Here is a 116,512-nt window from a genome sequence, read left to right on the forward strand (position 1 = left end):
TTTTATTCTTAATATAATTTTTATTATAGCAGCTAATAAAATACCTTAAGAAATAAAAAGTATTATATTTATAATAAAATTAATTATTAATCTTTAAACTACTTACTAATAAAATGTTGGCAATGTTATAATTAATACCTTGCATAAATAAAGTACGTTAATTATAAGGCTATTAATATTAATTATATTGCATTCTTTATTAAATATAAGGGACTTAATATAGAAACTACCTTTAATAAGAAAGAGAATAATTATAAGAATAATATAATATATTATTAAATTATTAACGTTAAGCATTAATAAGCGGGACACCCCATTAAGCGGGATACTTTTTAGCATTAATAGCATAACAACCTAAATTGCAGCACCATAATAAAAAAAAATAATTAAATTTAATTAAAATTGGAATTTATAAATAATTCTATATCTTTCTTATAGGTTTGCGTATTATGCCTAGTTTTGCCGCAGTTGCTACATTATCTTTTAAGCGGTTTGCCGTAAATTAACTCCTTAGCGCCACTACTTATTTCACTAATTAATTGCTTTTCCTTTTCCTTTTTATTAATTATCTTTCTTGCCTCTTATATATTAAGTGCTTCTTTATTTTATATATATATTTTTTTAGCCCTTTAACGCTTAAAAAGTGCTGCATTTACCTTTTAAAAAGTCTTATTTTCCTATGTTAATAAGAATATTGCATAAGCTAATGATTATATATTTTTTAATAATTAGTTAATAGTAAATAAAATTGGTATTAAAGAGCTTTCTTAATAATAAGAGATTTAATCCTTAATAAAAGTTAATTAGGAAATTGCTTATATTAAGTTATATAATATTTAAGAGACTTAAGGTATAGGTAGGGTTAAGGAGCTTAATATAATAGTTGGTATTTAAATCTTAATATTTAGCTTGGAAAGAATAACTTCTTGGTTAAATGGGATTAAACCTGCTTTTTTAAAACCTTTCTTAATAGTTTTTAGCTTAAAAACCTTATTATATACGGTATAAAAGGTAAGAAAGAATTTAGTTTTATTAATGTATATAATTTAGGCTTTACTAAACTAAGTAATTTCTATATTATATGCCTTTTTTAATGCATTAAAACACTTAATATTTAGTAGCTAAAATAAATAAGATAAATAAGGAGGCATGCAAAGAGTAATAATGTTCTTTGCCTTGCAATATTACTTAAAATCTATAAAATAATGGCTTTTATGCCTATTAAGAATTAATAGCTAGTAAACGCCTTTTATATATAATGCAATATATTTTTTAAAGTGCTAAATCCATTTTATAATAATTTCATTACTTATCCATTTATTTAAGCTTATTTTAATTATTTAATTATTTAAAAGGCCGCCCTTAATATACTAGCTTATAAGGTATATCTTAGCCTTAATAATTAAAAATAGCGGTTTATATTACTTATTTCTATTAATTAATTTAATAGCTATTACTTATTGCTAATTCTTAAGCTATATTTATTTTACTTATTCTTGCTAATTAAAATATATAATTATTATTTTAAGTAATTTAATACTTATTATAAAGCCCAACTTATTAAAGTTATAAGTATTATAATTAAGGATGCCATATTTATTGCATATATTAAATATAAAGTTAAATTATGCATTTATTACATTAAGATCTTTATATAAAGCCCTTTAGTAATTATATATATAATTAATGCATGTTTTAAGACATGGTTTTAATAAAATAAGTTTTTTTACTTAATTAATTTTAACGGCGCCATTGCTATAATTATAAAGTAGGGAATTTGCTATATCTTTTATATTCTTAAGGATAAATAAATATCCTTAGGAATCCCAATTAAGTATATATTAAATAAGCACCTTTTCTTTTATTTTTATTAATTTCTTATTATTAAAATGGGTGTTGCATTATGCGGTTCAGCCGGCTATTTTATAAGTAAGTATTAAGTAAGGGATATAATATTTCTTAGCTACGCGTTAAATGCTTAATTTTGGGTTGGATTTAATAGCTTAAATAGCAAACTAAATATTACTTTCTTTTATTTTATTTATTATAAGATATAACGTAAGAAAATGCATTGAGAAGTTAAATTAAAGTAATTTATAGAAAAGTGTCCCGCTTAGTGAGATGTCCCGCTTATTAGTGCTTAACGTTATAAATAATGCCTTTCTTTATAATCTTTTTCTAAAAAACATAACCATTAAGAAAGATAACATTAATAAAAATAAAAAGGATATAATAATTACTTTTATTTTTGCTTTTTAATTTACTTTAATTAAAAGATATGCTTATACTTAGTTTTAAGGCATTATCCTTAATATAAGTGTTGCAATCTTCTTTATAATAAAATATAAATAATACCTTGCTTTTTAATGCAAAGACTTTTTTATTTAACTTAATACCTTATAAATAAGAAAAGTGCTTATTAAATTTAGCAAGAAATTATAGGCTTTATTTTTAGAAATAATGATAATAAAGGTTATAATTAATCCAATTACCTTTTATATTATTAGAAAATATATCCCTTTCTTGCTTTATATAAGCAATATAAATAAGTTATATATTTATTTATAAAACACAATAAATAAACTAATTTAATAATAATTAAATAGCTTTAAAAAAATGTTTTTAATTACTTAAAAGTAGGAATACTTATAATACTTTCCATATACCCTTATTATATTCTTTATAAAAAAGAAATTATATTAATTATATTAATGTTTTAAATATTTATTAATTAAATATCTTAACTATTTATTAAAAAACATTAAATATAATATAAAAGCAGGAACTTTAAAAATTATTATAAAGTTTTATTATTATTATTAGCTTTATGGTTTTGCTTTATAAAGATTTAAGTTTACTTTAAAAAATAATTATAACTTTAATTATAAAATTATTATTAATATTATATATCTTCTTAAAAATAAGCCCGTTCTTTATATTATTAATTTAGTAATAACGTTTTAAGCAGCTTAATTTCTTAAGTTACTTTTAATTAAAGATATATAAAAGGCATTATATAAGTGCTAAATTAATACTTATCTTAGCTCCCTTAACTAAATTCTTTATAATATTAATATAAACTTTATATTTATTAAGTTTTAAGGGATAATATAAATAATAGGAATTGCTTATAAATAAGTTTTAATAAAAGCTTATTAATTTATTAATAAGGTTAAACGCTATTATGCTCCTTTTTAATAAGCATTTAATATTTTATATATTAAGTTAACTATTACTTATATTAAAAAGGCTATTCTTTAAATAATAATAAAGGCCGTTAATGATACTTATGGCCCCTAAGGCATTATACTTATACTACTTGTTTTTAAGGCTTATTCATGCCTTACGGAAAACTTAGCCCCTATCCCTTTAACGTAAAAGCAAGCTAAAGCCATTAAAATAGCTATAAAGTTTTTAAGGAGAATAAACGCTAAACAATAAGTATATACAGCTCTTAATATTTATAATAAACTTATAATTATAAAAACTCTTAGTTTATTATTGCAAAATAATATAAAAGTATAATAAAAAAAGGATAAATGGCAAGGCTTATATAAGCTTTTTATTATTAATAATTATAACCTTACTTTAAATCTTTTAAATGGCTTAATAATCTTTTAATTTATAGTAATATAGCTATATTATTATAATAAGATAAAGGATATTATAGTTTAAACTTTATAGCTAAATAATAGTTTGCAATATACTATATATTTTAAGCTAAATCCTTTAAATATACACTTAAATCCTTTAAAATTAAGATAATAAAGATAACCTTTAAGAGTAAAGAATAAGCTAAAGACTTATATTAAGGTATTTTTAATATAAATATTTATTATTTAAGCATTTCTTAATTAAATATTTATTACTTAATGCAAGAAAGATAATTATAAATTTATATTAAAGCTTTAATAAGATAATATAATTATTATATTTAAAAACCTATTTAAGGAATTTAATTATAAGGAAGTATTAAACTTAATTAAACGCAATATCTTTAAGTTTATACTTTATAATAAAAAGATATATAGCAGCATATAACTTTTTAAGTTTTAAATAATATGTAAAATTAAGGGCAAGATTAAAAAGTTTTATAAAAAGTTACGCTTTATAATAGCTAATTATAATAATTATAATAAGAAAAAAATTCTTATTTAATCCCTTATTATTTAGCGGTTAAGCTAACAACTTTTAATTGCTTTAATATTATCCCTTTTTTAGCAAGGGATATATGTTAAGCTTTAAGATATTACTTAAGCTTATTTATAGTTAAAGTTAAAGCTTAAATATATAATACTTGCAAGGTTACTGCTAAAAATTTATAATAAGTATTCTCTTAGCATTATTAAGTTTAATATATATTAATAAATAATATATTATAAATATTATTATAAGGAATTAAGTATAATTATCTTTATTTATAATTTATACTTCCTTATCTTAAATAATAATATAAATAACTTTAATATTATAATTATATAAATAAATAATACTTTCTTTATTATTACTTTAGCATTTTTAATAATAAAAAAAGAAAAGATTAAAAAGGCAGATATTTAATACAAGCTAAAGATAATACTTACTCTTAAAATAGCACTTAACTTTAACAATATAAAGATTATTATTATAAAGAATGGTATTATTAATATATATTAAAAGGGCTAAAGCATAAAGATTGCCCTTATTTAAATCACTTTTCTTAATTAAGGATAATAATATGCTAAGCAATAAGCCCATAATGCTTACTTAGCTTTTATTTATTAATTAAAAGCTGCATTTAACTTATTTATAGCTGCTTAAATTGTTAATTTAAGCAAAGAAAACTATAATAAACTTAATAAAAAGCTTTAATAATAAGCTAATTATCTTAAATGCAGTATATAATATATATTACTTAACTTAATTATAATTAAACTGCTTATCTTTATTAATAATTATTTCGCTAATAACTAAGATCTTAGCTCTTAAATAAGCTTTATCATTACTCTTATTAATAAAACTTAAGGCAATAGCTTTATAAAATTAAATATTTATAATAATATTATTTATTAATTCTTTATTAAATGCAAGAAAGTTATTAAAAGCATTTTAGCTTTTAAGATTTATAATATAATCCATGAATTTAATATAAGTATCATTTTAACAGCCACTTTATATTAAATTACTACTTATCTTAGCATTAATATCATTCCTCTTATAATTTATATAAATTCATACTCTTTATATAAGTGCTTAGTTAAGCTTAATATAATTAAAGAAAAACATCTTATAATTAACTTAATAATACTTTAATAATTATATAAGAAACGCAAGATTTTTAAAATTTAATAAATTGCTAGTAATTATAGCTTAGTAAATGCCTTTATAAAAAGTACGCTAAATAAAACTCTTAAGCAGCTTATAAATATTAATAAGATTATAATTAAGGTATAGAGATATATTAATTAAAAATAATTATTTACTTAAGTAAAAGGAAAAGATATATTAAAACTTAATGCATTGCTTATTATTAAGGGAAAATATTTAAATAGGAGTTAATAAAAGTTAATAAGTTAAGCTAATTGCAATAAAGTTATAAAGAAAAAACTATTAAAGTAACTTAATCTTTGCTTTTATTTAGCAAAAGTATATAAAATTAGCAAAAGTTTAAATCTTTCTTTTATTAATTAATTGTGAATTATTTTAAGGAATAATATAATATAGCCTATATTTAAAATTACTTCCCTTTTAAGGGCAAACTTTATAGTTAAGATTTTTATAATAATACCTATATATTAAAGGTTTAAGTAATAAAGGTTATTATTATTTCATAAGCATTTAAGTTGCTAGCTTATATTTAATAAGCATCCCTAGTTAAATTTTATAATTTAATATTTATATATTAATTTTATATATATTTTTATTTACTAACTTAATTAACATTAAATAATCTCTTAATACTTAACTTCTTTCCTTTATTTAAATACCTTATTTATTAACCCTTATAACTTATTTTGCTTATCCTTTCTTTATAATTAATTAATCTTTATTTAATTATAAAAATTAAATATAATTAAGCTTAAGCTAAATTAAATTAAGGTATATTATAAGCTAAAGATTAAATAATAATGTTATTAATTTAAAGATTTAATTTAATCCTTATTTAATTTAAGCGCTATAAATAATAAAAGTATAAATTTATAAAATGTATTATAAATAAAACGTTTATATAGTAAAAGTAATAATTTATGCTTTATTAATTAATGTAATTAAGGCAATTTATTATGCATAACTATTAAAACAACCTTTATTTATTAATTGCATACTTTAATAAAATAACTAACCTTTAACTTTTTAATAATAACTTAAGCCTTTTTATATGCCTGCCTTTTATAAGTACTTAATATAATTAAATAAATATATACCTTTAATTAATTTAATTAATTAATAAATTTAAACTTAGTAGCTTTAAGTTTAATTTAACTTTTTTTTCTTATATATTTTTTAAAGGCATGCATTAATTACTTAATTAAAGATTGCTAATATAATTATAAACATGCTATAAAAGGATAGCAATATTATAAGCAATAAGCATTATAAGCAATTAGCATTAAAGCATTAGCAAGTAAGGGTTATATGCAGCAGCACGTAACCACCCTAAGATAATTTATAGCTAAAGGGAAGTTTTGCAGCCTATAGCCGCAACCCTCCTTCCTTTTATATAGCCAATTTAAATACAACCAGTTTGCTATTAACCAACATACGTTAACCCAACCAACATATATATTATAAATAATTAATATTAAAGTATTAATAAATAAAAATTATATATTATAATATATAATTGTGGGAATAATGAGTGTTGTTTATATAAAGGATTGTTTAAGATTAAGCAGCTTTAGCTTATTAAGATGCTTAGCAGGCAGCAGCTTTAATGCTATATATAAAATAACTAGCATAATTAAGTTTTTTACCTTCCTTTCTTTTATAATTAATAATAATTAATTATTATATTAATTAAATATTATATTATAATATATAGCTTAGCTAATATTAATTAATAATTATAATTATAATTATAAATTAATAAGGCTTAAAGAAATAACCTTTTAATTATATTTATTAGCATTATTAATATTATAAATTTATATAACGCAGTTTATAATAATAATAGTACTTAATGTATAAAGAAGTAATTATTATAGTAAGAAATTATAGCGAATTCCCTTATCCTTAATATATATATATTTATTATGCTTTAAATAATATTAATAATAACTTTTAAATTTAATGGCTATAATTAAAAGAATTAAATTAATGTTTATTTTTATTAATAATATATTTATTTATATCTTATTATATAAATAAATATAAAGAAAGGAATTAATTTACCTTTTAATAGCTAAGTTATAAAAGTAACCTTTAACTTCTTTATTTTCTCTTAATATTACTTATTTTTCCCCTTCTTATTACTTTCTTTCTTAAATTAAATATACCCTTATTATTACTTTATTAAAATAATAAGAAATAATAATAATATAGTAAATATAATAAGTAATATTGCTGGTTAAAATAGTTTATTAATATTAATTATAATAAATTATACTCTTATACTTAAAAGCATTATTAAGATACTTAATCCCTTGATATAAATAAATTTCTTAAAATCCCTTAGCAGTAAATAATACTTAAATACTTATATTTAAAGCTAAATTTAAGTTATAATATATATATTAAATAATAAGGCATATAAAGCATTTATTAAGGATTTTTATAGTTAAATTAAGCTAATATTTAAGTAAGTTAATAAAAACTTATTATGTATTATTAAGAAAACTTTTTAAGTTAAAAGCATTTATACTTAAAAAGTAAATACTTTAAGAAAATTTATATATATCTTTAAAGCATGAAATTATCTTAAATAATTAATAAATTAAAAGCAAGAATATTATATTATATTTAAGATTAATTAAATTTAAAATTATAATTTAAGTATTTATATTATTTTTAACTTTAATTATACCTTAATAAAAAATAAGAAATTACTTAATAATAATAATTCTCTTAATTTTAAATTATTTAAACTGTTTAGCCTATTTAATAATAACGGTAATGTTATGGGCTGGCCCCAGAGGGGCTGCAGGCTGGCTAGCGCCTTCTCCCATAAGCTGCAAAGCAGCAACCTTTTAACTAGGCCAAAAGGTACGTAATAATCCAAGCTCCCTTGGATTACCTAGCCAGCCACTATAAGGCTTGGGCTTCCAGCCCAAGCCCATTACATAGCCCCCTAACTACTAGTGGCGCATAATTACCCCCAAGGCTTACCCGCGACATCGCCTTTTTAAGCCAGAGATCTTCTTTATGGTTGGGTGAGACCATGACTTAAACTCTCAACCCTAGAGCTTGGATTATTTATTATGGGCTGGCCCCAAAGGGGCTGCAGGCTGGCTAGCGCCTTCTCCTATAAGCTGCAAAGCAGCAACCTTTTAACTAGGCCAAAAGGTACATAATAATCCAAGCTCCCTTGGATTACCTAGCCAGCCACTATAAGGCTTGGGCTTCCAGCCCAAGCCCATTATATAGCCCCCTAACTACTAATGGCGCATAATTACCCCTAAGGCTTACCCGCGACATTGCCTTTTTAAGCTAGAGATCTTCTTCATGGTTGGGTAAGACCATGACTTGAACTCTCAACCCTAAAGCTTGGATTATTTATTATGGGCTGGCCCCAGAGGGGCTGCAGGCTGGCTAGCGCCTTCTCCCATAAGCTGCAAAGTAACAACCTTTTAACTAGGCCAAAAGGTACGTAATAATCCAAGCTCCCTTAGATTACCTAGCCAGCCACTATAAGGCTTGGGCTTCCAGCCCAAGCCCATTACAGGTAAAGATAATAATAACCCTTTAAAACCTCTTAATTTATTAAGAAAAAGTAATAATTTTTTTTAATTAATAACTTTTATATAATATATAATTATTATGCTCTTTTACCTTTAATAAAGATAAAAAACTTTTTACTTAACTTAAATATAATAATTAACTTAAGTAAACATTATTATAAAGATAAAATATTTATTAAACAATTATATAATATTTTTAATAATAAAATCCTTTTTTTTTATAAGGCTTATAATAACTTATAAATATAGCTTTAATAATTTAAGGCAGCTTTTTTATATATACTTAAGAAATTAATAAAGATATATTATACTTAAATTATTAATTATAAAAACTTATTTACTTAAGCATATAAAAAACTTAAAAATCGCTTTAATATAAATAATAATTACTGTAATTATTTTATAAATTAAAATACTTTAACTTTCTTTACTCTTTAATAAAAAAACTTAAATAAGAATTATATAAATATTTTTCAAATATTTATTAATAAAATATAGCTTTATTATAAAGCACTTAAATATATTACTTATAAGGATAATTCTTTATAAGATATAATTTTATAAGCAATATAAAATATTTTTAAGTTTTATTATGCTATTTTAATAACGTTAATAAATATTAAGCAGCTTTATTTTATCTTATAATAATATATTAAGGTATTAAAGGCTTAAAACTTTATATTATAATATATAATTATAAAAAATAATTAATAAGCTTATAAATAAAGCTATATTAATAATTATAATAATTAAAATAATAATAATTTAGTTATTATAAATATTAAAAAGCAATATTATCTTAATAAGCAATATAATAATAATAATTAATACTTAAAATACCCTTAACCTTTTTTTAAAGATAATGGCTTTTAATTAAACTTTTGCTTGAATTAGCCCTGTTAATTTAAAGGCGGTAGCTATAATAAAGGACTTTATAAAAGTGGTTATAATAATAAATATTAGCTTAGTAAAGGTAATAATAATAATATATAATGTAAAAAAAAAAGTATTTTATATATTATAAAAAGGAATATTAATTAATAAATTACTTACTTAAAAATTAATAATATGTTAAAGCTATATATATTTATATATATAAAGATATTAAATAATAAATTAATAATAATAAGTTTAATATATTTTTTATTAACTTTAAAGGTTTTAATTTTAAAGCTATTAACATTATAATAACTTTAATTATTAATAATAATAAAAAGGGATATATTTATTATACCTTTTTTATAAATTAAGCCTTTCTTTATAACTTTTCTAATAATATAAGCAGTTATAATATTTACTTTAACTTTAAAGATTATTTAATAATAAAAATATTTATTATTTAAAATTAATATTTTTATTAATAATATTAAGGCATTATGCTAAATATAAATATAATAATATTTTTAATAATTAAATATAAGTAATTTTAAGCTTTATAACATTAAATATTTTTTATATATTTAAACATTATATAAGCTAGTAAAACATAAGTATAATTTAGCTTAAGCTTATTTATTAAGTTATTTAATATAATATAAGTTAATACTTTAATAAAATCATTAATATTTTATATTATAAATAAGCTTATTCCCTTCCTTTTTTATATTTAAAATATAAATAAAAACTCTTTCTTCCTTTAAAATATTATTAATAAGGTGGTTTAATAAAAAGATAAATACTTAAAGAAAATCTTTTTAATTACCTAAAAATAAGAATACTTATAAATTTTCCTTAATATAAAAAGCAATAATATGCTAATAATATTCCTAATAAAAACAAAGCTTTAATAACTTTACTATAGGTTTAAATACCCTTTAATTAATTATCTTTTACGCCTTTTTATTAATATTAATTATAATAATATTAATTCTTTTATTTTAAAAGTAATTTTTAAGTTTTATTATTATTATTAACTTTATTTTATAACATTATAATGTTTTAAGTTTAACCTTTAAAATAATATTAACTTTAATTATAAAATTATTATAAATATTATATATTTACTTACTTTGCCTATTTTGCAAGTTATTAATTTAGCAATCTCTTTTTAAGCCGGATGTTTTCTTATTTCTCTTTTTATAAAAGATATATAAGAGGCTATTTAACAGTATTAAATAAATACTTATTTAGGACTTTTAAATTATATTACTTATAATATTAAAATTAACTTTACCTTAGCAAAATTTTAAAGCATTATATAAATTATAAGCATTACTTATAAACAAGTATTAATAAAGGTATATTAATTTATTAGCAAGGTTAAAAGGTATTATGCTTTGCTTTAATAAGCTTTTAATATTCTTTATATTAAACTTTTAAAAACTTATATTAAAGAAGCTATTTTATAAATAATTATTAAGGTAGTAAATAATATAATTAGCTTTAATAACATTATTTTAATACTCTTTATTTTTAGCGCATATTTAAAACTTATAAAAAACTTTATATTAATTCCTTTAACTTTTAAAAAAGTAATAATTATTTAAAAAGTTATAAAGAAGCTATGCAAGGTTTATGCTAAATAATAAGTTAATATAGCTTTAAATACTTATAATAACTTAAATATTATAAAAGTATTAAGGTTTTCATTATAAAGTAATATATAAATATAATAAAAAAAGCATAATTAATAAAAACTATATAAATTACTTAATATTAATAAATATAACCTTATATTAAACCTTTTAAATGGCTTAATAGTTTTTTAATTAATATTAATTTAGCTATATTATTAAGATAAGAATAATAAAGATAATATTTGGCTAATTTTTAACTTAAATAATGTTTTTAATAAGCTTATTTAATTTAAATTAAATTTAATTCTAGCGATATTAAAATTACCATAACCTTAATAATATAAATAGCTTAAAGGATTAAAGAATAAGTTAAAAGAAATATATCTTACTTAATAAAAGGTTAAGAATTATAATTTTTCTTTAAAGCTTTAATATAATGACGTAATCAATACTTTAAATAACCCGTTTAAGGAGTTTAATTATAAGGAAATTATAAAGTTAATTAATAATAACATTTTTTACTTTAAATGCTTTAATTTCAAGATATATAAAGATATTTAACTTTTTAAGTTATGCATTATTTATAAGATTAAAAATAAGATTAAAAAGCTATATAAGAAATTATAGCTTATTATTGCTAAATATAATAATAAAAATAAGTATAATATTCTTATATAATTTTTAATTATTTAAAGAGCTAATTAAAGGCTTTTAATTATTTTAACCTTATCCCTTTTAATATAAGGCTTTTAATTAAAGCTTTAAAATATTACTTAAGCATATCCTTAATTAAAGTTTAAGCTTAAACAACCTATTTTATATTACTTATTCCTTAAAATTTAAAATAAATACCCTTTTAAAACCATTATATAAGTTATTAAATTATTATATAATATTATTAAATTTAATATATATTAATAAATAACTTATTATAAGTTTTATTATAATAATTTAAGTATAATTATCTTAATATATAACTTATATTTTTTAATTATAAATTATAAAAAAAATGTTTTTATTATTATTATTATGCAAATTAATAATACTTTATCCCTTAATACTTTAATATTTTTAAAGCTAAAAAAATAAAAGATTAAGGAGGCAAATATTTAATATAAGTTAAAAGAAATACTTACTCTTAATAAATTACTTATTTTTAATAGCATAATTATAAGCATTTTTAATAAAGGCATTTTATATTTTTATTAAAAGGATTAAGGTATAAAGATTATATTTATTAATAATAAGGCTAATAATTATATTTAATAATATATAAAGCAATGTATATAAAGAGCATATCTTGCTTTTATTTATTAATTTAAGGTAATATTTAACTTATTAATAATAACTTAAATTTAAAAGCTTTCTTATAAGGATTATAATAAGTTAAATTGCTAATTATAATAATAAGCTAATAACTTAAAATATAAACTTTAATATATGCCCTTAAATTTATTTTAAGTTAAATTAATAGTTTTTATTAATAATTTATTTATTAATAATAAAAACCTTAGCTTATAAATTAGCTTTATTATTATATTTATAAATAAAATATAAACTTTATAAGTTTTTAAATAAAATATTAAAGGTAATATTATTTATTAATCCTTAATAAAGTATTAAAAAATAACTTACAGCATTTTAACTTTAAAGATTTATAATATAATTAATAGCTTTAATATAGCTATAATGCTAATAGCTATTTTACGTTAAATTATTATATATTTAAATATTATAATAATTCCTCTTATAATATACATTAACTTATACTCCTTATATAAGTATTTAATTAAGCTTAATATAATAAAAAAAGTACTTTATAATTAATATTATAGCTTTTTAATAATTATATAAGAAATATAAGATTTTTAAGATTTATTAAATTGCTAAAGATTATAACTTAATTAATGCCTTTATAAAAAATGCCTTTAATAATACTTTTTAACGCTTTATAAATATAAATAATATTATAATTAAGGTATAAAGCTATATAAATTATAGCTAAAAAGATAAGGTAATTATTTAAATATAGCAAAAAGTTAAGAAAACTATAATATATTAAGGCTTAAATTTAAATTATTAAAGCATAATTTAATAACTTATTAATAAATTACGCTAATATAACCTTAAATATTATTATTATATTATATATTATAAAGTTATTATATTAATATTAATATAATTAACTTAAATATATATATTATATAATTATAAGAATAAAAAATTATTAAAAGTTTTTAATAAGAGATAATAAAATAACTTTTTTAATAAAAAGTAATGCATAATAAAAATATAAAAGTTTAATTTATATTTATTAATTATTTATAAATTACCTTATAATATAATATAATTAGCTAACTTTAAATTATATTCCTTTTAAAGGTAAACCTTATATTTAAGATTTTTATAATAATGCTTATTAAAGTTATAAAAATATAAAAAATATAAAATATAAAATATAAATATAAATATAAATACATAAAATTTTAAAAATATAAATATAAATATAAATATATAAAATTTTAAAAATATAAAATATAAATATAAATATAAAAATATAAATATAAATATAAATATAAATATATATATTTAAATATATAAATATAAAATATAAATATAAAATACATTATATATAAATATTAATTAATTAAATTTAATATAAATTCTTTTAAAATAAGCTTAAAACTAGCTAGTTAAATATATTTTTTTTAATTTTATATCTTTTTTTTTTTAAAAAGCTATTACATATAATATAAAAGTACTTTTTTTTAAAAAAAAGCTTATCTTCTTATTTAAGTCTTATCTTATTTAAGTTTTTTTTCTCCTTAAATATAAAGTATTTATAGCTTTTTAATAAATTTAAATATAACTAAAATAAAAATATATTTAAAATGCTTAAATTAAATAAAATTTAATTAAAATTTCTTTTTTTTTAAAATAATAAAATTTAAATTAAATATTATATAACTTATATTTATATTTATATTTTATATTTTAAATATAAAATATAAATTTAAAATATAAGGCCTATATAAATATAAATATAAATATAAATATAATATTTAAATATAAATATAAATATATATATTTATATATTTTATATTTTTAAATATAAAATATATAAATATTATTATAACTTTAATGCTTATATATTAAAGGTTTAAGTAATAAATGTTATTATTATTTTATAAATACTTAAGTTGCTAGCTTATGTTTAATAAGCGTTTTTAATTAAATTTCGCGGTTTAATATTTATATATTAAAATTAAAAGTATTATTATTTATTAACTTAATTAATAATCTTTATCTTACACTTTACTTTTTCCTTTATTTAAATACTTTATTCATTAATCCTTATAATTTATTAACCTTTATTTTAATAACTTATCCTTTAATTATACTTTTTAATTTCTTTATTTAATAAATAACATTAAGCATAGTAAAGCTTAAGCTAAGCTAAATTAGGAAATTTTAATTATTTAAAGATTAAATAATTATATTAATAATTTAAAGATTTAATTTAATTCTTATTTAATTTAAGCGTTATAAGTAATGAAAGCATAAGTTTATAAAATGCATTGTAAATGAAATATTTATATAATAATTGCAACTCTTTAAGCTTTTTAATTTTATGTAATTAAAATATTTTAATATATATATATATTTAATTAACTTTTACTTATTAATTATATGTTTTAATAAATTAATTAATCTTTAACTTTTTAATAATAATTTAAGCCTTTTTATATGCTTGCCTTTTATAATAATATAGCATAATAAAATGATAATATATTTATAATTTAACTTATATATGCAATTAATTAATTGCCTTTTAACCTTAAGTTTAATTTAACTTAATACCTTTTTTTTATACTTTTTAAAAGTAATTATTATAGGCTGGCCCTAAAGGGGCTGCAAGCTGGCTAGCGCCTTCTTTTATAAGCTGCAAAGCAGCAACCAATTAAGCTAAAAGGTACGTAATAATCCAAGCCCCCTTGGATTATTTAGCTATATTATATAAAGCTTAGGCAATAGCCTAAGCCCATTATATAGCCCCCTCCTCCGGCTTATATAGTGGTATAATTACTCCCAAGGCTTACCCACGATATTACCTTTTCAAGCCAAGGTTCTTCTTTATAAAAAGGGTGCCTATACATTGCAATAAACATAACTTAAACCTTTAACCCTAAAGCTTGGATTATTTATTATGGGCTGGCCCTAAAGGGGCTGCAAGCTAGCTAGCGCCTTCTTCCATAAGCTGTAAAGCAACAACCAATTAAGCCAAAAGGTACGTAATAATCCAAGCTCCCTTGGATTATCTAGCCATACTATATAAGGCTTGGGCAATAGCCCAAGCCCATTATAGTAATATATATTTATAAAATAAAGATTATTAATATAAAAATAGTAAGTGTTGTTTATATAAAGAATTGTTTAAGATTAAGTAGCTTTAGCTTGTTAAGATGCTTAATAAGCAATAGCCTTAACGTTATATATAAAATAATTAATATAATTAAGCTTTTTACCTTTCTTCCTTTTATAATTAATAATAATTAACCATTATATTAATTAAACATTATATTGCAATATATAACCCAGTTAATATAATTATATTTAAATAATTTATAATTAAAAAAAGGTTTTATAATTTATAATTATAATTTTTTTTAAATAATTAATTTAAATATAATTAATTTATTAATAATAAATAACGTAATTTATTATTTTATATTTAATATTACTTTATATTTAATTTTTATTAAATTTATTAATTTTAATTAACTTTAATATTTATTTAATATAAAAAAATTAATTAAATTTAATATTAATTATTTTTAATTATTTATTTTTAATTTATTTAATTAATTTAAAAAGATTAATATAAATATAATATTAATTTAAAATAAATAACTTTTAATAAAAAATATATATTTAATATTAATTAATATTAATTATATTATTAAAAACGTAATTTATAATAAATTAATTAAATATATATATTAATATTAATTAATATTAATTAATTTAAAGAAAATATAATTTATTTAAAATTTAATTAATTAAAGTTTTTTATATTTTTTATAAGTTTTTATATTATATTTAAGCTTATTATAATTATTATATTATTAAATAATTAATTTATTATAAATTGCTTTTTTAATATTATTATTTATTTTATTAATTAATTACTTTTTCTTTTATTTCTGTTAAATAAAAACTTAAGATTTCTTAATAATAAATATTTTTTTAAATTATATTTAAGTTTTTTAGCCCTTTAATATTTAATAAATATTATATTAATATTTTTAAAAATATAAACTTAATTTTTTAAAAGTATAATTTTATTTATTATTATTTATATACTTTTTATTATTTAATTAATAATTTCTATAATTAATATAAAAAAAGTTTTTTAATAAATAAGATTTTACTTTTAATAAAACTTAATTATTAAATAATTTATTAAGCATTTAATAATATTTAAAACTTTTATTTTTAAGGAAAAATAAAAAGAAAGTATATTAAAGTTTATAAGTAAATATTAAGCTTAAAAATTATAAAGTTAAAGTTTTAAGGAAATATTTTAGCTTTTTTAAATATAAATTTAATATTATTTTTTATAAAAATCTTATTATAAGCTGCTTTAAATGTAAGAAAAAACTTAAATTTAATAATATAATTAATTAAGGTTTAAATAAAGAAATTAATTTTATTATTATATATATATTTTAAAAATAAATATAATATAATATTTAATAATTAAAGTAAATAAAATAAATATAATAATATATTAATAATAATAATTTTATTATTTTTATTATATTAATTAAACTTAATTAATATATAACTTTTATAATTATTTATAATTAATATTTAATAATTAATATATTTCTTTAATTTAATATATTTATTAAAATATTAAATTTATTTTAAATTAATTTTATTATTTATTTATTTATTAAAAGTAAGCTTAATAATTTAATTATTTAAAAAACTTAACTTTATTATTTAATTAATAAGGTAATAAGCGCTTTAAATAATTATAAATAATAAAATTTATAATTTATTTATATTAATATATTTAATAATTATTATTTATTTTTAATTATTAAGTTAAATTAATTTAACTTTTTTATATTTATTAATATATATAATAATTATAATTAAAATAATTATATTTATTATAAAGTTAATTTTATTAAAGTTATAAAAATTATTATTAATAATTTAATATTTAATTATTATATTATAAAATAACTTAAATTAATTTTTAATAACTTTTAAATTTTTATTAAAGCTTTTTAATAATTATAAAAATAATTAAACTTAATTTTTAAGTTAAATTATATATTTATAAAGCATTAAACTTAATGTTTATTTATAAGTTTAATATTATATAATATTAATAAAAAGTTATAAAAGAAATTTTTAAATATTTTACTTAATAATATATTAAATAAATATTTACTTTTTAATTAAATTAAATTTATATTATTTAATATATAATTCTTTATTATTTTATTATTTATTTATTCTTTTATATAAAGTTTATTTAAAAATATAATAAATTTATATAATATAAACAGCATTTAAAAATTTCTTATAATTTTTTTAAAAATCTTAAATAACTTTAATAATTAAAAAGATTTAAAATTTATTTAATAAAAAAATATATATAATTATTAATTCTTAATGCATTAAATTATAATGGGCTTGAGCTATTGCCCAAGCTATAATGCATGCCTATGTTAAGCCTATATTGCACTTAATTTTTTTATATAATAAAGCATATACTTAAAAAATAAATTTAAAGTTAAGCCTTTTTAAGGCTTAACTTACTTCTTAAATATTATAATTTATAACTCCTTTTAAATATCTTTTAATAAATGCTTAAGGCTAACTTATAATATTAAATTATAATCTTTAAATTATATTAAAAAGGATATTTATATTATAAAGGTAAATAATCTTATACTTAAGATATTAACCTTTTTATAAAATATATAGCTAAGGATTTCTTAACTTATTTTAATATTAAGCTATAAAAATGCTTAAAAAGCACCTTAGCCTTTTTAGCTATTTATAGCAATATTTATTAATATTAATAATAATATTACTATATTTCTTTTTATAGCAATATTTTATTAACTTATAAAGCTTAAAGTATATATAAATTCTTTTAACTTACCCTTAATTTAATATAAGTTGCTTTTAATTAAGCTTTTATTTAATAATAGTTAAGAGATAGCTTTTTAACTTAAAAAATTATAATATAACATAAATTATAAATTAATATAAACTTTATTAAGAGTTCTTAAGAATATTAAATCTTTTTATAAAGCTAGCTATTTATTAAGATATAATTATATATTATAATATTTTATAAGCAAGGTAAGCCTTAAAATAGCTTTAATATAAATAAGTTCTTTAAATACTTAAAGCATTATTATAAAAACTTATATTAATAAGTAATTACTTTAGCTAAGCTTAAAATATTTTAAATATAGGATTATAATAGCTTTACTTAATTTTATATTTAATTTAAATAGCTAATAGCATAAATTAAGGGCCTTAAATAATTAAGTAAAATAAAGTTAAATTACTTTTATAATTAACTTTCTTTATAGCTTTATAATAAGGTTATTAAGGCATTAATTTTATATATAAATTATAATAAAGTAATAAATATATATTATTAAATTGCTTATAAGCTAAAGGTATGAAACCTTAAGCATTAATAATATATAAGCTTAATTTTACGCCCCTTAAAGCTTTTAGCTTAAGGGTAATAAGTAATAAGTTGGAATATAATAATAATAAATATAGTTATGGCGGGTATAATAAGGGGCTAAAGCGCTAAGAATAAGGCGCTGCAAGGGCATTAAAGCACCTTTTTCTCTTAGCTAGTTAATAGCTAGGCTAAGATGCCTTAAATTTTTAAATTTAAGAAAAAAGCTTAATAAAGGTACAAAGCATGCTTATATTATAGTTAATAGGGATACTTTATAGCAAACTATAAACTCCTTTTTATAGCTATGTTAATTTAAGTTTAAGTTATAAAGCTAGTTATATTTTATAAAAAAAACCTTATTAGCTTTAAAGGAAAAAATTAGCTTTTAAGTAAAGTTTTGCTTAAAAATATAAGTTCTTTTTATAAGCTTAATTTATATAAAAATAATATTAATAAGTATAAAATAAATTAAATAAGCCTTTTTTCTTAATTTTTATTATTATAAATTATAAATATATTATTATTACTTAAGTAAATAATAAGTATAGCTATTATGCCGTTATAAATAAATAATAAGTATAAAAGGTAAAACTAAAGCTAATAGCTTTACTTATTTTAAGAAACTTAAGGATAATTATTAACTTATTATAAAGTTAATATATTATATATATAATATAGCTTTTTTTAAATATTAATGCATAATAAGCCCTTATCTTAGCTTATATAGTTTTAAGCATAGCTTATCCTTTTTTATTAAATTTACTTTAATTATATTATTATAACGTTTTATTAAACTTAGCTTATAGTTATATAATAATTAGCATAGCTTAAGGGATAGTTATAAAGAAAGAGGGCTAGTAAAATATAAGCAATTTAGCTTAATTAATTTTTAAGGTAGTTATAAGAATATAAATAAATTGCTTATCTTGCAATAAGATAGTAAATATTACCTTAATGAAAATAAGCTTAAGTAAGGTTATATAAATCCTTTAAGCTATAGCTCCTTAAGAAAGAAATAATAATAATATAAAGCGGTATAAAGCTAAGCCCTTATTAAAGGAAGTATAAAACTTTATTAGCCTTTTTAATAAGAATTAAGCTTTTACCCTTTTATTATATTAAGGTTAATTTAATTATTATATTTATTTATTATTAATAAAGGATAAGTTTATATTAATATTGCTATAAGGCTTATTATATAATATGCCTTAAAATTAGCTATTTAAATTATAAAAGCAAGTTATAAAACTTTATAATAAAGGTTAAGTAAAGATTAACTCTTTGCTTATAACGGCCTTAATCTTCTTAATATATAAGATAAATAAAGGGTGGCGGTTTTATATAAATTATTATACCTTTAATAAGATAACTTAATAAGATTATTACCCCCTCCCCCTTATTAAGGAGATATTACGCTTTCTTTTTAATACTTAATAATTTATAAAGTTAAATATTTATATAGCCTTTTATTAAATATAAATAGCAAAGGAATAAAAGCATTTAATGGCATTTTAAATCTAGTTTAAGTTATTTAAATAGCTAATTTACCCCTTTAATTTATTTAATGCGCTTATTATATTTTAATAATATATTAACTTAATCTTAGCTAATATCTTAAAAAACTATATAATAACATACTTAAATAATATATTAATATTTTTCTTAAGCTTAAAAAAAAATTATATAAAGAAAGTATAAAAAGTTTTATATTACTTATAAAATGCTAAATTAAACTTAAATTAAAATAAGTATAAATTTATAATAAAAAAGGTAAAGTACTTAAGCTTTATTATTATGGCTAAAGTAAGCATTTAAGCAAACTTAAAAAAGGTTAAGGCAATTTAAAAGTAAAAGGCGTTATAAATAATTTATAATATTTAAAGCTTTATAAGGTTTATAAATTTTTATTACAACTTTATTAAAAACTTTTTTAAGATTATTAACCCTTTTCTTTATCTTATTATTAAGGGGATTTCTTTTTAATAAAAAAGTAAAAAAAATAAGGCTTTTTACTATCTTAAAGCAGCATTTATAAAGGTATTAATTTTAATTAAATAAGATTTAAACTTAAACGCAGTTATAAAGGTAAATTGCTTAAAGATAGCTTTTAATGCATGCTTATTAATTTAAAAAGGAAAGGCTTTTTATTTAATTGCTTATTACTTTACAAAGTTTTTTTTAATATAATAAAATTATATTATTTATAATAAAAAGCTATTAATAATAATTAAAGCCTTAAAAGTATAATTATTTATGCTTTAAAGCATATTTTATTTATTTATAATACTTATAAATTATAAAAGCCTTAAGTACTTTATTAACTTTTAACTTTTTTTAAAAAGGTAGGCTTAATAAGCTAAAACTTTATTCCTTTTTTGCTATGATTTTTAATATTACTTAAGGATATAAGTATAGCATTTTAATGCATTATTATAATAAGAATAAAATAAAATAATCTTAAAGAAAGATTATGTAATTAAGATATTTTAATTAATTTTAATGGTAATTTTTAATGCTTATATTATTATGCTTATAAGGCTGTAGTTATTTAATAAATTAATATTAATTATGCTTTAAGATAAGGGAGTTTAATAAAACTTATAATATAAGATTTGCTATAAGGTAATTATATTTAACTAGCAATGGTTTTTTAAAAAGGCTAAAATAGTAATTTAAATTGCTAATTATATCCTTAACATATATAATGCACTTTAATTTTAAGGCTAGCTATAGCTCTTAAGTTAAGAATTGCTTATTATATTAATGTTATAACGGGTTTATAACTTTTTTATAACAAAGTATTTAAAATAAAAAGGAACCTTTTAAGTTTTTTTATATAACTTTTATTAAAATAATATATTATAAGTAGTTTAATATTTTATTTAAAACTATAATATATGCCGCTAAACTTAGCTTAATTAATAATTACAGTAAGGCTTGCTTTGCCCTATCCCTTCTTTAAATTATTATTAATTTTAAATATTTATTAACTTTATAATAAACTTGCTAGCTTATAAAGGTAGCTTGCATTATTTAATAATTATTATAAACTATTTCTTAAAATAAATTTTTTTAAAAGCAATGCATTTTATAACTGCAAAGGATTATATATAACGTTTTATTACTTTATAATAACGTTATTATAAGTTCCCTATATTTATTATTAACAACCAAGGCTTTAATTAAATAAGAGTATTTTAAGCTTTTTTATACGCTTAAATAAGCATAAAATGCTTTTTATTTATAGTATATTATTTTAAAATAAATAGCAGCATAAAGTAAATAAATTAAGAAGTATAAAAGTATTTATATAATATTATTATCTTTTTATAAAATAATTAAGCTAATTACTTTTTAACTTATTAAATAATGCTAAATAATAAGAATTTAATAATAACCAGCTAAAGCTTAAATTAATTAATAAATAGGTTTAATATATAAATAGTTTTAAGCCCCTTAAATATAATAGCGTTTATAGCTAGTTTTAAGGGCTAAGCAGCTATATTTTTAAATTATTTTTAAACTAAAATGAATATTGCTTAAGCTGCCATTATTTTTACTTAATAATAATAAAAATAAGTAATTAATAAATATTACTAAATAATGAAAAGGTTTTGCATTAATAATTAAGTATAGCTATTCTTAAAGCACTTTTAAATTACTTAATTAATAAAAAAGCTTAATTAACTATATTAAAAATATATTATAATAAATATTCTTATACCTTAAATAATTATTTTAAATATATTAAGCTAAGTTTACCTTACCTTTAATATAAATTAAGTTAAGCACGCTATAAAAAATTTACTATTTACTTAAATATTTATAAATACTTAGCTAAGTGCTATATTAATTTTAAATAAAATAAATAAAGGTTAAGATAAAAAGTACCTTATAAAGGAAATCCTAGCAATTAAAAATGCACTAAGGTATTTATAAAATGGTTTCCTTAAAAGGTAAGTTTATATTAAATAAAAAGATTGGGATGTATTAATATAGGAACCCTTTGAAAACTTATAAGAATTAACGGCCCTTAACTTATTTAAGGCGCGGTAAGGAAATGCTATTACTTATAAGGGATTACCTATTTAAGGTAATTATAAGGCGGGCTTATATTAAGCTTAATAAGCTTATTTAAAAGCATATTGCAAGGCAATAAGAGTTATAAGTAGGGATGAAATAAAAATAAGTAAGATTTTATTATATTATTATAAGCTATTTAAATAAAGCTATAAGGCAAGCTTTAAGTATTTATTACGCCTAGGCGGGGCGTAATAATGGTGGAATTTAAACTTATAATCTTATTTATATATAAATACTTTCAATTAATTAAGACTTATTATGCATTTACTTAATAAATAAATTAAATTCCCCTTTTATAAAAATTAAATAATATATTAAGCTAAAAGAAAATTAAGCTATATAGCTAGTTTTTTATAAGGTAGGATTATATTAAGCATATTACCCTTTTAAAATTCCTTTATTATTATTTATTTAAATAAGTATATTAAAAATGTTTAATTATAAAATTAAAAACTATAAGGGTTAGCAATAAGGCTATAATAACTTAATAATAATAAGAGTTAAACTTATAAACTTTTTATTTAAAGATAAAGCTTTTAATTACTTAAACTTATTATGGTTATAATAATAAGTTAGGCTGGTTAATGCTTATAATAAAGGGCATTATAATTAAAAAAGGGCAAGTCCTTAAAGTCCTTTTCCTTATTTTCTTATTCTTCCTCTTTAAACTTATTATAAGTATAATGGCAACTTAAATTGCAGCCATGCTATTTAGCGCTAAAGATTTAGCTAATAAGAATATTTAAGGTATTAATTATTATATTAAACTCCTTATAATAGCAATCCTTAAATATATTAAAGCATACTTAAGGTTAAGTTAATATAAATATAAGAAAAGAATAAGGGGGGTATTTATATTAAGGGCGTATATATTATTAATATAATAATTAGCCTTAGCTTTTTAATTATTATTAAGGGTTATAAAGGTGTTTATTATTTCTTAAGTAAAGTAAATTAATTAATAATTATTAGCGTTAATATTATTAATATAATACATAATTATATTAATATTAATAAGGAATAAGAATATATTAATAAGCTATAATAGGGTTAAGGGTATACTTTTAATAAGATTAGCAAAGGCATTAATTAAGGCTATGCTGTAAAAATAAGCATAGCTGCTTAAATAAATAGCAAGGATAGTAAAGAGTAGCTTTATTAATATAATATTTATAGCTTTATGAAAATTAATAATAATGCAATTAAAAGCTAGGGTAAATATAGCTATGTTATTATAAGTAAGGGTGGTAAACTTAACTTACTTAAGGATAAGGATATAGCTATTATTAGCGATAGTTACTTCCTTTAAGTAATGTTATATATTTTATAGCAGCGATAAATTAATAAATATATATATATACTAAATGCATTTATACTTATAATAATAATAGCTAATGCAAGATGTATTATAATTATTAAGGATATAGGTAAGCAACTTGCTAATTTTGCAAAAAGTTATAATGCATGGTTTATAAGGGAAGGGCAGCTGTTTAGCAAGCTGCTAATCTTTATTATTAAAATCGTTAAGCATTTAATATGATTTTATAGCGTGATATCCTTATATTTAGTTAGTAATTATAATAAATTTATGCTAAGGAAAAGATAGGGTAACTTTAAGGGTTATGTTGCCGGGGCGATAAAGCGGCTTATTATTGCTATTATTATTAATAGCGGCTGCATTAAAGCCGTTATATTAATTATTAAAATTTGCAATAAAAGCCATTTTTTATTTTTCTTTTTATATAATAAAAGGGGAATAAATATTAAGAAGAATATTAAGGGATTAAAAGGGTATTAATAAGCTAAAGAAAGGGTGCTTAATAGGTATAATATAAATAAAGAAGGGTGCGTTAAAAAGCTATTAAGGGATTAAAAGGGTGTTAATGCATTAAGGTAGTAACTTTTTAATAAAAAAGGGCGGCTATAAGGAGAACGTAATGGGCGCAAGGGAGAATGGCTAAAGGATTAAATTGCAAGGAAATTAAGGAATTATATAAGTATTAATTACATTAAGAAAGGCTTTTTAGCTAAGGGTAAAATGGAATTAAGAGGTAATTAATATAAATAAAGAAATAATTATAAGAGCAGTAAGGAAGTTATATAAAGGCAATAAAATAATATATATAATAAGTATATTATGGTAATAATATAATATTAAAAAGAAAGAAATTATAAAGGGGAATGTAACCATAAGAAAGTTATCTTAAGTAGTAATAATAAATATAATGCAAGGATAATAGCTGTAATAAGCAATGTTAATGCATTAATAAGAGCGCGCTATAACTTAAGGCTAATAATATATATAGCTTATATGTAATTACGATATATTAATAAAGAATTATATATATAATAACAATATTATTATATTATAATAATATATAGCATATATAATATGCACTTTATATTGCATTATATTAAGCATAGCATATAAATATAGCTAATATAAAAATGAAATAAATAATTATTGCTTTTAAGGCAAATAAATATAATCTTAAGATGGGTATGCAATGGGGCAAATATATAACCGGCATAATATCGCAAAAGCCCTAAGTTTAATTCCTACCGCGCATAATATAAGAATGGAAAGGGGGCTATATAATGGGCTTAGGTTATTACTTAAGCCATAATGCATGCCTATGCTAGGCTTATATTATACCTAACCCTTTTATATAATAAGGCATATACTTAAAAGATAAATTTAAAGTTAGGCCCTTTTAAGGCTTAACTTACTTCTTAAATATTGCAATTTATAACTCCTTTTAAGTACCTTTTAATAAATGCTTAAGGCCAACCCATAACATAAATATTTAAATAAATAAAGCAATATAAAATTAATATAAAAAATAAAACCATAATTTATATTAAAAATAAACTTATTTATTAAAAGTTAATTATTTTAAACTTTATATTATATGCTAGCCTTAAGTTATTTATTATAAAGTATTTAAATAAGATTTATATTTAAAATATAAAGAAAAAGGTTTGCTTTTTATTTATATTTATATTAAAGCTTATTTTTATAAGGCTAAAGCTTATTAATTAATTATAATAAATAAAACTTAAATTATAATATATTTTCTTTTTTTAAGTTTTTATAACGGGCTTTAAAAGATAATTATATAATAAAAAATAAAAAATATTATAATTTAATTATAAATTAAATATTATTTTTTACTTAGCTATTTAATTATATTTTAATGCCTTTTAATTATATTAAAAGCTTAATTTATTATTTATAATTAATATATTTTAATCTTTATAATTTAATATATTAATTAAAGTAAGTTAATAAAAAATAATTATTTAAGCATAAATTAATAATTAAATTAATAATATTTTTATAATCCTTTAATATAAGCTTTTTATATAAGCTTTTTTACTTAAAATCTTAAAATTATAAATTTATTATATAATTTATAATTAATTAATATTTAATTATAAGTAATTTACTTTATTAATAAGAATTTCTTAAATTTTAAGTATTTTTATAATATTAAATTAATTAATATATAGCTAATTTATTTTAAGCTTAAGTTAACATTAAATTAATATTACTTTTAAGCTTTATTTTATAAAAAAAATTTATATTCCTTTAAATAAACTTTTTTTCTTTATTAACTTTAATTAATAAAAATTATATCTTTATTTTTTTATAATAATTAAGATAATTATACTTATAATAATTAAATTAATTATATATAAAATACTTAACTTTGCTTATTAAAATTATTATAATATTAATATTTATTACTTTATTATTTTAAAGTTAAATATTATTTTTTTTATTATAATATTAAAAATACCCTTATATTATTATAAGATAAAGTAAAAAGCCTTAAATATATTTAATTATTTCTTATAATTAAGCTAAGCTTTTATTATAAAGATTAAATTATTAATTATTAATAATATTTTATATTTATTTAATTAACTTTAAGTTTTTATTATATAAATTAATTAATTAAATTAAGTAAGAAATTTTATTATCTTTTTTTATAACGTTATTATAATATAATTAAGCTAAGCTTAATATACTTTTATTTAAAAAAGTCTTTAAATATAAAGCAAACTTTTATTAAAAAACTTTTTAATTATCTTTTAAATATCTTTATAAAATTAATATAAGGTAAAGATTAATTATAAAAAGTTTTTAATTAATTAAATATATAAAAAAATTAAGTTTTTTTAATATTAATTATTTCTTTATTTATTATAAATTTAATATTTATTTTTATTAATTAAATTATTAAATATTTTTAAGATAAAAATTTCTTAAAATAAAAAAAGACTTAATAAATTATTATTATTTTTTTTAAGTTTTATTATATTAAGTTTTATATAATTATATTATAAATTTATAATATAAAAAAACTTTAAATATATATTATAAGCTAGCTTTAAGTTATTTATTATAAAGTATTTAAATAAAGTTTATATTTAAAATATAAAGAAAAAGATTTACTTTTTATTTATATTTATATTAAAGCTTATTTTTATAAAGCTAAAGCTTATTAATTAATTATAATAAGCAAAGCTTAAATTATAATACTTTAATATAATTATATTAACCCCTTTAAATTAATAAAATTAATTAAAAATAAATAATTAAAAAAAATTAATATTAATTAATATTAAATTTAATTAATTTTTTTATATTAAAGAAATATTAAAGTTAATTAAAATTAATAAATTTAATGAAAATTAAATAAAAAATAATATTAAATATAAAATAATAAATTATATTATATATTAATTTAATTAATATTAATTAATAATTATTTATAAATAATTATAAATAATAAAATAATAATTATATAAAAAATATAAATTTTTTAAAATTTAAATTATTAATAATTATAATTTAATAAATATTTTTATAAAATAAATATTAAATAAAACCTTTAAATAATTTATTAATATAAATAAAATTATAATTAAAATATAAAATTATTATTAATTTAACTTTTATATAATTAATTTAATTATAATATAAAAAATAAGTTAATATAAAATTATAACTTTTTTTATTTAATTATAAATTAATTATAATAATTTATATATAAAATATATAATTATTAATTAATAATTAATTAATATTAATTAATAATTATTATTAATAAAATTAATTTAAACTTTATATTTTTAAATTTATATATTATTTATAATATATTTATTATATAAATATATTATATATTATGCTTATATATATTATTTTTATAAAAAGCTTTATATTATTAAATATATAATATTTAAATAAGCTTAATTAAGTTATAAAATTTTAAATAAATTATTATAAGTTTTTTTTTTAAAATAAAAAAGGTTTTAATAATTATAAAAAACTATATTATAATAATTATTAAATATTATAAAAGAAAAGGATAAATAATAAAATTAAATAATAAAATAATATAAAAAAAATAGCTTTAAATTTTTAAATAAATATAAAATAATTAAAATAATTTATAATATTTATAATAAATAAATTATTTAAAATTAAAGTAATATTATAAAGATAATTATTATAATTATTTAATTATAAAAAAAATTATTACTTAATTAAAACTTATTTTATTTATATAAATAATTATAAAATAAAAAAATATTATAATATATTATTTTAAATAAATATAATATATAATTATATTATTTTAAAAAAAGTTTTAAATAAATATTTTTTTTATTATAATATAATTAAAAATTATTTTTAATAATAATTAAAATTATATTTATTAATTAATAATTATATTATAAAAAAAATTAATATTATAATAAAGTTTTATTTAAATTAACTTATTTTTAAAAATTTAATAATATTAATTAATTTTTATTTTTATTTTTATAATTTAATTATATATATATATTATATTTTTTATATTAAAAAATATTAAATAATTAAAAAATATTTTTTTTATAATATAAAATTATAATTAACGTTAAGCACCAACAAACAATGCACATTAACGAGCAACGTACTTTTCCCGGAATTATTATAATGCATCTTATAACTATGTTTTCTTACGTTATATTTTAAAATAAATAAAATAAAAGAAAATAAGATTAAACTTACTATTTAAGCTCTTTAAAATAACCCAAAATTAAGTAAATAATATGCAACCAATATTTATTAAATCCTTAAGTCTACTCTTTGCTATAAAATGGCTAGCTAAACTATATAATATAATACTTACCTTAATAATAAGAGATTAATAAAAATAAAAGAAAAGGTGTTTATTTAATATATACTTAATTAAGATTTATAAGGATACTTGCTTATTTTTAAGGATATTAAAAATATAACGAATTCTCTGCTTTATAATTATAGCAGCGGCGCTATTAAAATTAATTAAATAAAAAGACTTATCTTATTAAAACTATATCTTAAAATATATATTAATTATATATATAATTATTAAAGGGCCCTATATAAAGATCCTAATATAATAAATATATAATTTAACCTTATATTTAATATATATAATAAATATAATATCCTTAATTATAATACTTATAACTTTAATAAATTAAGCTTTATAATAAGCATTAAATTACTTAAAATAATAGTTATATATTTTAATTAATAAAAATAAGTAAAATAAATATAGCTTAAGAATTAATAATAAGCAATAACTATTAAATTAATTAATGAGGATAAATAATATAAATCGTTATTCCTAATTATTAAGGTTAAGATATACCTTATAAGCTAGTATATTAAGGGCAGCTTCTTAAATAACTAAGTAATTAAAATAAGCTTAAATAAATAAATAAGTAATGAAATTATTATAAAATAAATTTAATACTTTAAAAAACATATTGCACTATATATAAAGGGCATTTATTAGCTATTAATTCTTAATAAGCATAAAAGCTACCATTTTACAGATTTTAAGCAATATTATAAGTTTAAAAACATTATTACTCTTTGCATACCTCCTTATTTATTTTATTTACTTTAGCTATTAAATATTAAGTATTTTAATTTATTAAAAAAGGCATATAATGCAGAAATTAACTAGTTTAATAAGGCCCGAATTACTTATATTAATAAAACGAAATTCTTCCTTGCCTTTTACGCTATATATAAAGGGGTTTTTAAGTTAAAAACTATTAAGAAAGGTTTTAAAGGAGTAGGCCTTATCCCATTTAACCAAGAAGCTATACTTTCTAAGCTAAATATTAAAATTTAAATATTAATAGCTATATTAAGCTCCCTAATACTACCTATACCTTAAGTTTCTTAAATATTATATAACTTAATATAAGCAGTTTCTTAATTAACTTTAATTAAAAACCAAATTTCTTATTATTAAGGAAGCTCCTTAATATTAATTTTAACTGCTATTAATAGGTTAGCAAAAAGTATATAATTATTAACTTATATAATTACACTTTTAACCTAAGAAATTAATAATCTTTAAGTTATAAATACAGCATTTTTTAAGCATTAAAAAGCTAAAAAAACATATATATAAGATAAAAAAGCACTTATTATATAAAAGGCTAAAGAATTAATTAATAAAAAGGAAAAGGGAAAGCGGCTAGCTGGTAAAATAAGTGGTAACGCTAAGGAGTTAATCCACAGCGAATTAATAAAAAGATAATATATGTTATGGGCTGGCCCCAAAGGGGCTGCAGGCTGGCTAGCGCCTTCTTCCATAAGCTAGTTTTACTAGCAACCTTATAGCTATCTAAGCCAAAAGGTACATAATAATCCAAGCTCCCTTAAATTATCTAGCCACACTATATAAGGCTTGGGCAATAACCCAAGCCCATCACATAACCCCTTCCTCCAGAGCTCCCCCTCCTTATATAGTGGTATAATTACCCCCAAGGCTCACCCACAACATCGCCTTTTCAAGCCAAAGATCTTCTTCATAATTAAGTAAGACCATAACTTAAACTCTTAACCCTAAAGCTTAGATTATTTATTATAGGCTAGCCCCAAAGGGGCTGCAAGCTAGCTAGCGCCTTCTTCCATAAGCTAGTTTTACTAGCAACCTTATAGCTATCTAAGCTAAAAGGTATATAATAATCCAAGCTCCCTTAAATTATCTAGCCACATTATATAAGGCTTAGGCAATAACCCAAGCCCATTATAATATAATAATTATAGCAAAATTAAGCATAATGCGCAAACTTATAAGAAAAATATAAAATAATTTATAAATTTTAATTTTAATTAAATTTAATTAATTTTTTTTAATTATAATGCTGCAATTTAAGTTATTATGCTTTTAATATTAAAAAGTATGTTGCTTATTAATATGCATTGTTTATTAATGCTTAACGTTATTATTTATAATAATTACTTTAAAATATAATTAAATAATAAATATAAATATTAATTAATTTTAATTTAAAGGTTTTTAATAAAAATTATTTAAAAATATTATATGCTTTATTTAATTAATATATAATTATAAAGCTTATATATTTTATTATAATATTTATAATATATTATTTTTTATAATTATTATTATATATATATATAAAATTATTAATATAAAAATAATATATATAAAAATAATATATATAAATATAATATATTTATATAATAAATATATATATATATAATATATAAATTAAAAAATATAATTTAAATTAATTTTATTAATAATAATTATTAATTAATGTTAATTAATTATTAATTAATAATTATATATAATTATATTTAAATTATTTAAGTTAATTTATAATTAAATAATTATAAATTATAACTTTATTATAATTTATATTTTAATATAATAATTAAATTAATTATATATTTTCTTTATTTATTATTAATTATATAAAAATTAAATTAATAAAGTTAAAATTAATTTTTAAAAAAAATTAAAAAAAAGTAAAATTAAAAAAATTATATTATATTTATATATATATAAGGTAAATATATTTAAATTTATTAAAAATACCCGTTTTTTTTTAAAAAAATTTTTTAAATTTTTCTTTAAAATTAAATATTATATATTTTATATTTTTAATATTTTTTTTTTTTATTTTTAAATAAATATTATAAAATAAAAAAAAAGTAATTATTTTTAAAATAAAGTATTATTAAATTAAGAAAGTATTTATTATATAAAAGGTGAAAATATTAAAAAATAAAGTATATTTAACTTTTAGGTAGGTAGGTTATGTGCAGGTCACTAGCGCCAAAATGATATGATTGATTATAAGGTTTTCCCTTAATTTTTATCCATGTAGGTATGACATCCCTGCATATAATATAACCCTGCCAACCAATTAAAAGGTTTTAATTTCCCCTTAATAACTGCTTATCGGCACCCTAATATGCACTTAAATCTCTGCTAAAATTAAGAGGTGCAGCATAATTATCCCGCTTAACCCCGCACTGCCCCACTCTATAGCTGCCATCAGCTGGCCGCCAGCTGGCACCTTTACTTTGCAAAGCTTTTAAATAGCTTCTTTTATAAGAAAAAAAAAGAAAAAAAGTTGACCACACTAGGAATTAAACCAGGAATACTTCTTATTTAAATAAGCCGACATCGCTAACTGCAAATAGTATGCTAAGATAAAGATGTAACACTATAATTGGGGAACCTTAAAATGTATGCAAACTTCCTAGCACACACCGGTACCTTGGTTGTGGACGGGCATACGCAGCTATTGGTTCAAATCAAGTCAGGGGACCCCTTGCCAACGCGCTGGAAGTCGCGAATTAGCCTTCTTTAGGGGAAAACCCTGTACATATGAGAGTAGCCGCGCGGAGAGCGACCGCGTGACCCACAACTATTATAAGCATCCGATTCATGTTGCCTTACTTGAGTCGATAGCAGGAGACGTTCACGAGAGGAGAGTATGACCGGATTGGACGTGTTTGTCAGCCACAAGCCATGCCGCCTGAATTGGAAGCTGTAGTACGGCTAGGCTGTCAGGGGCCGCTTGTTCCGGGATCTGCTGTACATTCAGCCCATGGTGACGTTCTACAACACCAAAAATCTTCAGCATCGTGGGGTTGACCTTGAAAGTGTGTAGCCTGGAGAATGCATTCGGCCCCTCTCTCGCGGATAACCTGCATTGACTCAATTACGCTGAGCAAACAAGGTGCTCGGCTCTCCAAATGTGCGACAACGTCAACCAAAGCGCGGAGTTGTCGGAGACATGGCGGACTGGATTAACGACTTTTTTCCTACTCGAGTAGGGGTCTCGCCGGTAGGTAGCTGCTTTATTAAACCCTGCAAATTGCCGGAACGCATGGCAGGATCCCCAGTCCAGGGATACCCAAGCCAGTCTAGTGTATCTGCATGCAGCCTTGGAACCCTAAAAGTATGACGCGTGAGCTGTATGACGTCTGATCAGTGGGAAGCCCCGGCCGATGCTTTAAAGAAGCTCGAGGCGCCGTCCAAGCTGGTGTGGTCGCCAAGAACTTTATCACGGATCGAGGTAATGGGTAATTAGGGCAGCATCGAAAATGTGTGGGGCTGCCTCAAAATCTAGTCCACTACGCGTGGTGGAGAAGCGACGACGGCCGTGTCCTGACCGTTCGAATGGTGGATAACTGGGTATTCCTCGGCAGCTGCGCTAGGACAAGACCCGTCGGCTGGAGTGTGATTTCTCTGAGGTAGCGTCCGCATTGCCGGGGACCGGAGAATTGGTGTGGCTGAAGCACAATGGCGTATACCGTCTGAGAACTCAGAGTCTAATTGATCACCCAGCGCGCCGAATTGGTTGATCGAGGTCGGTGTGGCCGGCGGGCGAGACACAGCTCACCGCACCCCAAGATCAAGAATGATCCGACCGAGGTCGACACGTTTGTCTGCCCCTCACCGACTGGACTGGTTGGCATTTCGCGATGCGGCCCAATGTAGCGGTACGAAGCGTAATGGGGTAACCAGGTGTTCTCGGTCGATTGCCGTGTACCAGGGACGTTGTAATACCAGGGCCCATTAAGCTGAAAACAGTGGAGTCGTCGGCTGTCCGATTAGGAAGTGCCCTCCAGGCCAGCCAGGCCGGTGTGTGTAGGGCCTGTAGGGCCCTCGGTGCCGCGGGCGGCCTTGTTCTGCTGTGGGCTGAATCGGGGCGCTTCGGATGGTTGAACAAGAGGGAGGTCGGGGCAGATGAAGTCCAGAATTGCCAGGGTGCAGATCTTGACCACATCAGTAGAAGCTACTGGCCATTAATGCGCCTTGGGTCTGGCAAAAAGTTGCATGGCTATCGCAGTGGTTGTCGAGCTCGGGCGGAGCTTGCAGGCCTGGAGACGCACACACTAGGGAGAGCCGGGGAGCATGTTGCAGGCTGGCAGGCTGGAAGGCAGGCTTGGTTGCGCCTGTCACCAAGACTCCATTCGCACATGGCGAGGGCGGGCCTCGTTGATCTACTGACAGATCACACCATCTCGGACGAGGGCAGAGACTCTGCAGAATATCAACGAGGGTCTGCTGTTGTGATGGGGGTGGACGGACGGGCGACCCTGGGTGGGATTCTCACGCTGGGTGTTGTACTGATACCTGGGCCGGGGCCGAGTGTCTCTCTGTCTTTGTCTCTCCCTGCCTCGACTCCAGTCGACTCGACACCGCCTCGGCCTGTACTGGCTTGGTCGACCCGGGGCAGCAAGTGAGGTGGCGGTGGAGGGAGAGAAATAGTATCGCCGGGAGCAATGCGAGATGTGATGTTGAGTTTATTTATGACATGGCGGGTGGCGCTGCCGTTGATGCGCGAGATCACTCGAGTTGGAATTAGGAGGGAACTGCCGGCTACTTAACGAAGGGCTGGCCTCAAAGTTTGGGTGTGGGATGGGGACGATACTTTTTGATGCCCCTGCCTAGACCAGACGGGAAGGTGGGCCCCAGCAATGACGTCGTGCCTGTCTTTGACCCCGATACCCTGTGCCACGCTTTGTGGGGCAGCGTCACATCATTGGCCTGCGCTGGTGCGGTACGCAGGACTGCAAGCACTCGCGCCTGGCAGGTCCGCAGGCCTGGGCAGCAGAAGGTACCCGGAGGATCTGAGCATTGATGCCGCAATGCACACTACTGTGCTCTCGCCCACACTCACCCTCGCACTAGCCGCAGGAGGACGAGGACGGAGCATGAGAGCAAAAAATTGCACACAAACTCCCCTGGGGTGCACACACCTCAGCCTGTCCAACGGCCGGCCCACTGGGTTGTCTAGTCTGTTCTTGCCCGCGCCGCATGACGGAGGCTCTCTCTCTGGCCCTGCCCTGCAACCTTTTCCCCTTCGCAGACCTCAGACCTCTTCAGTACACAGCAATTACCCCTCCGAGAAACCTGCCCACACCAGCCCGCCTGCACGGTACCTACATTGACCAGGTCAGGTCGACAGACTCTCAACCGAGTGGGACATCTGGGCTGCCAGGGTACCCACATCTTATTTCCCTTCCGTTTCTCGGTTGATGCTAACCTTGTGACCGAGCGACAGGCACCCCGATCCCTCCACCAGTGACGGACATCTAAAGCTGCACAGCTCTCCTCCCAGTCTTGAGTCACCCGCTGTCTGGTTGACTGCCGTGCCGTTGCCAGCAAGCAGAATTCGGGATAGTTCACCTGCACAGTTCACTCCTCCTGCCCTCTGGACTCTGGTTCGACCGTACCTCAGGTAGGCTGCCCGGACTCGAGACCCTGGCCACCCATGCCTCGAGGCCTCGTCAACCTCGTCGCACACCCGCCTACAGCGCTAATTCCACCGGGCCTTACAGTCACTACAATCCTGCTGCCCACCCCGCCAGCACGGTCCTGAATATCCTCATTTCGCCGGCCCTGGGTGAGACCTTGGGACTTGTCAGAGCCGCGTGTCAACTCTCGACACATATCTCTTTCTCCGTGTCAGGTGAGTCTGCTACTACGTCACGCACATGTCCGCCCAGCATCAGGAGCTCATCACCCTCATGCGCTCGCCTTGTTACCAATGGCCCTTTCTTCCCCCCTCACCCGAAGCCTGCTGTAGATGCCATCACGTAGCCACATTGCCGCCCTGCCTGCTACGCCTCTGCTCCTACGAGAGCAAGCAATGCGACTAGAGACGGCCCATTCTGGTCACTCTGATGAACACTCGTGGCAGGGACATGGCTGGCCATAGGCAGGAGCGCTTTGCTTCTCTGCATGGATTTGCTCTGGATGCCCGCCCCATCCCACCTCTACGCCATCCCCTCTTGCATCACACCGGCCCGCTTCTGCTCATGGCCCGCAATGTCGGACCCACATGTTCTTTTTCTGTGCGCTGCGGCTGACCACGTATATTTTGGTAGCAACCGACCAGGTTTCGCCCTCCCACACTGTCACCTGCTGCTCCTCCCTATCAGCTAGGGAACCCCTCCCTTCACATAGAAGAACGCAGTATCAGGTACGCTGCGCATTAGGGAGTCTGTCAAAATGCCCGAGGTATGTAGTCAGAGCCTGGGTTTCCATCCGTGCCGAGTCATCCACCCGGCGGCCACACGTCACGTTGCTGTTGCTGCGATCTGACAGCTGACAACCGGCGCCTTGCGCAGAACGAGGAGGCCCTGCCAGATTTCGGCGACCATGTCGACATGGGCACCTTCTCCCAGATCCTGGAGATGGATGAGGATGAGAGCGAGCGCGAGTTCTCCAAGCCTCTGGTCCTCAACTTCTTCGAGCAGGTTGAGGAGACCTTCGAGAAGATGGACACTGCCCTGTGAGTGATTTGGCCCCGCCCGTTTCGCATCATCGACTCTTTAGTATTACCAAGGCCAGTTTACCAAGGCTGTCCGCACGGAAAATAGTCCTGGAACCTGAACTGACAACCGCCCGCTCTGCCAGTGCCGAGAAGGACCTGAACGAACTGTCCAGCCTCGGCCACTTTTTAAAAGGGTCCTCGGCCACTCTTGGCTTCAACAAGGTTCGAGACAGTTGCCAGGTCATCCAACAGTACGGCCACAAGCAAACTCTCGACGGCACCGAAGAGCCCGATGAGAAGGTGTGCCTCAGCAAGATCACCGACGCTCTCAAGACGGTAAAGGTCGATTTCGCCGAGCTCGAGAAGGAGCTGAAGATCTTCTTCAATAGCGGCGACTCCGAGACCAATGAAGATTGATGCCTTGACCTAGCCAAAACTTCACCGAATTCCCATCTGGCGCGCTCGCCTCCAATAGCGGGAAGCCTCCGGCCTCGCCATGGCATATCCCCAGCGTGTGCGGCCTTGGGATACCCATGAGGCCGGAGGCTGACCTCATCGGCTCGGGTCGCCCCAAAGCCCGAACCCATTCCCTCTGGACTGCATTTTTCAGGATACCATGTTTTTATTTCAGAGTCTACTTTGAGAAGAAGCCACGGCGGGCCCCACGTCACAAGACTACTTGCAATGACCAAGGCTCAAGTCTTTTCAAAGATTAATACGGTGGTGAGGGGGTGGTGGTGGAGTGTCCACCCAGCTCTGAAGGGATTGTTCTGGGACAGCCGCTTCGCTTGTCATGTCCCGTGGCTCCCATAAGAAGACCATTAGAAGCATCAATCCTACCAAACCTGGACTGGGGACATCGCCACTGCGCCGTTCTATGTGTACTCGTCGCTGCCTTATTTATTGTTCTTACTGCTGCGCCTGCGCACTATAGTCTCATTTGCAACACTGATTTCATATATCGAGCATAAAGTTTCTGGGAATCCCAAACATTAGAGCTGATACCTAGAGTAGACATGTAGGGGATCGGAAAGGAAGAAGATCCCTATGATATAGAAAGGTTTCAAGAAGAGTTATTTAAGCTATGGCCTAACAGTAGTGGCCCATGGTAGCTGTGCGCTTGAAGCGACAGAACCATGAAACTAGTGTGATTTACAGTGTGCAACATGATCAGCAATGTCGCATGGTTAGGAATGCTGAGTCTGACCTCCACAGGAATGAGGTGGTCGTAATGGTTACCATCCAACCGGGTTTGCTGCCGTCTCACTGGCAGTCTTCGTGCGCGAGGCTACTTTTGCCAAGTGAAACCTGGCCAAAGGCTTCGGTCTCTCGATTATTTCTTTGGTGAACTACACAGCCAAGGACCTCAGGATTCACTGGTATTCACCACCATTGATGTGTAGACGCCACGAGTCGACTCTTTGGGGGAGGGGGGAGCGGAAAGCGCAGCCCAATCTCGAGTCCATCCGCCAGATGGTAAGACCCAGAAGATCATCCCAACCACCCGAGGAATGTTATCCTAAGTGGCTTGGTTGCCTTTTCGTCACTTCGAAGGTGGCTATCCCACGGTCGAGCTCCCAAGGACAGCTTGCTGCGCAGATGGTAATACAGCGCCGTTGGAATGCTCCTCAAAATTCAACTTCAGCTTCAACTTCGTAGGCGGCATCTACTACTGTGCCGTTCTCCTCGATAGGTTTGGCGCTCATCCTGCAGATGGCAACCTTGTCTAAGGGCGCATTCTCTAGCCACACCCTGGTCTTCGTAACGATCCATAATAGCCTGGCCGTCAGCGACGAAGGTCCGATCTCCCCTCTTCTTGCCGTGGCTATTCCGGTTCCCCTTGACGTAAATGGTGTTGACGATAGTCGCATGCAGTAGCAATGGGCGGTCGTCAGGGGCCAGAAGACCGGCTTCTTTGAACAGCGCCTTGATCTTCTCCGAGAACCCGTGGAGCACCCCGGTCTGGTCGGACGGGGCCGCAAAGAGCACCGTGGCCTTGTCGGCCTTCTGGAAGGTGTGCAGGCCCTTGAGGGTGATCAACAGCTGCGGCTGATCCGTGCCTGCCTCCCCACCCGAAGACCCGGGCATCACTGGCGCCTTGACGCTGGACATGATCTCCCGCAGCTTGAGCGACCTCAACAGCTCGACGGCCTTGTCCAAGCCCTCGTCCTTTGGGAACGACATCATTCCCAGTGTCAGATGCAGTGTCCCTACGGGGCGAACCGCATCGAACGGGAGTTCAAACCCTCCCAATGCTTTCGGCCGAGTGACATCATCTCGGAAGGACGCGATGCTCTGAGACAGCTGAGGTCGGGACGCCGCAGTCACCAAAGGGATACACAGGAAATGCGTCAGCGGAGGTGCTTTCGTCTTGTGGGAGGAGGCCATCTTGATGCCTTTGAGGAGCCGGCTCATTGGCTGTCTGTGATGATGTGTTGGGAAAGCCTAGCTATATCATTGGCTATCTCAAGAAATGAACGACAGGAGTGATTGTTTGGCGGCGCATGGTGCTCGGTCGGATGGTCGTCGGTGACCTCGCGATGCTCATTCAGCTTGGGTCGGTTTAAGGCTCGGCAGGGCTCCCTAACCCCTGAACCCAGGTAGCAGAGACCCCAAATAGGGCTACGTAGGTCGATTGAGCCCCTGTTCGGACGGCTCCTAGCGGCTGGCAGCGCTTAGTAAACGAAATGACTACATCTGACGTTAACCGCCGACAGAAGCTTGGGAGGCTATGCCATCTTCAGCCTTCCCGGAGAGGCGGTTACCGTAAGGCGAGCCCAGGCACCAACTTAGGAGCCCTTCGCCTCGACAACTCCTTGAGCCCCAGCCCTCGTCCGGAGTTTTCTACATGATGCAGCTGTTTTGTCGATGCGGCAGCATCCGCTACGGCTATCCCTCCTCGAAACCCTTCCTACCCTGAACCCGGGTCGAGACGACTCGCGGCACCACCATTTCGGGCTGACCCAGGGACAGCCAAGCACATTTGATCAAGACAGCATCACTCCGATGAGCCCTCCGGACAAACGCGGAGGAGCCGGTGGCTCCAAGGGGCCCACCCACGTCTTTCGCGGCGGCAGCCCACGCAAAGAACTGCCCGCATCCTCGTCCTCGTCGTCCTCGTCCGCAGTGCGCACCAACAATGTCATTGCAGCTCCACCCCGAGCCCAACTCAGCTCCTCGCCGAGTCCCGAAGGCCCATCTCGCACGCCAAGCGGCAGCGGCCCTCCGCTCAACGGCAGCAGCAACGGCACCGCCACACCCATGTCCCGGCGCAGTAGCAATGCGCCAAGCACGCGCTCACTCGCGGTCTCGGTACTGTCCTCAACCGAGGCTGGGATGAAGGAGAAAGACACGCGAATATCCATCCTGGAACGCGAGATGGAGCTCATGGAGACCGAATTCCAGCGGGAACTTGACAAGCTCTCCCGCAACGAGAGCGAGACTGCCTCGTTCTGGCAGGCCAAGCACAGCGCGCTGAACCAGCAGTTCCTGCGGACTGACACCGAGCTGCGTCTGCTCCGGGACGAGATGCGCGCGCGCGAGGCAGAGACCGAAGACCTTACTAAGGGCTGGAGAGACGCGCTGAGGGCGGAGCTGAAGGGCCGGGAGGACGAGATCAGGGGTCTCCAGGCGCAGATTAGGGGCCTCAAGGAGTGGGTCAGCACCAGCACGAGGGCTGACGGCACCACAAGCGACGAGGTCTTCGGTTCTGGGATGGCGAACCTCGGCAACAGCTTGCAAAACTGGGTCATCACGTATTTCCGCAAGGTCAAGATCGACCTGTCCAGGGCAGGCGGGACGGCACTACAGGAGCTCGCCAATCTCGTTCCCATGTACGAGGAGCTGGCACAAACCGCGAAGATCCATCTCTTGCAGTCAATCGTGTCCAGGGTCCTGGTGAACAGGGTATTCAGAGCTTACTTCGTGGGTTTGTCACCTGACCAAGAACAGCAGTTAAGGGAGACTGAGAGAATGATGGCATCTTTCGGTACGTGGACACAATTGTTACTTCCCTGCACTCTTCCGGAATATTGGCCGAGACATTCGGGGCTTACATGCGTACAGGATCTGTCGAGTCTGTCAACCAATGGCGCTCTGTGACCCTGGCGATCCTGAAAAAAGAGGCGGTACAAAAGATGCAGGTACAGACGATGCAAACAGCTGACGATGTCGTTGCCCACGTCAACAGGGTCGTAGACTCCCTTGCATCGGACAGCGCCACCAACACTGACGGCAGCACTGCACCAGCAAATGTCTCCACAGATGCAAGGGACCAGGCGTTACGGCACCTCGTAAGCAGCGCCATCGAACTGTCGCGCCTTCTCGTCGTGCAGAAGGCAGTCTTCGAGGTATGGATGCCCGAGATAGTGCCACATCAGCAGGTCATGTTTGATCATGCCACGATGGAGGACATCGGCGGCGAGGACGAAGATTCCCTCGTCCAAAGAGAAATATTCTGTGTCACCTTTCCTGGCCTCATCAAACAAGGCGACGAGAATGGCGGGCAGCTACAGTTTAGAAACATTATATCGAAAGCCAGGGTGCTCTGTAGCCCGGAATAGACGAACGTCACCATGATCTTCAAGATCATGCCATGAGATCAGGCTCGGCCGGCAGGACATCAGGCGCCGGAATTCCTTCCGGTACTACTCATTTGTGTCCACTGCGTCAGGGGTTGAGCTGATATCGCCTCGGTCGCCTAGTACTTAGGTGCACCGTGAGACTCGAAAACGGTCCCATAGCACCTTTACTATCTCACAACACGGGGAGTACCACATAACACGAGCAAGGGTCTAAAGTTTCTTCGGGTCCTGTGCGATCAGATGCTCCCAGAAATCGGGCTCCGGCACCAAGATCTTGGTCATTGACGTCGACCGCGCCAATAATTACCCAAGTCTCTCACCGAGGACCCCTCTTACCACCCAGTGCTCACACTCCGTCAACTGATGCTCTCGCTCCGTCTACTAGAATGCTGCGAGGGCCCGTCCGGGTGAGCGGGACAAGGCTTCCGGCCGACACGGGCCTGACGTGTAATGGGATCGTCAAATCGGCGAAGAAATTCAATCATGTGGCTCAACTTTAGTCGCCACCGGTGACAATTCTGAGTCACTCTCAAGAGGGGAGTTCGACCAAAGGATATCTGGCATTGCCAACGGGGGCTCGTCGAACGCTCACGCCCACATTGAATGATTGGCCGGCGTGGAGGTTGCATGATGCAGCAGCTTGAAGCAGCGTTTTGGTGGTGTGGGTGGGGGGGGACAACGGAGACGCGACCATCTGCTTACTCACGCAGAGCCTCAATCGTTGGGGGTTTCCGCACGAGCCCACCTGCAGATCGACTCTCTCCCGTCGTCTTCGTTTCATTGTGCGGCGCTCTTGGGGAGGAAGGTTGGCAGGCCTGCATGCAGTACCTACTACACCCAAACCGGCAGCCCATCTTCGGGAGGCCAGCCCAACGTGATCGTGCGTTTCCATCTCAGATTCAGTAAAAGGAGTTGTGACTCGATTCAAGTCCTCTTCCATGGACTTGAGGACTAGGGACTTGCAGGCTTCGGAAAGCTGCTCGTCCACCATGGCGAAGCCACCCGGTGTGCCGGACAGCGGATGTCTCCGGGAGTTTGACCCAAGCCGGAGCCGGCACGTCGATGCAACCTGGGAGGTGGCTGTCTGCATGATAGCCAGACCGCCAGAGCTCGACACAATATTGACGAGTTCCCTGTGCGATTGGTGAATTGTGGGAGTGATCAGGGCGACGACCATACAGATCATGGGACGTCTTGCGGTGAGGCAAGGACAAAAGCCACCAGGGCGCGTATCGAGCTGGGACGCATGCGGCCATGACGGTTCACAGCCGGAGGTCACTCCCACCTGAGGATGTGGCTTCTGCCGACATCGTACGGAGGCGGTTCTTGGCTTGACGCACCAACTCCAGCGTGATCGAGGGAACCCACGGCAATTGTGGCCAGGCTACCCGGGTATTGGATAATTAGTCCGACTGTGCTATCCTGGTATCGACAATATTGCGAAAGTATATAACGACGACAAAGGCTACTCACACGATAAAAACAGTCCTTTGTAGGTGATGCCCTGGCGGCCAATCGCCAGAGGAGCGGGCCCTCAATGTGGTAGTGACCAGCAGGATGCGCCAAGGTACCGCACTGGTGGAGCTTCGAGTGCATATGCAGCAAGACGCCATTGATGGTGTGCATTCACATCGCCAGGGCTGGTCCGGTTGGATAATGCGGAGCTGCCAATCGCCATCGGACCCAATGCGCCTGAACCGGTTCGAGATGGTCGCCAGCGAGTGGCGGGCCGTTGATTGTCTTTCGTCACTGAAGTGTTTGCCAGGTGGAAGAGGGGCCGGGGGAAGGGACCAGAAGTCGAGCGCCGACCGTCCACGTCGCAAGACATGGCAGGATCCGAAGCGAGAAAAGTCGCGAGGCCGTTCCGCGATCCGGAGTCGTCCATCATTTTCCGCTGGGCTGTCAAACGGCGCTCAAGCGAGCGAGTTGCTCGCGTCCCTGTTGCACCGTGTTCGGTGGTGCGTATGTGGGTAGCTTGTCAAGCAGCCCAAGCAGGGGTGGCCCGCCGCGGGCATCTGTCGTGGAGAGGGAGGGCTGCAACATCATCGCTTGACCCTCTCTTATGTACCCCATCCCATCGGAAAGGAAGACGCACCCGAGATGGTCGATATACATCTGCACATGGTCAGTCTTCTCCCCCACGAACTCGGTGGTGTATAATATGTGATCTTACCCCCGTCGATGTTCTCTGCCGGGTTGCCACTCTCCCCCCATCGGCAACAGCCTTTTCCTCTGCTATCCTCTGCACCTCAATGCACAACCCATCACTGCATATTCCCAGCACTGTCATCATCTCCATGGTAGAAGCCTACCATGCAGAGCACCCACAGATCCTCCAAGGGCAAGGGAAGGGCCGGGGACGAGGACTATGCGCAGTCTATCGCATCTCTCAGTTTGAGTGATTACGGTGACCACCTGCCCCGTAGCGGCTCCTACGGATCCTCGTACGCAGAGGTATACGGCTCATCTTATGAGCAACCATACACTGGCGACAATTATAGCTGGACGGCCCAGACTTCGCTTGCTCCCATCCAGTCGTCATCGGCGGCGTATGGCGGTACCCCGGGCTATAGCAGTACCCCGGGTTATGGCAGTACCCCCGGTTATGGCAACTCCTATTCAACCACCCCTGCCACCAGTTCGACAGGAGGATACGGGTATCGAAACGAATCCTCTGCCACTCCGACCTATAGCGGCTATACGGGACGCGACAACGCATCCGTAACTGGCAGCTCCGTGCCTTCCTCGTACGGGGCAGCCTCAGAGAGTGGGTGGAGCGAGACGTATTCCCGCGGGACTGCAGCATCCTCTGTTCCCTCGGCGCATAGTAACCGGACCGACGTGAATAATACCATCAACCGTCAACGCCCGCCGAACGAGCGGTACCAGCTGCCCTGCGAGTTCCATAACCTCACTGGTTGCACCAGAGTGTTCCCCGGCGACGACATGCAAGACTGGATGGACCATGTTGAGGGGCACCTCCAGAGCAAATTCCCGACAAGGCTGAGATGCTGTAAGCAGCCCCGTTCTGCAGATGGAAAGGGGTCGGGCCAGAAGCGGTAGCTGATACCATAGGCTTCCAGGGTTCTGCAACGAACACAACTTCGACGCGAGGGAAACGTGCGAGGGAGACGTTCGCTCCAACTTCAACTTGCGGATGCAGCACATCCGGCACCACATTGTGTATGAAGGCTACCGGCCCGACCCGATGCACAAGGACGGGCTCCTCGTCCAACACCTCCTCGACCGCAACCTCATCGACAGACGCACATACGACAGCATCGTAAATCCCACGACAGTGCCGCCTATACCAGGCAACCAAGACCGCCGCAGCGGCCGCAGCAGCCATCACAGCCATCACAGCCATCGTTGCCTCCCACAGGTTGAGGAGGAAGTCGTCGCCGGGCCCAGTAGTAGGCACCACCGCTCCTCAGAGCACCAGAGGGAGCATGAGCACAGCCGCTCATCACACAAGCAAAAGCGTCGAAGGTGATCTGTCGAGGCAAAGATGCCGCGTCACCGTGGGGGGCTCATGCGCCTGCATCCGTCGTCCTCGGTCGAGGCAGGTAGCCGGCAGGTGTCCGGGACACAAGCACGCGGGCCGCGGACCGCGTCCTGGATCGTACTCGGTGGAGGAAGGCGGCCGGTAGGACCACTTGTTCCTGTTGGGCCTTACGAGGCCACGAAGCTCCCCGTGGCCTTGAGCCTGTGGCCTCACCCTTTCCCTTTCACATCCTTTCCCAGGCCGTCGTGGCGGGTGCTCGGCTGTTTTGGCGATTGCGGACAAGACGCAAGGAGCCGTCGGCCAGACCTTCTGATGAGCGTGTTTGCCAACTTCTGTGATGTCTTCTTAGCAGTTTCGCTTCGGAAGGTGGGATCTGTCGTGGCAGGTTGGGTTTGCGTTTCTGTATCAGGTGGCACCGCTTCCGTCCTGTCCGACGGGGGGTTTCTTTCAGGCGCGGTGGGAGTCGGCCTGTCCGCCCGGCAGGGCTAAGAATGAGTGGACGATGAATGAATTGATGAGCGATATGACTTCGATTCTGTAGGAAAGGCTTTGTTTCTGACGAACAGGAGAGAAGCCTCGCTTTTCTGAGCATCAATCGTGTGAGATACACAGGAACAGGGGCGCTCAGAGATGTGCCTCTCAAGACGGGCATTTTTCTCGCTTCCTCCCACATTTCTGGAAATTGATTTGATGGGAAGCTTCTAGCCAATCAAATGAATCGAATCGTGACCTCTCTAGAACCCGTGAGACGGCCCCCATGGGTCCGCTGAGTATCCTCAGCGGGGGTAAAAGGGGCTCACCCTGGGGTCTTATATTCACTCACTGCCCCCCTAGTGGCAAGGCCGCCAGACCGCCTCGAAAATGAAGGGAAGAATTACAAAGCTGTGCCCTCCTCCGCAATTGCGTGCATGTTCGATTCCCGTATCGGACAAGAGAAAGGCGGCAAGGAAAAGATTATGGGTGGTGGCTGAGTGTCCGTGTGTTGCCATTCTCATGCAGCTGATTACGCCCCCTTCGCCCGGCTTGTATGGGAGAAGGCAAGAAAGAGGCCCAACCAAGGCAACATGTCATGCGCTTGCATTTGCACCCTGCATGGGTCAACGTCCGCCTTTTCATCGAGGACTGCGAACCATCTGGATGCCTTACGCGCAAATGCGCGCAGGAAAAAAGGAGGCAGCTGCAACCGGATTGCCTGGTTGGCCTGTCTGGAAATTCCAACACACCCGGTGTCTTTCTGCTCGCTTGTGCCGCGACGAGCGCTCGACTCACCGCGAGGGTTGGCGTGGCCAATCGCCTTGGGTTCTCGGGGCACGACGGCCTTACTTGTGCAAATCGTGACAGATCTGGTCTCCTGTGCCACGCTGGGCTTTGCATTGTTGCGCCTTTTGACAAGGCTTCTGAGCATCTTTTGAAAGGCTTGGAAGCTTGGTCTTCGTATACTGTACTATATCGCTGTGTCTAAATTCATGCACCACGCAGGTCACATTCGCACTTGCAAGGCACTCCGTTCTCAGGAGATATCCACGCTGACCACCGTCGACCCTCCAGGTCATGCCCATTACTGGAAATCTGCGTCCACGCGACCGTACCTGACCCCGTCAACCTTGAGTTCGAAGCCTAAGCCTGCACTATCAACAATCATCTCGAGGGTGAAGTCTAGATTGTCAAACTCGACCCCCCTCGTCGTAGTCAAGCGGGTGAATAGGCTTCGGGGCACTGCATTCAAGTCCGTAGTGAGCTTGCACACATGTACCAGATCCCGCGTGTATGCCGCTGGAGGCTCGTCGGCCTCGCAAGCAATTAAATCATCCGTGACCACCAGAGATTGCCCTGGTCTAAAGTTCCTCGTGTAGTGGAATGCGATTGGTGTGAGTGGCGATATGGCCTCACCCTGTTCCGATGTCAGCATTTGTAAACACACCGAAAATAGCCATTTCCGCAAGCAGGGTAGAAGCTTGCCTTTGCAATGTGCCACTGCATCCGATCGCTCACCATCCACCTCTCCCACAGTGGGCTCCAATACCTCTCACTGACTGAGTGCTTGTCCTCGTCGAACACGGTCGCATAACTCGTGCCATAGTGCATTCTCGCCTTTCTCGAGATAACCATGTTCCCCTCCAGCCCTCTGAGCACTGCGCCACGGACAACTGCCGTCCAGGCATACACCGGCTGCATGACCTCAATAGAAGAGTTGTCGCCGGCGCTGCTCAGAGCACTCGCATGCGTCGGCCTCTCGCTGTACGGTGGAGGTGCCGCACTGGTAAAATGCGATTTGAGGCGTCGATATAAGTAGTCGCTCTGGCCGAAGCCACCAACCAGTATGATACCGGACACGATGCCGCCTTTTGCGCGGAGGCCGTCGACCTGGCCCTGCACGAGATCGCAGACTTCCTTGACGACGGGCTCGAAGATGTCCTTGGCTTGGGCGGCAGTCATGACGAGGAATCCCGAGTCGAGGCCGATTTCTTCGTCGTCCGCAAGCCCGGGAAAGGGGATATTGATCTCCTGGTGCTCGTCCTCGTTGAAATTCCGCTTGACAAACTCCTCAAAGTACCTCAACCCCATCTGCCAGGTCTTGCCCTTCTTGGCCTTCATCTCGTCGAATCGGGTCTTCCCAAGCCGTGTCTTGACATGTTCCTCGAATCGATAATTGAGAAACGCGCTACCGCAGAGCCCACCTGTCCCTACGGCCGACTCTTCCACTTTAAGTGGTTTCAAGGAAATTATTTTGTAGGCGATCAGGCTGGGACTTAATCAGCACGTGTCGCGAGCGCAGTCAGAGATTGTGGGCGAACACTTACTCAACCGTACCTCCACCACCATCGCATACTATAAAGTTATCTCCAACGTTAAGGTGGTTCGGTTGTATGGCCTTGAGCGTATAGACCGCAGCCGCCTCTGGCTCGCTGATCATCTGAATGGACGATTTTGCGCCCATGCCTGCTCGCTCGGCTGCCTGGAGGGTTGTGTTTTTCGCGTAATCAGACCACACCGCGGGACATGTAAGCACGAAATCGACCTTAGTAGACGCCATAAACGACTCGCCATACCGTCGCGTGAGCGTGTCCATGGTGTGGTTGTATATCTGAGTCAGATAGTCGCTGACGGCATCGACGACTGTTTTGTTGTATTTCTTAAGCTGGCCCGCCGTCTCGAGTGGGCTCACATAGAACGGCAACTTTTGTGACCGGTCTAAGAACAGTTTGATACACCGCAGACGCGACTCCTCCGGCTTAAACTGGAAGCCCCATTTCACGGTTGGCTTGGTATCGGCAGGCGCATCTTGGGGCAGATCATAAGATATCTCTGTGGGCACTTTGTCCGAGGTTATGCCATTACCCCCGGGCCAGGTCTTGATGATCTCGACATCGTCCGGATTAGACGTATAGACGGCAGCGACACTGGGAGTGGATGTCAGTCTGGAATGGCTCCTCGCGTGCCAAAATGCTTCTGACCGGCCTGGTCGCAGCCCGGCTCCAGGGGATAAGGAGGGGGGGGGCGGCCAAGCAGACATGACGAAGCAGAAACAGATGGGGCAATGACCCAACTCACCCCGAGAAGGTTGTCCCAAAGTCGACGCCAACGATTAATCTGTCGGCTATTGGCGCGAAGTCTCTGATTGGCTCCCTGACAGGCCCATTGATGGCCTCAGTGGATGAGGGCAGGGCATAGCTGGTGAAATAGTTTCTGCTCTGCTGGTTGCGCTCACTCGTGGGCGAAGTACGGATGGGTAAGTTGAGGTTGTTCATGGTGGCCGGCGAAGGCGAGAAGTGGATGGCCGATGCCGTGGCTCGAGTCGAGCGACAACTCACTTCTATCTCACGGGCAGTGTCGTCATGCTCAAGCCAGGGTCTGAGAACAAGACACGGAGAGGCGAGCGGCGAGGGATGGCGTGTTTTGTAGTGCTGGTGTTGAGAGAGGGTCCTGTGAAGATGCAGATACGGATGAAAGTGAGTCCTCTGATCAACTTGGCCCGGTTGGTGAAAAGCGCGCCAACAGGTTCGCTCTCAGGTGGTGACACTGCTGCGAGACCAACAATTCACGTCTGCCACCGGAGCAGATTTGAGGTGCCGGTTCTGTTCGCGGTCTCTGCACTCGTCTGTTCCTGTATTGGAGCGCTGCTGAGGAATGGGAGTGCTGTTTGATGGATGGCGGACGGTAAGTGCTGACTGCCTTGTGGCTGACACTCAACTTTGGTGACCCAGCTCCAATTGATGGACGGAGAGTGGGGCAGGAGTGGTCGGTTCCTCCCGAGTCGTTCGTTAACTTCCCTACCAGGAAAGGCGGGCAGACAGGTTGCCTCGTAAAGCAGTCGCACAATACGCCCTGCTGAAAGCCGTCCGAGTTGCACGGCACGGCCTGTGAGAAGAGAGGGGGGCAGATTGGAAAGAAGAGAAGGACGAGAAAGAGGCAGCCCAGTCGATGCGAATTGACACGATCTGCTTTCAAACCAGTCATTTCTGGGCCCGATTCCATCGAGAGGAAGGTGCGTGCTTACGCCACGCGTATATATCCTAGATCCTTCCAGGAATCAATTCTGCTGCCTGATGTCGGCCGCGTTCCTTGCTCATGCCACTACTCACTCGAAACCCTCCCACCTCCTCCCTAAACTCAATTCGACCGCTGCGCTACTGTACCACACACCTAGCTTACCTAGTCCAGAAGCACAGTTCAGTTCCTTCAAGGTCCCAAACATTCTGTCTACCTGCTTCCCGGCCACTCGGTAGAAACTGTGAAGACGTCTGTCTCTTCAGAATCTCTTCCCCTCACAACCATCCCATACAAACCACCACATCAAACTCGGCAGAAATCCATACACACGCGCACACACACACACACACACACACACAACATTCGGGAAGCCCCATATGGCGGCGTATAATGTGGCAAAGATAGTTGGTTTGCATTACAATGTCCACTGTCTGGACCCAGATATGTAAAGTAGACTCAATTCTAAACGACGGCCTCTCGCATCATTCCTCTTCTCGAAAGTGGACGGGTTGAGGGCTTGGTCGCAGAACCTGTCCTGACTCCAACTCCTCTTGTGTACAACAAAAAGTGTCCGTTTTTTGTTCTTTTCCACTCTCCCAAGGATAAACCCGTTTCCAAAACCCTCGCCCACCAAAATTCCCTGCCCCAAGCCACCGCCTCAGATGATCCCAATCCAGTGACACCAATGTAAATTGTGTGACTGGTTGTCCGCATCCCCGGACAAGTAACGGTGGCAAATGCCACCCTGTGTCTCTAACAAAAAAAATAAAAAGAAGAGTCTCCGGTCGTTTGGTCGAACCGTCCAATCTATAAGGGGTATTCTGTACGGCAACTTCAACTCGCGAGAAAGACGCAACCCACCCTGCCGCGGGCAGGGGGCTCGAAGTCAACGAATCCAAATGCAAACTGATGCCATGTCTGCCGCCCAACAAATGCCGCAGCCGTGAAACCGGCCCAAGAGAGTGACGCGGTAGTGCTCCTCAACACCAAAAAAAAAATAAAAATTTAACTCCGTGAGAAAATGACCGGATTCGAAATCGAGCCCTTTGCGTGTCCAAGTTCAAAAGAAAAATGTTCGTCCGCGCGACTTCGCCGCCCTAGAATCGATGGCTGGCCGCCCAAATGCTTGCCGAGGCTGACGCTGCCCACTCGCTTTCCTCGTACGGAGGCGTCGGCCACTTGTATTCCGAAACCTTCCTGTTCAGATCCAGTGGCTTCGGCGCAACCACCTCCTGCCCATCCCCGAAGAGACATGCGTTTCCGTTGGCCGAGGGGGAGGGGGTCGGGTACGGGTTGGCAAATCCGGCGTTCGTTGGTGCTTGCCGGTGGTTGTCAGTCCTGCCGTCTCGCTCGATCCGTTTCATGGCCTTGTGTGTCGATGAGAGGACCTCGTCCAGGAGTTCATCCGCCTCGTCGGGAGCATCGTAGTGGTGCACTCCGTGGGTGGCTTGTGCCCTTCGTGTTCGGCTGGAAATCGGGCCGCCGTTCCTCGCGGCACCAGCGAGGTTGTCCACGGACCGGGGCTTGTGCTGCGGCAGGGAGTGGTGACGCTTCAGGTTGCTCTGGGAGTTGGCCTGGTGTGCGGGAGGGGCCGGGGCATGCGGGTTATCGGCATTTTGTTGGACGTCTCTCAAGGCTCTGTCGAGGGGTTCGTAAGTGTCCTTTGGCACAGGTGCCGGTGGTTGATCGATTACCATGGATGATCTCTGGCTTCCCCATGGACCGCATCCAGCTTGGGCCTCCATGTCCGATTCAATGGGCGAGACCGGGGGTTTGGTGCCGTCCGGAAAACCTCCGTGCCCTCTTCCTTAGGTGGGAAAAGAAGCTCTCCTTATGGGCACTCGGTGGTGACGCCAATCCACTGCCGCCGTTCAGAGCGCGCTCGGCCTGTTGTCGATGGAGCTCGGAGTAGTGGTTAGAATTCGATTGAACGGAAAGCTGTCTTCCAATCTTCTTGGATGATTTGTCCTCTTGGGGCCCTTGCCTATGAGCACCGTTTGCGTAGGCGTCATTGTACGATGGCGTTCGGCTGCTGGCTTGAGCCGTCACGGCATCTGAGAGAGGTGAGATAGGGCGGATAGTGGGAAGAATTGGCATGGGCGCCACATTAGAAATACCATTGCTCCATGTTGTCCTCTTGGGTGCGGCTGGCCGGGTCTTTGCGGGTACCACGGGTGCAACCTCAGGCACGATGTGGACGGGTGGAGGTCGAGAAGCGGTTGGCTCCTTCACAACCTGTTGTGGGACTGCCTCATTGGAGTCAGTGCGGCCAATAAGTGACTTCCTGAACCACGATGGCTTGGATGAGGTTGGCGGTGTCGCGGCATCCTTGGATCGGCCGATCTCCGAGGGCTTCCGGCCCAGCATTCTTGATGAGGACTTCGGTCGCAGAGGATCAACGGCATCGGCGAAATACTCATGCTGCAGAGTTTGCGTGGACGTCGGCCTGTTCTTAGGATCCCACATCAGGCACCAAGTCACGAAGTGGCTTAGCGACGCGGGCCATTGTGGTGTTTGCAGAATCGTGTCCATCGAGTGGGGGGCCATCTTGGGAAAGGAGAACCCCAGCTTTCCGGCCAGTCTGGTGCCCTCACGCCAGTCACCACCACCTACACGCTGGCCGGCCTTGTTGTACCAGTTTCCTGGGCTTCCCATGATCTCACAGACCCTCCAAACTTGGTCTACCTCGTTTCCACCAGGGAAGAGGGGCTTTAGCGTGGCAATCTCCACCGCCATTGCGCCAATGGCCCAGATGTCCACCGGAGCAGAGTATTCGCCGGCCCGTAACAGCACCTCGGGAGCTCGGTACCACCGCGTCGAAACGTACGTCGTATATGGCAGCTTGGAGTGTGTCTCCCTTGCCAGTCCAAAGTCGGCGATCTTCACAGTGTACGTTGGGGGAGTGGAGGGTGGCGTGACAAGAGCCGAGTACCGCCTGAAGGAGTTAGAAGTATCTTGGTGAGATGAAGTCGACACCAAGATGTTCTCTGGCTTGATATCTCTGTGGAAGAAGTTGTGGGCGTGAATATGCTCCAGTCCCTGCATAATTTGAAAGAGGATGCTCTTAACGCTCGCGTTATCGAGACATTTGTGATCTCTGGCCTTCATCAGCTGGTAAAGGTTTCCCTCCATGTACTCCATGCAGATGTGGAGCTTCTTGCTGAAGGGATCCAAGAAGATGTCCAGGGCTGGAACCAGATGTTGGTGGTGTGGTAGTGTCCTGAGGAAGACGACCTCTCTGAGCTCAAGGCACGGCGTGAAGGACTCGAACGACTTTTTCATAGTTTTGATCGCGACCTGAATCACATGTCAGCTCCCTCCACTCCAGCGGCTGTTGCTCGCTCTGCTACTTACGACCGTCCCTCTCCTGGCGACGTTGGCACCAGCGGTCCGGACCCTCGCCAAGACGACGCTGCCGAAGCTTCCATCGCCGATCTCTTTGAGGACTTCGAACCTGTCCTCCAGGGCATACCCGTTAGAACCAGTCAAGGCTGACCCTCGATGGGTCAGGTCGTGAGCGACGGTCATGACTGTGTGTGGTGGTGAAAACCAGTTTCAAGGTGAGTAAACGATGTCTCCAACCCCTGCAGTCGGATAGAGGGCTGTCGGACGAGTCTTCGGTGAAGCTCTTTTTGCAAGAGCTCAATGCTGTAATTGGAGCATTCAGATTCAACAGAAGTGAGCGTCGACGGTTCAATCGATGGCGTTCGGCGGGTGTTGTAGGCGTCGAATCCGGTGCACGTCGTGGTCGAGGGGGTTGTATCCGGTTATCGATACTTGGAATGGATAGCTGGGATGTATGCGTGAAGGAGGGTAGGCCGGAAACCAGGTTGACTTGAGTTGGGATTGGATATAGGAAAGTTCAAAAAGAGTGGACGGGCCTCCTGGAGAATTGGGCCTGGAATTATTAAAAGGAAAAGTGAAGAGATTGATGGGCGTGCAGGGAGGGACCAGAAAGATTGGGATGCGGGTCCTTTCCCTTAGGCGGCTCCGGGAGTTCTGACGCAGGTACCTCGACTTTCGCGTGAGGCTTCCGGGATTAGCGTGAAGATGCAATTATTAGAATAAACGTGGATCCAACGGTAATCAAATGAGCCTGGCTGCCCACACGGAGTCGGTGCCCTGAAGGGCGTCGAACCGGTTGAAACTAGGTTGAAGGGGATGATTTAAAAGGAAAAGAAGGACCGGCTGTAGTTTTGCCAAAGATCAGGGCCGTCCCTGGGGTCTAGGCCGTGGTTGTTGCTCTCCGTTCGCTGCGTTTGAGAGGCGTCTTGCAGCGGGATTGGAATGACGGGCTGAGGGAGAGCCAAGAAACACTACCAGTCAGAGCAGACACCCGCGACAGCTGGACGAAAGAAGACGTGTGTTGTGGGCCGTCAGACTGCAGCTTGTCTGCGCCTGAGATGACGAAAGGTTGACCTGATTTCAATGGCTGGTCTGCTGGTGTCGCTACTGGAACTGGCGTGAACTGCTGGCCGCAAGACGATGGGGCCCGTGAGTTCTGGCTTGGGGAGCTTTGTGGGTGAGAGGGCAGATCGATCCAATAGCGGGTGGGTTCGACAATTCCAGAACACCAGAAGGAGAGCAGGAGAGTAGAACTGGGGACTCGTGCGCAGACTGGGCGTGGGTCTCGAGAAGCTGGCGAGCAGGTGGCTTTGTGCGAGTGGCAGACCCGGTCCTTAGCATGAACGAAAGAAGCTGGGGGTGGTCGAGGAGGATCGATAGGGGCAGACAATCTCGCTAACGATTCGGGTCTCAGCGTTCTCTTTGAGGGGCCCAATTTGCGCCCACGACCAGGGTTTCCTCGAGCCAGTCCCCGTATTTCTTCCGTCGTGTTGCTGTGGCCCGTCCCACGCACGGCACGGTGAAGAAGCGTATGAAATGATGTGCAGAAAGGAGACGGCTGGATTTGACAGGAAGACTGCTCCACCCGGTTGAGCGCGACCCCAACGAGATTAGCGGATGGGTGCTCTCAGGTGAGGCGGCAGGCGGCTATGGCATTTCGAATGACAATGCGAGAGTGGGCTGTGGTTGTGACGGTGGGGTCTGGGGGGAAGGCGAGATGATGAGTTGACCGAGAGTGGAAAGAAAGGAAGGACGAGAACAAGAGTGCTGACGAAGGTATCGATCAGGCCGGGTCAATCAAATCAGGGTCAAATCAAGTCAAGTCAAGGTGCGTGAAGAGGTTGCATGCTGTAAAACGAGCAGTCGAGATGAGTCGTCTCGCGGCATTCGAGGAGGGAAGGGACAAGGGACGGCCGGGAGAGGGAGAGAGGTACACGGTAGCTCTGGTTGCCCTGGCCTTGCCCTGACCTGGCCCTGACCAGCGCTGCAGACTCGTTGCAACTGGTTGCCTGAGCCGAAGCAACCTTGGAACCTTGGGACCTTGGAATGCCCTGTTAGGTAAGGTACGGCAACTTGTCAGATGCTGATGTGCCAGTGGTGTACGGAGGTACTGGTGCACTGATGCCGGTGGTGCCAATGGGTGGGTGGTGGCGCCCGGGGCTAAGGGCCCAGGTCCCAGGTGAGGTTCATGCATTGCAAACGAGGAAGGGGCCGCCGTCAGTCACTGCACCGCGGCACTGGGTGCGCAGGTACAACGGCGCGAGGTACATCACACGCGAAACCGAGGGCAAAGGTACCAGGCTGGCTGGGATGTCTGAGTGCCTTTGGTTGTGCTAGCATACCTGGCGGAGGATAGCATAATAATGAATGGCTGCTGCTACTGTTGGTCCGTCCGTCCGTCTGCCCGTCCAGAGGCCAGGAGCGTCCCAAAGGCTTGCTTTGCCTGCCTTGTTGACACGTCGTTGTCGAAGCGATGCAGAGCTTTCGCATAACAAACAAGCGGTTGCTTGACAGACCCCGCCCCCAAAACAGCGAGTGGCAATGCTCTATTCTGGTCATCTCCTCGCAGCAACCTTGCAGCAGCGAGCAGCATCATCTCCTGCTCCTGCTGGGCTGTCTGGGCAACTGCCGGTGCTCCTCGGAGGGCCTGACGAGCAAGTGCAGTGCAGGACCAGTGCAGAGGCCCGGGCAGCACATACTTTCGCACGCCTACGCAGCACTCTGTGCTCCAATGCGGAGCACGTACGGAGTACACAGTGACCTCGTCTTGTCGGAAAGGCGGTTGGGAGGGCCCCTGCTCCAGCTGCGCTCCCGGCTGCAGCTCAGCCCCCTGGGTGCAGCGCTCTCAGGAACTGATAGGCGTCTACAATCCAAGCGGTCAATGCCCCGCGTAATTCTCGTGGGAGACGCGAGCTCAGACTCGTGCAGGGCTAACGGTCGCAACACTTACGCCCACGCATGTCAGGGATGGCCAGAACACGATCCGTTCCGGCAGAATTTACCATCCTAGCGGTTACGCGACGACGTTTTGGCGTCTGATCCCTCCGCTGCGCGGCACGAGCGCCAGGGGGAAACGGGGGCCGGAACAGGAGCTACCACAGCGCAGCATGTAGCACATGGACAGGAACAGGAACTGGCGCAGGTGATCATCTGCTTGTTGTCGGCCTCCTGCATTCAAAGTCTGGAAGTGAGGGGGAGCCTGGGGGGCAGCTGGAGGCTGGTCGACGCCATTCTGTTGCAGCTCGTCAGTGCGTACTCGTGAAGGCAACGGTGACGGTCGTGCACGCACACGCTGCACACTGCAAGCTGCACGCTGCACAAGAGATCGCCATTGATCCGAGGCCCGCTCTTGCCCATCTCGGTCGACCGTTGGAGGTGGAGCAAAAAGCAAGCTCCTGCTGAAGATTCAGAATTGCACGTGTGTGGTGCCGAGGGAGGCTGGCCGGCACCACTTTTGACGCGCCTTCTGCATTGACCAGTTGTTGGCAGCCCGCCAATATACTCACAAAAAGGGTCTATCCCCATTCTATTGCCACTTTAGAGTTACCTTTGTCGGCTTGCTTTGATGAGCAAAGCGTGCCCCGTGCTATTGGCAAATGGCACTGTTCACCCGGGCCCAGCATGAGCCAAGAGCGTCATCATTTGCGCGTCAAGCGGATCAATCCCAAGCAGGAAAACAAGGGGAAAACATTCGGCATCGTCTGTTGTCCAGTCATGCTGTCGTTGACGATGGCCTCTTCCTGGGGACAACACCGCGTTGCTGGTGTCCGCTGCCAGCTCACCGTGCCTTGCAGGCTACTGCAACCCTTGTCCTCTTTGGGCCATTGGGCAAACGTATCTGGACGATCTAGTCCTATTATGGGAATGGTAAAGACGACAAGCATGGATCCGCTGGGAGAAAAGGGGGGATCAACACTGGACTTGCCCTACCACAGCTGCCATACGAGAGCCGGCCGCGGAATCACACCAGAATTCCGTGCTCACCCCCCACAGGAAGTCTTCTTGGGGATCGATCGGCTGCTGCCCAAGACGATGGTTGTTCCACGAGACCTTGGTCAAGCAGTCAAAGTCGAGCTGCGGCTGCAGCAACAAGCTCACTTAGCTTTGTCACCACGGATACCGCCGCAGAGGTCAAGATGTCGGTATGTTCACCGGTCAATTAAAATCACAAATAGGATTTCTCACCCGCCAGCAAGCAGGCCGTGCACGTGGAGGTATCGATACTTTATGCCCAGGGTCTGCGGGGTTTAAGATTCGGCCACTTCAAGTTGAGACGAAGCTCCCCGGTTGAAACGAGGCACGGGGAGCGGCAAGCTGCCAAAGAAGCAGAGAAGAACGGGAGGAAGATTCGTTCCGGAATGAATTAGTGGACCGGCGTCGTACTGTGGTACGAAGATAGGATCCCGGAAATCTGCCGCCGAATGTTTAGACGAAACGAGTTGTTGAAGAAGGCCCGTACAGTGAAGGCACCAACAACTCGCAGTTCGACGTCATTACCTCGGGGTGGGTTCCATTCTGTCCAGCTTCATATATCCGAAGTTCGAGTCCTCGTCTTTCGGGTGGCCATCTCATCAAACTTGCCACGGCCGGCACAGTGCCTCGAGGAGTCGCCTGTTCGGTGAGGCTTGGGGCAGCAAGAGTACACGCCACCGGCCGACGAGCTCTCGGGATCAAGGTTCCTGGGGAAGCCCTTGCCTTATTCGCGCCCTGAGCTGCTAGTCATTGTTTTGGTGTTAAGACTGACCTGACTGGCCGGGGCAAATGAGGTTCTCGAGCCGTCTGTGTCTACTTTCATGCGACGTTTTGGTCGGGTGTGAACGTGGGGCGACTTGTTCATGCACTCATTTTAGAGCAACACCGTAAGCAGTCCGGCAAGCAAACGCTTCGATGAACATGCTTGGCCGGAGATTCGCCTTTCATCTCACGGGAGCTTGGGCCTCTGGTTTGCCCCAGGCCCCCAGAAGCCGTGCCGTCCTGCGTCCATGTAACCCCTACATCTGTGGCTAATAGGGTAGCTTTGGCCAAATGAGTGGTAGGGGTCTAGCTGTTGACGATACCATCAGGAAATTTGTCCCGAGGCTAATTCAAGGTTCAAGCTGCCTGCGAAGCACGCCGCCGGCCACGGATGGCAGCGCTGAAATTTGCAAAGTGAGGTGAAATTTGTCTCGTCTCAGCGCCCGCTCAATGCCGTCCCAAACAAGGTCATGATATCTGCGTCTGCGGGCGAAACCTCAGCCTTTGTTCCTGTTGTCACGGATCGGCACTGACTCGCCGCCAGGTGCAAACCCAGCCCAAGCCGAGTCGGGACGGTTCATCCTCTCCCGAAGCCCGTGACTGTCAGGCACTGCCCGTAATCACAAAAGAGCTGGTGGTCGCATGCACCTTGGGCCACAATGTAACTCGTGGTGAACTTGGGGCCTAAAACGCCCAGAGGCCCTGGCCGCGAAAGGGGGTTCGCCGGCCCTTGGTGCACCAACGATCCGGAGCGTCTTCCGAACCTAGGGGGGCCCATCGCGCTTGGTCGTTTCGGGCCATACCCACTCTCCTGGGAATCTCGGTCGCACCGTTCGTCAGTTTCGCTTCGACCGCTGTGGGCTCGTGTCAACAACAAGATTCCCAACACGGAAAGCTCGGTTCTCGCCTGTCTTCGTCAATCGGAGATCCACTCCTTCTGATAGCTTCCATCGCCTAACCAGGGCTGGTCGACGGGAACCCCACCGCCGTTGAGTTCGCCAAGGGTGCCGCGATTTGCGCCGCTTTCCCACCCGCGGCAGACGACGGCGCGCTGGCATATGGGAATGTCCAGCTGCGTGCGTAATGATGGTGGCTGGTCTGTGGACGAAGGATGGACAACTGCCCCCCTCCCTCTCCCCCGGATTTTGGACCGCCGAACCACAGTTGACGCGGCAACGTGGGCCGGAGCTTTCCTCTGACCGCTATGTCCTGCTGTCGGCGGTCAACGACAAGTCGTCGTGAACGATGGGGCCCAGAGCCACCCAGCCCCCCGGGTCGAGGGGTCCGTCGCGCTCACCGACTTGGATCCCACGTGGTTTGAGAACTGTTCTCCGCTTTTCTCGTAGCTTTTTCGTGTTATCGAGACTCTTTCTTGGACTATTCTCGCATTGGTGAATGGATTTTGTGTCTAGGGGGGCAGGACACCGGGCAAGTGCTCGGCTAGTAGGATAATGTATGTACCTTGACATTCAAGGTTTTGCGTTGTCTCGTCTCGGATGAACGCAATGAGGACTCGATGTGTCGCGCCCGGGACTCGGGACTGGAGCGATATTCCAGGAGGCTACGTGATGGCTGGAAGTTGGGGCGCCACACTGCCAGAGACTGTTCGTCGAGAGTGTCCTGATACTTGGAATCAGCCGTCCAGACACTCAGTCTGCTGTCTGGTGAAGCCGTTGCGCCTGTAGACCCCTGCAGAAATCGCAATCCGGCATTGTCATCAGACGGTGTGTATGGACGAGTTCTAGCTGCGAAGGTTTTCTAACAAGACACGGTTGGACGCTCTGCAATGCCTTCGGCAGCGGCTTTGAGATGTAGTGAGTGTAAAGGTTAGCCACTTAATGTTATTGATAGAGTAGACTGGTTTGGCTGACTCCGTCAAGATAACTTCCTGAGGAAGCACCGCTTTGCCGTTCATGACAGGATCGAGGGCAGATATCCGTGACGAAATCTTGTCTGTCTATTCAGTAAAGGATTCCTCCGCTCCGAACAAAGAAAGTGCTCGAATTGGAAGGGCATGTTCTCCAGATATGTCAAGACCGTCCGTCTTCCTTTGGCAGCCAGCTGGGGCTAGCTGTGCGTTCGGCCCCTCTGATGTGGCTGGCAGTATCATGTGTACTCGTCCACGCCCACGTATGGCATCGCAATACGCCTAGCTATACTACATACAGCTCAGGTTAATATGGGCTTCATCGGTGGAAGGACGGTGGTCTTTCTTTCTTACACTTGGGGAGAGAGCTGTGGTGATTCATGCGTTGTCGCCTGAAGGCAAAGGAAGCAAACGGGCGTTTGAACATGCTGAACAACTACTCATCTGAAACCTTGATTTCCCTGGTGACCACAGCCAGAGCCTTCACAAAGCCCCGCCTGGCGAAGCTTTGCCCTGGAAACAGCCAGGCAGCCATTGCCTTGACCAAAGTCCTAGAAAACAGGTGCCTTCCTTTTCTCAAAGGTCGTGCCACTCCCTTCAGTCTGGACTCCGTACAAAGGCTTCCAAGGTTGTGAGAAACATTTACCTACAGCACAAGAGCGGCAACAACGACCGCAAGGGGTACCCGCACCTACTTCAGGAGAACACACTCCTTGCTTCTCTTAGTCTCTAGCCTCGAGACTGTCTTTGGTCTTTTCCCCTCTCTTTTTCTGAAGGCAGAGTCTCTTCAAGGGGTGGTACGTATGACTTAGGGTACGTGGGTTGGTACCAACCTCCTCTTTCGAGGCACACACCAGCATCACTTTGCACCTTCCACCTCCCACCTTCCATGTCCCCTTCTCGACCTTCGTATTGAGCTTCCTTCACATTTGGATCCTCCTCATCTATCATCACCACAGTGGTGGCAACAGTGTCTTCGAAAAGCCTGAGCCACTGATCACCCACCTCTCCCAACACTGCCATCATCCCAACGGCCATCTTCCACCCAAACTGAAGTCCCCAAAGCAGCAGCTTTGCCGTTTGCTCTCTCTCCGCAACAGCCACCCTTCGATACCAAACCCTTCAGGGAAAACGGGACGAAATCCTGTCCAGCGCCTGCCTGCCAACTCTCAGTATGTTCTCACATGCCATCGTTTGCCGCTTGTAACCTTTCTGAAGACCTAACCACACAGTTTAGGGGCATCCATCTCCGCTTTGGTTTACATTTGGCCACCCACCTCTCAGGAGTCACTTGATCCAGCCGGCAAGATGTCCGACTACTACAGCAACAAGCACAACAAGAGCCTTCCAGCCATGTAAGAACACGAAGCCCTTTTCCTCTGTCAGGCTAGGCCGAGACTGACCATGTGCTCCTACAGGCTCAAGTGCGCGGCTGACGGCAAGTTGGAGAAGAACAGCATGTTCTCGAACAGTATGCTCAAGAAACGATCCTTCAATCCCAATGCCCAGATCACTTGTCGCAAGCACACCGCTAGCGCTGCTATCGAGTTGCTTTGCAGCAGCTGCCGCAAGCAGAAGCCCATCGAATTTTTCAGCAAGAATGAGCGGAAGTCCAGTGGTGCCCAGCGCTGCCGCGCTTGTGTCGAGTGGATTGAGTGTGACGAGCCTGACCACGTCCCTTTGCCAGCCCCCAACAGCATTCGTGATCACAAAGAGATCAAGGTGTACAAGGGCGATCCCAAGAACACTGTGCCTTACCACTGTGACGAGGATGGCGACTATATCACTGAGCCTCGCGACAACTCGTGGGTGGGACGATCCCTGGAGACCACGGGCGCCGAGACTGGTGATGGTCTTACAACCGAGAACCTCCAGCACATCAACGATGCCCGCAACTCACGCTCTGCCTCCAGCCGCGGTTACGGGAGCTACCATCCGTCCTCTGCACCCACCGACTCGGCGTCTACCACTGGCACTGAGGAGACGGCCCGGCCCCGCGACGCGCCCCAGTTCAATGCTTACGGTCCCAACGGCCAGTTCCAGAGGCGCCAAGCCGGCACTGCTTCTTCAGTGACCTCGGCCACTTCCCGCAGCACCACCGGAAGCAAGGACTGGGCCAGACCGGCCACCCGCAAGTATCCTCCCGCATTGCCTCGACACATGGAGTACGAGAATCCCGATACCGTCGGACACGACGCCTACGATGACGACGACAGCTCAGACGGCTGCTAGGTGGACGATGGCCCGGAACGTGCTCTAGCCTCGCATGACATTGTCAGTGCGGCTAATGGCAGTCACGCGAAACGTGTATTCGGGTTGCTGTCGGGGCCTGGCACGTCGAGCAATTTTGGAACTTGGTCGAGCATTTTGGGAGTTCGCCGAGCATTTTGGAACTTTGGGGGAAGAAGATGGCTTCGCGGATCACTGCACAGGTTAGATTGAAACCCGGTAGGCTGCGATGGACACAGCAAGACAATGAATACGACAAGATAGTATTCTGAACCCCTTCAGATCCGGATGACCGTATATTGGGCTGCATGTGCAACTTCATCGTGATGAAAGCCATCCTATCCACTCGGGTGGAAGCAGGGCGGATCTTGCGGGACCCTTCCTTTTAGTGCCCTCACCTGATCAGTGTCTCGAGTTCGGCCTCGATGATCAACATCCCGGCGAGTGCCAGCACACGGCGAGAATACCACGGGAATACCTGCCGACGCCATTGTGGCGGCTGATCGCGACCAGTCCTTGCTGCGTATGCCACTCGGGTGAGGATGCGATTGGAGTGAGGTGGAGTTGGATGTGGGAAGACAAGCAAGTGAGGCAAACCCGGGGAGTTCTTTTGCCACAAGCGGACGTAAACATGTTAAATGCTGCAGTAGAGCCGCAGATATTCTCCAGCACTTTTGGAGATCGACAGAACTGCACACACCCCAAAGTTACCGCTACATGTGCAGTGCAACGCAGCGGTCTCTTGACAGGCAGACAAGCCATGTTGACTGTTTCCAGGTCGTCTGCCCTCCCCCTTATTGAGGCCTGATCAGCAGGGATGGCCCCTCTTCGTGAGGCTTCGCTGGCAGGGCGCCCGACTGCTACGAGGCGGGCGGCAGAAGCAGAGAGACCAGCAGGAGCGGCACACCGGGGGCCTTGGCTGTAGAGTTGTGTTTTCGTTCCCTTTCATTCCACTTTCTGTTTCATCGCGCGAATCAAATGTCTGCCCAGCGGCACCACCGTGGGGTTGACGCATCGCCGCCCCGGCCCCCCGTGACGTCGCGTCGCCCAACGTCGAATATCTACAAGCCCTACTTCAACACCTCTCCGGCTCCAGCTTTGCGTTCCTCGAGTCATCTCAACCTTTTCATCTCTGATAGCAGTGTGTTCCTTTGGATTCGACGGCCCTTTTCTTGTATCGCGTGTTTTCAACTAGCTCTCCAACGTGCTCTATTCGGGTTCATCATGCATCGATAAACACTTTCCGCCATCTTGTCACGGACCAAATAATACATGACCATGTCGAAATACGAGGACGATAAAGGTCAACCCAGGGAGAAGGAGAGGGTGCCGACGCTCAAAGCGACCGACTGGAAGACGCCACATGGACAAGTCAAGGCACAGAGTGATACCGAAGATGTGTCGCCACGGTCCAAAGGCGAGATTCCCTTGACCGAGAGGCACACAGAAGAGATCCGAAGACGCATCGAAGAAGCCAAAGAGAGGGCAGCGAAGACCAGTCCTCCTGTCTCTGATGTTTCAGTACCTTCTCGGTCTCCAACTCAGCCTGCTGTGCCCCCTCCGATAAACCCCAACCTGTCTACGTCCAGTTTGAGCTCAGTATCCCCGGAGCTTCTGACAGAGCTGCGTAAGATCATCAGGGAAGAGGTCGAGCAGCTAAACAAGGGAGAGAAGCAAGCCGAGCCACTTGATAAGCCATCAAGGCCCCCGAGGCCAACATCCCCTCTCCGTCCATGGACGGACACCCAGGACTATGTCCTCCCTACCGCCGCAGCTGCCGCCGCAGCTGCCACTGCTGCAAGCTTGCCAAAGGACGGCGGTGAGAAGAGATCAAGTCCGACGACAACAGGAGGACCATTTCCGACCACCACGCAACACAAGGATCCCCCACGGCATTCAACTGTGCGCTTTAGCAATGAGACTAAAGCGGCCATGCCCGTGCCCCCTCGAAGCGGCGAGGACGACAACCGAAAGAGCTCGTCCACCAAAGATGCCAGGCAGTTGACAGCCATCGACCAGAAGTGGGGGGTGCTGTTCGACAAAGACGGCGAGTCGACCAAGCGGATGGAGCATGTTGTCAAGGGGCTCGCAAACTACATCATCGAAGAGTTCATGCCACAGAGCTCCATCGTGATCACACCCGAGAAAATGGCTGCATTCTACTCGCACCACCGCCTGGACAAGGAGGTGTTCCCCTTTGCAGTCCTGTTTAAGTCACGTTCGAAGCACCTGCACGAGGCTTTGGAAAGCCTATATGAGGACCTGGGATGTCAGTACTTCCTCGCCCCCGTCGACAGCAGATCACGGCCAAGTGTCCCTGGCCTCACGCCTGCGGGCTTCAAGCACTGGCTGGTCTCGTTCGTCCAAGCGTATCCCGACGAAGAGGCCAAGCGCCTGGACAAGGTTGTGTCAGCTTTGCCTATTGAAGCGGACAGTCTCTTGGACGGGAAACCCGAGAGGCTTCCGAAGCAAATATCACGATATCTTCTTCCGGAGAAACCGGTGCGAAAGGTGCAGAAGATAGTGGATGAGGCGATGAGAAACTTCACACAAGACATCAACAACTCGTCAACATCGCAGTCAAATACAGCAATAACAGCAGTGGTGGAAGACCAACACCGATCGTCGCAACTCAGGAGAAACGGCCATCGATAACTACGAGCGGCGCGCAGAGCTCACGGTATATACCAGACGCCGCTATCAAGGAGAATAGGGCGGACGATGGAGGTACGGGCCAAGAAAGGGACAGGCGAACGACCTCGACAGCTGCCAGCGGCAGCCGCGACCACGACGACAGCCGCAGAAAATCGATGGCGACACCACCAGGGCCCGGCCACCTCGGACGGACGAACTCGCTCGACACAGGCGGCCGAAATTCCCAGAGCAGCAGGACGGCCCACGCCTCGTCGTCCGGTGGAGGGCTGGGAAGGTCAGCGACCGGGTCCTCGTCATCCTCGAGAAAGAATCGCAGCCCTCAGAGGAACTCGTATAGCCAGTCTGTACCTTCGGGCCTCAACCGCGACGATGTTGGGGCCGACCGGCGGTCGTCCACGATATCAGCGGCTGCAGCGAGCGTAGCGGCGGCAGTCTTGAGGCCCTCGTCGCGCGCGGCGATATCGGCGGCCCATCTGGCCTCCCAGGGCATGTCGTCGTCGACGCCTGCCCTGGACACGGGTGCGCGAGACCCGCGGGCTGGTGGCGACTCCCGCGACAAACGGCCCAGCCTGGACGAGTCGCTGCCGCGGGCGCCGACGTCGGCCTTCAACCTGAGGGACAAGGCCGGTCTCGACAACAGAAGCTCCAGCAAGCAGTCCAAGAGACGGAGCATGGTGCTCCCCGACCTCAAGGGCCCGACGTGGGACGACTACCTCAAGAGCTCTGCGCCCAAGTCGTCGACCTCGTCGTTCATGAAGAGGGCGGACCCCGGGTACCACTCGTCGGGTTGAGGAGGACGCAGACTGGGGATTGGAAGGAGGCGCAGCGGGTAATTAGCTCGCAGGAGCGAGTGTGCGAGGCTGCTTGGTGCGTTGCTTCGGATGTTGGCCAAGAGTCCCTCAGGCACGGCACGCGACCACGACGCTGGGGCTGTCACGAAAGGAAGCGGGGCGGAGTTCTTCATACGTTTGGTGCTTTGAATAGCTGGATACCCCAAGGCAGACATATTCCAAGATTGATGATTTCAATGGAAGCCGAAGTTTTCATCGTTGCAAAGCCAAACTGTGTCCCCATGGACTTGTACTGCGTAGGTCTGGCTCACCAGGATCCCCAGATGCCCGGACTAGTTTGTGTTTCTTTGGGGAAAAGGAGCACCGATGGGAAACTCTCCGGCGTAAGTCCTGCAGGACCAGCTCGTATCGCCAAGGATCCAAATGTGTGAGACAAATGAACCCACCTGCCAGCTGCCTAGGTCTTACCGTCTCTGATCCGTCTTTCCCGAAAGTAGACTTCGGTACCTGTGCAAGGCTCTGGGGATCCGTGCGAACCTGGGGCTGGCTTAGAGCACAGCTCACTGGGCTTGTTTACCGATTCATGCCAGATCTGGAGGCTCTGTCGCACAGCGCAGAAGTAAAGCACGAAATCCTATAGGAGAAGCCCCTGTGGGATAACCTCCTGTAGGATCGCTAGGGGCTTGGGGTCAAAATTGCCTGTCCAATTGTCTCGGGTGGTCTGCAGCGGACAGCTTCCTGTTGGCTGATGGCATGATTGATCTCGTGCCATGTTTCAATGTCGAAGATTGCGCCCTTGCCTCTTGTCGGTTTTGTCTCAAAGGTCACCAATGGGACAGGAGTCCAGAAACGTGACAGGCTTCTAGCCGATCTCTTGGCAGGGCTTCGAGCGATGGCATCTCCCTGCCATCGGACGGAAATCCGACCATCATCTTGCGGCGGTAGCATACGATCGTCCGAACTATGGCAGCAGCCCTCCAGTCTTGGCCCATATAATATACCCAGAACGGTGGGGTGGCTCATCCATGCGGCACCAACGAGTTTGGTGTGCTACTGTACATAGTTGTCGCAGTCCTACAGGCGTGGTCTCGGACTGCGGACCTGCTTGGCTCCTGCTCCGAGCAGTCCACAGTAAATGGTGGAATTCGTCATTCCGAACAGCCAGGAGAAGATGATGTCACACTGATCTCCGACTTCCTTGGCAAGGCGGGTAAACGGAGAACACTTGTGGCTTCCAGCTCGGGACGAATAGGCAGGTCCATGCAAAAAAAGGAGTCATTCTTGTTAAGTAATAACCAAAGCTTGTGAGGAACGCTGGCTTACTGCCTCTGTCCTTCTGACTCGAGCCTGCCGAGCATTTACCACGTTCGTTTTGTCCCAGCGCTCAACACTGGCGCTGTGCCAGCTATTTTCCCGCTCCTGCATGCTGCAATGCCCCCCATTTGGCCCGTTTGGGGCAAGCTCTCACCTGGCCGCCCTGGCGCCCTGGCCGAACACGACCAATACGCGGAAAACGAGGTCGAAACTCCACTCCCGAAGCATCCCAATAAAGCAGGCGTCCCACTACCCAGGCTGATCATCCGAGGCACCCCGGAGACCCTTCGAATTAGCTTGATATAAGCTTATTCGTTTCAAGCATGCCGCGGTTCCTCCTATAACGCCATCCTCTGCCCTCGCCTCCATCCTGCTCAACGCACAAACAAGTCTAGTCTGGCCTTCAGGATGGACGTGCATGGGCATGACCTAATGCTTATATTTCCTATTCCTTACGACGCCATGCTATTTCCCACTAGAACAAGGCGCTTCTGCCCTAGCGAGTCGGCTTGAAACTCCCCTCTGGGTTAGAAGTAACACGCCCACAGTGTCGGCGGCGTTGTCGCATCCTCGGGGCCAGTCAGAAACCTGAGCTCGTATTTTGCTCAAATACCCTTTCCGAGAGGAGTGCGCCTCTGACTCTGCCTCAGCCTCGCCCTTTGTTTGCACCACGATGCTTTCGGCTCAGAATCTCTTGCTCTTTGCCAAATGCGGGTCTCTCAGGGGGGGACCCAGCCAGCAGATTGGGATCCACAACTTGGGGGACAGCCCCCGTGGTACTTCTGACTTCTGACGTCTGGCTGGCTGGCGGCACGGCTGGGCCAGCTGGGCAGTTGGCCACAGCCCGCTGGCAGGACTATGCACTGGCCGATCGCTGTGGGCCGATACACTATGCTTCGTGTTTTGAGTCGCAGCAGAGGCCCAGTGAGTCAATCCCGTCTAAATACAGTACAGCCAGTGCACGGCACTGTTCCTGCTCGCTCGTGGGCGGGCTGCCCCTCGCCTGCTCAGCGCCTTCGATGGCTGGATGGCAGCTGAACACATCCAATGGGGGGCTCAGCAGCGGTTGGCCGGCTTCACCGTCTCATTCGCAATCCTTCTCGTATGCAGGATTGCCAACCGCCTTGCAAGGGTGGATTCACCGTACTAACTTTAGGCGTGTCCCGCTTGCCTTGCTTGTCACATCTGGTCTAGCAGGTGGCCTAGTGGCGCAGTTTGCAAGACGGGGGCACGCGACCAGGCACCAACTGCGGAAACCAGCCCGTTGTGTCGGCTCAGGAATGAGTGAATGCACGTCTCGATCCAGGTACCTGGTCCAACTTCAACGGCCGATTGACTTCCCCCCTTGGCCCCCCTGCACCGCCAGCAGCAGGCTACTGCACCTAGGCGTGCTAGACAGCGGCTCTTACGTGAGTAGACGGGCCAAGCAGCTGGGCAAGGTTCGAGAAACGAGGTTCGTTTGGGCGAGGTTGGCCACAGCCCAGCCCTCCACCCACCCAAAACGCCCTGGCCCACGTCTGGGACCGCACGCGACACATTTCCTGAAGTAACAATTTCTTTGACATGTTCGGGGCGGATCTGCATTTGGACATGACTTATGTGGGTACCCCTACCTTTGTCCTGTCCTGTTCCTGTTCCTGCTCCTGTTCATCTGCAGGCGACTTCCCCATGGCATCAACATCTCCCTCCCTTTGATCTGTGTTACGTTTTTTTCTGCATGGAGGCCATACTGGTTCTCGGGCGTTATCGATCGTGATGTCTCTTCAGAAGTCGACATCTTTCCTGTTTGCTCTGTTCTTCATATCGGTAACGTCTACTAAGGTGCTACACCTCGCGCTGCACCTGGGCACGATACCCCTAGCGGCTTTCTTTCTATACCTCCCTACATTTTTCATACCCGATGTCGCCCTCTTGATCATTACCCGACTGTTGCTACGGCGGGAGCGAGGCGTTGGTTCTTTGGTTGGTCTGCTTTTGGGAGTTTTTATATCGTACGTCAGACGAGTGTCACCACACCTGGGGCTTTCTCTCGCCAGATGCTGGGCAACAAGGCTAAAACTGCGAACAGATGTATCACCTTCGTTGCTGCATCATGTCAGCTAGGATTCTTCACTAGAACGGGCGCAGACATCCAGTGGTCCGCAGCCCGCACAGTCGCAAAAGACAAAGATGGAGTCGCCGTCCTCCTAAGCGAAAGCTCGAGCGTGCTCGTGCCGGCGGCCATAATATTTGCCTTGGCATGGTTCTCCCATGCCTGGCTCTACGAGGTCTCTGGAAACATCCTGAGGGCTCTGGGAGCGCTCTGGCGTGCGAGTGAGTCACCCAGACTGGTATGCCGTGGGCAGGGAAATGTCGCTAACTCATCGTCGCAGCCTACAACCGAGACGCCGGCCCCATCCAGTCGAAAGAACGAATCGATGGCGTCGACATTGAACATTCCGCCGACGACAGTTATTCAGACTCGGACGAGACAATTGTGTGGTCGGAAGGCGACAGCATCTTCGGCCGGGGGAAGTCGGACGAGAAGCCCGTGGGCTTTTTTGGGCGTTTGCGCACCTCATTGAAGAGGAAATTAAAACGATTTCCGCAATGGATGGTGCTACCCGTTACGGCATTCGTCCTGGCAGTCTTGCTGCTGACAAGGCCCACCAAACCGTACAACCACATATCGACGACACTCCCGCTTCCGCTTTTGACTCTCGTCAGCTTCTCATTCGAGCCGTTCAATTCCTGTGGCCCGACAGAACGCGTTGTCGAAAACGATTGGCCATTGCCAGAGCTCATCAGCGAGCCACACTGGAAACCAGCCCGTGACAACTTCAAGGGCTGGGCTCCCGGAGGAATGAATCCCCTGATCAGGGCCTACCGTGAGAGGATACCTGATTGGCTGCCGGTGCCGATTCCTCCTGAGTTTGCCCGGTGGAACTCGACTGAGCCCGCAGAGGAGACCTTGTCGGTACTTGACGCGCCCAACGGAACGACGGTCGATGGGAATGGCACAAGCTTGGCTTGTGGACCAATTCTCACCCGGCAAGCCGACTACAACCCTGTCGACGACCCTCTCCGGATTACCAACCTTGATTTGGATCCGGTCGAGCCCCTTCGAGCTGCACTCGAAAACAAGAATGCGACCATAAAGCACGTGGTCATGATCCAGATGGAGTCGATGCGTGAGGAACTTTTTCCCTTGCAGCAGGGTTCCCTATGGCATAAGATGATTCTGGAATCGCACCCGGAGGAGGGCCGTGATGAGATCAACGCGCGTTTGTCGAAGCTCACCCCCAACTCCGAGAGGATAACGGGCAAAGCTGGTGGATTTACGAACTCGACCGGCCATCCATACGTCCGAGAGGAAGAAGAGCCGAGCTGGGCTACTTCCATAGCTGAAGGTTTTGGCGGTCTTAACGTCGTTGGCGCTTTTACCGGAAGTTCCGTCTCAACCAAATCAGTCGTTGGAAGCCATTGTGTAAGCATTCCAGAAGATTCAAAACCCCGTCCTGGACGACCCAGGTATATGGAAGCAAACAAAAGTACTGACATAATCTTTGTAGGGTGTTTGGCCCATGGCTGTCGATGGCCTTGAAGAATCGGAGAGCCAGGTTTACCAACCCTGTCTCCCACATCTATTCGACATGCTGTCCAGCAAGAAGATGAACAACACCGAACTGGACCAAAGTGACATGCGAAACTGGCCGTGGGACCATAAGTACTTCCAAGTAAGTGACTATGGGATCTGATTTCTGCCCCAGATATCTGCAATGAGCGGTCGGATCTGGGTCAGATGCAGGCTCTTGAGACGAACATTGAGATGAACATGGCGCTCGACTCTCAGGTACATCTTGATTCAGCACTTACTAACTTGCATCACCAAATAGGCTGTCACAGACGATTACGATCGACAAAATGTCATGAATGAGAAGATGGGCTTTAGGGATGTTGTCTCCAGGAAGACATTGGCGAAGGATGTCAAGAACACTCCTGGGATGATGGAGCTCAACTACTTCGGCTATGCGGAGCCGTACTTGAAACCGCACTTTGATGAATTTATCGACCGGGCTCTGGCCAATGACACGAGGATGTTCTTGAGCCATTTCACCTCCACGACCCACCACCCCTGGAGGACGCCCCCTGACTGGACCACAGTCCGATATATGGGCAAGAGCCACGGCGGAGTCAGCCACTTCGACTTCAACCAGTACCTGAACGCCATCGCCTACCACGACGCATGGCTCGGGCAGGTGATGCAGATGATCGAGGACAAGGGCATTGCCAACGAGACCCTGGTAGTCTTTGTCGGAGACCACGGCCAGGCGTTCCTCGAGGACACATCGGTGACGGGTACGCTCGACAACGCGCACGTGTCCAACTTCCGCGTGCCCATCACCTTCCGGCACCCACACCTGCCGCGCGTGCAGTATGAGGCCAACGCCACGTCCATCAGCATCCTACCCACGATCCTGGACCTGCTCGCGAACACGGGGTCGCTGAACGAGGAGGATAACAGGGCGGCGGTTGACCTTATCAACGACTACGAGGGCCAGTCGCTCATCAGGCCCTACAAGACGCATGATGACGGCCGGCGGGCATGGAATTTCGGCGTGGTCAACCTGGGCGGCAGCGTCCTGACCGTGACGTCGGCCGATGCGCCATGGAGGATGGTACTGCCCGTGGAGGAGAAGAACTCGATCGAATTCCAGCTGTCGGACCTGCAGGTCGACCCGCTGGAGGTGGAGCCGGTCAAGGGCTGGGACATGGTGCACCTGATCCTGGACGCACGTAAGAGGTACGGACAGGACGCTGCCACATGGGCGGACGAGGCCGAGAAGGTCGCGCGGTGGTGGATGTTAGAACGGAAGAGGCTCTGGAAATACCGGTCTTCCAAATTTTTTTAGAAACTCATAGCAATTGTTCTTGAATTTTAATGATATCAACTGTCACCCAAGTCTCTGAAGACGCAAGCGAGGAGGCACTAGAGGCTATCTCAGCAGATCTGAGGCTACTAGTAGTGCAACAGCCGCGCTGGAGACTGCCTGCCTTGTGGAGTGAGGTGCCATTTTGCCGGGTCTAGCTCGACCAGAGCTCTGGGGTAACTTGGACTTTCCACCCGCGGCTGTTGATAGGCCTCAGTCACCTTTCCCCATGGATTATAGCGCGGAAAGTAGCCCCCCCCTCCTCTTTCCCTTTCCCTTCTCCTACATGGGGCAACGTCATTTCTTACCTCTATCCCCGGACAATCTGGTACTAACAACAGCCGATCATCGATCTCGTCGCCAGGCCCGTCGTTTCTTGTGTAGCTAAGACGCCCGTGACCAACGACTCAGAGCCCTCTGCCGTCCCCCTTCACGGCCGAAGCAGCGCATGGTGACGTCGTATTACTGCGTGGGACGAATCCTTCGACGGTGATGGTGCAACCTCTTTTACCTCTGATAACCTGGCAGACTCGAGATCTTCCTCCTGGCACTGGATACTTTGACATGGCACTCCTAGCGAGCATGTTCCTTGGGTATCTGCCCAAATATTTGGGACCGTCTTTGACAGCTTTAGCGGGGCTTCCCCACAGTGCCAAAGATATGCGCCAGAGGTATCATCCCCGACTTTCAACGGCACCCGCGACTCCCTCCACGGCTGCGGGCTTTATGTCATGGCGCCTACGCCAAGCTTGTTGGCTCGATGGGTGTGAAGCTCGCGTGGACATCCGTGTAATGCTCACGGCGAGGTGGTTGTAGGTAGGGTGAGAAATGCATAAGTAAACAGCCGTCTCTTGCTACTCATCCTCCCAACCATTTTGGCAAGTGTCAGCTCTGCATGCACACATTCTAGCCCGGTGGCTTTGAGCTTGTTCTTGTGCCCAAGACTTATAGTCCTTTCTTGACCACCAAGCGCCCGTCTTGGTCATCTCTGGGCGGTCTTGGACTTGCTTGTCCGTAGGATTGGTAACCCGCGCCCCTTAGCTGCGAGTCGCTCTTATTCCCGACATGGCCGATACTCGCCCACCTGAGAAAGATCACAATCGGAGGGAGTCATCTGGCTCCCTTTCCAAGGCCGAGGTCGAGCACCAAAGCCGTGGCCCCTCCGTCGACCAGCCCGCCGGTCCTGAGGACGAGGGTCTGCGCCAGCGACATGATGCCTCGGCCCGCATGGAGAACCCGCTCGCCGGCTTCAGCCGCGAGGAGGTGACGCGCTTGGCCGAGGAGTTCTGCGCCAAGCACGGCTTCACCGACGATGAGGACCTACGGGTCTTCCGGCTGGGCGCCGCAATCGCGGGGAATGACTTCCAGTGGGACACGGTCGACGGCCTGAGGGACGATGAGAAGGAGGCCCTCCGAACGGAAGTCGATCACAAGTGGAGGGCTAACCCGAAGACACTATATGGCGTTATAGTTGTTTGCGTATGCATGCACCCTCCTTTTCCTTCGAAAGTTCACAATGCTACCGTACTTTTTATATCAAGACAAGAAATACAGCATTTGTACTGATTCACTTCAGGCACTTTGCGCTGCTGTACAAGGAATGGACGAGACAGTTGTCAACGGTGCTCAATCATTCTACAAGAAATCGTTTGGGATCGGGGATGAAGAGTCGATGCGGGATTCCTGGCTCGTGGGGCTGGTCAACAGCGCCCCGTACCTTTGCTGTGCTGTCATCGGTTGCTGGCTCACAGAGCCCATGAACAAGAGATTCGGCCGCCGGGGTACAGTCTGGATAAGCTGTCTCATCTCTGCGCTGGCGTGTTTCTGGCAGGGCTTCACGAGTGAGTACCTGTCTCCTTGTTCTTGCGTCATGCGCTGGTACTCGAAAGCTGACACTTTGGGGGGTTGAGACACCTGGTGGCACATGTTCATTGCGAGGTTCTTCCTGGGGTTCGGCATTGGCCCCAAGTCGGCCACGACTCCCATCTTTGCTGCCGAGTGCTCGCCGCCCAAGCTGCGCGGCGCCTTGACGATGCAGTGGCAGATGTGGACTGCCTTTGGAATAATGGTGGGATACGTTGCTGATCTCGCCTTTTACTTTGTAAGTATTCCTGTTGAGAACAGATATTCGCACAGAAAGAAACGGATGGTATACAAATGCATTACACGCCTAGTGCACTCGCATCCAACACACCCGCCCCGTTCACCCACACCCAATTCGGATACCCAAGCCCAATTTACATGCCGGATTTACACGCCTATTCCTGTTGGGTGGTCAAGACGCGATCTGGCCCCAATAGGTGGTTCCTGCGACAATTCTTACACTCAGAACTAATTAACATCGCAGGTCCCCGATCACGGAATCCCGCTTGGTTTGAATTGGAGGCTCATGATGGGCTCGGCAATGATTCCCGCTGTCGTTGTGTGCTGCCTCATCCCGTATGTTGATATCTCCTTGCTCACTGCTTTATCTACCCTCATTTGAAGGAGAAACACAAGTCCAGGTCCGACACTAGTTTATTGACACATCATAGGATGTTCCCGGAGTCTCCTCGTTGGTATCTGACAAAGGACCGCCACGGAGACGCCTACAAGGCTATATGCAAGCTACGACTGAGTAAGATCCAGGCTGCCCGAGACTTGTTCTATATGGACTTTGGCCTGAAAGCGGAGAGGGAGGCCATGTCCATCGGCAAACAAAACCGAATCAAGGAGCTCGTGACTATCCGACGTAACCGAAATGCAATGATCGGGTCGGAGATTGTTATGTTCATGCAACAGTTCTGCGGAGTGAACGTGATCGCATACTACTCTTCTGAGGTGTTCCTTCAAGCAAATCTACCTGAAACGAGTGCCCTGGCAGCCTCTCTCGGATTTGGTATAATCAACTGGCTGTTTGCAATCCCGGCTGTCTATAGTGAGTTTAGCGTTTCAGAGAGGCACAGGGTATTTGAGCTGACCGCTCGCAGCCATTGACACCTTTGGACGGCGCAATCTCCTCCTGACGACATTCCCGCTGATGTCCCTCTGCTGTGAGTAAACCTTTTGGCTTCGGAAAGGGGGGGGGGGCGGGTTGGGCGCGAAGGCGAAGACCGACCGGCATGCTGATAATCATCAAAACAGTGTTCTTCGTGGGCTTCAGCTTCTATATTCCCGAAGATTCGACTGCCCGGATTGCTGTAAGTGTTGACCAAACCAGTCTGCCTTTGCTGGGACGCCGTTTCCTGCGATGTCCGGTGCCTGAGGCTCAGCAGGGGCAGGCAATATCATTTTCATTTGTCTTCATTTCTCACCCTGGAAACTTCGCAGCTAACCTGGAGCGTTGTAGTGTATCGCCCTTGGTATCTACCTCTTTGGAATGGTATACTCCCCAGGCGAAGGCCCTGTTCCATTCACGTACTCTGCCGAGGCGTATCCTCTTTACATTCGCCCCATCGGAATGTCGCTCGCGACGGCCACGACGTGGTTCTTCAACTTCATACTCAGTGTCACATGGCCGTCGCTGTTGCAAGCGTTCAAGCCGCAAGGAGCCTTTAGTTGGTACGCCGGGTGGAATATCATAGGATTCTTCTTGGTGAGCATTCAACGACATGTATCTGTTGAGTTCACTGGCCTACTTCATTAACACGTGTGGATACTACAGGTCCTATTCTTCCTACCTGAAACCAAGGAGAAGACTCTCGAAGAGTTGGATGCCGTCTTCAATGTGCCGCTTCGGGTGCACGCCAAATATGGACGTAAGTGGCTTCAAATGCAACCCTTTTCCTTTGGTGAGCAATCCAGAGACGTGATCATCTGTGAAGAGGATCAGATGGTTGAGATCTCTGGGTACCCCTGGGACCTCTTCCTCAGTTGGTGACGTGCCAACCCAGTAGCTAACGAATTCCCAGTCCAACAATTCAAGTATTTCATCCACCGTTACGTCTTTTGGAGCCACGTGGACCCACCCGCGGTTCCTCGCCAGGAGATTTTGAAGCATTCGGAGAAATCAATTGCACCGAAGGCTGAGTATGACCCAACTAAGCGAGTATAAGAGTGGTGGAGTTAGTTGTACGATACCCTCAAAGCTATGGAGCTAGTGTACAAGTGGATACTTTGTTGCGGCTCGGCTTGCTGGCGACCTGATCAAGGGATACCCCTGGGAAGGGACCGTCGTCAATGGGTGCCGCGGAACCGAGCGAGCCTCCAAAGCGCAGAGTGACGCTGGAGGTGAGGTGATACATCCATTTGTTTGGGGATTCGGGCCAGGCACTCTCTGTGCACTCCATGGAATTTTATTTTGATTTGGTGAAAATAAATCCTCGTGCTCTGCAATTCCATAGGACGTCTCCTCCGAGGGCAAGCGTTGACGCAAATTGCCTTGACATTCTCAGCCGTTGAGAGGCGGTTGAATACGCAAGTAACCCAAGCCTACCTGGGCACCCGCCCTCGCTACTTCCCACCTCGGAAGGCTTATCCAACGATCGCATTCGGTCCAGGAAGGTAGGAGGCGAAGTAAGCACCGATGAGTGTAGCATTTATGCATCGTTGAGAAGTGATATTCATCGCCTCGAGCAAATAGCCCTCGAGCGTCCGCGGTCGCCGAAGGCTAGTGCGATACGCGTCCCAGTCTCCCGTCGGCCTGCGTCACGCGCCCAGCTGCCCGCCCCGAGCCGAGGTAATGCACTATCAGCTACCTATGGCAGATCGGCGCCCTCGGACGGCCGCCCGTTCTGCTGCATCATCGCATAAAACTTGCCGCTGGCCGACGACACTTGTTGCCTGGCGCAGCTCGCTCCTGCTTTTGACGGCCGTTGCAGATGCAGTCCAATTTAATTCTTGTGTGCTAGTCTTGCTACGATCCCGCACATCAGACTCCACTGTCACTGGGCGCCGGTCAACAAGCTATCCAAGATGCCGGGCTCGTCGCGGATGCCCATCAGCCTGCGGGACGGCCTCAACAGCGTCAAGAAGTCCCGCCACGGCAACCCCATACAATTTCTCAATGTTGAACTGTGAGTGGTACTTCCAAGACGGGCGGTAATCTCCCCCTGCAGCCCAGATTGGCCTGGGGCCTATGGCTTCTTGCTCTCAGCTGTTCCGACCGTCTCTGGCCTGGATCAGCTTACGGGACCCCTCCCTGTATGGGCCCGTATGGTCCGGAGCTGTCGCAATCTCCCTGGTGGCCCTTCATGTCGCTCCGCACCTCAGCTCCCTGGGCCACCCGGCGCTCCGCCCGTCTGTATATTTCCGCCGCGTGGGACCTCCGGCTGACCTGACTATCTGACTCCAGACTCAAGAACATCATATTTTTCTACTTCCTCCTGCGGTGGACACGGCGGTCCTTCTGGAAACTCAAGGGCCGCGGGCTGGTCGGCACCCTGGTCGAGCTGTACACGGACGCGCGGCGGATCGCGTACGGCTGGTTCCTCCAGGCGCCCGGGGTGCGCACCAAGGTGAAGGCGCAGGTGGACGAGGCCAAGGCGAACCTGCAGAGGAAGCTCGTGCGCGCCGACGAGACGCGGTACCTGTCGCTGCCCAAGCAAGGGTGGAGCGACGAGGACCTGCGCGCCGAGCTTGGCCGGCTGGCGGACCTGGACCACACGCGTTGGGAGGACGGCTATGTCAGCGGGGCCGTGTACCACGGCGAGGACCCGCTGCTCAAGCTGCAGACCGAGGCGTATGGCAAGTTCACGGTCGCGAACCCCATCCACCCGGATGTGTTCCCCGCCGTGAGGAAGATGGAGGCCGAGGTGGTGGCCATGGTGCTGTCGCTGTTCAACGCACCGCCCTCGGCCGCGGGCGTGTCGACGTCCGGGGGCACTGAGAGTATCCTGATGGCGTGCTTGAGCGCCAGGCAGAAGGCCTACGTGGAGAGGGGCGTGACAGAGCCGGAGATGTGAGTGTCGCGTGCTCAGCGCACATCGGATTGAGGCTTCCCCGGACCAGTTTAGCTGACTGTCATGGCTGCAGGATTCTCCCTGATACGGCGCACACGGCGTTCCGCAAGGCGTGCGAGTACTTTGGGATCAAGATGCAGCTGGTGGCATGCCCGGCACCGAGCTACCAGGTGGACACGCGGCGGGTGGCACGGCTGATCAACGCCAACACGATCCTGCTGGTGGGCAGCGCTCCCAACTTCCCGCACGGGATCATGGACGACATCGCGGCGCTGTCCAAGATCGCGCTGCGGCGCAAGATCCCGCTGCACGTGGACTGCTGCCTGGGGTCGTTCCTGGTGCCGTTCCTGGACAAGGCCGGGTTTGAGACGCAGCCGTTCGACTTCCGGCTGCGCGGGGTGACGTCCATCAGCTGCGACACGCACAAGTACGGTTTCGCGCCCAAGGGCAACAGCACGACGCTGTACCGCACGGCGGAGCTGCGGGCGTACCAGTACTTTGTGATCCCGGACTGGTCAGGCGGCGTGTACGCGTCGCCCGGGTTCGCGGGGTCGCGGCCGGGGGCGCTGATCGCGGGGTGCTGGACGAGCCTGATGAGCGTGGGCGAGGAGGGCTACCTAGACGCGTGCGTGCGCATCGTCGGGGCAACCAAGCGCATCGCGGAGCGCATCCGCGACTCGCCCGTGCTGGCGGCGGAGCTCGAGGTCATGGGCCGTCCGCTGGTGTCGGTGGTGGCGTTCACGGCGCGCAACCTCAACATCTACGACATCGCCGACGCCATGTCGCAGCGCGGCTGGCACCTCAACTCGCTGCAGGACCCGCCCGCCATGCACGTCGCCGTCACCATGCCCATCACAAAGGTCTGGGAGAAGCTGACCGACGACCTCGAGGCTGTCATCGAGGAGGAGCGCGAGAAGGAGCGCGTGCGCATCGCGCAGGGCAAGGGCGCCAGGGGCAAGGCCATGGGCGACTCGGCTGCCCTTTACGGCGTCGCCGGCAGCCTGCCTAACAAGAGCATCATGGTGCAGCTGGCCAACGGCTTCCTGGATACCCTGTACAAGGCATGAGCAAACGGTATGAGGTATGAGGACGGAACGGATGCGGAGACCTGATGAACAGAAGCAGGGCGAGGAAGCAGATTTGTTATCATAGCTTTAAGGAACGGAACTGCGGCTATCAAGCATCTGGGAGGGCCTTTTGTTCAAGCTGGGGGCATCTGCATGGCACAACATGGACACTGTCGTTCTTAGAAGGGTATCCCTTGAGGTCGTTACAGCTGTGTTATATACATATATGCATGAAGACACAACCGAGCGAGGCGAAATGGTCCGCATGGGGCGGGTGTATCTCACTTCTACCCGCGGCCACCTACACCTATACCACACAAACACACATTTATGACGAGAAAGAAAGAAGACATTTAAGATACCACAGGAACTGCAAATACCGCTGACAGCAAAAGGGAGACATGTCTTTCAAAGAAGCTTGTATTGTGTCTAGCTCTTCCTGTTCTCTGCTCACAGCTCAATGAGGGTTGGCTTGTGCCTGTTCCTTTCTGACTACCACCTGTAGATGCTGGAGACAACCACCCTGGCAATGTGCCTCTCGTCCATACGGTCCCAGCCATTCCTTTGTAGCTGTCCAGGCTTTGTTTTGTTGTGTTCCGTTCTGTTCTGGTTCGACCCCTTGTTTTGTTCTCTTCATTAAATCCTCGCTTTCGAGGTCATGATGCTTCCCAAGCTTGGGATATCAAACAGCGATACGTGTGCCACCATTTCGGCTTGGGCACTCTTTCCCTTCCAGTGTGCAGGTGCCTTGATGACCTGCCCTGGGTAATATGGGCCGCACCTTTGGTGACGGGCCCTTGGTGGCTGGTCCTTCTTTCCTCTTGTAGTCGAGGTTGACAGTGTGGTGGCGGGCAGACAAACAGACAGACACTTCTTCCCTGTGCCTGCTGTCCATGAACTCCCCTCCTTCCCATCTCCTGCCGGCAGAGACCAAGCCTAAACATGACATTGCTGCCTTTTCCTTCAAAGTCGTTTACATTATCTCTTGTCACCATCAACACTGGTTGGCAATGCATGCAGCAGCATCACCCCGCCAACCAACCATCTTCACCTTCTTCAGGCCTATAGCACAATTCCAAACAGTCCTACAGGTCAGCGCCACGGTCTCGGAAATGGCCCATGCCAGGGTCACTCTGCTTCACCGCATCCTCCACGTCCCCTACCTGTCGCCTCTCCGAGATCTCGAGTTGGTGCGGGCTCTTCAGCCGCTTGTGCAAAATATATCTCAATCCCATCGTCAATCCTCGAGACCTCGCTTCTGAATCCCTCATGACTACTGATTGCTACTGCAAAGGCTCCGACGAGCTGGACAACCTGTTAAGATGCAAGTACACGTCTGTGCCGTACCTGCTCGAGGGGGAAAAGAGGTATTTTGTCAGCAAATGGGTCTCTCTTTTTTCTCGTCCCCACCGACCCTCCTTCCGGGCCGAGGCAGACCTGGGTTGAACTTACCCTTCCATGCTAATCAGTTTCAGATCGCCTCCGAAGTATCGTGCATACAGCCTCGATATGGGCAGTCCGTAGCCGAAACCCGCCATCGGCGCCTTGAAGTCGCTCTTGTCGAAGTCGGGGTCCAGGCTCGGCGTCCTGTCGACGGTCGTGTACATGTACGTCCACACCAGCGGTATCGCGCTGCGTGGGATGCCGCCGCCCTCATCTGAGATCTTGATGGTGATGTCCTCCTTGCCCTCGGCCACGATCACCTTGGTCACCGGGAACTCCTGCTTGTCCTGGCCGTGCGTCTCGACCACGGCGCGCAGCGAGTTCTTCAGGGTCTCGAAAAGCATGTGGCTCAAATGTCCAGGCACGTACATGAAGTTCAGGTTGGGGTTACACACGAGCTGGATCTTGGGCGCTTCGAACAGGCCATAGTGGTCCTCACACACAAACCTTGCATTTTCGATGGCCTCCTGCGCCAGATCCTGCACGTTGGTCTTGGTGCAGATGATGCCGACATAGTTTGGATCCGTGTAGTGGCTCTGGTCGGTCAGAGCGATGTGCTGGCCGATGAGCATGCGGATACCGATGCGCGACATGTAAAACCGATCGAGGAACGATTGGATCGTGCCGTCGATCTGCATGCGTTGCCGCTTGCGCTTGTATTCAAGGATGCCCTGCGCCATGGTGGTCACGACGCCGTCGTGACGCCGCTTGATCTTGTGCAGGGTTTGTGCAAACTTCTGGTTGTACAGATGCAGATCCGGAGGCCAATCACCGCTGTCGTCGACCATGGCGAAGTACCGCCGCGCTGCCTGATACTTCTTGGCCCAGCTTTCTCTTCCATTGCCATTCGCCTGTGGCATCGAGGTATACTGGCCCTCCTCGATGCTGGGGTTCGGTGTCGCCTCCGGTAGCATCTGGCCTTTTCCGAGAGACTTGCTCGGGCGCATGAGCCTGTCTCGCACGTCATTGGGGAGCTTTGGTCGTGGGAGGTCGGTGATCTCCTGTTCCACCGCCAGGGTATATGTGAGTCACGGTGAACTTAGACAATGGCCGAAGGAGGAAAGGGGACCGGACACGACACATACTTCGAATGACTGTGCATACCAGTCATGGACTTTCTTCACCGACGGCATCTCACTGAGACCGTCGGGGAGGGTCTCGAGCTCCTGGACCCTGTGTGCCAGTCTTATGGGAAGTTCCTCGGAGAGGAACTGGGAGGCGCGGAATAGGGTACCTGCGGAGAGGGGTATGAGCATTGGCTGCTGGCTCGTCCTCGCGGGCGTGCGGACGCGATGCAGGCCCGCGGCATTGCAGGAACTCACCGACAGAGGGTCTCTCGCCGAATTGGACCATCTGGCGCAAGCTGACGCCGGTAGCTGGGAAGGAGGCATAATGACGGATGGTGTCCATCAGCTTCTCGGTCTTCCGCCACGACATCTTGACGGGTTACACGTGGATGCCCACGATTGCCTGAGGGACGTCTGGTTGCCTATGATTGCCTCATCGACGTCCGATACTGTCTCAAGCGGACGCTGACGGAGAAAAGGTGGGTTGTGAGGGATCTCGAGTCCTCGTCGAGAGTGCGCAACGAGAATGACTGTTCAGAAGAGGCGCCCTTAGCCGAGGCAACGCCGGGATTAATCGATATGGAGAAGTATGGGAATGACGCAACGCTATTTTGTGGACGGACTGGGGGTCACGAGGGCTGAGAGCTTTTGAGCTTCGAGGTCCTAAAGGCCCGCGGTCTCATGGAAATTCTCGGCAGACCGTCTGAGGATTGAGGGGGTCAGGTTGAGGGGAGAATTGAGATATTTCCTAAGCCCTGTCGTTGTCCAGAAGGGAGGTGTAATGGATGTGGTGCAGAGGGCCAGAAAGCTTAAGAGCGGCTCGGCTGGTTCGCTCGCAGACCACATACAGACCGGAGCTCAACGTGCAGTGCAGCGGCAACCGAACAAGCACCAGGACAGTCCCGCTCGCGGCTCACGTCACGTCACGTCACCTCTCTGGCTACTACAGTACAGACATCTTGGAAGCCCAGGTGATACGCCTGGGAGTGCGCCGAAGAGCCCCTCGCACCTATCACCTCAAGGCCTCGTCTACAGCTAGTCTATATGCACCGCAGGCGCCCCGGTGCCCGGGTAGCTTCAAATCACCCCACAAGGGCAGGGCGGGCGGGCAACCTCAAAAATGCCTGGGTGCAAGGGCGATGCGACGGGGACAGGGGAAAGAAGCTCCATGTTTCCGACTCGACCTCACAGGGGCAAGCGGACCCCACATGAGTGCATTACACTACCGGCCGCCTGCCGCCGGAGCACCATTATTACTACGCAGCGAGTGCCTAGCCTGGGTGTCACAACCAGCAATCATGCTGCAGCCAAGAGCGGTGATGAGGACAGGCGACACCACCAGGTAACTGTCCACTGACTCAAGTGAGCTCTCAACCGCTGGCTCTCAAGCTCCATGTGGACGACAGCCGCTGACTGATGTCAACCATGATAGCAGTTGAGGCCTTTTTAGACCTGTGCTGCACGGGGGACTCGCCCCGGAACGGGCCAGACAGGGACAGATCAACGAGCCTCTGCATCACATGCCAGAAAGCCGTTCAGCCGGGTCGCATCGCTCTCCCGGGCTACCCTTCCCCGGCATGAAGCCCAGCACTATGCTGTGACGGTTCTCCTCTAGGCCATCGAGCTGGAGATTATGGATTGCTGATCTGGACACCGGTTCTTGAGAGGATACGTTTGCTCATAGCGTTGTCCTGCTGGAATATCTACAAAGCATCTGATGACTGTATTGTACACACACAGTAGCTCTACCGTAATAAACACCACAAGTATGCAGCAACATACTATCTTGGGATCCGAGTGGGGTGATGTGATCTGCATGCACCAGGAAGGCCGAGCTGGGCAAAAATAAAGCATGCCTAGGTTCCTGGGTACCTAGGTAGAGAGAGAGAGAGAGCTCACCCTAGCTAGCTCCCAATGTGTGTGCGAGTCGGCCAAGCCCGTCCAGCCCACCCTAACAGCTCGACGCTATAGGATGAGTCTCGCAGGCACTTGGGCAGACAGGTAACACAGCGTCAGCAACTTGTCCAGTTTGAGGTCCTGTTACGGACTGGTGAGAAAACTTTTTTCAAATATCAGATGTCGGGCGATCGGAAGTCGTCCTTTTTTGCAGATTCAGCGAAGCTGCAGGGCTGCGGATGCGGCTGCAGGCGGTCCAGAGCCAGGAGTCCAGACTCGGAGCCGCCTGCCTCACACCACATCAGTCCATCTCGCTTTGGGCCCTTCTGGAAAACTGACCCGTAATAATATCGTCTCGCACTCAGCACTCAGGGGTCGCCAATCTACACTTACGAATTGCGACAATGCCTCTCGCCGCGACTTGCACAAGTCCCACGGACTATGTCCGATCAAGCCTCGCCGAATGGTGGTGCTAGCCAGTGCTTCTTGCTTGTGCAATGGTCTGATTTCACATTCGCAACTACCTTCAATCGCGCATCAGCGACGTCACACCTGCAAGCTCTCTACGCGCTCCCGCAGGCCGCCCCACTCGCATACTCACCACCAGGGCTTCCACGGCGACCATAACGACCATGCGCCCGGCCTGGAACCATGAACTTCCACATATCACCCCTCTCGCCCCTGAGGCCGCAGTTCACCGGCTCTCTCAGCCCGAGCCCCAGCGCCGCCCGCCGCGGTAGCCCCTCCGAGCCCGATGACACGAACCACGACACGGTGGGCCTCACCGGCCAGCCCAAGATCGAGGTCGACGGCGTAGAGGCCGACGACGAGATGGCCAGCGACTCGGACCTATCAGCGGACGATATCACACAGGACAGTAGGGACGTCCTCGTGCAGCGCCTCAACGACCTCGCCCAGCGCCTCAGCGGCGCCAACGTGCGCACCGAGAACATCGAGGCCCTCCACGCCCAGGTCGACGCCATGGAGAAGGTGCTGTCGCGCCGGCGCAGGAGCCCCGGCCGCCACACCCCGTCCTCCACCGCGCGGCGCAGCGCGTCGCTGCAACCCGGCGGCTCGCGCCCGAGGTCGCTGGTGCTGCCGCCCGGGGGCGACGGCCGCGATGCGCTGGGCATCATGGCGCCGATGAGCCCCTCGTGGCTGAGGTCGCACTTCCAGAGGCGCCCTTCTTCTATGCACGGCGACAGGCCCGACGAGACCTCGGAGCTTCACAAGGCCGGCCCCGTCCCGATGCCAATCCCGCCGCCGGCGCGACACTACCAGCCTGCCAGCGAGCATCAGCTTCAGCCCGGTGAGGCGACTATGACCAGCAGCTCGCCCAAGATCTCGTCCGAGATGGCCGATAGCATCGTCCTGGAGGCTGAGAACCTGTGCGCCGAGATGTCGACCGTCATCGAGAGCCTGCAGAAGCGGCGCGAAGAGTCAGATGTAACCTTCCCTTGTGATTCCCTTGAACCCATATCCGCCCCTTTTCCCTCTCCCTTCCGCCCCCATCGTGTGCCCTTCAAATCCACGTCCTGCCCCCAAAACGCTATTACTGTTTACACGTGCTGACCAGTGCCTTTACGCGAACAGCATCTACACGCAATATCTGTCGAGCGAGAGGAAGCTGCAAATGAGCGACTGCGGCAGCAGGAGGCCCGCATCCACGAGCTCGAGGAGGCGGTCGCAGAGGACGAGTCGGAGCTCCGGTACCTGAAGATCCAGCTGCGCGCCATCGAGGCCCAGTGCGCAGGCTACGTGCCCAAGGGGGCCGACCCGGAGCTGGAGCAGAGCATCCGCTTCTGGAAGAGGGACTGGGCGGAGCTCAGGGACAAGTGGGCCGCCAGGAGGGGCTCTTCTTTCGCGAGCGGCGACGAGTCGGGGACGTTCTCCAGCCTGACGAGCCCGTCAGCAAGGTCGGCGCGGTGATGGGGAAAGGGGTTTCTTGAAAGAGGCAGGGACTGCATATTTGTTCAGGGCGTGAAAATTAATCGATACCCATGGATTGCTTTCTGTTTTGCTTAGGGGGGAATAAAGCAGACATAGTGGTCGTCTGTACCCAAGGGCCGCACACTTACTACACTTTCACAAGAGATGCTGGCTAAATTATATTCTTCTGAGGCAGAGCCTCGATTCGGTCAGACACAGTGAAGACAATGCGATAGCCTAGTTCTTATGGCGACGCAAAGTGTCGTCCACCGAATACGAAGCATGGATGCCAAGTGTCTTGCTAATAGCATGTTCCTCTCAAGGAGCTGCCCGGTGGGTGAGTGAGGTCGGTCTGACAGACATTTGCCCAGAGGCTGAGAGCGCGTTCTGAGGTATCATTGAAGTAAGATTGACTACTTGGCCGTATACAAAACATGTCAACCATGCGAAAATGAACTCTAAGCCCCTGTCTCCTTGGCCATCGTCAAGCATATGACAGACAGACAGACCGTCCCAGCGGCGGGATCTACACCATCGTCCACAGGAACAAGCGCTCTGCCAGTCGCTCCCAGACGCCCGTCTCCAAATGCTGCGTGACCATTGTCCCACTGTGAAAAGAAAAGTCGCCCTAAACGCCAAATCATCTTCAGGCCTTTGAGTGAGGAGCCACAGGATATCTCCCTAGAACGCCAGCGACAGAGGATGCAATTCGCTACGCTGAAAGCCGCGGAACAAACTTCCGCCTCCGCTCCTCTCTCTTACTGGGTCCTATAAGCCGACCTCCAGACGGATGCGTACGGCTCCGCTTCGGCCTCGCAGGTCGGTTTCTTAATCGACTTGGCGCATTTCGCGAAGCGGACGGACAGGTCGCCTGTGGAGTACTCCTGGCCCTTCTCCGACTTGTCGTAGGAGTTGATGAAGCGCTGAGGAACGAGGGCCAAGTTTGACAGAATCGTCGGGTGCCACTGCACAATGTGTTCCTACAACAGCATATTAGACCGCGCTCTTTCCAAATGACAATGCGGGGGTTATCACCAAAGCATGCGTCTCCGCCTTTTGGAAGTTGTAGCTTCTGTACGTGGGGTCAAACCACGTATCGAGTAAGAACCGCGACCACTCCGAGTTGCGGACCAGCCAGCTGTTCGTGGCCAGGCCATCCTTGTCCTGTGTCACCACGAAGTGGACGTCCTCGGCCTTGAGGTGGCTGAACGTGTGGATGATGCTGTCGGGCGGCACGACGGGCTGGTCCACGATCATCTTCTCCTCGAGCTTCGCGGCCGCCATGACGTCGCGCTCGATCGCCAGCGCCGGGTTCATGATGAACGTGTCGATATCCACGTACCAGAAGTAGGTGGCGTCGGGGAACTGGGTGAGGGCGTGGCGCATCGCGACGACCTTTGTCCAGGACACGGGCGCCTTTTTCAGGTTGTAGTCGCCTACTTTGGGGAAGAACGTCGCGTAGCCTGGGCGCATCGTGTCAGTCAGCCTCATCTTCTAAACCATGGCCTCTTCTTCCAGGGAGACGACAAGAGACCGCGTCCACCACTGTAGCCTGCGCCGTCCAGTGCCAACATACCGTGCTTTTCCGCATAAAGCCTCCTGTTCTCCTTAACCAATTCCGTGTACCTCGCGCCAAACCTCCCTTCGTCCAAAACTGTCACTATCACTGCTGGCGGTTTCCCAGAAGGAACGTGGTTGGCCATCCCTGAGCTTCCGCCCCTGCTGCTACTCTGCGAGCTCCCGCCGCGCGTAAGGAGCCATAACAGGCCAATGAGTACGAGTGCTGCTATAGCGAAGGCTTGCGATCGGTATCGCCGTGGTATCGAGAAGCCGACCCCGTAGCGGGAAGAATTGCTGCCGCGGGGGAGGAAGGCTGGGGCGTTCGAGGATTTCCTCTTGGGATATGGGAGATGCATTATGTATTATCTTTCTCTGACTCGGATCATGTGGTGGATGGCGAGGGGACTTTTGGTGCGCTCGCAGTCCGTCAACGAAGGCGACCGCGAGGAGGAGAGGGGCCAGCCAACCCCCTGAGGGTTGGGCAACAAAAGCAACGGGCTTAATAAACAAGTGGCGATGGCGAGCGAGGCGATGCAGCCAACGGTGCTGTCGTGAGTCAACACGGCAATCGAGGTAAGCGCCTTCGTGTTCGCTGCTGTGGTCTGATGGAAGAGTAAGCCGCGCAGGTGGGAGTGAGGCCGCAAGCTTGCTCGCGCGCTATTCTCGCAGGGCAGTTCCTTGCGCTGGCGCCAGCACGGAAAGCAACTCGATCGGATGGCGAAGCAAGAGCTCTCGGCAAGGGGACAGTGCAACGCGTATGTTGTTGCAGCTTCTCGCAAAAGACGGGTCGATCGGTTGGAGGGAGACTGCTGGGTTGGGAAAGACAAGTGCTGGGTTTGGGTCTCACGGGAGGATGAATCCAGTAGTCTAGTCGGGCGCAAGGGCTAAAATTGCCGAGAGCCTCGACACGGTAGATTGCAACTCGCCCAAATTGCGTATGTCAGTGCCAGGCTCCTGTCATTCGGCAACCTGCTGGCAAGATCCCTCCCCTAGCCACGATACGTCCTCAGCCGCAAGCCTGGGACGAATAACAACGCTGTCGCGGAGCTGTTGTCACATTGCAGGCTTGGACCGTCATGGTAGGCCCTCGCGCAGCAGACCCTGGGGTTCAGAGTAGTTCCACACCCATGCCAATACCCACCTAGTGGCGCCCTGTCATGTCTACCGCAGACCATGATCCCGGTCAGACTAACAAGGTGCGGCTTCTGAGACGTCAGTCACTATCTATATGCCAGATCACAATGGAATATCCATCAAATAGTTCCAAGGCACAAGAGGTCAGGCTTAATCATTACAATTAGACTGGATGATGGGCCAGACATCCTTTGGGAAACTACCGCTATTTCTCGAGAATTGTTCACACTCGCTCGTCGCCCGAGGCGACACCAACTGCAACCTGGAGCTTTTTTTGGTACATTGATTTTTTTGGTCAAGGTTCCAGAACATTACGGCAGATTTGTATCAGCAGAAGTCACCCTACACCTTCATCAGGGTAACCGGGAGGTCTGAAGGGCAGGAGTAGATTCAGGCGCGACCCAAAGACCGGCCCGAGAGACTGAAGTTGACGTGCTCGTACTGGTCCCATGTTGGAAAATGAACAAGACGCCCAGAATCCTAGGTAGTAACAAAGCGTTGATCTCTGCACACAGACTAGTTGACACAGCGCGGAAGAGCAGGTCCGAGGCAACTTAAGAGTGTGCATGTTGGGTGTTGACAAAGCTTCGCGGGGAATGGTTCGCTGAGATATGCGGTCGAGAGCGCCGAATGCCCTCACTGGTCCTTTTTGGATTCTGTCGGCTGTTCTTGACCCTCATCCTCATCTTCGCTGTCGTCTTCGGGAACGTCGATAATGTCATCGCTGACTTGGCTAAGATACCGCGCGCAAGCCGCACTCACGCCTTTCCAGACAGCCTGTGCGAAGTCAGTAGATGATCAGTGCGCTGCGCAAGGAGAAATATGGGCAGACAGGGCATGTGGGCATACCCCTATGAACGTGGCGACTCCTACGGCCACCAGTACCCAACTGACGTTCTCGAGCCTGTCCCTGCCTCTTCCACGCCTGCCGCCACCGATTCTGAAATTCCACCAATGCAAAGGGCCGAGGCCAAGAAACACCTTGACGAGGCCTACAAGCCCCAGGGAGAGCAAGCCCTTCGAGAAGTGCACAAACCAGGTGTTTGGTTCATCGTCGGGTATGTATTCGAGGATCTCTTCGAATCCATCAAGTCCTCCCTTCATGACGTCCACAACGGCACCGGCGGGGTCAATCCAGATGTTGATGATAGGATCGGCGACAAAGCCTAAGATGAACAAGGCGAAGACCATGATCGTTGCAGTCAGAAACATACGGAGTATTCCGCTATTGAGCCAGCGTGACCATTTTAAGCTGCTTAGCCTGTACTCGTACTTGCAGGTCGGGCATTGCCATAGGTTTCGATCTGACGGCGAAGCTCCTCTCCAGGCACGGAGACAGCCCTCGTGGACATACTGCTGCGACCCTTTGCACTTGCAAGGGCGCATGAGCCTTCCAAGCTCCGGGTCGTCCGAGACGTATCTCACACGCGGCTTCCCTCCAAGGTACTGCGTGGACAGGTTTGGCTCCTCAAACGTCGGCTCGACCTCATCGAGGCAGATTCTGCAGGTTCGAGGCGGGTAACGTCTGCCGTTCTGCGACGATTGCTCCTGAGCGGTTTGCGCACTATCACCGTGCGCAGGCTCATCACCAAAAGACGAGGCTGGATCCGACGGTGTCGGCTGAGGGGTGGTCTCCCCAGAAGAAGACGTGGTAGCGTTGTCGAAAGACCAGGTCGGCACGGGAGCCGTGGGGTTGGTTGGTTCGGACATGACGAGTGCGGTACTAAATGCGGAGAAGGAAACGAAAGAACACAGTGAGTAAACGTAGAAAGTGTGGAAGAAGCGCGCGCGGGCGGTCTAGGGATTCAGAGTGAGCAGCCTGAGGTCATCTTCAACCGAATGAGCCGGCTGTCGACCCAAGGGTTGTGCGGTTCATAAAGACGACGCGGGTAAAGGAGCGGTCGAGTAGTCAATCAAAGGAGATGACTCGGTATTACAAGTATTGTTGTTAGTGCAGTACGGACGAACGAGCTTGAGTGGCACTGTATTGGTAGCGGTCGAAGTTTTGTGAAATAAAGGGTCCAGGCTGTGAGCTTTTCGGGAGCTTTGGACTTGACACCAAGCATCAAGTGAGGCTGGTAGCTGCCAGCCGTTAGGTAAGCTGCCACCCCTGCGCCCCTGCCTGGCCCGCCTGCCCGCGGCTCCAGGGCTGCGCTTGGGCCGGGGGAGCTCCCCCAGCAGGTTGCAGGTTGACGCGTGTGGACTCTGCCTAGATGGTTGCAGCTGCAAGTTCAACATCATCAAGCTTCAGCTGTGCAGCCGTCCATCTCTCTCCTCCACCCAAGAACCTCCCAAGGACCGCAGACCAGCCTGTCCACCCGTACCCGAGCCTCGTCAGTATCTAATTAGCAGTCATGGCTGATAGATACTCCTTCTCTCTTACCACCTTCTCGCCCAGGTAAGCTCAGTCGCATCCCCAGCCGCGGCTGCATATACGTTTGTACTGACCCAGAGGATAGTGGCAAGCTGGTGCAGATCGGTCAGTTATCGCCAACCGTCGAGCCATACTGGAATCGCATCTGGTGCCCAATGCAGCCCAATCACTGATACCCTCGAACAGAATATGCCTTGAACGCGGTCAACCAGGGCGTTACAGCGCTGGGCATCAAAGGTCAGTGCTCTCCCCTCCATCTACCCAAGCGGCAGCTTTGGGACTGACATGGCAGTGCAGCCACGAACGGTATCGTCCTCGCCACCGAGAAGAAGTCCTCCTCGCCCCTCGCCGACCCTTCCTCACTGTCCAAGATCAGCCTCGTCACCCCCAACATCGGCATGGTCTACTCGGGCATGGGTCCTGACTACAGAGTTCTTGTCGACAAGGCGCGGAAGGTCTCACACACCGACTACAAGCGCATCTACAACGAGTACCCTCCCACGAGGATATTGGTGCAGGATGTCGCGCGGGTCATGCAGGAGGCCACCCAATCAGGAGGTGTGCGGCCGTACGGTGTGTCCCTGCTGATCGCGGGATGGGACGAGGGCGTCCTGCCCGAGGAGGAGGTGGAGAAGGCGGCCAAGTCGATCGAGGGCGAGGGCGGAGAGAAGAAGATCTCTGGCAAGACTGGAGGTATCCTCAAGGGAGGCCCAATGCTGTACCAGGTCGATCCATCAGGCAGTTACTTCCCCTGGAAGGCGACAGCCATCGGCAAGAGTGCGACCTCAGCGAAGACGTTCCTCGAGAAGCGGTACACGGAGGGCTTGGAGTTGGAGGATGCAGTGCACATTGCGCTGCTGACGCTCAAGGAGACGATCGAGGGTGAGATGAACGGAGATACAATCGAGATTGGTAAGTCACACCATCCAGGGTACTGGTCATTCCGGATTATGAGCTAACATTTCCGCGCAGGAATCGTTGGGCCACCAGCAGACCATCTTCTTGGAGTGGAGGGTGTTGAGGGCGCAAAGGGCCCTCGTTTCCGAAAACTGAGTCCTCAGGAGATTGAGGACTACCTTACGAACCTATGATTTGATACCGCCTGATGCCACGCGGACGTTACGACTGTACCATAGAACAGATGCATAGAGGGCAAATGGAACGGAAAATGATGCATGACCTGGGCTATGCTGATCCCTTGTGAACCAAGAGGAAGGAGTTTCTTGCCCCAGCTTGCACGCCGACGACTCTTCGCCCGTCCTTTAAACTAAGCGAAACTCGGGTCCATGATTCTTCTGATTTGCTAGGTAGACCTAGCTGCCCATTCCCATTTTCACCGATGACGAGCACGTCACCGTTGGTCGTCAAGACAATGATATGTGTCTCGCCGACAGCAACGTCTGCAATGTCGTTTCCTTCGATGTCGACTGGCGTTGGTTCGTCGGTGGTATCTGATGGAACGGTCTTCCTGCCGGGGTGGCCGCCCCAAATATAGAGATCGTTTCCTGTAGTCAGCGCTGCAAGCATGTATCCGCCGGCAGCTATCTTGGAGATGGCTCCCGTGGGCAAGTCCTGGAGAGCAATGACAAGGCCGGGCTCGTCCGCCGGGCTAGCTGGCGATACTTCACGGCCGAGACACGCGGAGTATCGTTCATCGCCCAGGGTGTAGACTTCACCTGTGCGCATAAGAGCCGCGAACCCGGCTTCGTAGGCCACGAGCTGCTGACACGGCGGAAGCTGTGGGAAGTTCTGGCACTGGTCTTTGTTCAAGAATCCGTGGAGCGACTTGTGCCAGCGGACCGAGCCAGTAGGATCAAGAACTGCCTGTTTGTTGATGTGAGCTTCGACGGCCCAGCTAAGATTATATGTACAGTGCTCTACGTACGACTGATCCATTTGATGCCTCGGCGAGCGTACGGTTGGATAGAAATTCCTCGTCCCATAGCTGTCTGTGAGCCGTGGGTAGATATCCTGCAGTTCTCACTTTGCCATTGACGACCACTGGACACGTCTGAGTAAGCAATCATTGCACAACACCGCCCTCGGGTTGACTTTTTGCCAAATTTGCTCAGCGCAACCTGGTTGGAAGAGAAGTAGTCGTTCTGAAGGACCAGCAGCCTACCTGTGGTGTATGACAACGATGGTCGAGGGCGGTCTATGGCATCGCCCGTTAGCACGCAGGTGAATTCGTGTAAGTCGTCTGGCTCAGCATGGCTCTCGGCGTCTTGGAATTGGAGTTGGCCCCAGGCGTTGAAACCCGATGCGTACAATTCCATTAGCCAACTTGGAGTCTGAGTCTACGCGGTGAATACGGGTGCTGTGGTTTGTACGGAGGAGTTGCGTAGCTGTTGATGAAGCTTACTTTGAGAACCGATTAGCAAATGAAACGTCCTAGATTTGGCGTGCTTTCTTCATGATCCAATTGCAAATCAAATTGCTGAATTGTTGACCAGGAACGACCCGACTCCGAACCAGCGGAAGAGCAGACCAGACCAGCTTGAGTTGAGCCTTCCCCTGGGATAGCCTGCCTCCCTTTTATAACCAACTTCCATCAGCTGCCCTCGCGGGTCAATAACCCCGTTTGAATGAAAGTGTAGAGTTCTTTGGGTCAATTCAATGATATCTTCTGCCAACCTCGCACCCGGCGTTTCGGGCGTTTGCCGTGCTCGCTTTGCAGTCCAGTGCCTGCACTGCTCCAGACCCCCTGCGTACGGTGGTATTCCGTCCAAACCTTGACCGCAATACGCGGTTTCTGCCGCCTCTCTGAGTCCTTTCACTGCGATGTATTTCCACAAACCAAGAAAACGGGTTCTTGACGTGTCTGAGCCGGCCAGTCCTTCCTGTGCTGTCAAGCGGCTGAGTGCAGCGGCCGCTACGGGGGGCCTCACGCATCTCAGAACCCACCACAGTAGGCCTCGGGTGCGCGTCCAATATTTCAACCACCTTGCCGTCCCCAACGCTGGGCGCCAGCTTGACTCCCTTCACTCTTTCTGCTCTGCTTGTGGTTTTCCCCCGTGGAACGCTGACAGTTTCTGCCGCCTCAACATAATCGGTGCTACCCTGTAGCCGAGCGAGGGTTTTAAACGCCAGCCTCGCTATTGAGCTTCACGTCCTGCCGCACCGCCTCCCAAACAGAGCCGTCCAGTGACAGTCATGGCGCACTACAGCGATTCCTCCGGGTCATCTGAAGATCTCAGTGATGCTATCAACGAAACCTTGGCGGCAGAGGATCCGTTGCCCTCATCATGGAGTGTGGAATCCGAGCCAGACGAAACTCCCGCAGGACAGCTCAAGGACCCGTCCAGTATTACTGCAAGGGCCTACCAGGTGGAGATGCTTGAAGCCTCCCTCAAAGAGAATGTCATTGTCGCCATGGATACTGGTAGTGGAAAGACACAAGTGTAAGCTTCCCCATATCGAAAGGTTTCCTAATCCTCAGACTAATCTATCGTCGGGCCAGCGCTGTTTTGAGGATCAGAGCAGAGCTCGAGAGGATGCCCTCTGATAAGGTATCACCGCCAGTGACTTTTACCCTACACTACCGCCTGGGGCCTTGCTAACTCATATGCCGGACTAGATGATTTGGTTTCTAGCGCCGACTGTGTCCCTATGTGATCAACAATTTGGGGTGATCAAGACCCAAATACCGTCGGTGCTGCCGAAAATTGTCACTGGATCTGACAACCTGAACAGCTGGTCAAAGTCCACCTGGGACAGTGTCCTGGTTAACGTCAAATTGGTCGTGACAACCCACCAGGTCTTGTTGGATGCACTGCTACACGGATTTGTGCAGATATCGTCTCTGGCACTAATAATCTTTGATGAGGGTAACATAGTCTTCATATCCTGCAGATTCTTTTCTCTTCTTTTCTATTACTAACGATTTATTTAGCTCACAACTGTGCCAGATTGCATCCTGGCAGTAGAATTATGAGAGAGTTCTACCGGAATTCAAAGGACAAGGGCAACCCAGTTCCTCATGTCCTCGGCTTGACCGCGAGCCCTGTGGTCAGGGCGGACATCTCAAGCCTTGAGGAGCTGGAAAATACACTCGACGCAACGTGCCGGAGCCCCACAAGGCACAGACAGGAGCTGTTGGCACATACACGGCGTCCGTCTGTGTTCAACATTCAGTACAGGTCCAAGTTGAAGGTACCCCGGAACGAATACACGCAGTCCATGTCCAAAATTCACGAAGCTTATGCAGGGCTGGACATCAAGGAGGATCCGTACGTTCGCTTGCTCTGCGCGCAGAATACGGACGATTCCAAGAGAAAGCTTTCCGATGCCTTCATGAAAAAAGCCACCTACACCCAAGGGGCAATGAAGAAATTCTGCAGGAGGAGCGTGGAAATCTGTCGGGACATGGGGAGCTGGGCAGCGGACTGGTACATCTTCGAAACCATACAACGTTTCTTGGATGGCGTTCGCAGACAAGATGTCATCATCCAGAGCTTTAAATCCGCCGAGGTGGTCTATCTGGCTCGAATCTTCCAGAATGCCAACATCAAACCCCCTTTGGAAGCCTACGATGAGTCGACCCTCTCAGAAAAGGTGAGGCAGCTGATCGATGTGCTCATCAAATACGAAGGTGACGCTAGGGGAATCGTCTTCGTGAAGGAGCGAGCGACCACGGTGATTCTCACACAAGTGCTGAAGAGCCACCCGGAGATCAGCAGACGATATCGGATCGGCAAGATGGTCGGGACTTCCTTCGTGCCAAGCGTCAAGCAAGACTTCCTTGATTTGCCTGAAAAAGGCAACAACCTCTCACTGGAATCATTTCGTGACGGCCGCCTGAACCTTCTCGTCGCAACCAGCGTGCTCGAGGAGGGCATCGATGTGCCAGCCTGCAACCTGGTGATTTGTGTAGACAAGCCAGCCAACCTCAAGTCCTTTATCCAGAGACGCGGGCGTGCCCGGATGGGAGAGTCACACCTCTACCTTTTCGAGGAAACAACAGACATCGGCTCGAAGAAAGAGTGGGAACTTCTTGAAGCCAAGATGAAACAGTGGTACGAAGACGACCTGCGAGAGCTGCAGATCTTGAGAGAACCCGAGGATTCCGAAGGTCCAGACTATCCCGAACTTCGGGTCGAAAGCACCGGGGCCCGTCTCACCATCCACGACGCCAAATCTCACCTTGATCACTTCTGCGCGACCTTGTCTTCCAGGAGGTTTGTCGACTCCAGCCCCGACTATCTCATTGAGAAATTTGTGGACGAGCATGGCCGGGCAGGCACGCCGAACTTAATCAAGGCTACCGTGCTCCTCCCGGTGTCCCTCCCCCCGGAAGTACGCCAGGCTACAAGCAGCAAGGCATGGTTTTCCGAAAGCAATGCCTGTAAAGATGCCGCCTTTCAGGCTTATCGGGCTCTTTATGAAGTGAAATTGATCGATGAGCATCTCTTGCCGCTCCAGGAGGAAGGCTTTGGCATTGAGATAGAGGGTAGGCCGGGAATGATTGTAAGTAATACCCCAGAATGGTTCTGTTTATTTACTGAGTCGGAATCGTCCCGACCATGGTATTACGGATTTTGATTTTACGCTTAGTACGAACTCTATGCTGAAGCTCTTTTTCTGGACTTGCAATTTCCCTGGCACAAGACACTGACTTATATCAAACAGGAAGCCAGAGCCCAATTTGTTCCTTGGCTACAAGTGGCTCGGGCCTGGAAAGACAACACTGGTGTCCGACGGAATCTGAGACTACTCGACCAGGACCATTGTGTCAAGTGCGAACTCGAACTTGTTCTTCCGGTCCCCCTTCCTGCGATGCCGCCAGTCACTGTGTACCTTGACTACCGTTACCATCTTGTCCTGGACATAGGCAAAGATGTGCCTATGGAAAACGTTGACGATTCAGCCTACGTTACGTCGACTCTGCTCTCAGCCGCATACGCTCATCGCCGCTTAGACATCAGACAAGGAGACTTCGTCGTACAACTAGCCTCACCCAAAGGTACATTGCCATCAGAGTGCTCAAGGGCCCTCTTTGACGCGAACTCTGTGACATGCCATGGCCTCATCCGCGACGCCTACGGCAATCCTTACCTGTTTGAATCTGTGCTGCCATCGAAACCCCCAGTTGAGTTTGTGCAGAGAGTCTACAAGGGTTTTGAAGAAGACCCTGAAGATATCCAATACGTGTCGGTTAGCAAATTTCCCAGAGGACCGGGTCTGTTCCAACAGCCACTGCCTCCGCAGCAGCCACCAAGCACGAGGCCTTACTCTCAGGTGCTCCCCATGAGTACTCTTACGATCGATGATGTCTCTACGGAGTACACAGAGCTCGGTCTTCTGATACCGTCTCTAATACACTATATCGAGATCTACTTGATAGCAAGTGAGCTCTCAAGGACACTCCTTGCGCCACTTAATCTTGGAGATATTTCGATGGTCGTGACTGCAATCTGTACGTCAAGTGCTCGAACGCCAACTAACTACGAGGAGATTGAATTTTTGGGTGACAATGTCCTCAAGCTTTTGACAACTCTGAATGTTGCAGCAACTAGTAAGTCCCACAGTCGGTTATGCCACAGTCGACTATCCAACAGTCGATTGCCTATTCCCATCCTCTTCACTTGAGTTGGGCTTCAATAGATGTCACCGTCATAATCCCAGCACATTACTTGGCTCGGAAGATAGGCCTATTTCATGCAATATGCTAACCCACTTGTCAGATCTCCGAATGCCTGAGGGATTACTGTCACGTCTCAAAGACAGGATTGTAAGCAACGGAAGGTTGTGCAGAGCAGCCCGCGAATCGGGATTGGATCAATTCATCATTTCGAAACAACTTGCGCTCAAGGGCAGTGGTGAGCGATGGCGGCCTCCATATATCTCAGACCTGCTTGAGGCCCCTGATCAGGGAGTACAAAAGCGGGTGATGTCGTCCAAAACTCTTGCCGATGTGGTAGAGTCTATCATTGGCGTCTCATACATCGATGGAGGTCTGGAGAAAGCTCGACACTGTATGTCCTTGTTCCTTGGGGAAGGCCAGTTCCAGAACTGCCAAACCACCAGAGATGTGCTATTTGGAGCAGTGGAGCCTAAGAACATGGTTCTTCCTGCAATATATGAGCCATTAGAAGAGTCGATAGGTTATTTCTTTCGCGAGAAGGCGCTTCTCGTGGAGGCAATGACCCACCCAAGTTATGTCTCTGCGTTGTACACATACGATCGCCTCGAATTTATAGGGGACGCTTTACTTGATCATATTGTGGTTCAGGGTACGTATGAGTTTGTCTCCTTCTATTATCAGTTATCCCATTCACATGAAATCGTCCATAAACCGCACTTTAGTCAATGAGATTAACAGCTAAATTGCGAAAGAACTCTTCATCAAGGAACCTGAAGCACTGGAAAACTGGAAAATGCACCTCCTCCGGACCGCGCTTGTCAACGGGGACATACTCGGCTTTCTGATCATGGAATGGGGTCCAAAGCTGTCAACTAACAATGTCGTCCTCGATGATGAGAGCGGAAGCGGGAGTGAGGATGACAACTGGAGCAGGAAGCGCAGCCCAGGTCTCGAGAACGTCGAGATCACCACCCCGCTGTGGTCCTACATGCGCTACCAGTCGATCGAGCTGACCGGTGAGCGGGAGGCCACCCGCGGGCGCCACGCCGAGCGCGAGTCCATCCTCGACGCCATACATTCCGGCACACACTACCCGTGGGCGCTCCTAGCTCGGCTCCATGCGCCCAAGTTCTTCTCGGATCTGTACGAGGCACTGGTGGGCGCCATCTGGGTGGACTCCGGCAGCTTTGACGCCTGCAAGGCCTTCGTCGAGAGGTCGGGGCTGTTGTCGTATCTGAAGAGGCTTCGGGGGAGCCCTCCTGTGCATGTTCTGCATCCGAAAGAAGAGCTGGGCCGGCTGGCCCTCTCGGAGACGGTGAGCTATGTGGTCAGGGAGGCCGAAGTAGAGGACACAGGAAGCGGGCGCTTTGGATGCAAGGTGCTTCTGGGCCAGAGGGAGGTTGCGGACGTGGAAGGTGCCCTCTTTAAAGAAGAAGCTAGAGTCAGAGCCGCTATGGAGGCTGTAGCGAGATTGTCGACGGCATAGTCGAAGATAGAGGCATTGAATGGCGCTCCTATGGGTATACTATTTTGTTCTAACTAATGATCATATGCAGCACTCCAGTTTCGTCTCCCTTGTCAAAAAGTTGTCCTTGGAGGCTCGTTCCTGTCAGGTTATATGTCACAGAATATCCCCACATTATCATGCCCTTGGATGGGCTATGCGTAGCTACTCATAGTCTCAACAAGATGACATGCTTCGGCTGAGAGGATTAGGCTTAATTCTTATCATGGTCATGGTGATCGCAAACCTGGGGACAGTGATTCGGAACAGTGACAGGAGGTTCTGAGACGACTTTCCATTTTCGGAATCACGCACGTCTCCATGAGATATCGTAACTTAGAAAACTTGACCAAGATTTTTAAGAATTTGTATTGTTATGTGCTATGACTCTTGAGAGGCTTCTGCCCAAGAACCGACAAATCCCAAACGCTCACACCAAGAACTGCTTCACGGCAGAACATCTGCAGGTATCAATATCACGCTCCCCAGCCCGGGAAAGTTAAGAAGTTGCTACCTTACATTGGACCCAAAAAAGGGCTCTATGCGGTATGCAGTCCTAGCTCGTGCAACGTGCACATGCCTGTTGTCCAGATACGTGGACTGCCATGGTTCATTACGGTCCATTCATTCCAAGAAGAAGAACAGCAAGCAACCGAGCTCTGTGAATCTAACAAAGTCGACTTGGATTCAATCGCCATCGGTGAGATCAACTGCTTCCCTGCCATCACTCGTCTTCACAAACTTTCTCGGTCGCTGAGACATCTGATCTTCGCCAGGCTCTCGCTTGACGGCTACTTCCGAGGAAGCATTCCCTCCTCCCTGTGAAATTTCAGCAGGTTTATGAGAATATTGAAAACAATCGGAGTCTAACATTGCTTCCCAGCGACCGTAACTGTGCCAGGCGGCTAACCTCTGAGACGGGCAGGGCATCAAGGTCGACTGGCTGCGGAGAGGGTTCTCGGGAGCGCGGGATGACCAGCTTTTCCTGAAGAGCAGCTGCTAGCAATCAGCTACCAGGGAATTTTTAGAGATAAAAATGTATAGTGCCGTACCTTTCGACCGGTATTCAAAGTAGAAGACGGCTAGCGGAACATCCAAAGGGTCAACAAAGGACCAGGTTGAAACCGTCAAATAAGGGTCAACGACTGCGGCGGCAGAGAGTCTGGCAAAGGTTAGCCGAGGGTGGAATTGACTTCGATGATCTAACAATACTTACGTAGCCCGATGAGAAAGTGCTTTGCCCTTCACGGCGTTTTCAGCTAATTCCTTCCCCATCTCATCAAACTTGGTAGTCTGACGTAGATTCTCCGGTACGCATGTGTCGATGATTCTGGTCCGCCAGACGCGGACCCGAATGAGTCCAAGAAGTCTTGCGGCTTCTTTGTCCTTGCTAACCCGTTCTCTGTCATTCTCATTGACTTCTGAATAGTTAGCATCTCTCTATCAAACGCAAGAGCTCCGGGATGTGTACCCGTGGATATGGTGGTGAATCGGAACCTGCGCGATATATAGGTTTGACCATTCCACTCGTCTTTGCCGTCGAGCAAGACTGGTGTACGCGCAAAGTTCATCAGGCGGGCTTCGAGCTCTTCTTGGCCATCTAAGTCAAGGCAAAATCGAAGCCGTTTCTTTTTGTTGCCGTCGAGATACTTGTTGTTCGATGTGACATGAAGTTGTACACCAAAATCGGTATCGCCGTCCACCTCCACATAGCGTCGACATTTGCGGGTTTCGTCGCCGAAGCCATCATCTGAGAGATCCGCTCCCTTATCTTCGTACTCTTTCAAGGGTGAGCCGTTGACGATGATGTTGACCTCTAGACCGACATCTTCTAGGATGGCCATATTGCAGTCTGTGATGAGTCAATGGGAGAGTCAACTGTTGGTCTTGTGGATTTGGCACGGTCAGCAAAGGAATTTGAAAAGAGCGGTTCACAATACGTCTGCTGCAGTCAGGGAGCCTTGATTGAAGCGGGACCACTCATCGAAAGAACTCAGACGGGTCGAACAAGCGCTTGTTGATGAAGTGTTCTGATGGGTGCCTTGTGCCCTAAAACACGGGCAGTCTTTAGATAAAGATATGCTCGAGGAAGGTGCTAAACAGGGCGGAGGGATATCCGAAACGGAAAGAGAAGAACTTGAGTTAGTGTCTATGTTGACTCTTAGGGGTAGAATGCAAGCAAAGCACCACCAAAGAAGTTGCAACCTTTGCCACTGGGAAAGAAGCTGTCTCCCATTTGGTCACTGCCATCTTATCAATCGTGCAAAATGGTGCAGTAGCATAGATGATAGCTGCCTAATCTAACGGTCTCAGGGCCATCTTTCAGTCTCCCCTCAAACCGGAAAAATCATGGTGTAAATGCGCAAGGCGCAAGGAGTCAAGAGACAAGGGGTATCGATGAAGCAGATACTCGGCCACCACGGGGCTGCACCTCGGCAGACAAACAAACGCAAGCTACCCTCAACCATCTTCGGTCAAATCGATGGCCTTCTTGCCTCCCTCGGTCTTCACATACTTGAATGGCCTGTCTGTTGGCAAGTACGACCCTCGCACTTGGAAGGCTACTTTAGTTATCCCCTCCGGGGCACGTAGCCTCTTAGAACTTAGATAAAACAATACTAATATATAATTACTTCCTATATAATTATTATACATATAAGAAACTTATTAATATTAATTAGTAATTATAGGCACTATAAATTAATAAGGTAAAAGAAGCAATCTTATAAGGATTTCCCTAACTTAAAAATTATATCCTCCTTATTAATAAGCACTATATAATAATAATTACTTCTTTAAGCCTCCTTATATTATTAAATATCCTAAGTAAATATTATAAAGATTAAATAAATTAAGTAGCATTTCTTATAATATTTATATATATATTTATTGCTATTTAAGAAATATATATTTATTATATATAAGACTTTATTAAAAATAAATTTATTTTTAAATTTTCTTTAAAACTTAATAAAATTTAATAAAGCTTTATTTTATTAATAAATAAAGCTTATAATTATTATAATTACTAAATAAATAAAGCTTATAATTATTATAATTATTAAAGTTAATATAATGTTATATTATAAGTAAGTGTAAGTTATGCATTATACTTTTAATTAATATAAAAGGATTTAATAATAAAAAAAAGCTTTAGCTTTTAAGGCTTAAAGGAATTAATAACTTTTTCTTCTTAATAATTATAATTTACTTATTATTAAATTATTATTATTAACTTGCTTTTAAATATTATTTATTTTATTAATGTTTTTTTATTTTATTAATTTTATTTTTTATAATATTTATTATAAAAACTTATAAGTATAGTTAATAATGCTAAAGAGTATATAGTTAATAAAATGCTTGCTTAAACTTTAATTAACTTAGCTTATTATAAATATATTAATTTAAAACTATAATTTATAGCCTTTACATAAAAAGCATTAATAAAATACCTAATTACTTACTTAATAAATACTTTAATAAGCTATATATAATAAAACCTTTATAATAATAATCTTTTTATTACTTATTATAAAAACTATATAGTATAAATATAAGTAATATTTAAAGTATTGCTAAATCCTTATTAATAATATTTAAACGTCTTCCTTTAAATGCAAGGTATTTATATAAAATATAATAATTAACTTATAATATTATAATTAATTATTATAATTTAAGCTAAGGAAAGATTAAAACAAATTAATAATAAGCTTTATAATGCCTTATTAGCCTTAAAATTAAATATAAATAAATATTATATATAACTTTAAAAATAGTAATTATAAGTATAATCCTTATAAGCATTATAAGCAAGCTTTAAATAATAATAATTACCAAAAGGATAATCCTTAAGATAACTTTTATTATCATCGCTAGCTTTAAATGCATAATTATAAAACTTAAACTTAATAATATAATTTATTAAAACTTAATATAGCTAATAAGGTTTATTATTATTAGCAAAGAAATAAAAATAAAGTTTATATTAAAGATATATATTATATTTAATATAATTTTAAGTTGCCTTAAAAATGCTTTTATTAAATAAAAAGTATAATTTATATAAAATTCTTTCTTTATAATATATTTTTAATAAGCGCTTAAATTTAATAAAGTTAATATAATTTATAAAAATCTTTAATAACTCTTATAAATATATTAAGAACTTATATAACTTATTAAATAATAAGATAAAGATGTTTTTTAATATTTATTATTATATTAAAATTTAGCTAAGTTAATTTTATATAGTTTTTTTTTTAAATATTTAAAGATTAAGCTAAGGCTTATTATCTTTATTTTATAAATTAAATTAATATATTTATAATAACATACCTTAAAATTAAGATATATTTTAATATAAACCTTAATTATTAATATTATTATATAAATTAAATAATAATAATATTTATAAAAATAAAAGTATAAAATTTAAATAAAGATTTATATAAGGTTTTATATTTAATGCTTAATAAATTATAACTTTATTAATAAGCATTAAGTTAAGATTATATTAAAAAAGATAACTTAAGAATAATAATAATTAAAGCTTATAAAGAAGTTTTTAAGTTAAAAATAGCTTTTTTTAAATTAGCTTAATTATATAAAGAATTATTTTTAAACTTAAAATTTATAATAAAAATATAATTTAGCTATGTAATTATAATTTATATTATAAATAAAGTTTTAAATTAATATTATATTAATTATAAATATAATAATTAAAAATTAAGAAAAGGATAATAATTATAATTTTAAATATTTTAAGGAAATTAAAGGTTTAATTAATTAAATTTAAGCTATTTAAGCTTTAAGCAATTAAAATCTTATGGCATTAACTATAAACCTTAAAATAATAATGCTTATAAAAAAGAAAGAAAATAACTTTAAAAGAAAAGATATTATATTTATAAAAAGAAAGGATGTTAATTAATTAAATATTTAGCTAATAAGTAATATTTAATAAAAAAAAGCTATTTAATATAATATAAATATAAAGGTTATAAGGATAACTTTAATATTTTTTTAAGTAAGTTTAAGGAATATAAAATAAATAATAAAGATAAATTTTATAAATATAAAGATAAATAAAATTAAGATAATAATTATAATAGTAATACTTATATTATAAAAATAGGATTTAATAAGAAAGTTTATTATATAAATATTAATTTCCTAGCTAATAAAGTATTTATATATTAAATTATGGAAAATAATATCTTTTAAATAAAGATAATTATTATAGCTAGCTAATTTATCTTAAAGAATAAATATAATTAAATTTATTTTTAAGAAATTTTATTAAATATTAAAGCATTATTAATATTTATAGCTAAATATAAGTTATTTCTTATATTATAATAAAAAAACTTAAAGTATTAAATTAATATAATTATTATAAGAAAAGCTAAAGTTAAATTTAATAATAAGATAATTATTAATTTGCTTAGCATAATAAAAATTTTTATCTTAATTAATTATATTAACTTTTATATTATTTAAATATAAACCTTATTCCTGCTTTGCTTAATAAATATAAATAAGCTTTAAGTATATTATAATAATATTATAAATAAAATGATTTCTTTTAATAATATAATTATTATATTAATACTTAAAAAATAAGGTTACTTATAATTTTTCTTAAATTAAATTATTAATATTATATATTTTTTTTTAAAAATAAAAATAAAAAGACTTTATTATTGCTTTAAATACTTATTAATAAATTAATTATACTAAATATTTAAAAAAGCTAATAATTTAAATATTAATAAATAAATAATAATAAAGATTAAAAAGATATATTATTATTATTAAATAAATAAATTTACGCTTAAGCATTTTAAGTTTATATTATATAATAATTATGAATTTAATTATAAAATCTTGGTTAACGTAATATATTTAAGTAAATATTTAATGTTTTATATTATAAACTAAGCCATGGCTTTTTAAGGAGCGAAATTCTTAAAATTTATATTTATAAAAATTGCATAATAAATACTATAAATGCTTTAAATTAATATATATTAAAAATTATTAAATATTATTAAATATAATATAAGAATAAACTTTGCATCTTTAAAATTTTATTTAAAAACATAGATAATGGGAATTAAATATAAATAGATTTTTATAAAGGCATATTAATTTATTAAGAAAGTTAAGAAATATTATTAAGCCCTTAAATAAGTATATAAAATTTTATATATTAAATTATATAATAATATAAATAATGATATTATCTTATAAATAGCTATAAAAGCTATTAATAATACTGCTAAATTAAATAAATTAATTTTTATGCTTTTAATTTTTAGCGCTTACCTATAAGTATTATATAAGTTATTATTATTATTATTAATATAAAAGCAAACAAAAGCTATTTTAAAGGCTATAAAAATGCTATAAAAAACCATGGCTAAATAATAAATATAAAATGCATTAAATATTAAGGTTAAATTTATTTTTAATATAAAATATTTATTATAATATAAAGTTTGCATATAAAGAAAGAGAAAAAGGTAAAAGGGTTTATATAAAGTTATTATTATAAATAGCTATAATATAATCTTAAATATATTAAATAAAGCTATAATGTTTAAATTAATAATTATTTAATTATATTATTAAAATAATAATAAGGAAATGAAATCCTTATAAGCAAAAAACTTAGCTATAAAACCTTAAATGCAACTTATTATATAATTATTATTATTAAAGATAAAAAAATGCATTATTATATTATATATTTTAAAAAAAGAAAATGAAAATTATAATTTAATAATTAAATTAAGATAAAATAAAGTTATTATAATATTAAACTTATTATTTAAAGAGTTTAATAAAATAAAAAGTAATAACTTTATTATTAAAGGTATTTTTTAAATTAAGAAATAATTAATAAAGCAATATAGTAAATATTATTTCTTTAAGTCTTATATAATATAAAAGGTAAAAGGTAAAACTATAAAACCCTATAAGAAATCCTAATTTATTATTTAAAGTTATAATAATAATAAAAAGAAATTAATTTTAATGCAAAGCTTAATTATTTAAAGAATAAGCTAATAAATAATCTTTACATTTACCTCTTTATTAATTTAAGAAAAAGGCATAATTTTTATACTTTAAGATATTACTTAAGCTTACTTTTAAGCAAAGTTAAAATTATATAAAATAATCTTTATAAAGTTATTAAAGGAATTAAAGAATAAATACCTTTTAAGCATAATTATTTATATTATTTAACCTTTATATAATATAATAAAATTTAGCATTTATTAATTTAATATATATTAAAAATATTATTAATAAAAGCTTAAGATAAATTACTTTATATATAATTCTTACTTAATAATTATAAAGCTTATATAATTCTTTAAAATAATAGGCATATAAATAAATAATATATTAATTTTATTTATATTAAAATTTTAAGATAAGGAGGAAATTAAGATAAAAGCTATAAATTTATAAGGAAAATTAAAATAAAAGCTAATGCCTAAAAATTTAATAAATTATAACAAGGCTTACATAACCATAAATATTATTAGCTTAATTACTACTTAATAAAAGGAATAAGCTAATAAACTTACCTTTATTAATGCAATAATTAAAAACGCTTTTTAAAAATACCTTAAATAAAAAGCTTATAAAGCATATATAGCTTTAATTTACTAATTAAAAGCTTTATATAATCTTTTATTAACTATATAAGTATAAAACTTAAAGGTAGGAAATTATAAGAGCCTAAATATATAATTATTATAATAAATAAATAACGCTATATAAGGAATTAAATATATACCTTTTAATTTTAAAATAACGAAACTTTTTATATTTATAAATAAATTATTTATAAATAATTAAAATTTAATATTTTAACTTAAATATATTATTATTTTTATAAATAAGATTTATAAGGAAATTAAGGGATTTATAATAATAAATAATATTTTCTATTAATTATTAATAAAGTATAAATATATTCTTTAAAATATATTAATAAGTAAAATTTATAGCATAATAAATAAAGTAAATATTAAAATCTTTTTAACTATAATAATTAAGATAGCTATAAAATAATTTTTATTATTAAATATACCTTTAATTATTTATATAAATTTATATAATTTATATAAATACTTTATAAAGCTAAAAATAATAAAGAAAAAGCGCTTTATAATTAATATTATATTATTGCAAAAGTTATATAAGATAAGAAAAATTATTAAAGTAAAGTAAATAAATAGGAAAGATAACCTTATTAACGTAATAATAAAACTAATTTTAAATATTACATTATAAAAGCTTATTAATAATAATAAGCTTTATATATAAGTAAATAGGTTAATTAAGAAACCTAAAGTAGCTCTTTTTTATTAAGAAAAGAGCAACTTACCGCTAATACCTTTTCCTTTTAACCTTACTATTATTAGCTATAAAACTTTATACCTTTTAAACTTAAACCCTTAATATAAACTTTAATCTTTTATACTTTAATTAAAACCTTTTTAATACCTTATTATATATAAGGATAACCTTATAATTATTAATATTATTAATAATTATTATTTTAAAATTAACATTATTATTATTATTACCTTTTATTACTATTTATTAGCAATAACATTAAAATTAACTTTTATTAAATTTATTTATAATTTATTAACTTCTCTTATAATTAAAAAATAAATTAATAATTATTATATAATAATTATAAAGTTTTATATTATAAATATTTATTTTAATTATTAAATTTTTATAAAATCTTTTCCTTTTTATTATAATAAAGAATATTAATAATAACTTATAAGAATTATTTAATACTTTTATTAATATGCCTTATAAAAATAATAATAATAAGCAAAATTATTTAATAAATATTGCATTTACTTCTTGCATTAAAGATATACTTAATATAATTATTACCATAGCTATTATTAATATAATTAATATTAAAGGTAGCCTTATTGCAATCCTTAAATAAAATTAAGATTTCCTTATAAATATTATAATTATAATCTTAATTAATAAAATAAATATTATAATTATAACCTTAATTAATAAAATAAATATTATAATTATAACCTTAATTAATAAAATAAATATTGTAATTACATTCTTATTAAATAATAAGATAAAAATTAAAATTATTATTAAGGTTATAAAAAGGGTTAAAATTGCCTTAATTAATAAGGATAAAGATAAGCTTATTAGTTTTGCTAGTTCTTATGATAAGGTTATTATTAATAATGCTTATTTAATAGATATTAATAAAGATATTAATAATAATAACTTTTATTTATTTACTTATTTAATAAATATTAATAAGGATATTAATAATAATAACTTTTATTTACTTAATATTAATAGTAATTTAATTATTGCTAATAATGAAAATAATTAAAATTAAGTTAATAAAATCTTAATAAAGATTATAAAGATTACCTTTAACTTTATTTTTATGCTAAGCATTAAAAAGAATAAGCTGCTTATTAAGGTTAACTTCCATAGAATTATTAAAATTAATAAGCTAAAGGTTATAATTATAACTTAAGCTAAGATATTTTTCTTAAATAATGCTATTATAATAGTTATTATTTAAATTATTAATAACTTTTAATATTAAAATAAGTAAATATCTTTTAATAATATAGTTAAAAAGCTATATATTTATATTAAAAGCATTGGAATTCTTAATGCAAGATTGTATAATATTCTTAATAATAAGAATTATTAAGGTAATTATTATTTTAAATGCTAAATTATTATAATTTTTATAATAAATAACTTAATAAGAGTTTTAATCTTAAGTATCTTTTATATATATTAAATTAAAAAGATTTAATTATTAAAGAATTAAATTGCTATGCTAACTTAGCTTTAAAACTTTTTATATTAAATTATTAATAAGCATATATAAGGCTTATATATAAAGAAATTTATTAAAAAATATATATTATTATTTAAGCAACTTAAGCAAAAGATAATTATTAAAGAAATTAAAAAGAATAATAAAAAGTAAGAAAAGGAAATAATAAATAATTAAGCTATTTATAATACTTAGTTTTAAGAAAATAAAAAGTAGCTAAAAGAGATTAATTTAAAGTAATATTAAGTATATTTTAATAATAAAAGTAAGGATAAAAATAATAATGTTTATATTATAAAGGTGTTATGAGCTGGCCCCAAAGGGGCTGCAGGCTGGCTAGCGCCTTCTCCCATAAGCTGCAAAGCAGCAACCTTTTAACTAAGCCAAAAGGTACGTAATAATCCAAGCTCCCTTAAATTACCTAGCCAGCTACTATAAGGCTTGGGCTTCCAACCCAAGCCCATTACATAGCCCCCTTCCCCAACTATTAATAACGTACAATTACCCCTAAGGCTTACCCGCGATATTACCTTTTCAAGCCAAGGTTCTTCTTTATAAAAGGGGTGCCTATATATTGCGGCAAACATAACTTAAACCTTTAACCCTAAAGCTTGGATTATTTGTTATGGGCTGGCCCCAAAAGGGCTGCAGGCTGGCTAGCGCCTTCTCCCATAAGCTGCAAAGCAGCAACCTTTTAACTAAGCCAAAAGGTACGTAATAATCCAAGCTCCCTTAAATTACCTAGCCAGCCACTATAAGGCTTGGGCTTCCAGCCCAAGCCCATTACAAAAGGTATATAATAAAAATAAATATAAGTTAAAGGGTTTAATATTAGCTTTATAGGTATTAATTTTCCTTATAAAGAAAAGATTTAAAACTAAGGCTATTATATAAAAGTTAATAATTTTTATAAAAAAGCAACCTTAAAAGCTAAGTATTAAGAATAATAGGTATAATATTTAAAGAATGGTATAATAATAAAGGTTATAAGTTTAAAGGGTAATATAATAATAAAAGTTATTAAAACTTGCTTTAAAATTTATAAGTTATGATTTTAAGCCTTTTTAATAATGCTTTTTTATAATAAAGATTATATATATTTAATATATAATAAATTATAATTTTAAGGCTAATTATAATAAGGATTATTAATTATAATAAAGATTATATATATTTATTAAAAGAAGAGAAAAACTATAAGTATTAATAAATATAACTCTTGCACTTAAAAGGCTACTTTAGTTATCCCCTTTAGGGCACGTAGCCTTTCAGAACTTAGATAAAATAATACTAATATATAATTGCTTCCCATATGATTATCGTACGTACGAGAGACCTACCAACATTGTCGGAGTTGATGATCTTCGTGTCGTCCTCGTCCTTGACACATATAGCCCGCTTCTTGCCATCCTAGAGACCTGTAAGTCGTCGCCTTGACAACACGAGACAACACTCACCTTTATCTGCGACAATCTCTCGCGTGCCAGGCGGCGGATTTCATCAGGTGAAATGTTTTCCAGATCGGACTCCATGGAAAGACTTCTTGGTCGTGGGATGATAAGCTGCTGCTGGAGCGCCTCTGCGACATGTTAGCACTCAACCCAAGGAGAGACCTCTATGATGGATTCAATCTACCTTTCGAGCGATATTTGAAGTAGAAGACAGCGAGCGGAGAGGCGTACGTATCCACGCAGTCAAAGTGGTAGGTGTCCCAGTTGGTGGACTGAACCGGGGCAGACAGTCTAGACACTAGTCAGAGGAAAGAGCAGACCGTCTTTCTTTGATTCCTTACGCTGCTCCATGCGACACTGCTCGCCCCTTGAGAGCTTTCTCAGCAAGAGATATGCCTTGTGTTCCAAGTCTCAGATGGTGTGAAGAAGTATGACTCTGGTCTTTGTTTTTGAAAATGATGCGACGGACAGAGACCCGAATGAGTCCTAGATTCTGGGCGACCTTCAGATCCGAAGCCACACGTTTCTTGTTGGCATCCTCGACTAGAGGGGTTAGCCGCTTCCAAATCCTCGAATCGAGCTGGGGACTTGCCGGTAGTCACAGGGGTAAAAAGAAACTTGCGTAGGGTTTGGTTTCCCTGACCGTGAACGCCTTCCAAGAGCTCTGTGTTGCGGCGTTGGCGGATCACTACTGTCGCGACATTGTGGCCGCCATCGAACGCCACTGTGAATGACAGTCCGTGGTTTTGTGATCGACCAACCCACTCCTGCCCAGTGTTGGTCCCCGGGATAAGCCCGACATTGATGGCGAACCCGGCGTTGTCAACGGACTCCACATAGCGGTGACAAACGTTGGCGGTCTGCCTACGAGCGTTGTTGTTGACATCAGGTTCTTCGTCTGGGCACTCGGCGGCCGCTGAGCCATTGACGTTGACTTTGACCTCGAGGCCGAGCTCCTCGATAACGGCCATCTTGTTGGGTGCAGATGGCAAGGAAAACGACCTCGGGAGAGTTTACGGGCAAGCAAGTGGGTGTTGTCCGCAGAGGAGTCCCTGGTTTTCGGTGGGGGCTAATGTGTCAAGCAGACGCGGTCGCGTTGACCAAAAGTTCATGTGAGTTGCCTGCAATGTAATATCAAAAAGGCAACTCGCCGAGTTTGAGGAGGCGCAGAGGGCCCCTGTCTTATGTTTGCCTACTTGCCTCCGAAACGTCAACATTGTTGGATGATCCGGGGAAGGAGAAAGGTCTTATCGATATGTCGTACGACTTGACTGCAGTACATAGACTTGATTCGTATAACACGGCCTAGGACAACTTTGTCCGCGGGGTGATCAGCTATGGGATGACCTCTTGTTGTGGAAGGCTACAAGTGTTATGAGGGGTTTGAAAGCATGATTATAAAAGCGTCTATCTCCTAAGAGTAGTTTAAAAGGAGGAAACAAAAGAAATCTGGCTATTTAAGCATTCCAGGAAGTAATTATAAACTAGGGTTAAGGATATACATATAATATACCCCCTAATTAAAAGATAGTTCTTACCCTATTAACTACCCTACTTTTTTAAATAATTAATTTATACTTAAAAATATTAATTGCAACTTGCTAAGCAATTAACTATTTAACCTTTCTTATAATATATATACTTTATTACCTAAACTTTAGCCGCTTATAGCCTTATAGCGCAGCCTGCAATTAATAATTAAACCTCTTTTTTAAACTTTTTAATTAAATCTATATTTAAAAACACTTATTTTTATTAATTTTAAATACTTTTTTAATTATATTAAAGATAATTAAAAGCAATAAAAAATAAGCTTTTAAGCCTTAAGCTATTTTACCTCCTTATACCCTTAAGGTTTAAAAAAAGAAATATAAATACATTTAAATTAATAAGGAGCTTATTAATAAAAATGGCAAAAGCTTTAATGCTCTTCTTAAAATATTGTTAAATAATATACTTAAAAGTAAGTTTCTTAATTAATTTAAAAACTAATTTTAAAATGCATATTAATTCTTAATATAGCTTTAAAGAACCTTTAAGCATATATAAATAGCCTAAAGCTTAAAATAAAACTTCTTTTTAAGAAAAAGGTTAAAATAAAGCATAAAAAAAAAGGAAAATATAAAAAAGCTTAAAAAAACTAATAAGCATTACATTCCTTATCTTCCTTATATTAAGAGTTTTATACATAATTATAGTAATAATTCCTATATAAATTATAATAATAAAGGCAATTATTATTATTATTATATTTAAAGCAATTCCTATAAGCTGCTTTTAATAGCCTTTTTACTATTTATGCTTTATCTTTATTATACTTAATTTAGCAATTCTTTAATGCTTAAAAAGTCTTAATATATTTAAAAGGAAGCCTTAAATATATATAAATATAAAAAGTTTAATCCCTTTTGCATTAATTATATTCCCATAATCCCTTTTAATACTTAAAAGCTTTTTACTTTATAATAATAACTTATAAAGGCTATAAAGAGTAAATATAAGGATATAATAAAGTGCCTTAAAGCTTAAATTATAACCGCTTTAAAGTAATGCAATAAGTTTAATATAAAGGCTTAAAAGCTTTAAAATTAAGTTACTAATAATATAAAAACCATAAAAAAGTATAAGGATTGCATTATTATTATGATTAAGCGCTTTAATTTTAAGGGTAATATTAAAAAATAAATATAATTAAATCTTAATTTAAAACTATAATTAAGAATTTAATTAAAGATTAAGAAAGTTTTTTAAAAAAGTTAAAAGGTTATTGTAATAATTAAAAAAAGGTTTTAAATTAATTAATATATTATTATAAAGATTAAAAGGTAATTTTTAATTATAAAATAATTTTTATATAAGAATTGCATTATAATTTTTAAAAAGTATAATTTTTAAAATTTTTAATAAAAACTTAATAATAAAAATAATTAATAAATAAATTAATCCCCTTTTATTACTTCCTTTATATTTTAAAGATTTAAAAAAGCTTTAAAATATTTAAATTAAGTATATAATAAAACTTTAATAAGTTTATTTATAGGCATTTTTTTAGTTTTTAAATATATAATATTAAAGGTACCCTTTTTAAATTCCTAGTTTAATTATATTTACTAAATATTTATATGCTTAAGCTTTATTTTCAGCTATTTATGCTTATTAATAATTAAGCATATTATTATTTAATTATTACAATAAATAATTTAAGGCTTGCTTAAATTTAAGATTATATCTTTAAATAAGCATTTTAAAGCTACTATTTCTTTAGCCATAAGCTTTAAAGCTAATAATTTAGCCTTAATAATTAAAATAAAAATGGTTGCTTATTTATATATTTTTTAATATATAAAGCCCCTAAAAAGAATTATTATATACCTTTAGGAAAATCTCCAATCCTCCTTATTATTAGTAAATAAAGTATTTCTAGCTATTAAAAACATTTAAGCTTCTTAATTCCCTTTAAATTATAGTTTAAGGAATTAAATAATATATAAATATTAAATTATATAGTTTACTGCCTTAAAATAACTTAAACTTAAGTTTATAAAAAATCTTAATAATATAAAGCAAGGGAATGCTATATTTAAGCATATTATAATTACTATATAAAGGATAGAATTAACTTTTTCTTAAAACTCTTAAATTTCTTATTTTAAGGTTTATTTAAAAAAAGGCTTAAGCTCCTCTTTAAGTATTAAAGTAAATAATAAAAAGTTTTTGCTTTTTAAAAGGTTATATTTATTTATTATTTTTTTAATATATAAGTTATAAAGAAGCATTATAATGCGCTTTTCTTAGTTTTTAAGAATTTATATATTTAAAAACCACTAAGCCTCTTCTTAGTTCTTTATTTTATATATAAATTTAATCCTATTTTTAATCCTTATAAAGGAATTACATTTATTTTTAGGATATATAATTAAAATATTATTTATATAAAAAAGAATTGCTACTTTATAAGCTAAGCTAGTAAAAAGGTATAGCTTTTTTAATAAGGGTTTTAAGCTTAAATTTTATAATATGTAGCTAAAATCCTTATATTAAAAAGATAGAGAGTTTTTAAGTTTATAAAGTGCCTTTAGGAACACTTTATATTTCCTTAACTCCTTAAATTTATTAAGTAATTTGCAATAAATTTAATTTAACCCTTTTTAATTAGCATTTAAGAATGCAATTATAACGTTAAATTATTAAATCTTTAAATTAAAGTGTATAGCAATTGCCATTATTATGCAAAATGATTTTATAGCTAGGGTTATAATATATATACTTTTTATAATAAAATAAGGTTGCAAGTCTTTTTAAATATAAATTTATGCCTTAAAAGATTTAATTATTCCATCCTTATTAAGCTTATATTTATATACCTATTTTAAGGATAATAACGTTAATTTTGCTTTTTAACGCTTAATAGTCCTTTAAATACTAAGCTTAATAAGGCTTTACATTTCTTAATATATTGCTTTAAGCTATTTATCTTAGAAAGGGCTTTTTTAAGCCTTTCTTTATATAATTAATTTTAAAGATAGATTTTTATAATATCGCTATTATAAGTAAGGCTTAGATTTAATCTTAGGGGCTTAAATAATAGCTGCTATTATATTATTTAAGGTTAAAAAATATAAGTTCTTAAGTATTTTTTATTTTTATCTTTTAAGTTAATTAAGTAAAAAAGTAATTATAAAGTTACTTTAAAAGGTTATATTAAAGTAAAATGTAATTGCATTTATTAAATATAATAATTAATTAAAGAATTTCCAAGGGCACTTATCTTAATTATATATTTAAGAAAATCTTTTTATAAGTTTAAACCCTTAAATTTATTCCTATATCCTCCTTATTTATATTAATTAAGAGGATTCTTAATTTCTTATAGCTTTAAGTATATATAATTCTTAAAAGAAAGGTTTAGGTTTATTAATTCTTGCTTTATTAATAAAAGTATATTTTTCTTTATAAAAGCCTTATTTTAATATATTTAGGGTTTTTTTAAGGGTTGAAAGTCCTTATTCCTAATTTCTTAAGCTTTTTAAAAAGGCAATGCATAGCGAACTTTGCTTTTTAAATTTAAAAGTCCTTACCTTTAAGTTCCAATTAAAAGTATTAATTTTATTCTTTCTTAATATAGAATAAATATTAAATTTATTATTTAAATTAATTAGGTTATCTTTTACATAAAATATTAAGAGTATAATATAAATATAATCTTAAATCTTTTTAGCATTAGCAATTTTAATATTTAATGATTTTGCTTTAAGAGTTAAAAGGCCGTTTTTTACTTTATTTATTATTAATTTATAAAATATATCCTTATTAAATTATATATTTCTTATAAAGATTATTTACTTAAGCAAGGAAATTTAAATTTAAAAGATATTAAATGCTATATAATTAATTAAATACTTAATATAGGCCCTTAATTCCCCCTTTATAAGGCATCTTTTTATATTATTTTTACATTCCTTTTTAAGTATATATGCTTTATACTTATAAGCATAAATATTACCTTAATAAGGCAATAAATAAGCTATAAAATAATAAATTTATGCTGGTTTAAATTATTAAAAATAGTAATAAAACTATGCATATAAAAGAGTATTTAAAACGCGCTTTTTTTTTCTTAAAGTAAGCAATATATTATGCAATTAAGTTATAGCTTATATTGCCTTTAGCCAAAGGTTAAAAGGTAAATTAGTCCTTAGTAATATAATTAGAGCACATTTAATTATTGCTTTGCTAGCTTTTTTTATAGCATTATTTACTTTCAAGGTTTAAGGGAAAGCGAGTTTTAAATTAATACCCTTTTGTTTTGCTTATTTAATATATTTAATATTTATAAATTGGCTAATTATTACTGCCTTAGCATCCTATTTAATTTTGCAAATATTTAAATTATATTACTATTTTACCTAGCTTTTATAAGTTTAAAAAATGCTAAATACTTATTTTTAAGTCTTTAATATAAGGGGGAAGATATAAATAAATCTTAAGAACTTATTTATTACCATAAGCTTATAGTTTAATTTATTTAGTACTTATAAATAGTAAAAAAGGTTTTATAAGATTTAAAAAAAGAGTCTTAAGTTTTTGTTTTTTAATAACCCGCGTTAAATTATCTTTTTAATAAAGGCTTTAAAGCAATTCTTATAATTAATTTATTTAATTCCCTTAAATGTTATGCCTTAAGCATATTAAATTAATAATTTAAGAATATTAGCCCCTAAGTATTTAAACTAAAGATATTAAAGGGTTATTAAGTTTTCTTAATCCTTATTTAAGTATTAAAAGGGCTTAAAAGATTTTATTAAGTTTATTAAAAAAATTGCAAGCTTATATATACCCGCAATGCTTATAAGTATTTGCAATAAAAAATAAAGATAAGAAAATTTTAATAATATATATTTAAGAAAGATTAAATTATGCTATTAAATAAGTTTAAAAAAAATAACGCTTTATTTAAATAATTTAAAGCATAGTATTAAATTAATTTTATAATATTAAACACTTAATTTTTATAAGAACGCTTTTAATATTATATTAATATAAAATTTATTTATAATTATTATATTTTTTAAGATTAAATCCTTAGTTCTTTTTCTATTTACTTTATATAATATATTTTTAAAGCGCCTTATTTCATAGCCTAAAACTTTTAAAAATAAAGTTCTTGCTTTAATAATATTTGTTTTAATAGCTTTTTTAAAAATACTTAAAATTAAATAATTAATGGAATTAATAAAGTAAATAGCATTATAATTATTTAAAATTATACTTAAAAATAAAGAATATAATATAAAATTTAAAATTATATATATTTCCAGGGAATTAATTATAATTAATAATTATAATAAATTAATTAAAGTATAAATAAATTAATAAAAAGTTAATAAAAATATAATAAAGATATTATTAATTAATTAATTTTTTAAAATTAAGGTTTAAAAAAACGTAAATTTGCTTTATAAGGAAAAATAAAATAAAAGGAGGAAATTAAAATATTATTTCTTAATAGCTTTTAAAAATGTACTTAAAGGAGTTTTTAATATTTTTAATAAGCTTTATATTTAATTTTTAAGCAAAAGATTTTTTTAAGTAAGCTTTTAAATTAAATTCTTATAATAGTTTTTTTATAATTATATTTTAATTTTATTATATTTAAGTTTCCTTAAAGGTATTTTTAACTTTAAAATTTATTCTTTTAAAAGCATAAAATAAAAATAGCAGTAATTAACAGGAAGTTAAGTATATTCCTTTTATTAATTAATTCTTTAATAAAGATACTTATATATTTTATTTTATTAATAAAATTAAAATAATGCATTTTCATTCCTTAATTGCTTTCTTAATTAATTACTTTTTATTTTAAAAGGTACTTTTAGTTTTAATATAGCAAATATTGCAATATTCCTAAAGGCTAATGCAAGCTTATTATAATGCAAAAGTACTGCTAATTCTTTAAATAGGGTTTTTAAGAAATAAATAGGTTTTTTAAGCATG

General features: G+C 40.0%; 20 protein-coding genes across 20 annotated transcripts; 11 read left to right on the forward strand and 9 right to left on the reverse strand.

Annotated features, from left to right (window-relative positions):
- Positions 1-36,556: 36,556 nt before the first annotated feature.
- Positions 36,557-37,238, forward strand: INS49_011134 (uncharacterized protein; the record flags this gene model as incomplete). The annotated part of the gene is made up of 3 exons (XM_043171853.1): positions 36,557-36,565; positions 36,676-36,839; positions 36,965-37,238. 3 exons carry the CDS (start codon positions 36,557-36,559, stop codon positions 37,236-37,238), a joined length of 447 nt encoding a protein of 148 aa, XP_043023598.1.
- A 1,211-nt stretch (positions 37,239-38,449) lies between these two features.
- Positions 38,450-39,236, reverse strand: INS49_011135 (uncharacterized protein; the record flags this gene model as incomplete). The annotated part of the gene is made up of 2 exons (XM_043171854.1): positions 38,450-38,547; positions 38,573-39,236. 2 exons carry the CDS (start codon positions 39,234-39,236, stop codon positions 38,450-38,452), a joined length of 762 nt encoding a protein of 253 aa, XP_043023599.1.
- Positions 39,237-39,827: 591 nt separating this feature from the next.
- On the forward strand, positions 39,828-41,383 carry INS49_011136 (uncharacterized protein; the record flags this gene model as incomplete). Its single annotated transcript, XM_043171855.1, has 2 exons — positions 39,828-40,809; positions 40,887-41,383. The coding sequence occupies 2 exons, from the start codon at positions 39,828-39,830 to the stop codon at positions 41,381-41,383; spliced, it is 1,479 nt and encodes a 492-aa protein (XP_043023600.1).
- Positions 41,384-43,717: 2,334 nt separating this feature from the next.
- INS49_011137 (uncharacterized protein) lies at positions 43,718-44,897 on the forward strand (the record flags this gene model as incomplete). The annotated part of the gene is made up of 2 exons (XM_043171856.1): positions 43,718-44,417; positions 44,488-44,897. 2 exons carry the CDS (start codon positions 43,718-43,720, stop codon positions 44,895-44,897), a joined length of 1,110 nt encoding a protein of 369 aa, XP_043023601.1.
- A 1,570-nt stretch (positions 44,898-46,467) lies between these two features.
- Positions 46,468-48,658, reverse strand: INS49_011138 (uncharacterized protein; the record flags this gene model as incomplete). The annotated part of the gene is made up of 4 exons (XM_043171857.1): positions 46,468-46,800; positions 46,902-47,652; positions 47,711-48,310; positions 48,462-48,658. The coding sequence occupies 4 exons, from the start codon at positions 48,656-48,658 to the stop codon at positions 46,468-46,470; spliced, it is 1,881 nt and encodes a 626-aa protein (XP_043023602.1).
- Positions 48,659-50,497: 1,839 nt separating this feature from the next.
- Positions 50,498-52,928, reverse strand: INS49_011139 (uncharacterized protein; the record flags this gene model as incomplete). The annotated part of the gene is made up of 3 exons (XM_043171858.1): positions 50,498-51,038; positions 51,193-52,697; positions 52,755-52,928. 3 exons carry the CDS (start codon positions 52,926-52,928, stop codon positions 50,498-50,500), a joined length of 2,220 nt encoding a protein of 739 aa, XP_043023603.1.
- Positions 52,929-60,654: 7,726 nt separating this feature from the next.
- INS49_011140 (uncharacterized protein) lies at positions 60,655-61,578 on the forward strand (the record flags this gene model as incomplete). The annotated part of the gene is made up of 2 exons (XM_043171859.1): positions 60,655-60,701; positions 60,765-61,578. The coding sequence occupies 2 exons, from the start codon at positions 60,655-60,657 to the stop codon at positions 61,576-61,578; spliced, it is 861 nt and encodes a 286-aa protein (XP_043023604.1).
- Positions 61,579-62,853: 1,275 nt separating this feature from the next.
- Positions 62,854-65,021, forward strand: INS49_011141 (uncharacterized protein; the record flags this gene model as incomplete). The annotated part of the gene is made up of 2 exons (XM_043171860.1): positions 62,854-64,179; positions 64,248-65,021. The coding sequence occupies 2 exons, from the start codon at positions 62,854-62,856 to the stop codon at positions 65,019-65,021; spliced, it is 2,100 nt and encodes a 699-aa protein (XP_043023605.1).
- A 3,069-nt stretch (positions 65,022-68,090) lies between these two features.
- On the forward strand, positions 68,091-71,227 carry INS49_011142 (uncharacterized protein; the record flags this gene model as incomplete). Its single annotated transcript, XM_043171861.1, has 5 exons — positions 68,091-68,326; positions 68,404-68,648; positions 68,708-69,768; positions 69,887-70,051; positions 70,211-71,227. 5 exons carry the CDS (start codon positions 68,091-68,093, stop codon positions 71,225-71,227), a joined length of 2,724 nt encoding a protein of 907 aa, XP_043023606.1.
- Positions 71,228-72,310: 1,083 nt separating this feature from the next.
- On the forward strand, positions 72,311-75,278 carry INS49_011143 (uncharacterized protein; the record flags this gene model as incomplete). The annotated part of the gene is made up of 10 exons (XM_043171862.1): positions 72,311-72,724; positions 72,822-73,086; positions 73,156-73,346; positions 73,593-73,684; positions 73,780-74,162; positions 74,215-74,277; positions 74,369-74,424; positions 74,574-74,819; positions 74,889-74,982; positions 75,136-75,278. 10 exons carry the CDS (start codon positions 72,311-72,313, stop codon positions 75,276-75,278), a joined length of 1,947 nt encoding a protein of 648 aa, XP_043023607.1.
- Positions 75,279-76,138: 860 nt separating this feature from the next.
- INS49_011144 (uncharacterized protein) lies at positions 76,139-78,191 on the forward strand (the record flags this gene model as incomplete). The annotated part of the gene is made up of 3 exons (XM_043171863.1): positions 76,139-76,239; positions 76,518-77,123; positions 77,198-78,191. The coding sequence occupies 3 exons, from the start codon at positions 76,139-76,141 to the stop codon at positions 78,189-78,191; spliced, it is 1,701 nt and encodes a 566-aa protein (XP_043023608.1).
- A 1,283-nt stretch (positions 78,192-79,474) lies between these two features.
- On the reverse strand, positions 79,475-81,071 carry INS49_011145 (uncharacterized protein; the record flags this gene model as incomplete). The annotated part of the gene is made up of 4 exons (XM_043171864.1): positions 79,475-79,538; positions 79,644-80,635; positions 80,720-80,868; positions 80,957-81,071. The coding sequence occupies 4 exons, from the start codon at positions 81,069-81,071 to the stop codon at positions 79,475-79,477; spliced, it is 1,320 nt and encodes a 439-aa protein (XP_043023609.1).
- A 2,177-nt stretch (positions 81,072-83,248) lies between these two features.
- On the forward strand, positions 83,249-84,526 carry INS49_011146 (uncharacterized protein; the record flags this gene model as incomplete). The annotated part of the gene is made up of 2 exons (XM_043171865.1): positions 83,249-84,043; positions 84,191-84,526. 2 exons carry the CDS (start codon positions 83,249-83,251, stop codon positions 84,524-84,526), a joined length of 1,131 nt encoding a protein of 376 aa, XP_043023610.1.
- A 758-nt stretch (positions 84,527-85,284) lies between these two features.
- On the reverse strand, positions 85,285-86,442 carry INS49_011147 (uncharacterized protein; the record flags this gene model as incomplete). Its single annotated transcript, XM_043171866.1, has 3 exons — positions 85,285-85,506; positions 85,562-85,989; positions 86,103-86,442. 3 exons carry the CDS (start codon positions 86,440-86,442, stop codon positions 85,285-85,287), a joined length of 990 nt encoding a protein of 329 aa, XP_043023611.1.
- A 1,414-nt stretch (positions 86,443-87,856) lies between these two features.
- On the reverse strand, positions 87,857-88,930 carry INS49_011148 (uncharacterized protein; the record flags this gene model as incomplete). Its single annotated transcript, XM_043171867.1, has 2 exons — positions 87,857-87,997; positions 88,070-88,930. The coding sequence occupies 2 exons, from the start codon at positions 88,928-88,930 to the stop codon at positions 87,857-87,859; spliced, it is 1,002 nt and encodes a 333-aa protein (XP_043023612.1).
- A 644-nt stretch (positions 88,931-89,574) lies between these two features.
- Positions 89,575-90,685, forward strand: INS49_011149 (uncharacterized protein; the record flags this gene model as incomplete). Its single annotated transcript, XM_043171868.1, has 5 exons — positions 89,575-89,618; positions 89,680-89,699; positions 89,781-89,831; positions 89,892-90,506; positions 90,567-90,685. The coding sequence occupies 5 exons, from the start codon at positions 89,575-89,577 to the stop codon at positions 90,683-90,685; spliced, it is 849 nt and encodes a 282-aa protein (XP_043023613.1).
- A 171-nt stretch (positions 90,686-90,856) lies between these two features.
- INS49_011150 (uncharacterized protein) lies at positions 90,857-91,870 on the reverse strand (the record flags this gene model as incomplete). Its single annotated transcript, XM_043171869.1, has 4 exons — positions 90,857-90,861; positions 90,932-91,418; positions 91,480-91,595; positions 91,717-91,870. The coding sequence occupies 4 exons, from the start codon at positions 91,868-91,870 to the stop codon at positions 90,857-90,859; spliced, it is 762 nt and encodes a 253-aa protein (XP_043023614.1).
- An 877-nt stretch (positions 91,871-92,747) lies between these two features.
- Positions 92,748-97,663, forward strand: INS49_011151 (uncharacterized protein; the record flags this gene model as incomplete). The annotated part of the gene is made up of 6 exons (XM_043171870.1): positions 92,748-92,995; positions 93,521-95,060; positions 95,331-95,940; positions 96,103-96,108; positions 96,278-96,324; positions 96,944-97,663. The coding sequence occupies 6 exons, from the start codon at positions 92,748-92,750 to the stop codon at positions 97,661-97,663; spliced, it is 3,171 nt and encodes a 1,056-aa protein (XP_043023615.1).
- Positions 97,664-98,368: 705 nt separating this feature from the next.
- Positions 98,369-99,525, reverse strand: INS49_011152 (uncharacterized protein; the record flags this gene model as incomplete). The annotated part of the gene is made up of 5 exons (XM_043171871.1): positions 98,369-98,500; positions 98,553-98,677; positions 98,734-98,843; positions 98,898-99,102; positions 99,153-99,525. The coding sequence occupies 5 exons, from the start codon at positions 99,523-99,525 to the stop codon at positions 98,369-98,371; spliced, it is 945 nt and encodes a 314-aa protein (XP_043023616.1).
- Positions 99,526-108,805: 9,280 nt separating this feature from the next.
- INS49_011153 (uncharacterized protein) lies at positions 108,806-109,989 on the reverse strand (the record flags this gene model as incomplete). The annotated part of the gene is made up of 6 exons (XM_043171872.1): positions 108,806-108,816; positions 108,908-108,977; positions 109,025-109,146; positions 109,203-109,309; positions 109,360-109,561; positions 109,662-109,989. The coding sequence occupies 6 exons, from the start codon at positions 109,987-109,989 to the stop codon at positions 108,806-108,808; spliced, it is 840 nt and encodes a 279-aa protein (XP_043023617.1).
- Between the last annotated feature and the right edge of the window lie 6,523 nt (positions 109,990-116,512).

The sequence above is a fragment of the Diaporthe citri genome, assembly GCF_014595645.1.
Source record: "Diaporthe citri strain NFHF-8-4 chromosome Unknown scaffold_5, whole genome shotgun sequence".
NCBI classification, from domain to species: Eukaryota; Fungi; Ascomycota; class Sordariomycetes; order Diaporthales; family Diaporthaceae; genus Diaporthe; species Diaporthe citri.